This window comes from Coregonus lavaretus, assembly GCF_964263955.1.
Source record: "Coregonus lavaretus genome assembly, chromosome: 12".
NCBI lineage: Eukaryota > Metazoa > Chordata > Actinopteri > Salmoniformes > Salmonidae > Coregonus > Coregonus lavaretus.
The window spans coordinates 12573408-12717586 of NC_139999.1; the positions used below are offsets into that span (position 1 = coordinate 12573408).

At 45.0% G+C, this 144179-nt stretch overlaps 3 protein-coding genes across 6 annotated transcripts in view; all 3 read left to right on the plus strand.

Moving 5' to 3' along the window:
- Positions 1-16165, plus strand: part of LOC311138895 (RNA-binding protein 5-like) — a 19202-nt gene extending 3037 nt beyond the window's left edge. Inside the window, exons 4-25 of one of the 2 annotated variants that reach the window (XM_084173687.1) lie at positions 4636-4791; positions 5029-5098; positions 5518-5591; positions 6417-6500; positions 6828-6888; positions 7259-7324; positions 7441-7601; positions 7809-7906; positions 8010-8097; positions 8185-8256; positions 8363-8426; positions 8571-8662; positions 8780-8906; positions 9071-9162; positions 9292-9471; positions 9704-9844; positions 9970-10047; positions 10151-10339; positions 10486-10560; positions 10709-10812; positions 11633-11762; positions 15517-16165. In XM_084173687.1, the coding sequence (XP_084029813.1) occupies positions 4636-4791; positions 5029-5098; positions 5518-5591; positions 6417-6500; positions 6828-6888; positions 7259-7324; positions 7441-7601; positions 7809-7906; positions 8010-8097; positions 8185-8256; positions 8363-8426; positions 8571-8662; positions 8780-8906; positions 9071-9162; positions 9292-9471; positions 9704-9844; positions 9970-10047; positions 10151-10339; positions 10486-10560; positions 10709-10812; positions 11633-11762; positions 15517-15642 (2328 nt within the window). In that variant the 3' untranslated portion in view covers positions 15643-16165. Of the gene's footprint in view, positions 1-4632; positions 4792-5028; positions 5099-5517; positions 5592-6416; positions 6501-6827; positions 6889-7258; positions 7325-7440; positions 7602-7808; positions 7907-8009; positions 8098-8184; positions 8257-8362; positions 8427-8570; positions 8663-8779; positions 8907-9070; positions 9163-9291; positions 9472-9703; positions 9845-9969; positions 10048-10150; positions 10340-10485; positions 10561-10708; positions 10813-11632; positions 11763-15516 lie in introns of both variants that reach the window. The other variant, XM_084173686.1, reaches the window with a different exon arrangement.
- Positions 16166-47116: 30951 nt separating this feature from the next.
- Positions 47117-120608, plus strand: LOC311138897 (sodium-coupled neutral amino acid transporter 3-like). Of its 2 annotated transcripts, none has more exons than XM_084173690.1 (17): positions 47117-47502; positions 83566-83702; positions 84578-84598; positions 84817-84898; positions 85161-85276; positions 89100-89173; positions 89722-89814; positions 91204-91285; positions 110305-110387; positions 111446-111504; positions 112958-113128; positions 113364-113443; positions 116426-116526; positions 118173-118297; positions 118751-118895; positions 119809-119912; positions 120084-120608. In XM_084173690.1, exons 2-17 carry the CDS (start codon positions 83626-83628, stop codon positions 120186-120188), a joined length of 1518 nt encoding a protein of 505 aa, XP_084029816.1. In that variant the 5' UTR covers positions 47117-47502; positions 83566-83625; the 3' UTR covers positions 120189-120608. The 2 variants fall into 2 exon arrangements, with proteins under 2 accessions (XP_084029816.1, XP_084029815.1); XM_084173689.1 differs by lacking the exon at positions 47117-47502 and adding an exon at positions 51842-51900.
- Positions 120609-125220: 4612 nt separating this feature from the next.
- The window catches only part of gnai2b (guanine nucleotide binding protein (G protein), alpha inhibiting activity polypeptide 2b), a 101229-nt gene continuing 82270 nt past the window's right edge, over positions 125221-144179 (plus strand). For both annotated transcript variants that reach the window (XM_084173691.1, XM_084173692.1), the window contains exon 1: positions 125221-125993. In XM_084173691.1, coding sequence (XP_084029817.1) covers positions 125876-125993 — 118 coding nt within the window. In that variant the 5' untranslated portion in view covers positions 125221-125875. The remainder of the gene's footprint in view (positions 125994-144179) is intronic.

Consider the following 144179-nt stretch of genomic DNA (forward strand, 5'->3'; position numbering starts at 1 on the left):
CTCAGCCGCGAAGTGGTAGACCACACAAGCTCACAGAACGGGACAGCTAAAGCGCACAGCACGTAAAAATCGTCTGTCCTCAGTTGCAACACTCACTACGAGTTCCAAACTGCCTCTGGAAGCAATGTCAGCACAAGAACTGTTCGTCTGGAGCTTCATGAAATGGGTTTCCATGGCTGAGCAGCTGCACACAAGCCTAAGATCACCATGCGCAATGCCAAGCGTCGACTGGAGTGGTGTCAAGCTCGCCGCCTTTGGACTCTGGAGCAGTGAAATGCGTTCTCTGGGGTGATGCTTCACCATCTGGCAGTCTGACAGCCAAATCTGGGTTTAGCGGATGCCAGGAGAACCCTACCTGCCCCAATGCATAGTTCCAACTAACGTTTGGTGGAGGAGGAATAATGGTCTAGGGCTGTTTTTCATGTTTCGGGCTAGGCCCCTTAGTTCCAGTGAAGGGAAATCTTAGCGCTACAGCATACAATGACATTCTAGACAATTCTATGCTTCCAACTTTGTGGCAACAGTTTGGGAAAGGCCCTTTACTGTTTCAGCATGACAATGTCCCCGCGCACAAAGCAAGGTCTATACAGAAATGGTTTGTGGAGATCGGTGTGGAAGAACGACTGGCCTGCACAAAGCCCTGACCTCAACCCCATCGAACACCTTTGAGATGAATTGGAACGCTGACTGCGAGCCAGGCCTAATAGCCCAACATCAGTGCCCGACCTCACTAATGCTGTTGTGGCTGAATGGAAGCAAGTCCCCGCACCAACTCCATATTAATGCCCATGATTTTGGAATGAGATGTTCTCAAGTAAGAATTTTGCTAGGACTGACTGGGAGTGGTCTGAGGGATTTTTAACCTGAACTGGCTGTAATTGACAGAGATGAGGGCAAACTCTTTATTGGTCTATTAACTTATGACATCACCAGGTGGTTCAAAACCCCCACCCAGCCAAACAATCTGACATTTCAGGCAGTCTTTTCAAACAGCTCTTACACTAAAAGTGTATTATCATAATTTTCACAATTTCAGTGTTATTCCAACCTCACCACTTCTACTCACAAGCCATAAGACTGCTAAATAGCCAGACTGCTGAGTAGTCAATTAATGGTAACAAGCTACCTTGCACTGACCCTGTGCACACAAACTAGACTATATAGTCACACACACTACATTGACAATCCCACACACATTCACTACATACGCACACACGCATAACACAGACACACATACCAACAACACAAACACATGCGTACACATTACACACACACACTTTTACTCATTTGCAGCTGCTACTCTGTTCTTTATTCGTACTCTTATCTATCCTGATGCCTAGTCACTTTACCCTGCCTTCATGTACATATACAGTACCTGTCTAAAGTTTGGACACACCTACTCATTCAAGGGTTTGTCTTTATTTTGACTATTTCCTACATTGTAGAATAAAAGTGAAGACATCAAAACTATGAAATAACACATGGAATCATGTAGTAACCAAAAACGTGTTAAACAAATCAAAATATATTTGAGATTCTTAAAATAGCCACCCTTTACCTTGATTACAGCTTTTCACACGCTTGTCATTCTCTCAACCAGCTTCACCTGGAATGTTCCCACATATGCTAAGCACTTGTTGGCTGCTTTTCCTTCACTCTGCCGTCCGACCCATCCCAAACCATCTCAATTGGGTTGAGGTCGGGTGATTGTGGAGGCCAGGTCATCTGATGCATGCTGTGGTAGCCATGCTTGTTAAGTGTGCCTTGAATTCTAAATAAATCACAGACAGTGTCAACAGCGAAGTACCCCCACACCATAACACCACCTGCTCCATGCTTTACGGTGGGAACAAAACATGCAGAGATCATCCTTTCATCCACACCACATCTTACAAAGACACGGTAGTTGGAACCAAAAATCTCCAATTTGGACTCCAGACCAAAGGACAGATTTCCACCAGTCGAATGTCCATTGCTCGTGTTTCTTGGCCCAAGCATGTCTTTTCTTCTTATTGGTGTCCTTTAGTAGTGGTTTCTTTGCAGGAATTCGACCATGAAGGCCTGATTCACACAGTCCCCTCTGAACAGTTGATGTTGAGATGTGTCTGTGACTTGAACTCTGAAGCATTTATTTGGGCTGCAATTTCTGAGGCTGGTAACTCTAATGAACTTATCCTCTGCAGCAGAGGTAACTCTGGGTCTTCCATTCCTGTGGTGGTCCTCATGAGCGCCAGTTTCATCACAGCTCTTGATTGTTTTTGCGACTGCACTTTAAGAAACGTTCAAAGTTCTTGAAATGTTCCGTATTGACTGACCTTCATGTCTTAAAGTAATGATGGACTGTCGTTTCTCTTTGCCTATTTGTGCTGTTCTTGCCGTAATATGGACTTGGTCTTTTACCAAATAGGGCTATCTCCTGTATACCACCCCTACCTTGTCACAACACAACTGATTGGCTCAAACGCATTAAGAAGGAAAGAAATTCCACAAATTAACTTTTAACATGGCACACCTGTTAATTGAAATGCATTCCAGGTGACTACCTCATGAAGCTGCTTGAGAGAATGTCAAGTGTGCAAAGCTGTCATCAAGGCAAAGGGTGGCTATGTGAAGATTCTCAAATATAAAATATATCTTGATTTGTTTAACACTTTTTTTTGTTACTACATGATTCCATATGTGTTATTTCATAGTTTTGATGTCTTCACTATTATTCTACAATGTAAAAATTAAGAAATACCCTTGAATGAGTAGGTGTGTCCAAACCTTTGACTGGTAGTGTATACCTCATACACCTGCACATTGATCTTGTACTCTCTGTATATAGCTCCATTCTTGTATATTTTATTTATCTTGTGTTACAACTACACCAGTTGTTTTTGGCGCATATGACATATAACCTTTCATTTGAATATATATATTTGAAGTCGGAAGATTACATACACTTAGGTTGGAGTCATTAAAAGTCATTTTTCAACACACACACACACACACACACACACATACAGTGGCTTGCAGAAGTATTCACCCCGCTTGGCATTTTTCCTATTTTGTTGCCTTACAACCTGGAATTAAAATGTATTTTTGGGGGGTTTGTATCATTTGATTTACACAACATGCCTACCACTTTGAAGATGCAAATTTTTTGTATTGTGAAACAAACAAGAAATAAGACAAAAAAACAGAACTTGAGCGTGCATAACTATTCACCCCCCCAAAGTCAATACTTTGTAGAGCCACCTTTTGCAGCAATTACAGCTGCAAGTCTCTTGGTGATTGACTCTATAAGCTTGGCACATTTAGCCACTGGGATTTTTGCCCGTTCTTCAAGGTAAAACAGCTCCAGCTCCTTCAAGTTGGATGGGTTCCGCTGGTGTACAGCAATCTTTAAGTCATACCACAGATTCTCAATTGGATTGAGGTCTGGGCTTTGACTAGGCCATTCCAAAACATGTAAATGTTTCCCCTTAAACCACTCGAGTGTTGCTTTAGCAGTATGCTTAGCGTCATTGTCCTGCTGGAAGGTGAACCTCCGTCCCAGTCTCAAATCTCTTGAAGACTGAAACCGGTTTCCCTCAAGAATTTCCCTGTATTTTTAGGCCGTCCATCATTCCTTCAATTCTGACCAGTTTCCAAGTCCCTGCCGATGGAAAAAATATCCCCACGGCATGATGCTGCCACCATCATGCTTCACTGTGGGGATGGTGTTCTCGGGGTGATGAGAGGTGTTGGGTTTGCGCCAGACATAGCGTTTTCCTTGATGGCCAAAAAGCTCAATTTTAGCCTCATCTGACCAGAGTACCTTCTTCCATATGTTTGGGGTGTCTCCCACATGGCTTTTGGTGAACACCAAACGTGTTTGCTTCTTTTTTTATTTAAGCAATGGCTTTTTTCTGGCCACTCTTCCGTAAAGCCCAGCTCTGTGGAGTGTACGGCTTAAAGTGGTCATATGGGCAGATACTCCAATCTCCGCTGTGGAGCTTTGCAGCACCTTCAGGGTTATCTTTGGTCTCTTTGTTGCCTCTCTGATTAATGCCCTCCTTGCCTGGTCTGTGAGTTTTCGTGGGCGGCCCTCTCTTGGCAGGTTTGTTGTGGTGCCATATTCTTTCCATTTTAAAATAATGGATTTAATGGTGCTCTGTGGGCTGTTCAAAGTTTCAGATTTTTTTTTTATAACCCAACCCTGATCTGTATTTTGTCTTATTTAGGTGCTTCATAGCAAGTGGGGTGAATACATATGCACGCACCAGTTATTTTTTTCTTGTGTATGTCCATTACATGAAATCCAAATAAAAATCAATTTAAATTACAGGTTGTAATGCAACAAAATAGGAAAAACGCCAAGTGGGACTGTGTGTGAATGTATATGTAACACGAGAAAATCACGTTTTCAACTGCACTGCCGCTTTAACACATATTATAATAACCAAATGTAGCCCGTTTAATAGCTGAATATGGAGAGAAGGCATGCCAATCTATAGGACCCTGCATGACCCTAATGCATTTAAGAACTATACAATGTCCTGGCCTGTAGAAATTCTGTTCTGGACAGTAGAGTTTTGACAATTTGGGCCAGTGAAAAACAAAGTTGGTGTTGGACCCTGCTGATGCAAACTGTTTTATCGACTCCAGCAGAGAGCCCGTAAGCGACGGAACAGCGATAGATCTGAAGACTGCTACCACTCTGATGGAGACTACCCTGAGCAAGAATACAGGGAGGAGCCAGGGGAGGAGAAGGAGAGCAAGACTATCATGCTCCGGGGCCTGTCTCTTCACGTCACAGAGGGAGATGTAAGTTCTTCTTTCTCTGCTGTAGACCCACCACCTGTCTGTCATGTGGTTTGGTTGGCTGCCATTTTCTCTGCAAAGAAGAGGAGGGGGGGGCAAAAATGTTTGGCTAATTTCTGCGAAGAGTAGGTTATACAGTGACACTAAAGGAGACATTAGTAACTATGTATAATGTCAAGTGAAACATGTTCCAGAACTTAGGGCTACGTATTTAATGTCTGTCCTTCTCTTGCCTTACAGATCCGAGCTGCCCTGGACCAGCTGGAGGGACCCCAGCCAATAGATGTCCGTCTAATGAAAAAGAGGACAGGTGAGACCCAGGCGTACCACGCAGTCCCTCCTTTCTCCCACACTATATTTGATTACAGGGCCAATCTGCTTCAATTGACTTCAGTTTTGCCATAGCAACATAAACATCTGAAATCGTTAAGAATGAATGTCGAGCGAAGAAACAATATTTTATATTCTGTTAAGATGTGGAGCGAAAAGGTAAGTAAGAAAGGGCATCAGCCAGCCAAGCTGTTTCAAATGAGAGAAAAAAACATCATAGAGGCACACTGTATGTATGGTCCAGTGTCATCCTGCATTATTTCTTGCTATGGCAAAACCCAAAAGGAAGGGCCCACTGTTTGCCATACTGAGCCCTGAAGCAGTTTGTGACAGTTTGAATGTTGTGCTCATGGACTCTGACTAACACTCCTCCCGTCTATATTTGAATGCTGTCTCTAGGTATAAGCCGAGGTTTCGTCTTCGTGGAGTTTTATCACTTGCAAGATGCTACCCGATGGATGGAGACCAATCAGGTTTCTTCACAATCGCCAAGTCTAGTTTTTTTTTACCTTGGGGCTCTGAAAAAAGACAACTAAATGGCAACCAAAGTGATATGAATAAGAACTGAGGTTTTGAAGCAAATTTGGATTTAAGTTGGAGAATACAATATTGGAATCTGAATATGGTATCCAGAAAGACTGCATGGTTTTACAGGTTTATTTAGCCTTTCACTGATCCTACTCAGACCCCCCCCCCCCCCCCATATTTTCAGGGTGTAAGACTTAAGATTTTAAGACCTTCAATGTAAATAGAAATTTAGCCATGTAGCCTAATTTAACGGAAACTTAACTTAAAACACTTGATTTTCAAACCAACTTTGAGATGATAGTACCTTTCAATCTGGTTTGTAAGAGTTTTCTGATTTAAAAAGAAATGGCTGAAGGCCATCGGGGGGACAAATAGTGCATTTTTACTCTTTATAGCCCATTGGCCTCCAAATTTTTTCTTTTGAGTTCATTGATTTATGCTGTGCTTTTTAGCAAATAAATGTTCATCCAATGTCTGTTGTGGGAAGCTTATCCCTGGTTCTAGGAAAGCTGATCAAAATATCGCTCATGTTAATATTATACACACTGCTCCGGCTCAGTCTGGATGCTCGGGTCCCAAACACCTTAAGAATCCTCTGTACACAAGCTCACATACACATCCTTCCGTCTGTCTTCGACACAAACGCCAACCGGGGGTCCCATTCCCCTTCCCTGCCTGCCAGCACTGCTTGTTCTTTGGTTGCAGCTAGAGTGAGACCTGTGCCAGCCAGGAAGCTTGAAATGACCAACATTTTCAACCCCCTCTTGCAGAAACTGCTGTTCATCCAAGGCAAGAGTGTGGCCATGCACTACAGCATCCCCCGGCACAAGTTTGAAGACTGGCTCTGCAACACTGTAAGTTTCTGCTGTGGCTTGTCTACATGTCCAACTCTGCTGCCCACACTATATTTATCTTCCACTCCTATCTGAAATGCTTTAGTGACAACGTTAGGCCCTCAATTGTTAGTTACCTTACAGTCCAGAATGAGCTCCTGCCAAATGAGTTTGAGCACGTCGTTAGGTGTAGGGATCCCTGATTTCATTAGTTGCCAGGGTGAGCGTTTGGCTCAGGTAAGTACCGTATGCTGCACCGCTGTTAGTTTGCTATTCATCTGAGGCAGCAGTGTCCTGGACAAAAGTAGCTGTATTATCAATAAAAATTATGTGACCGGTTGCTTGCAGTGCGGCCTGTACAATTTCCGGAGGAGGCTGAAGTGCTTCAGGTGTGGAGCAGCTAAAGCTGGTAAGTAGTTCCTGAACCAGGAAGCCACTGCCTGCACCCATCTGGATGGCCTGAGACAATGTTCAGGCAAGGGGGGCTGCGCACAGGAGCAGTACAGAATACTGATATATCTATACGTTAGAAATGCCAACCCTACTATCACGTCTGTCATCATGGCCCCATAAACACTGACCAATCATATTCCTTAGTATTGTGAGCAAATCAGATTTAGCTGAAAACGTACGTGAGAATTGACGTGCGGAATAGCGAGGATGTCAAATCCCTGTGGAGCAGAAACATTTTTCTAACTCATGTCCTGGACTCTGTCGTGGGTACTGAGGGTGAGGCGACGCTAATGCCCTGCTCTCATTCTGTCTGCCTCTCTCAACAGAGTGTGAGACCAACAACACCACTGGAGTCACAGAGATCCAGCAGTGTGGAGACTACTACGGCGACAGTGAGTACTTCTCTCCACAGACACACACCCATGATGTCCTGTCAGATGTTATTGGGAGGGGGTTTGTGGAGAGCCAGTGAGAATTTATACTGTGTGTGTGCGCTTGTCCTCTCCAGCAATCATCCTGAGGAACATAGCCCCTCTGACCACGGTGGAGGGCATCCTGACAGCCCTGGCCCCCTACGCCAACCTGTCACCCAACAACATCCGTCTCATCAAGGACAAACAGACGGGCCAGAACAGAGGCTTCACCTTTGTACAGCTCTCCTCCCCTCTGGTACGCCAGCCTTTAAGCAGATGTCTCCACATATACATATGATATGGTCTTTGATTTGAGTTTCTCTACAGAACATCCTCTAACTTCATTGATGTCCCTTTTGATTGTGAATGGCCATATTGCTTGACTGGTGCTTCTCCTCTTTGGCTTGTTTTAGTGGAATCTGTATAAATTTGTCTGTGCTTTGTTTTTTTTTCTGCATCACAGGAGGCGTCTCAGCTCCTAACCATCCTACAAGGACTACAGCCTCCTCTCAAGCTGGATGGGAAGACCATCGGTGTGGACTATGCCAAGAGTGCCAGGAAGTGAGTGTCCTGTCACAGAGATGTCAGTTGTTTTCAGTGAATGATGTCCTCAGAGGACATTGAGATGGCAGCGTCTCCCTAATCTCTACTCTCCTCTCGTCAGGGATCTCTTGCTCCCAGACGGTAACCGGATCAGTGCCTTCTCTGTGGCCAGCACAGCCATCGCTGCCGCCCAGTGGTCCTCCAGCCAGGTAACACACACACACACCTCTCACATTCAGCTGTGATGTTTTGTTTTGCCACACACACACACTAAGAAGCAGTGTATTCCTTCCTAGCCTCAGCAGGTTGCTGAAGGACATCTGTCAGAGTACAGCTACCTAGAGGAGGGCTACGCTCCCTACACACAGGTATGATGATCAGAGGGATGGTTATCCCAGTCTGGAAATCCCTGGGATGTATTGCAGATGCTCCAGTGTATGACGTGTGACTGACTGTTCCTTACTGTGTTGCTAGGACTACCAAGCCTACTACCAGCAGGCAGCAGGAGACCCTTCCCAGGGGAACGGAATACTGGGAGGTATGAGGCAACATACAGTCTGCAATTAATTCCGTGTCGATGCCTTTAATAGCGTTCTGATTTGAGGAGGATCAGCTGCTGTCTGTTTCCAAAAGAGGTGTTGCTAATAGCATGTAATGAAGCCTGGGTGTCTTCTATTCACAGCGGCTCCAGGTGTCCCAGCGGCTACAGGAGTGGTGATCTCACAGGGTGCACGGGTCTACCAACCCAACCTAATCAGTCACACTGCCACACAAGTAAGTCCTATGTATTTCACATATGAGCCTGTCACTACACACACAGCCTTATTTACTGCACTACTCACAGTATGCTCGCTGTAAAGATTCCCACAATTACCAATTGTGTCTTTGCAGGTGCTGCAATTGGCCCAGCAAACGGAAGCCAAACAGACCGGAATTCACTCGGCAGCTGCAACCATGACAGCGCCGGTTTCCACAGCAACAGCCCCAGCGACACTTTCTGGACTGGCCACTGACACAGGTAAGAGCCTCACTCACCTGTCTGACTGACTGACATTGCAGGTTCCAGTGCAGAATGGAAAACAATAGAAACTTAGTGGAATGCTTTCAGATTTAAAATTTTCTACTCTGTTCAAGCCAAGTGTTTGACTCTTTTAATATTCCATACTCTGTCTTCATCCACAGCTGTACCTGACACCTCCACCTACCAGTATGACGAATCCTCTGGCTTCTACTTCGACCCTCAGACCGGCCTCTACTACGACCCAAATACCCACGTTAGTACCCACACACCAGTCAGTGTCTTCTGTTGCTGTTCTGAATTGTTCCACAATGCTGTCGGAGTTGTGAAGACGTGGTCTGTGGATGTATGTGTTTTGACAGTTGTAGTTTCTCCTCTCCTCCAGTACTACTACAACTCCCAGACACAGCAGTACCTCTACTGGGACAGTGAGAAGCAGACGTACATCCCTGCCTCAGCCGCCGACCAAACTGAGCAGACTGCGAATGCAGCAGCAGCTAGCAACGAGGCTAAGGAATCCAAGGAGAGGAAACAAGACAAGCCCAAGAGCAAGACAGCTCAGCAGGTAGGCAGAGGAGACGGAGATCACCTTGGATATCAAGACAGTATAACTTTAGATTTGCGATAATTGTGTGTAGTTTGTTCAAGTTTCAACTGTTTGTCCCAGAGAGGGCAATTGGTTTTGCAGCAGAGGAGCACATGTGACTTAACACACATCAAATCCACATGGATTACAGTGATCCAGCTGAATACCGTGGTTGGTGTGTCTGACTGAGTTGTTCTGGTTGGCCTTTCAGATTGCTAAGGACATGGAGCGATGGGCGAAGAGTCTGAACAAGCAGAAGGAGAACTTTAAGACCAGCTTCCAGCCCGTCAGCCAGGAGGAGAGGAAGGAGGCAGCGGCCGCCGACGCAGGCTTCACACTATTCGAGAAGAAGGTAGCCATTTTAAGTCTATCCATGATAGCTTGAATCCTTTAGAAAACCCATCCAGGAAAACTTAAGATTGACTTGACGGCAGATTGACGATGTGGACTGAATAGTGTTATGGTGTGACTTTGCAGCAGGCTGGAAGCTTGGAAATGCTGATGTCAGAAGCTGTTCAGTGCCCTGAGGAGAAGGCCCCAACCAACTCAGCGAAGGTAAGATACTGATAGTAGACTCAAATGTATGAGCTGTAATTTTAGAGGACATCTTCCAGTCTGGGAAGGTAGCTACTTACCATCTGGTTGTGTCCTTCTCCAGGTTGGTCTGGTGGCAGCCTACAGTGGAGACAGTGACCCAGAGGAGGGGGGTGCAGCAGAGCCGGAGCGTAGTGGTGGTGAGCAGGACCAGCTGACAGACTGGAAGAAGATGGCCTGCCTGCTGTGTAGGAGACAGTTCCCCAATAAGGACGGCCTGGTGCGCCACCAGCAGCTCTCAGACCTCCACAAGGTACTTATCACAGACTCCAAGGAAGAACTCCACGATAGTCCACTCACTCAACTGTTATGAAAATCTAATATGGGAAAGGAAGAGCTTGATACAGTATGTGTGAATAAAGTGGAAAGGTCTTTAACTTATTTTTCTTCTTATCCCAGCAAAACCTGGAGGTCCACCGCAGATCTAAGCTGAGTGAGGCTGAGCTGGAGGAGCAGGAGAGGAGAGAGACAGAGGTAACGGCTCAGACATAGAGACTACGCTGGTCTAACTGTTTTAGTTGGGGTTCAGTTAATAGAAACCCTGTTATTAGGTTTGTTTCTACATTCTCTCTCTCTCTCTCTCTCTCTCTCGCGCTATCTCGCTCTCTCGCTCTATGAACAGATGAAGTACAGGGACCGGGCTGCAGAGAGGAGAGAGAAATACGGCATCCCTGAACCCCCAGCACCCAAGAAGAAGAATTTCACCGCACAGCCGGCACCAGTCATGTAAGTGCTAGTGTTAAGCCGTGCTCATACTTGTTAAGCCTTGTTCACATTGGCAGTTTAAAGTGACTCAAATCCATTGTTATTTTGCATATCTTATTCGAATCTGTTCTTTTTCCTGCAGTCTGAACAGCCAAAAAGTACATATTCCAAGCCATATTTCAAACCACCTTCATAGGTGGTTTGAAATCAGATACAAATCTGATTCCTGGCCATGTGACTTGTCTGAACGGTCAGATCTGATTTATTTGCCCTCAAGTGGTTTCTAAACAGTTATTTTGAATGTTTTTGCTTGCTACCTACTCTGACAGTTTGACAAGAACCATGTGAATGTGCTAAACAGCTAGCTAGTTGACTGCTGTGGCTAGCCAAAAAGGACTCGTTTTGAAGGTTGGTTCATCTTATCCTTTGAGGCGTGAAGTGTTCTTCCACTATGATTTTGAACAATCAAAGGAACTGGGAAACTTCCATGGCAGGTATTGTCACATTAGCGTGCTACTTAACTTCTGAGTGATAGGAAGCATGAGCACTGCAACCAATCAGCCTATACCATTGCACACACACCCGTCGTTACTATGACAACTAGCGTAGCCATGTCAGCAAATGACTGCTGTCTGAACACACACATCTGATTTGGTCACTTGTAACTTGCTGTTTGGACAGTCAATATTCCAAAACGGATTTGAAAAACAAAACTGTTTTGAGCATTAAGGCCTGCAGTGTGAACAAGGCATACTTTGACTCAATAACCTACAGTGATGTTCTGTGAAATTTGATTTGGGTAATAAGGATTGTCGTGTCATTTTCCCCTGCTCCTCTGCAGTAACTATGAACAACCCACCAAGGACGGGCTGAACAGTGACAACATAGGGAACAAGATGCTGCAGGCCATGGGATGGCAGGAGGGCAGAGGTCTGGGCCGCAACCAGCAGGGCATCACTGCACCTATTGAGGTGAATCTCGTCCAGTTATACCTGTAATAGTGCTGCTTTAACCCAAAAGCTAAACATAATGAAACTGTTAAGATATCTTTCATATACAACAAGTCTGTAAAAATGCAGAGACGTGGTAGTGGTAACACTCCCCGGCACGTCACATATACAACTTCCCACCGGAGACCAGGGTTCAATCCCTGGGCACACCCTTACCACTGTTTCTTCCACTTACCTTTCTCTCCACCTCATTTCCTTACTGTGTGTGAGTGAGAGAGAGAGAGGTGTGTGAACAGTAACCTGGGGAAGGTGTTCTGTAGTATTATAAATGTAAGAGTTATAAACTTACTTAATAATCAAAATGTCTTGAGTAAATGCCAAATTGGATTTATACCAAAACATCGCACGACCGATCATATTTACACCCTGATAGATAAACATGTCCACCAAAATAATACCAACATGTACGCTTGCTTTATCGACTTCCAAAAAGCATTTGATTCTATTTGGCATACAGGACTGTTCTACAAAATTATTGAAAGTGGTGTAGGGGGTAAAACATATGACATAATTAATTCAATGTATGCTGGCAATACCTGCAGCATCAAAATAACACATTTCTTTAACCAGAGGCGGGGCCTTCGCCAGGGTTGCAATCTGAGCCCTGTACTCTTCAATATTTACATAAACGAATTGGCCACTATTCTAGAACAATCCTCAGCCCCTGATGTTAGTCTCCACAATTCAGTGGTTAAATGCCTGCTTTTCGCAGATGACCTGTGCCTGCTGTCACCCACAGCACATGGCCTACAGCAGAGCCTGGACCTGCTAGAGCAGTACTGCCAGACCTGGGCCCTGGCAGTAAACCCCAAAAAGACTAAAATAATGATTTTCCAGAGAAGATCCAGATCTCAGGGAATTAGACCAAAGTTCTCAATTGGTACAAAATACACTGCTCAAAAAAATAAAGGGAATACTTAAACAACACAATATAACTCCAAGTCAATCACACTTCTGTGAAATCAAACTGTCCACTTAGGAAGCAACACTGATTGACAATAAATTTCACATGCTGTTGTGCAAATGGAATAGACAACAGGTGGAATTTATAGGCAATTAGCAAGACACCCCCAATAAAGAAGTGGTTCTGCAGGTGGTGACCACAGACCACTTCTCAGTTCCTATGCTTCCTGGCTGATGTTTTGGTCACTTTTGAATGCTGGCGGTGCTTTCACTCTAGTGGTAGCATGAGACGGAGTCTACAACCCACACAAGTGGCTCAGGTAGTGCAGCTCATCCAGGATGGCACATCAATGCGAGCTGTGGCAAGAAGGTTTGCTGTGTCTGTCAGCGTAGTGTCCAGAGCATGGAGGCGCTACCAGGAGACAGGCCGGTACATCAGGAGACGTGGAGGAGGCCGTAGGAGGGCAACAACCCAGCAGCAGGACTGCTACCTCCACCTTTGTGCAAGGAGGAGCAGGAGGAGCACTGCCAGAGCCCTGCAAAATTACCTCCAGCAGGCCACAAATGTGCATGTGTCTGCTCAAACGGTCAGAAACAGACTCCATGAGGGTGGTATGAGGGCCCGACGTCCACAGGTGGGGGTTGTGCTTACAGCCCAACACCGTGCAGGACGTTTGGCATTTGCCAGAGAACACCAAGATTGGCAAATTCGCCACTGGCGCCCTGTGCTCTTCACAGATGAAAGCAGGTTCACGCTGAGCACATGTGACAGACGTGACAGTCTGGAGACGCCGTGGAGAACGTTCTGCTGCCTGCAACATCCTCCAGCATGACCGGTTTGGCGGTGGGTCAGTCATGGTGTGGGGTGGCATTTCTTTGGGGGGCCGCACAGCCAGAGGTAGCCTGACTGCCATTAGGTACCGAGATGAGATCCTCAGACCCCTTGTGATACCATATTCTGGTGCGGTTGGCCCTGGGTTCCTCCTAATGCAAGACAATGCTAGACCTCATGTGGCTGGAGTGTGTCAGCAGTTCCTGCAAGAGGAAGGCATTGATGCTATGGACTGGCCCGCCCGTTCCCCAGACCTGAATCCAATTGAGCACATCTGGGACATCATGTCTCGCTCCATCCACCAACGCCACGTTGCACCACAGACTGTCCAGGAGTTGGCTGATGCTTTAGTCCAGGTCTGGGAGGAGATCCCTCAGGAGACCATCCGCCACCTCATCAGGACAATGCCCAGGCGTTGTAGGGAGGTCATACAGGCACGTGGAGGCCACACACACTACTGAGCCTCATTTTGACTTGTTTTAAGGACATTACATCAAAGTTGGATCAGCCTGTAGTGTGGTTTTCCACTTTAATTTTGAGGGTGACTCCAAATCCAGACCTCCATGGGTTGATACATTTGATTTCCATTGATAATTTTTGTGTGATTTTGTTGTCAGCACATTCAACTATGTAAAGAAAAAAGTATTTAATAAGATTATTTCATTCATTCAGATCTAGGATGTGTTGTTTAAGTGTTCCCTTTTTTTTTTTGAGCAGTGTATATAGAGTACTGCATACACTACAATTACTTAGGTTTAAAAATAAGCGGAACTGGACACCTTAATGATGCAGTGAATGAACTGAGAGAGAAAGCACACAGGGCATTCTACGCCATTAAAAACAAAAACAAATTCTAATTGAAATACCTATCAAAATGTGCCTAAAACTAATTGAATGTGTCATTGAACCAATTGCACTTTATGGCGTCGAGGTGTGGGGTCCACTTGCAAAACAAGATTTCACCCAATGGGACAAACACCCCATTGAAACCCTGCATGCAGAGTTCTGTAAGATTCTACATGTCCAGAGGAAAACTACAAACAATGCATGCAGGGCAGAATTAGGCCAATATCCACAAACAGTAAAAACTCAAAAAAGAGCAATTTAAGTTTTGGAAACATCTAAAATACAGTGACCCCCTCTCATATCATTACCAAGCCCTGCAATGCCAAGAGCTGAGCAAAGAAAATAGTCCCCTCATCCAGCTGGTCATGGGGCTGAGTTCACAAACCTGCTCTACTAACACACTGAAGGACCAGAACATCCAATCAGAATAAACCAAATTACAACACAGTCAAAACAAAACTACATTGCTTATTGGGAAGCACAAAGCAAAATGCAGTGCTATCTCGCCCTAAATCGACAGTACACCGTGGCAAACTATTTGACCATGGTTACTGATCAAAACCTTAGAAAAACCTTGACAAAGTACAGGCTCAGTGAGCACAGCCTTGCCATTGAGAAGGGTATAAAACCTGGATCCCTGTAGAGGAAAGGCTGTGCAACCACAGCAGAACCCGAGACAGAGCTGCATTTCCTGACAAAATGTCAAAAATTATAAAACAATTAGTGTCATTTCCCCAAATATGAAACCCTTATTCAAGGTTTCAAAGACCTCTCTGATGAGGATAGGCTACCCGTCCTGTTGGGGGAGGATGCAGAGAGCTGTGGGTTGGCAGCACACTACATTGCTGCCTGCCATAAGATGAGGGACCGTGTCTGACAGACCAACCAACCTGCACATGTCCTCTATGCTTATTGTTATTGTTCAATGTATGGTTATTTTGACCCTTGGTTACTGTTGTCCCGTTGACAATATTGAGTATTATTAATTATGTTCATATTGTAAATCTCCAAAGTAAGCTTTGGCAAGATGTACATTGTTACGTCACGCCAATAAAGCAAATTGAGTGAGAGAGAATATATATTCCAGTATCGTATTGCTTTACTGATCTCAGGCCTGCTGTCATCTCCCTACAGGCTCAGCTGAGGGCGAAGGGAGCTGGTCTGGGAACCAAAGGCAGCAGCTACGGCCTGTCTGCCTCCGACACCTACAAAGACGCTGTCCGCAAAGCCATGTTTGCCCGCTTCACTGAAATGGAGTGATTTGCCCTATCCACCTGCCTCTCAAGAACAGCCCTATCCTTCTGGTCCTAGGTTCCCTTCCTTTATGTGTGGGGCCATCACCATCATCCATGGGCATCCTAACATCCTTCCCTACAGTCATCCAATCGAAGACACCTTGAGATGAGCTGAAGGGATTGTAATGGCGGCATGGAGAAGATGATACACTCAATAAGGGGATTGGAGGGAGTTTATTGTACTCATTAGTCTACCAGGGAATAGAGGTCTAGAGAAAGGACTGGTCTTTATTAGAGAAAGTGTAAAACGATGAATTATGTAACTTATGATTTGTATATGTGTATGTGTATATATGTATGTGTATATATGTGTATATATATATATGCACAGTACATTATTTCCTTCTGTAAGAATGAAGATAGACATGCTTTTCTCCCTCTTTTGCTGTGGCGATAGTATTTTGGCGGCATGTTTAAATTATTGTACAGTCTGTATGATATGCATTCTCATTTTGTACAGAAAATATTAAATGAGATTTATCACTCAATTCGTGTGGAACATTGGTTGTAAGTGATGAGCATAGCTCCCCAGGTATTTTGCACTTACAGTGCTGTGAAAAACTATTTGCCCCCTTTCTAATTTTCTCTACTTTTGCATATTTGTGATACAGAATGTTATCAGATCTTCAACCAAAACCTAATTTATTTCATAAACAAAGTTATGCAACTCTCAATTCCCCTGTGTGAAAAAGTAATTGCCCCCTTACACTCAATAACAGGTTGTGCCATCTTCAGCTGCAATGACTCCAACCAAATGCTTCCTGTAGTTGTTGATCAGTCTCTCACGTCGCTGTGGAGGAATTTTGGCCCACTCTTCCATGCAGAACTGCTTTAACTCAGTGACGTGTGGGTTTTCAAGAATGAACTGCTCGTTTCAAGTCCTGCCACAACCTCTCAATTGGGATTAGGTCTGGACTTTGACTAGGCCATTCCAAAACTTCCAATTTGTTGCTTTTTACCAATTTTCATGTAGACTTGATTGTGTGTTTTGGAGCATTGTCTTGCTGCATGACCCAGCTGCGCTTCAGCTTCAGCTCACAGACGGATGGTCTGACATTCTCCTGTAGAATTCTCTGATACAGAGCAGAATTCATGCTTCCTTCTATTGAAAACCCACACGTCACTGAGTTAAAGCAGTTCTGCATGGAAGAGTGGGCCACAATTCCTCCACAGCGACGTGAGAGACTGATCAACAACTGCATGAAGCATTTGGTTGGAGTCATTGCAGCTAAAGGTGGCACAACCAGTTATTGAGTGTAAGGGGGCAATTATTTTTCACACAGGGGAATTGGGTGTTGCATAACTTTGTTTATGAAATAAATATGTAATTGTTGTGTTATTTGTTCACTTATGTTCCCTTTATCTAATATTAGGTTTTGGTTGAAGATCTGATAACATTCAGAATCACAAATATGCAAAAGTAGAGAAAATTAGAAAGGGGGCAAATACTTTTTCACAGCACTGTATATAGTGCAGTACAGTGCAATGACTGTAAGTCGCTCTGGATAGGTCTCTGCTAAATTACCAAAATGTAAATGTACAGAAGATGTTCAACTTTGTATCCTTAACATTTATGAGTTCAATACAAGGTTAATTAACTTGGATAAAATGCAGTCTAGAGTCACATACCAAACCTGGCTGCTCGACCAGTCAGAACGGAGACAAAACAATGAGGAACTCCGGAATACGTTTAAAGTGTGTGGGCTCAGCACTCTGAATACAACCCTCTAGGGTCACATTTCCCCTGAAGCAGGGCCCCTTCATTTGATTTAAACCTAAAATAGTTATTCAAATGCAGTCCACCCCAACCTCCCCGTCTTCCTCTCCTCTTACCACATGCATGGCCATTCTACCAGACTCAAGCTAGAGAGTACTGAACTACCTGATACCAATTTTCCATCAGGACCTACCTGGTGTCTCACTACCAGATGTCATTCCTCTCCTCCCTGGTGCCTCACTACCAGGTAATGTCATTCCTCTTCTCCCTGGTGTCTCACTACCAGGTAATGTAGTTCCTCTCCTCCCTGGTGCCTCACTACCAGGTAATGTAGTTCCTCTTCTCCCTGGTGCCTCACTACCAGGTAATGCCATTCCACTCCATGGGGCTTTTTAGCAGCCTGGGGGAGCTCATTTACTAGGGTTAGCATTGTTGAAAGGATTCATTTTATGAAAGCCCCTTTTACTCTTCTGGATCTGACTAGATACAGTTATTTGCCTTTGTTCTTGATATCAATTGCTGTCCAATGGACTGGCTAGTGTGGTGCTGTAGTTTGGGTCTGGTTCCAAAGACTATAATGAGGTCCCATTCTGCACACAGCTGGGACAAGAGCAGTGACAAGTAGTAATTGTTTTGCTCGAAAGCAACATTGATGAACAATTACTAACTGTTGTCTATGGAAATTCTAGTTCTGACAGTCAGAATCAGGGTCTACAGTGCCGTGAAAAAGTATTTGCCCCCTTTCTAATTTTCTCTAATTTTCTCTACTTTTGCTTTTTTTATATACTGAATTATCAGATCTTCAGCCAAAACCTAATATTAAATAAAGGGAACCTGAGTGAACAAATAACACAGTTATGTACTTATTTCATTTCATAAACAAAGTTATGCAACACACAATGCCCCTGTGTGAAAAAGTAATTGCCCCCTCAATAACTGGTTGTGCCACCGTTAGCTGCTATGACTCCAAACAAACGCTTCCTCTAGTTCTTGATCAGTCTCTAACGTCGCTGTGGAAATTACTGTTTAATTTTTGTTGCCATATATACAAAAAAGATTGTGTATTTGAGAGTAGTGGACCAGTCTTCAACAATATGCCATTATATTTCATAAGCACCCTGCCTAAAGTGGCAGAAATGGGAGAAAAAAGATCAACCTGTAAATCACTTGAATGTTGATTAGCTACTACATTAATCACCTTAACAAATGTCTTTAAAAATGTTAAACACCATGGTATCAAGTTCAAAAATTACCAACACACCCTATGAGTTATATTATGTAGTTAATTTATTAAGAACATTTGTCATTTTACTCTGAATATGACAAACTGGAGATGGTCGTTCCAACAGGCTTTTACATTATGCTATAACTTATCAAACTGAAACCATAGCCATGTCAAGAAAAGCTAGCCACAGTTTTTGTAAGTTTTTGTTAAGTTTGTTATATTACAGAAAGTTTTTGTTCGGTGGAATGCACATAGATGTCCCTACGTCACACAACAGGATAACTTTTGGATGGCTCAGGTTGGACAGCTGCCTTCACGAAAATACTCATTCTTGAAGTCAGCACACTTGACTTAAACTAGGCACAGTCATCAAGTTACTATGCTTAATTGTCAAAACTCCTGAAAGGTGCACATGCATTTATTTTGATACATGGAATTGTCAGACTTCTGGGTCGACCAAGCCCATGAGCAAAACAATGAGCTGGAGAAAGGTGCAGGGGGAGCCATTGGTCTAACAGAGAACGCCACTGCCTCCCGGAGATGGATGGTAGCAGGAACTGAAAAGGCCAGACTACCGGTTGATTTTGAATCCCAGCTTTTGAATGTAGAGACCCCTTTAACACGAAATCTTCAACACGAGCAAAGTTCATCACACCAGCAGACATTAGAAAAACAGGTGGCCAGCTGCAACACAATCTCAAGCATTGGGAGTCCATTCCAGGCTAAATGTCCAGAGCTTCTGGTTTTGGAGACACACAATTGTGCAAGCAAATATGTCATTAGAACCGTCCGCACCATTGAGATACTATGCACTTTTCAATATCTGAGATATTTGAATGAAGTCATTGTGGATAGGAACACAAACAGTACATCCATCCAACAGAGTGTTAAGAGGAATAATGTACCACTGCTTAAAAATGCTAAGGCAAAGCCAGTCACAAAAGCAAAAGCAAGCAAGTTCCGAGATGGAAACCTGCATGAGTTTTTCTCTCCTGAGAATACGAATGTCCTCCAGCCCTTTCAAATAACGGAATGCTTAACCTGCCAACCCCTAAATCTTATCTGCCAGGCCTGATCGCTGTAGATTCCTACCCACCTGTACCTTCTTCTTTTGATGCCTACCCACAAAGTTTCCACATTTGGTGAATATGGCTGTAGTCTCTTCCAGCCTTGGATAGAGCACCAATTTCAATAAAATCCATATTGTGTGGGACAGATACAAAGAAGATAGTCTAAAAGACTCAACAAAAGACAAGTGAGGAAAAGGTGTCAGAAAGAAAATTGGGGAGACAACCAAGATTCCAAGTAATTTCTCTGACTTTCTTAAAAATCCTTTTAACAAACAGGAGCTTTTCAGCATGTTGACACAGGTGTGTGCCAATGAATTTGAAGATGAAAAAGAGATCTATCTATGTTACAACTGATGATTCTGTGGTGTCAAATGGGTCTCTCTGACATTAATGCCAGAATGTAACCATGAAGACACAAGAGTATGCCTTTATCTTAAAGATACCCTTCAAAAGGGTACAAAGACCATTATCATTTGAACAGTGGATACTGACATTAATGTCCTCCTTGCTTGGCTGTTCTTCCATTTTACCAAGGATTATCCAACCTTAAAGCTGTGCGTTGCTTTTGGTATGGGTAACAACAGGGCTGGAAAGAGTACTGAAATATCCTACTCAAGAAGAAGTAGTACTGTTACTTTAATGAAATTCTAGAAGTAAAATTACTGGTGTAAAAAAAAAAAACGACTCAAGTAAAAAGTACTCAGAGTAAAAGTAATTGAGTTACTTTTCAAATAAAAACATTTACTTAATAATAAGCTAATTTCCCTAAGGTTACCTGAACGTTGTTACACGTTCTTTTCCATGTATTACATTGAAAAGGAAGAGAGGAAAGTGTTAATTTATTTTATGAGTTGCACATTTGTATGTAAAATAAATTGATTTGTCAAAAATATACTTTTAACATTTGAAAATAAATTAAACATTCAAAGCAATTAAAATGCATTAATTAATACAAAATCCATACAAAAATAAAGTGCATAAACAATAAAGTTGCCAGACTTCAATATACTTCTGACTCCAGAAATAAACATGTCTAATTCTTTCACCCTTTCAATCCCTCATTCACCCCTCTGTTATGTGTTACTTGTCCATGGGACCGGCTGACATCACTCACTGACCTTTTCACACTCTTTCCCTCAATCACTCACTCACTCTTTCCGTCACTCATTCACTCCGTCACTCATTCACTCCCTCACTCACAAACTCCCTCTTTCACTCACTCACAAGGGATGGAAATAGTACTGAAATATCCTACTCAGAAAGATGCACTGTTACTTTAATGACATTTTATTCAAGTAGAAGTACTCGGAAAAGCTACTCAATTACAGTAATGACAGTTGTAATTAGTTACTTTACACCAAAAAAAAAAAAAGATATTTGCATCAACCATCTGCAAGAAGCTTGGAATGCAAGACAGTTTGTGTGATACAACCTCACAGTTTCATGGAAAGAGCAAGAAGACAGCTTGGAAGTCATTTCCAGAGGTGACTGATGCCTTCGTTTCCAAGGCAGCTGAACCATTCCTGGAATCGTCCACTTTCACATTGCGAGATACACCTGTGTTCTCTATGGCAAGACAATAAGCCTAGATTGTGTCAATGATCTGAGGAAGGATCTCTAGTCCAAGAGGTCATTCTCAGTGGAGAACACCCCCCCCCCAACACAGGCTGTACTGCGGCAACATTCAAACCGAGCAGTGTCTCAAACAAGCATTTGGTCAACAAGTCTGAAAACCATTTAATCGGCACCTTCACCACAAAGATTTGGATGGCTAAAACAGTTGATTCCTGGGCACTATTACCAGAGGCTACCAAACCTTTCAGGGATCTCCTGAGGTGTGGCTGCAAAAGTGAGCCCCTCTGTTCTCGGAAGAGTCTCAAATCAAATCAAATTGTATTTGTCACGTGCGCCGAATACAACAGGTGTAGACCTTACCGTGAAATGCTTACTTACAAGCCCTTAACCAACAATGCAGTTCAAGAAATAGAGTTAAGAAAATATTTACTAAATAAACTAAAGTAAAAAATAAAACAAAAAGTAACACAATAAAACAACAATAACGAGGCTATATACAGGGGGTACCGGTACCGAGTCAATGTGCGGGGGTACAGGTTAGTTGAGGTAATTTGTACATGTAGGTAGGGGTAAAGTGACTATGCATAGATTATGCAGCGAGTAGCAGCAGTGTACAAACAAAGGGGGGGTGTCAATGTAAATAGTAATTGTTCAGCAGTCTTGTGGCTTGGGGGTAGAAGCTGTTAAGGAGCCTTTTGGACCTAGACTTGGCGCTCCAGTACTGCTTGCCGTGCGGTAGCAGAGAAAACAGTCAATGACTTGGGTGACTGGAGTCTTTGACCATTTCTTGGACCTTCCTCTGACACCGCCTAGTATGTAGGTCCTGGATGTCAGGAAGCTTGGCCCCAGTGATGTACTGGGCCGTACGCACTACCCTCTGTAGCGCCTTACGGTCGGATGCCGAGCATTTGCCATACCAGGCGGTGATGCAACCGGCCAGGATGCTCTCAATGGTGCAGCTGTAGAACTTTTTGAGGATCTGGGGACCCATGCCAAATCTTTTCAGTCTCCTGAGGGGGAAAAGGTGTTGTCGTGCCCTCTTCCCGACTGTCTTGGTGTGTTTGGCCCATGATAGTTTGTTGGTGATGTGGACACCAAGGAACTTGAAACTCTCGACCAGCTCCAATACAGCCCCGTCGATGTGAATGAGGGCGTGTTCGGCACTCCTTTTCCTGTAGTCCACGATCAGCTCCTCCTCTTGATCACGTTGAGGGAGAGGTTGTTGTCCTGGCACCACACGGCCTGGTCTCTGACATCCTCCCTATAGGCTGTCTCATCGTTGTCGGTGATCAGGTCTACCACCGTTGTGTCGTCGGCAAACTTAATGATGGTGTTGGTGTCGTGCTTGACCAGGCAGTCGTGGGTGAACAGGGAGTACAGGAGTGGACTAAGCACACCAGGCCAGGAGGCTGGATTACTGTACAGTGCATTATGCCATTGTGCTGGTCCATGTGAACCAGGGCCCTAAATCTTTTATTTTCTCCGCTAATCAGAACTTAAAGAATACATTTGATGTATTATTACTTAATGTCATGTTATTTTATGTCAATGTCATGGCTATGGATTCATTACCATCTACATTTTGAATTCCGCTTCCTGGTTAAGTTTGCAATGACTACCCCTTCTGGGATGTTTTCATATGATCTGAGGAATGTTTATACCAAATGTGTGAGTTTGTGTGTGATGATACTTTTATGAAATGTTAGTATTTTTGTGGGTTTCAACCTTCTGTTACATTTCAATCTGTTCACAATGTCCTTAAAATCCTGGACATTGTCCTGATGTGTCTTTTCCCAGGTCATCCAGATTGATAACACACACACACGCACACACACATAGAGAGTGCTAGAGAGTGAACACTCAAAAAGCTGCTGAAGGTCTTCTCTTGGCTATATCAGTCAATGATAACGATTAGAAACACACGTAACTTTACCTCTTACTTTCTCTATAATGCCTGTCTTCTTCTCTCTTTCTCCATCCCTATTCCAATAGTCACAGCAGCAGTTTAGTGAAGGGGGTTAGGGCTGCTTGTTGGATCACTTTTGATGAGTCACTGTTGTTGTTTTTGGCATCTCTCCTTGTGAATTTGAGATAACTTTCAGTCAATACGATCAGAGACAGAACTTTTTGGGGGAATAGGGCATTTTGATAAGGCATTTCCTATTTCCTATTCACAAAATGAATGTTAGCATCCACCACCAATCCAAACCTAGTTAGTTAATGTCCTATTCTCCTTATATAAGCCAAGGTCAACGCCCACCATCAACTACAATAAGTCACTGAACCAAGTCACAAATGTTTGTGTCATTTTTATCAACCCTTCTGGACAAACTGCAAAACGTTCTGAAGATTCATTCTGTAACCTGAGTTTAGATGTATCCTTTAGCTCGCCTGGCACCAGTGTGAGTATGAACGTGTCATGTGTAATGCCCGACCTATGGGTGAGAGTGTGAAGGCCATTAATTAAATTGTGATCGTCATGTTTGTTCCTGCAAATATGTTTTCTGCATGTTTGTTGTATCTGTATTGTATAGATACATTGTCATATGTCAGGTAGCGCAACGACTCCATCTGCACTGAACAGTTTTGTTACTACGCTACACTATACAATGTCGTCAGATTAGAAATCTTACAAGAGCAATGCTGGAAAAACGAAAGAACCGTGACTCTAACAGTACACATTCTAGATTGAACACCTGCTTCCATGGTAACTGAATTGGAAGTCAGATTCATTAGATTTAAATGACCTGGATTGAGAGGAGGCTGGTGAGGGGAAGCCGGCTAATAATAATAATAGATGTGATGGAGTAAATGGAATGGTATCAAAAACATGGAAAACAAGGTGTTTGACGTGCTTGATACCATTCCATATATTCCTTTCCAGCCATTACTATGAGCCCGTCCTCCCCATTTAAAGTGCCACCAGCCACCACTGCCTGGATGAGAGGAAATGTTATCCATAAAGGCATGCCATTGCTTTGTGTGCTCAGGCAATAAGCAGAGGTTGGGTCGAATCTCAATTGCATTTATTCATCATGTCCTCTCTCCTTGCTTCCTTCTCAAAAAGCATCAGAGGTAAAGTTCAGAGAGGAGGAACCTCAGATATTCTGCTCCAATGTGCTTTGAGAGGTAGATGAGGAGGGAGGATGTTAGGAATCGGCGTTCCAATTCTCATCGCTGCAACTCCCCAACGGGCTTGGGAGAGGCGAAGGTCGAGTCATGCGTCCTCCAAAACATGACCCGCCAAACCGAGCTCCTTAACACCTGCTCGCTTAACACAGAAGCCAGCCGCACCAATGTGTTGGAGGAAACACCATTCAACTGACAACCGAGGTCAGCCTGCAGGCGCCCGGCCCGCCACAAGGAGTCGCTAGAGCGCGATGAGCCAAGTAAAGCCCCGGCCAAACCCTCCCCTAACCCGGACGATGCTGGCCAATTGTGCGCCGCCCTATGGGACTCCCAGTCACGGCCGGTTGTGACACAGCCTGGGATCGAACCCGGGTCTGTAGTGACGCCTCAAGCACTGCGAAGTAGTACCTTAGACGGCTGCGCCATTCGGTCGACAAACCAGTTCTGTATGGACCTCGCTTTGTGCACAGGGGCATTGTCATGCTGAAACAGGAAATGGCCTTCCCTAAACTGTTGCCGCAAAGTTGGAAGCACAGAATTGTCTAGAATGTCATTGTATGCTGTAGCGCTAAGATTGACCTTCACTGGAACTAAGGGGCCTAGCCCGAACCATGAAAAACAGCCACAGACCATTATTCCTCCTCCACCAAACTTTACAGTTGGCACTGTGCATTCGGGCAGGTAGCATCCTCCTGGCATCCGCCAAACACAGATTCGTCCGTCGGACTGCCAGATGGTGAAGCGTGATTCATCACTCCAGAGAACGCGTTTCCACTGCTCCAGAGTCCAATGGCGGCAAGCTTTACACCACTCCAGCCGACGCTTGGCATTGTGCATGGTGATCTTAGGCTTGTGTGCGGCTGTTCGGCCATGGAAACCCATTTCATAAAGCTCCCGAATAACAATTATTGTGCTGACGTTGCTTCCAGAGGTAGTTTGGAACTCGTAGTGAGTAATGCAACCGAGGACTGACGTTTTTACGCGCTTCAGCACTTGGTGGTCCCATTCTGTGAGCTTGTGTGGCCTACCACTTTGCTGCTGAGCCGTTGTTGCTCCTAGACGTTTCCACTTCACAATAACAGCACTTACAGTTGACCGGGGCAGCTTTAGCAGGGCAGAAATGTGACAAACTGACTTGTTGGAAAGGTGGCATCCTATGACAGTGCCAAGTTGAAAGTCACTGAGCCATTCTACTGCCAATGTTTGTCTATGGAGATTGCATCACTGTGTACTCGATTTTATACACCTGTCAGCAACGGGTGTGGCTGAAATAGCTGAATCCACTAATTTGAAGGGGTGTCCACATACTTTTGTATATATATAGCGTCGTTTTCATACTAATTTGAGTGTGGACATACCAGGCAGCCATTGTGAGTGTACCCATGAGTTTACCAGTCAAATTGCCAGGGTTAGAGTTTCCAAGCCTGTTCTATTCATTCTATTTCTATGGTCAAGTCTCTGTTGGCAGGCAGTTGTGAGGTAGGGGTGGGTGTCAGCAGTGGGATTTTACACTCTTGCCTGAGTCACACTATAGGGCCGACCCAAACCGTACTGTGCTGCCTGGCTCTAATATTTTGTTTTAACATGGTCCTTTCCAGCACGGTTCCAACATCTATGGGGGATGCGTAACCAGGCCAGCCCAGTACGGCTCGGCTCAGCTTGGCTCGGCTCTGTTAGGCCTTATAGTGTGAATCAGGCTTCAGTGTGTTCAGGGAAATATCAGCTGACTGTGGGAGCCTGTCTATACATGACTTGATGGCCTTATGTTTAGCTCTCATTATCCCAGCTCTGTTTCCCTTTGGGAAAAGAAACACACACCTACTTACAATGCTGCCTGCATGTGATGATTCACACGGTATTAAAGGATGTTGTGTGCACCTGGCATCCACAGAGACAACATTGTGGGCTTTGAGAAACAGTTATTAAATACATGACGGTGGTCTCAAACAATACCTAGTCTGTTGGCATTCTAACTCGCTTGGCTTGTGTATGCAATTTTGAAATGGACAGTAAAGCTAGTTGTCTTTTACACATGTTGATGCAGGTGCAGAAGATGTTGTGGTACAGTACAATACAATTTACTTACAGTGGGGGAAAAAAGTATTTAGTCAGCCACCAATTATGCAAGTTCTCCCACTTAAAAAGATGAGAGAGGCCTGTAATTTTCATCATAGGTACACGTCAACTATGACAGACAAATTGAGAGAAAAAAATCCAGAAAATCACATTGTAGGATTTTTTATGAATTTATTTGCAAATTATGGTGGAAAATAAGTATTTGGTCACCTACAAACAAGCAAGATTTCTGGCTCTCACAGACCTGTAACTTCTTCTTTAAGAGGCTCCTCTGTCCTCCACTCGTTACCTGTATTAATGGCACCTGTTTGAACTTGTTATCAGTATAAAAGACACCTGTCCACAACCTCAAACAGTCACACTCCAAACTCCACTATGGCCAAGACCAAAGAGCTGTCAAAGGACACCAGAAACAAAATTGTAGACCTGCACCAGGCTGGGAAGACTGAATCTGCAATAGGTAAGCAGCTTGGTTTGAAGAAATCAACTGTGGGAGCAATTATTAGGAAATGGAAGACATACAAGACCACTGATAATCTCCCTCGATCTGGGGCTCCACGCAAGATCTCACCCCGTGGGGTCAAAATAATCACAAGAACAGTGAGCAAAATTCCCAGAACCACACGGGGGGACCTAGTGAATGACCTGCAGAGAGCTGGGACCAAAGTAACAAAGCCTACCATCAGTAACACACTACGCCGCCAGGGACTCAAATCCTGCAGTGCCAGACGTGTCACCCTGCTTAAGCCAGTACATGTCCAGGCCCGTCTGAAGTTTGCTAGAGTGCATTTGGATGATCCAGAAGAGGATTGGGAGAATGTCATATGGTCAGATGAAACCAAAATAGAACTTTTTGGTAAAAACTCAACTCGTCGTGTTTGCAGGACAACGAATGCTGAGTTGCATCCAAAGAACACCATACCTACTGTGAAGCATGGGGGTGGAAACATCATGCTTTGGGGCTGTTTTTCTGCAAAGGGACCAGGACAACTGATCCGTGTAAAGGAAAGAATGAATGGGGCCATGTATCGTGAGATTTTGAGTGAAAACCTCCTTCCATCAGCAAGGGCATTGAAGATGAAACGTGGCTGGGTCTTTCAGCATGACAATGATCCCAAACACACCGCCCGGGCAACGAAGGAGTGGCTTCGTAAGAAGCATTTCAAGGTCCTGGAGTGGCCTAGCCAGTCTCCAGATCTCAACCCCATAGAAAATCTTTGGAGGGAGTTGAAAGTCCGTGTTGCCCAGCGACAGCCCCAAAACATCACTGCTCTAGAGGAGATCTGCATGGAGGAATGGGCCAAAATAACAGCAACAGTGTGTGAAAACCTTGTGAAGACTTACAGAAAACGTTTGACCTGTGTCATTGCCAACAAAGGGTATATAACAAAGTATTGAGAAACTTTTGTTATTGACCAAATACTTATTTTCCACCATAATTTGCAAATAAATTCATTAAAAATCCTACAATGTGATTTCCTGGATTTTTTTTCTCATTTTGTCTGTCATAGTTGACGTGTACCTGTGATGAAAATTACAGGCCTCTCTCATCTTTTTAAGTGGAAGAACTTGCACAATTGGTGGCTGACTAAATACTTTTTTCCCCCACTGTGTGTGCCAGGAAGCGGGGCCGTGCACTTATGAAATTAGAGTTTGATGAGGAATTTGTTACATTTACATTTTTAAACGAGACTAAAAGTAAAACAAAAAAGAAATTAGTTGGAAACAAATCCATTGAGCTGCGAGGGCACTTCTTCATAGGTGGGTGGTAAGAGTAGAAGGTCAAAGGGCAGAGATGAGGGCACTGGTTGTTTTAAATGTTTAAAAAAATAAAATGTTAAATGGTTGTCCTCTATCTGTGCACGTGCCTGCCATGATGTTATAAAAATGCCTTTTTATTCTTCTTGTTCAATGACGTGGACACATTGCATGATTGCACATGATTTATCTTTAAGAAATCTGATAACCTTGAGGCCTTTACTGTCCGTAGGTGAAAAAATAAATGGAATTGATCATGGGGATTCAGATACTTAGAAGAATATCTACATAACTTCATTCTTCATGAGACATACAGTACATTATTGTGTCTCCCTCTCTGTCTACGCCATTATATTGTAATGGGCTCGAGTCCGTGGGTTCATTCTTTCCAGAGGTCTCAGCTTTACCCAGGTTTCCAGCAGAGCATGTGTGTGTGCTGTGGCGCAGGCAGCTTTTTTCTGAACAATAGATGTGGTGTAGCATGGTCACGAGGGTTCTGTGAAAACTCTCTTATGCTCAGTGTCTTGGGAAACATCATAAACATATTCACTATTGAATGAGACATCCTGGGTTTCATAAAAGTGTTAAGTGAGGTGTAGCACGTGACTTAGCAAGTTGATTGAGAGCATTTTCCCATTTACAGTCCTTTATATTGTAATGATCCTCACTAATGAGCCGTGTTATCTCTATTGACGCGATGCCTAGGGTGTTTCCCTTTCACGCCAGCGACCCAGGTTTGCGTCCCTGTTCCTCCGTTCGCTACATTGGTTTCAGAAGTGGGATGGCGGCTGTGAGGCCATCGGAACGCACGGCCGGATGTGTGAGGGGGCTGAAGTGGTCGAAGCGCGTGCTGTCCCGTTCGCAGGAGGCAGTGTATCGATCCTCACTAATGAGCCATGTTACAATTCCCATCAATGAGCCATGTTACAATGGCCTTTCACGCCAGCGACTCGGATACAAAATTATAGTCTATTTCAACCCTGTGAGACCCAACATTGTAAAAATGCAACGTTTCCTAAATTGCATTCTGTAAACTCAAAAATTCTGTCAAACACTACGTAGTGTATATCCTTAGACCCAGATCTATCTCTTAGTAGTCTCTGTTGTGTTTTAGTGTGATTTTTGTGGCATCAGTAGCCTCTAAAACAGGGATCCTCAACTAGATTCAGCCGCGGGATGATTTTTTTGATTTTTTTGATTTTTTTTTGTTGACTATTAATTGACTGCAAGAAGCCCAAACGGATATAATATTTGAATAAAACATAATAACTTAAAACCTTGCTTATGTTTGTATACAATCACATATATCTCTCTATTATGCGTGGGAATACTTTGTAACAGATTTCCAAAATTTTAATCGCGATTTTCAGGTGTTTTTAGTCTTTTATGTAAAAAAATAATTTAAATGTGTTTTTGCTCAGAAAACATGGGGGCCAAATGAAATCACCCACGTGCCGCCAGTTGGGGAACTCTGCTCTAAAACATTAGAAACCAAACCTGTCCACTCATCTGACACCACACTGGTCCCTTACACAAGCGTATGTTGTAGGCCATCCGTGCAAGTAAATGACTTGAAATATTTGTTCCTGTCTTCTCTAAGATGTGGTGTTTATATAGAAAAATGAATTGAGAAATAAACGTTCTGAGCCTGATCTAGAGGTAGTTTTGTAAGTGTTGCAAAAACGCAACCAGGGGCTTATTAAAGGGTTACCAAACTGAGTCATTAACCTTCACTCTTAGAAAAAATGGTTCCAAAAGAGTTCTTCGGCTCTCCCCATAGGATAACCCTTTTTGGTTCCAGGTATAATCATTTTTGGTTCCAGGTAGATTTTAGTTTTGCCTGAAACCAAAAGGGTTCCAACTGGAACCAAAAAGGGTTCTTCAAAGGGTTCTCCTATGGGGACAGCCGAAGAACCCTTTTAGCTTCTAGATAGCACCTTTTTTTCTAAGAGTGTAGGGCCACATTCATTTATTGATAGACAAGTTAGAGAGATTGTTTCCCTTCCAAATTCTGCAAATATGGACAACCAAATACTTCAAGAGTAACTTTGATGCCCCCTCTACACATCAAAATATTTTTTTTTTATATATTTAAAAAATAAGTGTGGTTTATGAGGTCAGAATACTGCCATTGACGACCATTCATTTTATGGTAAAGACATAAGAAAGTAGTTTATCTCTCCAAATTAAGTGAGAAAGGACAACCAAATATTACTAAAAGTACAGTAAGTTAGATGTTCTCCATACATAGAAAACCCACAAAATAGTTGCCCTTTCAAAAATATATGTTTTAATAGCGAAATACAACAATTTGGATAGGTCAAGTTAATCAATTTGTCTATTCTCAGACAAAATAGGACTTTATTATTTAATATATACATGTATATACAGTGAGTATACAAAACAGTAAGAACACCTGCTCTTTCCATGACATAGACTGACCAGGTGAATCCAGGTGAAAGCTATGATCCCTTATTGATGTCACTTGTTAAATCCACTTCAATCAGTGTAGATGAAGGGGAGGAGACAGGTTAAAGAAGGATTTTTAAGCCTTGAAACAATTCAAATAAAATAAAATTGTATTGGTCACATACACATATTTAGCAGATGTTATTGCGGCTGTAGCGAAATGCTTGTGTTCCTAGCTCCAACAGTGCAGTAGTATCTAACAATGTACAACAATACTGTCACGGATGCCGCCGAGGCTGCTCCTCCTCCTTGCTCGGGCAGGCTTCGGCGTTCGTCGTCCCCGGAGTACTAGCTACTACCGCTTGATGTTTTCGATGTTTGTTTTGTCATGTCTAGTTGGTACACCTGTTTCGTATTCTGTATTGATTATGTCACCTATAAGTTCCCCTGTTTTATGTTTGCCTTTGTATGTTATTGTCCGCTTGTCTTTGATGTATTGGTTCGGTATCTTGGCTTATCGTGTTGATTACCCACTCCGCGTATTTGTTCGCCTCTTGTGTTTGGAGGCCGTTTATTTTGTGTGTATAGAGTTTGCTAGTAAAGTCGTCTTGACTTATCCTCTGTGTCCTGCGCTTGACTTCACCACCGCATCCACATCAGCATTATTGACAGAATAACACACCACCTATGGAGTCAGCAGGAGCAGCGGCGGTGACCGAGTCACTGGAGGATCGGGTCAGCAGCCAGGACGCCATGATCCAGCGACTCCGCCATGCAAGACGTGATGGACACCCTGCGCCGATGGGAAAGAGGAGGCTTGCCCACACCTCCCCCTACCTTACCACCACCATCGGCCAGCCCCATCATACCAGCTCCGGAGTCCAGTGGGATTCGGCTCTCGCTCCCGAGGGCATATGATGGCACCGCAGCCGGGTGTCAGGGGTTCCTACTTCAAGTGGAACTCTACCTGGCCACCATACACCCGGCGCCCTCGGGATACGAGAGCGTTTCCGCCCTCATCTCCTGTCTATCCGGCAAGGCTTTGGAGTGGGCCAATGCCGAATGGAGGGGAATAGACGCCGCCACCATCAGCTACGCAGAGTTCTCCCGCCGCTTCAGGGCTGTTTTCGATCATCCCCCATAGGGTAAAGCGGCGGGGGAGCGTCTGTTCCACCTCCGACAGGGGAAGAGGAGCGCACAGGAGTTCGCCCTGGACTTCCGGACTATAGCGGCGGATGCGGGGTGGAATGAGAGGGCCCTCATCGACCACTATCGTTGCAGCCTGCGAGAGGACGTTTGATGAGAGCTGGCCTGCAGGGACACCAATCTAACCTTCGATCAGTTGGTGGACATGTCAATCCGTCTGGATACCCTGCTGGCTACCCGCGGACGTCCGGAGTTGGGGCCGTCCATTCCATCCCCCAGCACCTCCGAGCCGAGCCCTATGGAGCTCGGGGGTGCTGGCGCTAGAGAGAGGAGGAGAGAGATCCGGAGGGAGGCCGTCCCCTGCACCAGCTGTGGCCGTAGAGGACACACTGCGGTTCGGTGCTGGGGAGGGCCTCCAGGGGATCGAGGCAACAGGTCACGCACTGGGGAGTCATTCCAGGTGAGTAGGCGCCCAACTCACCCAGAGCTCTCTGTTGTTCACCTGTGTATACCAGTATCCGGGGTTTTGGACAGGTAGCAGCTCCCATCACCTCCCTGCTGAAGGGGGGCGCGGTGCGTTTGCAGTGGTCGGCTGAGGCGGACAGGGCGTTTGGAAAACTGAAGGACCTGTTCACCTCGGCTCCGGTGCTGGCGCATCCGGATCCCGCTTTAGCGTTCCAGGTGGAGGTGGACGCGTCAGAGGCCGGTATTGGGGCTGTACTGTCTCAACGCTCAGGCACACCCCCTAAACTCCGGCCCTGCGCTTTTTACTCTAAGAAGCTGAGCCCGGCGGAACGTAATTATGACGTGGGGGACAGGGAGCTGTTAGCCGTGGTTCAAGCCCTAAAGGTGTGGAGGCATTGGCTTGAGGGGGCTCAACACCCTTTTCTCATTCTGACTGACCATCGTAACCTGGAGTACATCCGGGCAGCTAGGAGACTGAACCCTCGTCAGGCTAGGTGGACCATGTTTCTGGCCCGGTTTGTGTTTAAGCTCACTTACATCCTAGGGTCCCAGAACGGTAAGACAGACGCCCTGTCCCGGCGATATGACACAGAGGAGAGGTCCATTGAGCCCACTCCCATACTGCCGGAGTCTTGTCTGGTAGCACCGGTGGTGTGGGAGGTCGATGCGGAAATCGAGCGGGCGTTACGCACCGACCCTACTCCTCCAGAGTGCCCAGTGGGGCGGACGTACGTTCCGCTCGAGATTCGTGATCGTCTCATATATTGGGCTCATACGTCACCCTCCTCTGGACACCCTGGTATTGGCCGGACAGTGCACTGCCTTAGTGAAAAGTACTGGTGGCCAACATTGGCTAAGGACGTGAGGGTTTATGTCTCCTCCTGCTCGGTGTGCGCTCAGTGTAAGGCGCCTAGACACCTGCCCAGGGGGAAGTTACAACCCCTACCCGTTCCACAACGGCCGTGGTCTCACCTCTCGGTAGACTTTGTCACGAACCTTCCCCCCTCCCAGGGGAATACCACTATTCTGGTCGTTGTGGATCGGTTCTCTAAAGCCTGTCGTCTCATCCCAATGCCGGGTCTCCCTACTGCCCTACAGACTGCTGAGGCTTTGTTTACCCACGTCTTCCGGCACTACGGGGTACCCGAGGATATAGTGTCTGATCGGGGTCCCCAATTCACCTCTAGAGTCTGGAGGGCGTTCATGGAACGCTTGGGGGTCTCGGTTAGCCTTACCTCGGGTTTCCACCCTGAGAGTATTGGGCAGGTGGAGAGAGTGAACCAGGATGTGGGTAGGTTTCTGAGATCTTATTGCCAGGACCGGCAGGAGGAGTGGTCGGGGTATATCCCCTGGGCAGAGATTGCCCAGAACTCTCTTCGCCATTCCTCTACGAATCTGACCCCTTTCCAGTGTGTGTTGGGGTATCAGCCGGTTCTGGCACCATGGCATCAGAGCCAGATCGAGGCTCCTGCGGTGGATGAGTGGTTTCGGCACTCGGAGGAGACATGGAACGCTGCGCATGTACATCTGCAGCGGGCTATCCGTAGGCAGAAGGCGAGCGCCGATCTCCACCGCAGTGAGGATCCAGTGTACGCACCTGGAGATCGAGTCTGGCTCTCGACTCGAAACCTGCCCCTTCGCCTGCCCTGCCGGAAGCTGGGTCGGCGGTTTGTGGGGCCATTTAAAGTCCTGAGGAGATTGAACGAGGTATGTTACAGGTTACAACTGCCTAATGATTATCACATTAACCCCTCGTTCCATGTGTCTCTCCTCAGGCCGGTGGTAGCTGGTCCACTCCAGGACAGTGAGATACGGGAGACTCCTCCGCCCCCACTGGACATCGAGGGGGCTCCGGCGTACTCATTCCGGTCCATCGTGGATTCGAGACATCGGATGGGGGGTCTGCAGTATCTCGTGGAGTGGGAGGGGTACGGTCCGGAGGAACGGTGCTGGGTGCCTAGGAGGGACATTTTAGATCCCTCCCTCCTGACGGAGTTCCACCGGAGTCATCCCACGCGCCCTGCTCCGCGTCCTCCAGGCCGGGGTCGGCGCACGGCTGGAGCCGCGCATCAAGGGGGGGGTACTGTCATGGATGCCGCCGAGGCTGCTCCTCCTCCTTGCTCGGGCAGGCTTCGGCATTCGTCGTCCCCGGAGTACTAGCTACTACCGCTTGATGTTTTCGATGTTTGTTTTGTCATGTCTAGTTGGTACACCTGTTTCGTATTCTGTATTGATTATGTCACCTATAAGTTCCCCTGTTTTATGTTTGCCTTTGTATGTTATTGTCCGCTTGTCTTTGATGTATTGGTTCGGTATCTTGGCTTATCGCGTTGATTACGCACTCCGCGTATTTGTTCGCCTCTTGTGTTTGGAGGCCGTTTATTTTGTGTGTATAGAGGTGATTAGTAAAGTCGTCTTGACTTATCCTCTGTGTCCTGCGCTTGACTTCACCACCGCATCCACATCAGCATTATTGACAAATACACACAAATCTAAAAGTAAAAGAATGGAATTAAGAAATATATAAATATTAGGACGAGCAACGTCGGAGTGGCATTGACTAGAATACAGTAGAATACAGTATATAGATATTAAATTAGTAAAACAGTATGTAAACATTATTAAAGTGACTGGTGTTCCATTATTAAAGTGACCAGTGATTCCATGTCTATGTACATAGGGCAGCAGCCTCTAAGGTGCAGGGTTGAGTACCAGGTGGTAGCCGGCTAGTGATGGCTATTTAACAGTCTGATGGCCTTGAGATAGAAGCAGTTTTTCAGTCTCTCGGTCCCAGCTTTGATGCACCTGTACTGACCCCGCCTTCTGGATGATAGCGGGGTGAACAGGCCGTGGCTCGGGTGTTTGATGTCCTTAATTATCTTTTTGGCCTTCCTGTGACATTGGGTGCTGTAGGTGTCCTGGAGGGCAGGCAGTGTGCCCCCGGTGATGCGTTGGGCCGACCGCACCACCCTCTGCAGAGCCCTGCAGTTGCGGGCGTTGCAGTTGCCGTACCAGGTGGTGATACAGCCCGACAGGATGCTCTCAATTGTGCATCTGTAAAAGTTTGTGAGGGTCTTAGGGGCCAAGACATATTTCTTCAGCCTCCTGAGGTTGAAGAGGCGCTGTTGTGCCTTCTTCACCACACTTTCTTTGTGGGTGGGCCCAGTGCTTCATTTGAGCTGGATCCTGCCGGAACAGGATCCGGCACCTCTCAGATTTGACTTTGTTTGTTCCGGCACCTATTTTCCCGGATCCGGTACCTCTCGCGGCATGATTTATTAATTGTTTCACTATTCGCACTGTAGACATTCTAATAAAAGCGATCAGCGTTAAATCAAGTTGCCTCCTCATTATTTCTCCCGCCCCCCAAAAAGACCATCATGTAAAAGCACAGTGATCCTTCTGTGTAATCATCCTCTCCTGCCACACTGATTCCAGACCTGCTCTCTTATTTGTACATAGAGGTTATGGGGAGGCCGGTGGAGTAAGTAACTGATCTTGACGCAGGTCTTGGTAGTGGTGGTCAGCTAGTGAAGAGGTCCCTACGTGATCACGTTACGTAGCCTAGGCTAGTAGTCTCCCTACTGAATTTGAATCGTGGGAAAGCCAAATAAAAAATGGATAAGAAAAGTCAGTCGAGTTTGATTACATTTTTCAAGTCCAGAAATCCAGATAAAGATGGTGAATCGAACCCAGAACGAGACAGAGAACTGTCAGTGCTGGAGGAGAGGAGTGAGGGGCAAACTGTTCCTGATGGCGATGCCTTAGCTAGCAGCGCTGCTAATCCCGCCAGTTCAACATCACCACCGGCACCTCCAGCAAGTAGGCCTACTAGCGAATCAGACTCCGTGGGAGAGGGAGACGTGGAGCTGGGGGGAGGGCGGCAGTGCATCCACCGACTAAGTTCTAGGAGAAGGTGCAATTTGCAGTTCAAGAACAAGCAAATGTATAACCCCTGGCTTGTCATGCAGAATTCAAAGTTGGGCTGTACAACATGCAAAAAGGTAGGGATCTTGGGTCTAGAAACGACTGGAGGGATTAAACTAGCTAAAGAGTGGGTGGAATGTACAGTAAATTAACATCCTCAGACGTAAAAAAACAACAACAAAGAGCCCTCAGAAAATAGGTTTTTGAACATGCCAGAACCAAGGCGCATTTGGTGGCAGCAAGCCTTGTATACAAGGCTAGAGAGGACACCCAGGTTATAGTTAACACTCAAAATGAAAAAATAGACACTACAGCCAGAGTCTACAGAACAGCCTTAGAAGGAGGCTAAACGTCACAGCCACAGGCCCGCTCATGGCTTTGAGCAAGAAACTGACTCTCAGGAGTTAAATGGACTTGACATGGGGAGAGTCATTGTGGGAGGTTTTGAAAACTAAGGTAGGACATTTTTTTTCCTTTACAAAATTGTTCGGTACTGTGAAGGTAATCTGAATATGTGCTTCATATTATCACATAGGCAGGAGGCCTATATTTTCTCATATCTGTGTTCTGCTGTAGCCTACATTGATTTATTTTATTTGAAGTTATATTCCGATGTTGTGATATTTGTTCTACTGCTACATTGATGTCTTGAAAATGGTATGAAATTCGGGTCTTGTAAGCCCCACAGATGAGTATGTGTGCATATGCATATGGCGGGTGTTCTGCAGTGTCGTCTAAAAATGTTGCTGTACATTGATGTCTAGAAAATTAGGCTATAAGAAATTCAGACTTGTGTAAGCCTCGCAGCTATACTCAAGTATGTGGGCATACTGCAGTGATGTCTAAGATGCTTTGAATTAATCAGCACCTTGGAGAGTGCTGTCCGTTTCACCACCATAGACAGTAGGCTACTTGACTGTTTACTCTGTCTGCTGCGCTGATACGTTGTGTTTGACATTTTTGTTTCTCAATGTGTTCCGGTACCTCAGAGCCTGTGGCTCGCGCTCATTATGTGTTCTGGGACCTCCCGATTTACAAATTAAGCACTGAGTGGACCATTTCAGATTGTCAGAGATGTGTACACCGAGGAACTTGAAGTTTTTCACCTTCTCCACTGTGGTCCCGTCGATGTGAATGGGGGCGTGCTCCCTCTGCTGTCTCCTGGAGTCCACGATCAGGTCCTTCGTTTTGTTAACGTTGAGGGAGAGGTTATTTTCTTGGCACCACTCCGCCAGGGCCCTCACCTCCTCCCTGTAGGCTGTTTTGTCATTGTTGGTAATTATTTTTGAAGACATGGATTGTGTATGTATGCCATTCAGAGGGTGCCTTTGAACGGGGTATGGTAATAGGTGCCAGGCGCACCGGTTTGTGTCAAGAACTGCAACATTGCTGGGTTTTTCACTCTCAACATTTTCCCGTGTGTATCAAGAATGATCCACCACCCAAAGGACATCCAGCCAACTTGACACAACTGTGGGAAGCATTGGAGTCAACATGGGCCAGCATCCCTGTGGAACGCTTTCGACGCCTTGTAGAGTCCATACCACAACGGATTGAGGCTGTCCTGAGGGCAGAAAGGGGGGAATTTTGCTCTGCCCGGAGTATCTCTGAAGTACCCACTCATGTGCATTTTACCAGTAGGCTGATGGTCTCATGAGTCTTCTCAAGTACCCCTTGTGGATAGGCCAAGTACCCCCAAGGGTGCTAGGACCCCTGGTTGGGAATCACTTCACTGCATTAGACAATATGTTCCATCACATGTAAATGCTTTTGACACAAACATGTTTGCTACCATTGAAGCCCAATGTTGCATTTTTGCAACGTTTCCAGAAAATTGCTCTACAACCTTGAAATTCAAAAAACTGATTATTTTCATAATCAGAGACCTATTACAAGTGTTTCTGAAGGTTAATAAAAAAAAAAAAATCTGATTTGGATCTATGCTTGGGTCTCACAGTGTTAAAGTGATCTGCTGCACTTCCCAGGTTTCAATACCCAGGCTTCAATAATTTAGCAGACACTCTTATCCAGAGTGACTTAGAGTTAGTGCATTCATCTTAAGATAGCTAGGTGGGACAACCACATATCACAGTCATAGTGAGTACATTTTTCCTCAATAACGTAGCTATCAGCAAAGTCAGAGCTAGTAAGAGCGAAAAAGTCAAGTGCAGGTGTTAGTTCACAAAAGGTGAGGGGGGGTAATCTTTGAAGAGGTAGGGTTTCAGATGTTTTCGGAAGATGGGCAGGGACTCTGCTGGTTCCACCATTGGCGTGCCAGGACAGAGAAGAGCTTGGACTGGGCTGAGCGGGAGCTGCCCTCCCGTAGGGGTGGGAGGGCCAAGAGACCAGAGATAGCAGAACGGAGTGCACGGATGTAGGGTTTGAGCAGAGGTAGGGAGGGGCAGTTCCTCTTGCTGCTCCGTAGGCAAGCACCATGGTCTTGTAGAGGAGGCATGTAGGTGTCAGAAGAACCGATGTGGATGTGGTGGAGGAGTCATGCGCAGGACACAGAGGCTTCGTCCAACATACTTTACTAGTCAAAAGTGCAAAAAATACAATACACGACCTCGAAACAACCAGAGGCGAGTGAATACGTAAACCATGCGTAAACACTGAACAAACAAACAGAGCGTCAACATGCAGCTCCGAAATACAGGCAGACAACAACACACAATCTAACCAATACAAAACAGGGAACTTATAGGACACGTAATCAGAACACAAACAGACACAGGTGTATAAGACAGACCAAAGCAATCACACCACGAAACATTCAACGGTGGTAGCTAGTACTCCGGGGACGGCGAACGCCGAAGCCTGCCCGAACCAGGAGGAGGTGCAGTCTCGGCCGAAACCGTGACAGTACCCCCCCCTTGACGCGCGGCTCCAGCCGTGCGCCGACCCCGGCCTCGGGGACGGCCAGGAGGACGCGGACCTGGGCGCGTGGGATGCCCACGGTGGAACTCAGTCAGGAGGGATGGATCTAGGATGTCCCTCCTAGGCACCCAGCACCGTTCCTCCTGACCGTACCCCTCCCACTCCACGAGATACTGGAGACCACTCATCCGGCGCCTCGAGTCCAAGATGGTCCGGACCCTGTACGCCGGGGCCCCCTCGATGTCCAAAGGGGGCGGAGGGGTCTCTCCTATCTCATCTTCTTGGAGTGGGCCAGCTACCACCGGCCTGAGAAGAGACACATGGAACGAGGGGTTAATATTCTTGTACTCAATAGGCAGTTGTAACCTGTAACACACCTCAATCAATCTTCTCAGGACTTTAAAGGGCCCCACAAACAGCCGACCCAGCTTCCGGCAGGGCAGGCGGAGGGGCAGGTTTTGAGTCGAGAGCCAGACTCGATCTCCCGGTGCGTACACCGGTCCCTCACTGCGGTGGCGATCGGCGCTCGCCTTTTGTTGACGAATGGCCCGCTGCAGATGGACATGGGCAGCGTCCCACGTCTCCTCCGAGCGCCGAATCCACTCGTCCACCGCAGGGGCCTCGATCTGGCTCTCGTGCCACGGTGCCAGGACCGGCTGATACCCTAAAACACACTGGAAAGGTGTTAAATTGGTGGAGGAGTGGAGGAGAGAGTTCTGGGCCATCTCTGCCCAGGGGATATACCTAGACCACTCCTCCGGCCGGTCCCGGCAATAGGACCTCAGAAACCTACCCACATCCTGGTTGACTCGTTCAACCTGCCCATTGCTCTCTGGGTGGTACCCCGAGGTAAGGCTCACCGAGACCCCCAAGCGTTCCATGAACGCCCCCCCAGACTCTGGAGGTGAACTGGGGACCTCGGTCAGACACAATATCCTCGGGGACCCCATAGTGCCGGAACACGTGGGTAAATAGGGCCTCGGCGGTCTGTAGGGCAGTAGGGAGACCCGGCATTGGGAGGAGATGACAGGCCTTGGAGAACCGATCCACAACGACCAAAATGGTGGTATTCCCCTGGGAAGGGGGTAGGTCGGTTACAAAATCCACCGAGAGGTGGGACCATGGTCGTTGTGGAACGGGCAGGGGATGTAACTTACCCCTGGGCAAATGTCTAGGCGCCTTACACTGGGCGCACACCGAGGAGGAGGAGACATAAACCCTCACATCCTTAGCTAACGTTGGCCACCAGTATTTCACGCTAAGGCAGTGCACTGTCCGGCCAATACCTGGATGTCCAGAGGAGGGTGATGTATGAGCCCAATAAATAAGACGATCACGAACCTCGAGCGGAACGTACGTCCGCCCCACAGGACACTCGGGGGGAGTAGGGTCGGTACGCAGTGCCCGCTCGATTTCCGCATCGACCTCCCATACCACCGGAGCCACCAGACAAGACTCCGGCAGTATGGAAGTAGGCTCAATGGCCCTCTCCTCTGTGTCATGGAGGAGTCAGGCGCAGGACACAGAGGCTTCGTCCAACAGACTTTACTAGTCAAAAGTGCAAAAAATACAATACACGACCTCGAAACAACCAGAGGCGAGTGAATACGTAAACCATGCGTAAACACTGAACAAACAAACAGAGCGTCAACAAGCAGCTCCGAAATACAGGCAGACAACAACACACAATCTAACCAATACAAAACAGGGAACTTATAGGACACGTAATCAGAACACAAACAGACGCAGGTGTACAAGACAGACCAAAGCAATCACACCACGAAACATTCAACGGTAGCAGCTAGTACTCCGGGGACGGCGAACGCCGAAGCCTGCCCGAACCAGGAGGAGGAGCAGTCTCGGCCGAAACCGTGACAGTAGGGACCTGTCCTCTGTCTCCCTGCCAGAGGAATAACAGGGCTTAAATATCCTCTCAGTATGGTCCTCACCTGGACCATACCATTGTTAACCAATCAATAATCAATCGCTTCAATAAAGGCATGAAAAGAAAGAGTTGATATTAGCAGAATACCAAACAATTAGTTTGTACACTAACCAATTGAATTGAAGGCATCTGACCAAACTCTAAACATACACAGCTCTGTGACAGAACTGTTGCTTACTGAATGTGAATAAAAAGCGATTATTGGAAACAGTTAACTTTTGAAACTTTTGTAAACACTTTTTATTTGGTCAAACCTTGGGACGCGTGATCATGTGACACGGTTCATGTTTGGGGAGCCTCTTGTTTGTTAGTTGAGTTGGAAGTTGAGAACTTCTGTTGACTTTGCTCTTCTGTTTCTTTTGAAGCGAACGTTGAAAGAGATCATTGCTCTGTGGGTTTCTGAGATCAAGGTCTGTGTTTGTGTGTTAGATGGGGAGACAGAGGTATCAGAAGAAAACAGACAGCTGGACAGAAAAGGAGTTGCTACGTCCATTTTTGGACTTATAAATGAATGATATATACCCATTGATTCTTGAAGGATATAACTTATAAATGCCTCATGAGTTTAGTTCAACTGCCGTACCCTATCAGAACCCAAAATATAAGCTTGTTTTGCTCCAATGTTAGTTAACAATGTAATAAACACTGTAGTTATAGCATCAAAACGTGGTCAAAACTATACATTTGATATCATGGATGGTCAGTCCTTGCATCCATAGCTCTGTCTATGAATTTGAGAGTGGTACGAGTTCTCCAGCCCCATCCCTCAGCTTTTTACCAAAATAGAGGCCGGGTCACTGCTTTGTTATTGCTTCAATTAAGGGCTCTAGCTTTAAATCTTGGACGGTTAGTGAATGACATTTTCCCAGGATGACTCTTCACACATGACAATCTAGTGACCATAAACACCATCTTCACACATGGGTGGTCTTGGAAGTCCCGATGGCCTGCAGATATCCTTCTGTTATTACTGCATCACAGGCACAAATGTTCTGACTTGCTTCTCAGCCCACCCCGGCGTTTGACTGATCTCTGTAAAATCAGTGGTCTGTTATCATCTCCCTCCACATTCCCAATTCCTGGAAATATTACAAGTGGAAGGTGAGCCATAGGAGAATGCCTTTCATCCTTTCCCCGTAGTTAAAGGTACTCTACACTGCCTTTTTCTTCAAACAAACAGAGTGAGATTGAAAAGGCATTGGCTCTGGTAAAACTCTAGTCCAGGTTTGAAGCAGCAGGACCTGGCCAGGGTGTCATGGCCCATCTGAGAGAACAGCAGATAGGAGCGTCCTGGGGATGGCTAGACAAAGAGCCTCTCTGTTCACCGTGTTGGTTTGCACAGGGGACGAGGATCCATGTCGGGTAGGATGAGGGGTGCGTCTGTTTTCCTTAGGATCTAGATAGAACCAGAGTGGAGAATAGATTGGTTGCTACAATGCACATCCCATAGCTTTCAGATGTCTCTCGTTTCTTCTACATTGTGTCCTGTACTCCTGATATCACAATGTAAGATATCTCCTGGAACGTGCCCAGAGATGACAGAGGTGAACCCAAAGCCAGTTAACTTAGTGAACATCCATCAGTGAATTTTCTATTATTAACTGTTTATTGTACAAATGGTAAATCCCAAGTCTGGACACATTTTCACAATCATTAACAATACAAGTCAATTTCATGTTCTGGCTTGTGGATATGAGCTTACAATTATAATATCATCCAGTCCGACACTCTCAGAGAAATTAAGACTGGGTTAATTAAAGACTGGGTTGGGTTCCATCTCTACTCTGAGACATTTACGTCCCTTTATTTGGGGGGTTTGAATCTCCCTTTTCCTATAAGTAGTGTTTTCAGATAAATCCCTTAACTAACAAAGCATATGTTCTATGTGAACTTCAGGTGAGGACACAGAATTTCCCCCAAATCCTGTCTGTTGGCATTCTGTATGTGGCAGCAGGGAGGTCAAAGGGTACACAGAGAGACTGTAAATAAGTCATTACTCATATTACTACGATTAAAGCATGCAGGATGATTTGTCAAGTCTCAATTAAGACATAACCACGGGGATGCCGCATGGTTACACATTAAATACTTACATTGGAGTCTGAGACACATTTAATCTGGCGGCAAATCAAGAAGTCAACTGTCAAATTCAATCAAGGTAACACTTTAAATTATTACCTCAATCAGTCCATTTACATTGCTGACAAAAACAACATAGTAAGATCCAAACAGTTAAATACTATGTAAGTTATTTCCTGTACTTGATTTCTTCACAAACTGTTTATTTGATTATTTGTTACAGAATTTACCCTGTAAATCAGAGTGACCCAGTGGATTAGTGTCCTGCCCTGGCTCTGGGACTCTGTTATGTTGAGCCAGGGTGTGTAGTTTCTATGTATTTGTGTTCTAGGTTCTTTATCTAGCTCATGTGTTTCTGTGTTGGCCGGGGTGGTTCTCAATCAGAGGCAACGAGTGTCAGCTGTTGCTTGTTGTCTCTGATTGGGAACCATACCTAGGCAGCCTGTTTTCCACAGTGTTTTGTGGGATCTTGTTCCGTGTATGGTTTGTGTCTGTTACCTAGGACTTCACGTATCGTTTTGTTGTTTTGTTTCGTGTGGTGAATCAAATAAAAGTATGTTCACTCATCACGCTGCGCATTGGTCCACTTCCTCCAACGATCGTGACAGAAGATCCCACCAAAACTGGACCAAGCAGCGTGTCCAGGAGCCAACGCCAGAGGTAACTCTAGCGGATATCCACCTCGACTGGGTCAAGCAGCGTGTCCAGGAGCCAACGCCAGAGGTAACTCTAGCGGATATCCACCTCGACTGGGTCAAGCCGCGTGAGGAGGAGAGAGGTTGGACTTGGGAGCAGAGGATGGAGAGTCTGGCGAGAGCCATGGAGGCCATATCCACGGGGGAGAGACAAACCCAAAAAAATTTTAGGGGGGGGCTCACACCGTGGACGACGGGGCTGCTGGAGGCAGATAAGGGGCGAGTTAGTGGACGAGGAGAGAAGGCCACCGGGTTACGGGAGCCATTGGCGAGTAGAGGGAAGGAAAATGTAGAGGCATGGCGAGAGGTACTGAGGTGTGTTGCCAGTCCGGTCCGGCCCGTTCCTGAGCCCCGGGTAAGGCCAGTGGTGTGTGTTCCCAGTGCGGTCCGGCCTGTTCCTGTCCCTCGCACCAAGCCTATGGTGCGCGTCGCCAGCCCGGCCCGGCCTGTCCCTGCTCCCCGCACCAAGCCAATGGTGTGCGTCGCCAGCCCGGCCCGGCCTGTTCCTGCTCCCCGCACCAAGCCAATGGTGCGCGTCGCCAGCCCGACCCGGCTTGTTCCTGCTCCCCGCACCAAGCCTGTGGTGCACATCGTCAGCCCGGTCCGGCCCGTTCCTGCTCCCCGCACCAAGCCAGGGGTGCGCGTCGTCAGCCTGGTCCGGCCCGTTCCTGCTCCCCGCACCAAGCCTGTGGTGCGCTTCGTCAGCCCGGTTCGGCCCGTCCCTGCTCCCCGCACCAAGCCTGTGGTGCGCGTCGTCAGCCCGGTCCGGATCGTTCCTGCTCCCCGCACCAAGCCTGTGGTGCGCGTCGTCAGTCTGGCACAGCCCGTGCCTGGGTCACCGGTGCCTGGTCAGGTACCGGTCAGCTGCTCCACATCGGAGCCTAAGCATTCCGCTCCACCGATGTCCAGTCCAGCTCCAGCCAGCGGGGCCAGATCGGACCAGGGGCGCTACGGAGGGTGGTGGTCAAGCCCGGAGCCGGAACCGCCTCCGAGGAGGAATGCCCACCCGGCCCTCCCCTGTTCGGTTTATGTTTGGCGCGGTCGCAGTCCGCGCCTTTGGGGGGGGGGGGGGGGGGGGTACTGTCACGCCCTGGCTCTGGGACTCTGTTATGTTGAGCCAGGGTGTGTAGTTTCTATGTATTTGTGTTCTAGGTTCTTTATCTAGCTCATGTGTTTCTGTGTTGGCCGGGGTGGTTCTCAATCAGAGGCAACGAGTGTCAGCTGTTGCTTGTTGTCTCTGATTGGGGACCATACTTAGGCAGCCTGTTTTCCACAGTGTTTTGTGGGATCTTGTTCCGTGTATGGTTTGTGTCTGTTACCTAGGACTTCACGTATCGTTTTGTTGTTTTGTTTCGTGTGGTGAATCAAATAAAAGTATGTTCACTCATCACGCTGCGCATTGGTCCACTTCCTCCAACGATCGTGACAATTAGACACTGTCCATTCCAGCCAGTGGCCAATAGTTATTGGAATGAAAGAAAGGCGAACAATTGTTGGTTGTTAAATCACTTCTAAAATACTGTTGGAAGCTGTCTCAATGTTGACCTTATTTCAGAGTGGCTGTGTGACTGGATTCTCTGGATGCCTCTTCCCGATAGCTAAACAACCGTACCTTGTGCTCTACTTTACGGTGACATGCATGTTGTACAAACTTTGTCTGCTGAAACTATAAACAACATGCTCAACATGTTGTACAAACTGTACTACAAACGACATGATCAACATGTTGTAGCCAATTTAGATGACATAATTGCAAACATAAGGCAGACAGGCAATCAAAGTAGTAGTGTTCTTTTTTCAGCTTTTCAGGCTACGATATGGCAGCATATCTATGGACATTACATCAAGCATACTGTGCATTCGGAAAGTATTCAGACCCCTTGACTTTTTCCACATTTTGTTACGTTACAGCCTTATTCTAAAATGTATTAAATCTTTTTTTTTTTTTCATCAAGCTACACACAAAACCCCATAATGAGAAAGCAAAAACTGGTTTCTCCCATTCTTCTCTGCAGATCCTCTCAGTCTCTGTCAGGTTGGATGGGGAGCGTCGCTGCACAGCTATTTTCAGGTCTTTCCAGAGATGTTCGATCAGGTTCAAGTCCAGGCTCAGACTGTGCCACTCAAGAACATTCAGAGACTTGTCCCGAAGCCACTCCTGCGTTGTCTTGGCTGTGTGCTTAGGGTCGTTGTCCTGTTGGAAGGTGAACCTTTGCCCCAGTCGGAGGTCCTGAGCGCTCTGGAGCATATTTTCATTAAGGTTCTCTCTGTTCTTTGTTCCGTTCATCTTTCCCTCGATCCTGACTAGTCTCCCAGTCCCTGCTGCTGAAAAACATCCCCACAGCATGATGCTACCACCACCATGCTTCACCATAGGGATGGTGCCAGGTTTCCTCCAGACGTGACGCTTGGCATTCAGGCCAAAGAATTCAATCTTGGTTTCTTTTGAGGCTGTTCTGAGGGCAAAAGGGGGTGCAACTCAATTTTAGGATGGTGTTCCTAATGTTTAGTACACTCAATGTATATGAAGATTACATCATCTCAAATAGCAGTACGGCAGACAGACAGTCTAAGCAGTAGTGCTCTTTTTTACTGCTTGTCTGGCAGTATCTACTAGCTACAACATAGGTTACATTAATTGATGGGGACTTACAGACAGCATAAAACCAACAAAGATTTACAAAAATCATGTCTGAAAATACATTTCACATAGGATACCGCCACATTTCACATAGGATTCCGGTAGACTGATTTGTGAATAAAGTAACACATGAGGAGAACGTGATAAGATTGTTTTACTCTGGGGGAGCGAGGCGTCCTGGGGGGTGGGGTGGCCTTGGGTTGGAAACCTGTGAATGGCTGGGATTGGCTGGTATCGACAGGAAATGCCTCGCGTCTGTGTGACATTGTGGGACATAATGAGATTCAGGTGCCACATTCCTTTAACAGAGTCATTTTCAACACTTTCATCTTGTTTACAATTGTCAGGATGAGACAGTGGCCAGAAGTTCATGTGGTCATCATTGGTGAAACCATGGTACCTAGCTGACCCAGTTAGTTATGCGTCTACAGTGTTCTTCAGTTCAGCCTTCCAGGTACAGAACAAACATGATGTAGTGAGCAAATAAAACCAGTCATTATGAGATGAAAGAACAGTTTCACAATGTAGGATGACGTAGGGAGAGGGCCTTACCGTACAATTGTGTGCACAATCCACGTCTACGTACATTGGCTGAAAAAACTAAATGACTCTTCACAGGAACCAATTTAGAGGTTGAATCGATTCAATTACGTTATCTTCCACTCTGTGTAAAGAGTGGAAGATTTATTCACCATTGGTGTAATACGCAACAGCACAGAAGTGAGATAGATATTCCTTACCAATACTCAATTTAAAGTTACAATTCAATTTAATATGAATAATTTTTTACAAAATCTTAAATGTGCTCTTAATTGCTAATGTTTTACTGTCTTGAATCTGTGATCACTGTTGAATCACTGTTTCTGGGATGCTGAGCTAGTTTCCACCAGTCTCATGCTGTGGATTCCCTGTCATGGGCCTCAAGACCTCCTGGAAGACCTCACTTGAATCCTAAATCGACAACATTTGCCGATACACTGCTCTCAGAACAGAGGACCTACCAGCTGTCATGAACAACAGAGAGCTATGGTTTGCCATCATCCGGAGCATTGCAACGCCATAAGCGACGCAGAATCTGCAAAGTAGTCAAGGTAAGTAAACAGCAGAACAGAGAACAGTTCTTCAATTGTAAGTCATTCTCTTTGGAATTGGAATGAGTTTAAAGAACCTGTACTAGAACATATACTTTTGACACACAGCTGACCCCTTTACAATGGAGGTAAAACCAATAGCATAAGCCTATTGTACACAGTCAGTGTATTGCTGTCATCCATTATATGTAAGTAATCCATTTCAGTTGTTGGATGGTTCCATGTTGAGAGGAGAAAATGCTTGATCTAACCAATTGTCCCCAAGTGAGGGTTTGAAAAATTGGCTAAAATTCACAGGATTTCTTTGCTGTTTCCTTTTCTTGTCATATATAGGACCATATTGGCTCTGATCATTTTAAATTCAGATATTTTAATAGTATTCTCACACCTTTCCTGAAGCACAGTTGGCTTGACTGCAGGGAAAACAATCTTGGATATTAAACTGCTTTGTTTTTCATAATTTCTCCCAGAAAGGTCTGGGCTATAACTCTAAGCTGGTTGTGAATGTCAAAGTGCTGTTGATGCTGTTGTTGTTGTGGACTGACACAGCTGCCTGTAAAGCTCCTTTAGTGCCAGCCCCTAAATCTGACCTAATCTGGGCGGCTGGGCCCCAAGGGCCTCGCATCATAAAAAGTCTGTCTTCGTGGTGACCAGCCTCACTGACGACGACGAGGGGGTGTTAGGACGAGGGGGTGGTCGGACGGGGCGGGCAGATCATTAAAGGTAGTGAACATGAGCCACCCTAAATGACCTTATCAGCTGCAACCTGGTCTCAGGGTATTTTGTATTATTATGTACGTAAATCTGCGACACACCATTTTGTTATGATATGTTACTAATTACAATTGGTATTATTTGCAAAACGTACAATATGTTACGAATTTTCTAAACATATGATATGTTAGGTTTAAATGTATTTGACTAAGGTGTATGTAAACATCCGACTTCAACTGTAGATGGTGGACAATCTATTCCTAGTATTTACTGAATGTCTGTCTCTTACCAACTGAATACTGTTGTGAATGGAGTTTAGCCGTTATGTTTTTTTCAATTATCTTGTTAATTGATGACCAACCAAGATCGTTGTGCATGACTACAACAGAAGAATCATATCTGTATGGCAACTGCTTGGCCTCTGACCGCAAGGCACTACAGAGGGTAGTGCGTACGGCCCAGTACATCACTGGGGCAAAGCTCCCTGCCATCCAGGACCTCTATACCAGGCGGTGTCAGAGGAAGGCCCTCAAAATTGTCAAAGACTCCAGCCACCCTAGTCATAGACTGTTCTCTCTGCTACCGCACGGCAAGCGGTACCGGAGTGCCAAGTCTAGGTCCAAAAGACTTCTCAACAGCTTCTACCCCCAAGCCATAAGACTCCTGAACAGCTAATCATGGCTACCCGGACTATTTGCACTGCCCCCCCACCCCATCCTTTTTACGCTGCTGCTACTCTGTTAAGTATTTATGCATAGTCACTTTAACTCTACCCACATGTACATATTACCTCAACTACCTCAACTAGCCGGTGCCCCCGCACATTGACAATGCAACGGTACCCCCCTGTATATATAGCCTCCCTACTGTCACTTTATTTTACTGTATATATAGCCTCCCTACTGTCACTTTATTTTACTTCTGCTCTTTTTTTCTCAACACTTTTTTGTTGTTGTTTTATTCTTACTTTTTTGTTTAAAATAAATGCACTGTTGGTTAAGGGCTGTAAGTAAGCATTTCACTGTAATGTCTGCACCTGTTGTATTCGGCGCATGTGACCAATAAAATTTGATTTGATTTGATTTGATTTGATCTCCACCTTAAAACAATCCTTGCTGCTTTGCTCTGTGCAATCTGCAGCCTCCTAATTTCACTTGCCGATGCATTTCCCCAGACCACAGAACAGTAATTCACCTGACTCCCAATTAATGCTTGAGTTGTTTGCTTAAGAATCTTTCCCGGTAAATATTTAGCTATCCTTCTGATCATGCATGCAGTTGTATTATATATTTTTTTTTACATAGATTAGTTATTTGAGGCGACCATGATAAGCAGTTGTCTAGCTGCACCCCTAGTAGTTTGGTTTCTGACACTTCCTCAATTTGTACTTCGCCATACTTAATTGTATCCCATGCTGTGTTGGCCTTTTCCTGGTGGAACAGACCAACATAACCTTGGTTTTCTTAGTGTTAAAAACCCACTCCCTGATATTTCCCAGATCTACCTGTAGAGTTTCTGTACCTGTTAGAGCTGTGTGTCTGTGTGGCGTAGTGATCTGTGTGTCTGTGTGGCGTAGTGGTCTGTGTGTCTGTGTGGCGTAGTGGTCTGTGTGTCTGTGTGTCTGTGTGGCGTAGTGGTCTGTGTGTCTGTGTGGCGTAGTGATCTGTGTGTCTGTGTGGCGTAGTGGTCTGTGTGTCTGTGTGGCGTAGTGGTCTGTGTGTCTGTGTGTCTGTGTGGCGTAGTGATCTGTGTGTCTGTGTGGCGTAGTGGTCTGTGTGTCTGTGTGGCGTAGTGATCTGTGTGTCTGTGTGGCGTAGTGATCTGTGTGGCGTAGTGGTCTGTGTGTCTGTGTGGCGTAGTGGTCTGTGTGTCTGTGTGGCGTAGTGGTCTGTGTGTCTGTGTGGCATAGTGATCTGTGTGTCTGTGTGGCGTAGTGATCTGTGTGTCTGTGTGTCTGTGTGGCGTAGTGGTCTGTGTGTCTGTGTGGCGTAGTGATCTGTGTGTCTGTGTGTCTGTGTGGTGTAGTGGTCTGTGTGGTGTAGTGGTCTGTGTGTCTGTGTGGCGTAGTGGTCTGTGTGTCTGTGTGGCGTAGTGGTCTGTGTGTCTGTGTGGCGTAGTGGTCTGTGTGTCTGTGTGGCGTAGTGGTCTGTGTTTCTGTGTGGCGTAGTGGTCTGTGTGTCTGTGTGGCGTAGTGATCTGTGTGTCTGTGTGGCGTAGTGGTCTGTGTGTCTGTGTGGCGTAGTGATCTGTGCGTAGTTATCCAAACAGAAGCAGGGCCTCTCATGGGGCCACTAGGGCCCTGCATGCACTGCTCAGACATGTTGAGGACTTTGGTGGAGACAAACTCAGTGGGGAAGACAATGTTTTGGTAAAAATCCAGTAGTTCTTTATGTACTGGATGATTATTCACTTATTTCAAGCAGGCAATGTCTCCAGGAAATAACTTTTTTCAATTTCCACATAATAGGAAGTGCTATTACATTGCACATAATAGTTTCCCCCTCAGTAAAATAGAGCTCAAACACGACAAGCCAATTAACACAATTCTGAAACGAATACCCAGTGGTGATTATTTTATCTAATTATAAAATCACACATTAAAAGCACATCAACACCACATCAAAGCCTTAAGTCTTTGTCTGGACAACTCAGGGGTCTAAGTAATCCCTCTACCAGCCATTCTCAACACGGCATGGACACACACACACACGCACACGCACACACACCAGATTTCTTCAGGGGTGGAAACCAAAATAACCTACAAGTGCATGTGTGTCAGTATAATTCAACCAAGCCTGCTGCGGAACCATTCAATTAAACCAATTAATTTGTGAAGCCTCACACAGTCTGACTATTCATCTGTCAGCCCAAACATTGACCTCTCCCCCTCTGGCCAGTCTAAAGGCTCTCTAGCCTTGTTGTTCTCTCTCATATCTCACCATGAGGTATCTGATCCTCCACTTCCCATTCCAGAAACACAGCATCCTCACAACAGAGACATTGGTGCCAATTCTCAGTATGGTACTGTATGGTAATCAATTAGGCTCTCTGATGGCACTCTGGCAAATATGGGTATAGTAGGCCACTAGGTGTGCCTTCCAGGTCCAAGTACAAGTGCCTTGCATGAAGAGTAGAAGGTAGTTTTGAATAAATATTTTAGCATTTCATGATGTAAATGAGGGATGGGCAACTCTGATGGGGTAGCAACCTTAACTCAACACCTGGTGACCTCATCAAAACGTTTGGACGTCTTGGCGTAACGGTTAATGTGTTGGCTTGACGAGTCCCGGTCGGGGCTAACCCCCCGAATTCGCTAAAGTACTTTACAGGCAATACAAATGAAGAACATGAAAGAAACCCACCGTGCGTTTCCTATTATTACCCAACACGTGCTCAGAGTAGAAACCTTGAACGAATAGGATAGCAGGCACCGGAAGGAGGCGTAACTTAAAGCAAGCATTACAGCTCAGCTATAGACCATTTACAAATGCGGTTCATCTTTCAATGGACCGTTTTATGTTACTACAAACTACAAGAGAGAATTGAGTTCGCGCGATTATCTTAGAGCTAAAAAGGAGAAGAGACTGAGGAGTCAAGAAAAGAAGAGGAAAGTGTTGAGAGTAAAGTAAATATCTCATTAATCGCGGAATTAATTAGAAACCAGCGTGGCACTCGACTCAACTGGTAAGATTTTAGCAGTTTGTTTAAACGCTTGCCTTTGTGGAAAGAAACAAGATTAATTGATCACTGAATTTGTCGAATGTTTTGATTGTTCGATAATTTAATACATAGTTTATAAAAAAGTTATTTTTCATTTTCAAAACTGAAGCATGATAATCTAAATCTATTGCATTTATGAAACCCAATTTACGCGTAATGACAACACATTGGTGAAGACAATGAAAAAGAAAAATAACCATTCCATATTCACATGAGTGAACAATGCCTTCATATGCTATATACGATTTAATTTGTCTATTTCTTATCCCTACTTTGTTTCCCCCCCCACAAAGAATAATAGGCCCATGCCGTGACGCGCAAATGTCACCACTATGTGCCTTAGAAGGAGAAAATTGTCAGTTAATTTCAATGTTTCTTACTCGTCCAGACCTTGCCCTTACAAAAAAAGATAGCCGTTTTGAAGCTGCAGTAAAAGTGCAGTAACTGCAGTCGACTGTGGTATTTTGGACGCAGTAATGGCAGAATAACTGCAGTTACACTGCAAAATTACTGCAGTAATAAAACCTGTGTTATTTTGAACGCAGTATTTGCAGCATGCTGCAGCTATACTGCACTCTGACTGCAATCTTTTTTCGTAAGGGTGGTGTCTTGAAGACTACATAACAAACACATTTTCTGTTGATATAGCCACCTTCACAATATCTTATGCACTCCATGTGTGTTGGCACATGTGACTCAAGTTTCATTGCCAGATAGCATAACCATTATGAAAACAGTGCCTGCATGGTCTCTGAGAGGATCTAAATGAATGGATTCATTTTTATGAATGTGAGTTTGGACCGAAACCCCCTCACTGAATGAGACAAAGTGAGGGGGTTTGCTAATCATTTTACATAGCAAGTGTCTTGTTGCATATACAGTATAAATCAATGACCACGTTTACATGCTCAGAGTATTCCGGATAGTAGCTCATATCCCTCTTAAGGTCTTATTCAGGATAAGCTGTTTACATGCACCTTTGATATCCTGCTCACGAGTATCCCTGTAACCATGACTATAAATAATATTCCACATTTAAGTTCATATGGGTTAAACAGAATAGTAACTGAAATCTGGACACAGACTGTAGGCCTATAACCTCTCACATGTAGCCTAATATAATATGAACTCCTGCAGAATTATGCATTTCTTGCAGTAAAATTATACAAAAAAAGGCTAATTTTGTCTCGGGAACAGGAGTGGAGAAATATTACTTATTTCTTTCAGCATCTCTTGATAAAATGCGTGTGTAACGTGTTACTTTTGACACCGTTATGCAAGCAGACAGTATTTCAACCACATAAAATATGCACCCAAGACGAACTGAAGTCTTATCAGAAACGTGTTTCATCGTTTCTCAGATTTTCATTTCCTTAAAACCGGTTAAACTGATGACATTTGGACATTTTGCACGGGAACAATCTTTTCACTGTTTTGGAGTTATTGCGTTTTCTCCCTGGTCCCTAAACGAAACAGACAACTTTACCGCGTTAATTAGATGCTATCATTCTATTGATGTAAGACATTATTCTAGTGAGCACTACTTTATTTAGTCTTCTGGGGCAACAAGTTATGACAGAAGAGAAGCTGCATGTATCTAACTCTAGTTGACAAACAAATGGCCTACCAAATGTCAGAAATGATAATATGGCAGAAACATATCTAAATTAGGGGTGAAAGTAGTCTTAAGCCAGTAGGCTATACGGTCCAGTACGGTGTATCAGCAAAATAAATGATAATGGAATTATTATGGTGGATCGAACTGCGCAGGTATACAGGAGCCTACTTTTTTAAAGTGATTGGTTTGACAATTAGATGAGAACATCATCACACAACACCCATGAAATGGGAAACTGAGCCTGCGCAGACTGTGAAAAACAACAGTAAATGGGATAAGGTAAACGGGATATGATGTTTATATGCGTCTGTCCATAATAAAGCGTTGTTCTGCTTTCTTAAGAACATTATCAACAAGGCAGGTCCTACAGGCCCTAGTTTTGTCACACCTGGACAAGGAAAATTACTTAGGAAAAGAGGGACTTAGGAAAATTATAATTGGCCCAGAACAGGGCAGCACGGCTGGCCCTTAAATGTACACAGATAACTCACATTAATAATATGCATAGAGTAGAGGAGAGATTGACTTGTATTTGAGAGAGGTATTGACATGTTGAAGAGCTGTCAGTTTGAACTACTAGCACACAGCTCAGACACCCATGCATATCCCACAAGACATGCCACCAGAGGTCTCTTCACAGTCCCGAAGTCCAGAACAGACTATGGGAGGCGCACAGTACTACATAGAACCATGACTACATGGAACTCTATTCCACATCAAGTAACTCGTTCTAGCAGTAAAAATAGATTTAAAAAACATACAAATACACCTTATGGAACAGAGGGGACTGTGAAGAGAGACAGGCACAGATGCATGCATACACACACACGATAACATACGTACTAAGCACACACGTACACATGGATTTTGTGTTGTAGATATGTGGTAGTAGAGTAGTGGCCTGAGGGAACACACTTAATGTGTTGTGAAATCTGTTGTGAAATGTATTGTAATGTTTTTAAAATTGTATAACTGCCTTAATTTTGCTGGACCCCAGGAAGAGTAGCTGCTGCCTTGGCAGGAACTAATGGGGATCCATAATAATTACAAATACAAACACAAAAAACCGAATAATAACGGGATATTGGTGTGCATGTAAACATCATTGGTCAAAACACATAGGCAATGCATAGCCAAAGAGGGAAAGGTTTGTCCATAAGCAATATCATAGAACAATACAATTTTAAAAGGTCCACACCTTTCTTGGTTCGTCCATAGGCTATACTCTATCACGTTGGAGCAATATCATTTTAAAAGATCCACACCTTTCTTCTAAGCGGGAACTGATCATGGATTTAAATGAGAGCTAAATCTAACGCGATAAAGTCAATGGGTCGATTGACATGAATGCGCAGCAGCCACAATTCCAATGCATTTAATGGATAAGAGTCGACACTCACACGAAATGTGTATATAATCTGCATGATACTGAACATAAGCATCCAATGGTATTGTCCTGAATGAGGCAACAAGTGACCAAATGGGAAAGTATAGGCTGTGTGAAGACGCTTTTAGGAAGCCAGCGGTAGCACATACAGTACCAGTCAAAAGTTTGGACACACCTACTCATTCAAGGGTTTTTCTTTATTTCTACTATTTTCTACATTGTAGAATAATAGTGAAGACATCATAACTATAAAATAACACATATGGAATCATGTAGTAACCCAAAAAGTGTTATACAAATCAAAATATATTTTATATTCTTCAAAGTAGCCTTAAGTAAAGTATAGCTTTGGAATCGTGACATTATGTACTTTCGAGGAAAATAGGCCCATTGCTCAACATATACACTGACTTTAAGAAGGGATTGCGTGACGATTAGCTTAGCAACCGTGTGACACAGCATGACAATGTGAACGCAACTGGTCGACAGTCTGCTGGGCGGGGCGTTATGTACAGTGGGGAAAAACAGTATTTATGACAGACAAAACGGGAGAAAACAAATCCAGAAAATCACATTGTAGGATTTTTAATGAATTTATTTGCAAATTCTGGTGGAAAATAAGTATTTGGTCACCTACAAACAAGCAAGATTTCTGGCTCTCACAGACCTGTAACTATTTCTTTAAGAGGCTCCTCTGTCCTCCACTCGTTACCTGTATTAATGGCACCTGTTTGAACTTGTTATCAGTATAAAAGACACCTGTCCACAACCTCAAACAGTCACACTCCAAACTCCACTATGGCCAAGACCAAAGAGCTGTCAAAGGACACCAGAAACAAAATTGTAGACCTGCACCAGGCTGGGAAGACTGAATCTGCAATAGGTAAGCAGCTTGGTTTGAAGAAATCAACTGTGGGAGCAATTATTAGGAAATGGAAGACATACAAGACCACTGATAATCTCCCTCGATCTGGGGCTCCACGCAAGATCTCACCCCGTGGGGTCAAAATGATCACAAGAACGGTGAGCAAAAATCCCAGAACCACACGGGGGGACCTAGTGAATGACCTGCAGAGAGCTGGGACCAAAGTAACAAAGCCTACCATCAGTAACACACTACGCCGCCAGGGACTCAAATCCTGCAGTGCCAGACGTGTTCCCCTGCTTAAGCCAGTACATGTCCAGGCCCGTCTGAAGTTTGCTAGAGTGCATTTGGATGATCCAGAAGAGGATTGGGAGAATGTCATATGGTCAGATGAAACCAAAATAGAACTTTTTGGTAAAAACTCAACTCGTCGTGTTTGGAGGACAAAGAATGCTGAGTTGCATCCAAAGAACACCATACCTACTGTGAAGCATGGGGGTGGAAACATCATGCTTTGGGGCTGTTTTTCTGCAAAGGGACCAGGACGACTGATCCGTGTAAAGGAAAGAATGAATGGGGCCATGTATCGTGAGATTTTGAGTGAAAACCTCCTTCCATCAGCAAGGGCATTGAAGATGAAACGTGGCTGGGTCTTTCAGCATGACAATGATCCCAAACACACCGCCCGGGCAACGAAGGAGTGGCTTCGTAAGAAGCATTTCAAGGTCCTGGAGTGGCCTAGCCAGTCTCCAGATCTCAACCCCATAGAAAATCTTTGGAGGGAGTTGAAAGTCTGTGTTGCCCAGCGACAGCCCCAAAACATCACTGCTCTAGAGGAGATCTGCATGGAGGAATGGGCCAAAATACCAGCAACAGTGTATGAAAACCTTGTGAAGACGATAGAATCGTATATCACTATGTTTTATGGGTCCATAATCACGATAGGACAAAGGTTGACATCACCCAACCCTGTTGGTGGTCCCCGGAACGGAAAAGGTTGCGAACCGCTGGGCTAGCCTAAAACGCGTCACCATCTGTGTGCACACAGGGCTGTTCCTCTGTCCATAAATACGTGCATGCAGGACATTAAGCACATATCCCCAAATGAATGTGGTAATTGACACTAATGTTATACTAATGCTCCACTTAGGTTAGATACTAGATACTGCCCCTGAGATCACCATTTAATGATATTTCCTATACAGTATACTCTGATGAAAGGACATTTCAGTATTTTGCAATTTGGACCAGCAGTTTCAGTTGAAACCGACCAGTGTTTATCGCCAGCTGGGGAACGTGTTTTTTTGTGTGGCTTTTGACTCTAGACCTGCATGGCTTCCCAGCACTGTAGCTGGGGGGTGATGGTCTTCGACTTCAGCCTCTATCTAGGTTGGGGGGGGGGGGGGGGGGGCAGGGTCCATGAGGCTGGAGAACAGGGCTGATAAGCAGGGCTCCAGTCATTGACCTCCCCAGCTAGGGGCTTGGCGGGTTGGAGTAGCTGATTGGTTGACCTGGCTCTGCATTCAACATGGGATTGGAGGGGTGGCTGGTGGGTCTGTCATGGGACTAGGCAGGATGGGAAAGAGCCAGCTGTGCTCTCCTGTCAGTCTGAAGTGAAGAGCCCTGTGAATAGTTCTGTTTGAGCCAAGCCGCCAGCTCTGTTAAAGTGGACTTTATTCTTATCCCAGTCCTTTCTCTATCCGGACGGGTCCCCTTCAGACCTGACCTTGTCATTTGACATTCTGTATTTATATGTATCAAGTCACAGGACAGTCACCTGTCTTTGTTTATGTTTTTTATGGATTGTTCCAGCCACCTATAGGGTCCCTACATAGCTGCTGGTGCTTGACTGGAGTTGTACTGTTGAGGTTTCCAGCCCAGCATATTCCAAAGGATGCCAAGCTGTGCCATAGCTTCCATGAAGGAAGGAATGCTGATAGTTATGACTGTATAATCTTCCTAGTTGGTACATTACTGTAGTACGTCACCGGCCATGTCTGAAATAATATTTTGATAAGATCATATTATGATCTTCCATGGTGAAAAACTAACAAGATAACAGCTGAGGTATAAAGCAGCTCTAAAGAGCCTTACTGGAGACTCACAGGGAAACTGGCCTTCTAGCTGCTGCTGTACATGAACTCTGGTTCATTAAAACACAACAGCCATCAAACAATGACTGCGCTGCAATTTATGCAGTGCAATCTCATACAGACAGAGACCGACAGAGCGTGTGATGTTACAGAGTCATGTGAGGCAGACCTTTAGTTTGCTGAGTCACAAGTGTAAGCAGAGCCAGTGGAGCCATCCTAACCTGGGCTCAGACCCGAAGTTGTGCCTCAAGTGTCAGAAGAAGGGCCTGGAGGCTAATTGCAAAGTGGCCCCGGGGCTAACACTGTTACCAGGCTGTTTCTTAGAGCTATGATCTAAGTAGCCAGCTAACCTCTAAAATGAAGTCAGCTTAGAAGGTTTATTTCTTTCATCTAAAATTCTCAGCTGTTTAGTTTAGTGCCACTGACATTTTGTTTTGCATACCTGTCATTTCATGTACACTCTTAGAAAAAAAGGTGCTATCTAGAACCTAAAAGGGTTCTTCGGCTGTCCCCATAGGAGAACCCTTTGAAGAACCCTATTTGGTTCCATATAGAACCCTTTCCTTTCTTACCTGGAACCAAAAAGGGTTCTACCTGGAGCCAAAAAGGGTTATCCTATGGGGACAGCCGAAGAACCCTTTTGGATGTCACGATCGTCGTAGAGAGTAGACCAATGCGCAGCGTTAGTTGCGAACATACTTAACTTTATTATCGTTAGTGATAATATAACAACAAAACAATAAACGAAACGTGCAGTCCTACGGTTAACACAGAAACAAACCAAACGGAAACAAGATCCCACAATACCAGGACCAAGCAGCGTGTCCAGGAGCAGGCAGCCTGGACGTGGGAGCAAATATTGGACGGGCAGGGGTCCTGGACCTGGGAGGAAATCCAGGCCGGGATGGATCGCCGTCCATGGAGTGAGACGGTAGAGGCGCGACGGAGAGAGGAGCAACGGCGTCAACAGTGTCGTCGTCGGACGGACGAGAGGCAACCCCAAACATTTTTTAGGGGGGGGCACATGGCATGGACGACGGGGCTGCTGGAGGCAGATAAGGGGCGAATTCAGAAGGCCACCAGGTTACGGGAGCCATTGGTGAGAAGAGGGAAGGAAGATGTAGAGGCGCGGCGAGAGGTACTGAGGTGTATTGCCAGTCCGGTCCGGCCCGTTCCTGATCCCCGTTTAAGGCCAGTGGTGTGTGTTCCCAGTACGGTCCGGCCTGTCCCTGCCCCTCGCACCAAGCCTACGGTGCGCGTCGCCAGCCCGGCCCGGCCTGTTCCTGCCACTCGCACCAAGCCTACGGTGCGCGTCGCCAGCCCGGCCCGGCCTGTTCCTGCCACTCGCACCAAGCCTACGGTGCGCGTCGCCAGCCCGGCCCGGCCTGTTCCTGCCCTTCGCACCAAGCCTACGGTGCGCGTCGCCAGCCCGGCCCGGCCTGTTCCTGCCACTCGCACCAAGCCTACGGTGTGCGTCGCCAGCCCGGCCCGGCCTGTTCCTGCTCCACGCACCAAGCCAGGGGTGCGCGTCGCCAGCCCGGCCCGGCCTGTTCCTGCCACTCGCACCAAACCTACGGTGCGCGTCGCCAGCCCGGCCCGGCCTGTTCCTGCTACTCGCACCAAGCCAGGGGTGCGAGACGTCAGCCTGGTAAGGCCCGTTCCTGCTCCACGCACCAAGCCAGGGGTGCGAGTCGTCAGCCCGGTAAGGCCCGTTCCGGCTCCACGCACCAAGCCAGGGGTGCGCATCGTCAGCCCGGTCCGGCCCGTTGCTGCTCCACGCACCAAGCCAGGGGTGCGAGTCGTCAGCCCGGTAAGGCCCGTTCCGGCTCCACGCACCAAGCCAGGGGTGCGCATCGTCAGCCCGGTCCGGCCCGTTGCTGCTCCACGCACCAAGCCAGGGGTGCGAGTCGTCAGCCTGGTAAGGCCCGGTCCGGCTCCACGTACCAAGCCAGGGGTGCGTATCGTCAGCCCGGTCTGGCCCGTAGCTGCTCCACGCACCAAGCCAGGGGTGCGCATCGTCAGCCCGGTCCGGCCCGTTCCTGCTCCACGCACCAAGCCAGGGGGTGCGTCGTCAGTCCGGCACAACCCGTGCCTGGGTCACCGGTGCCTGGTCAGGTACCGGTCAGCTGCTCCACACCGGAGCTGAAGCTATCCGCTCCTACGATGTCCAGTTCAGCTCCAGCCAGCGGGGCCAGACCGGACCAGGGGCGCTACGGGGGGATTATTGGAGGGTGGTGGTCTAGCCCGGAGCCGGAACCGCCTCCGAGGAGGAATGCCCACCCAGCCCTCCCCTGGTTTGTTTATGTTCAGGCGCGGTCGCAGTCCGCGCCTTTGGGGGGGGGGGTACTGTCACACCCTGGCTCTGGGGACTCTATATGTTGAGCCAGGGTGTGTAAATTCTATATGTTTATGTTCTGTGTGGGAGTTCTAGTTGTTGTATTTCTATGTTGGCCTGAGTGGCTCCCAATCAGAGGCAACGAGTGTCAGCTGTTGCTGGTTGTCTCTGATTGGGAGCCATATTTAAACAGTCTGTTTCCCTTAGTGTTTGTGGGATCTTGTTTCCGTTTGGTTTGTTTCCGTGTTGGTTGTGTAAACCGTAGGACTGCACGTTTCGTTTGTTGTTTATATTATCACTAATGATAATAAAGTTTAAGTATGTTTGCAACTAACGCTGCGCATTGGTCTACTCCGTATAACGATCGTGACATTGGAACCCTTTTTTCTAAGAGTGTAGGTTAATGACTCACTTTGCAGTAAGTCAACATTTAGTCCCTGTTGCCTCAAAAAATTTACATTTTTCCCCTCACAACTCCTTAAGACTGATTTATACTTTGACTCATTATTACACTGCTGGAAAGCATGTTTTTTTTGTGCCTACAAAATTGGTTTTGGCTCTATACCAGAATCAGAGAGGAGGGAGGTAGAGAGTTTGCATCACCAAATGGTTTGTGTTGGCTTTGCTTAACCAGGGTTGGAAAGGGAGTGGTTCATTTGCGTAAAACCATTTTCACATGTTGGGTTTTTAGCAGGTTTGAAAATGCTCTGGTTGCACTGCGTGTTTGCTTGGTTTGAGGACAGGGGGTAGAACACTTTTGTAGTGCACTCCTCCTTTGTCTGTCTGGTTGGATCAGGTTTTAGAAGGTGAAAAGTATCTGTGTAACTCTGTTAGCATTGCTGAAGTGACTGGCACCCACCATATTCTAGAGCTCTTCTTATGACGCTTAACCTTGACTAACCTTCTGTGTGTAGACGTCACATTCTACACCAGTGTGTTGTCACAAAGCTACTACAGCCATCACCTATTAGGGGTGTGTTATTACACCATGCTATGGAATGGTCTATGGAATGTACCACAGCTATCATGGTTTTCCATTACAGTGGGATCACTGGGTTACATATGAAATATCATGTCACCCCGGCTTCGGTACATTTCAATGGTTTCCCGCAAGCTATTATGATTGACGCCTGACGTGACAGAATCTGATGAGACGTGTAACTGAGAAGAACAGCTGCGTTTGAGATTATCGGCTCTATATCCCAACGTGGACTGACTGACTGCCCATGGCCAAGTGGCACCCCAATCCTGTCACACAGTCGTTGGATCCAGTCCACTTGGCTGTGTTCTCTATTTATGTATCTCCATGCACACTTTTAAGGCGGCAGGTAGCCTAGCCGTTAGACTGTTGGGCCAGTAACTGGCTGGTTTGAATAGCCGAGCCGACAAGGTGAAGAATCTGAAAAAACATAACCCTAATTTGCTCCAGGGGCGCCGTACTACTATGGCTGACCCTGTAAAACAACACATTTCACTGCACCTATCAGGTGTATGTGACAATAAAACATTCTCAGTGTTCAGCTCATGTTTCCAGGTTGGGAGGCACAAGCCCTGGTAGTGTGAGAATGGGATGGAGGATCAATCTGAAATGGTGGGTGAAACTTCTACAGCATTAATCTCAGTTCTATAGGTGGAAAACATTTTTGTTCCACTCTCTCTGAAATACAAGGTAACAAACTAGCGAACAACTACGAACAAACTGCTGTGGGGAAAAGTACATTACAGACAGCCAAGGTTCATCTAGAGAGGAAGAGATGCAATCCACACTAGAACATTTTGCCCCACAAATGATCATCACACAAATTATGCCAAATATTTTATATTGGCATTATATTGCTGGTTAACATTACGCAAGTAATCACAAGCCACATTACACAAGTGATCATGTCATCATGTCAAAGCAAATGTTAAGTATGAGTTCATGTTTTTTTTAGCTGTTGGCTGCATAACCTGCTTCTGCCTCGAGAGAGAGAATACCCCCTCCCACACACACACACACACACCCTGTTGTCAACTTTGCCGAGGTGGACTGCAGAGGGTCCCATCCCATTCAGAGGGCTGCCAGGCAGGAGGGAAAGTGATCATGTGTCCCTTTGTCTCTGAGCACTCAGCGGGTACGTGGCTGAGGAGGGTGAGGAGCAGGCACTGCCAGGCTCTCTGGGCTGGCACCTCGTGGTGGCTGCTCCTGACACACGGCCTGGGCAGTGTGCATCTCCTCATCCATCCACATGTGCTCATTGCCCACTCAGCCCCGGCTCCGTGCTCGATTAATGACAGCACTCAGGCTGTTTCAACTCACCTCATGCCAGAGGGGTATCCGACGAAGCAAGCTAGATCTACTCAGGGTTTTCTAAAGCTAACCATCTTCAGTTAGTTTCACATTCCAGCTCAGGCTCCATCCGTACTACGGCGGTGGATATTGCTCGTCCGCCTGCTGCTAACTCTAGCAGGTTTGTAACTGCTCATTTATGTTGCACGTGGCTAGTGAATGCTGAACTCTTCATTGAGACAATGCTGAAACATCAATCCATGGGCGAGTCAGTGCCACATTTTCATTTGTGCCGAAATCCAAATGAAAGAAAAGTTATCTTGTGAATTCAGCAGGCTGTGGTGTGAAATCGGCTTTTAGAAGGGCCGTCTTTATTTTATTACTTATCGTTAATGCCGACTTTGGTTTGCTTTGGTGTTCTTATCACAACCACAAGCACTGTTTTCCCCACTTATCGATAAAATAATTGTATTGATTATACAAAAGTGTTACTGGTGTGAAGTTTAAAATGCATTCTGTCATTACTAAATGTGTAATATAATATATTTTAACATGACTATTTTTAAACACACAAAAAACATTTGATTAAAAGTTATAAGTTAAAGTTATATATCTTGAAAACTTGATTGCTGACATGCAAAACATTTTGAGACTATATCAACAATGGACTAATGAGACAAATACCAAAATATAGTTTTTGGGTGGAGTTGTCCTTTAAGACAATCAGAAATTGGACATCCCCAAATGGGCACTTTTGTACATTTGGACCGCAGGTAGCCTAGCGTTTAAGAGTGTTGGGCCAATAACTGAAAGGTTGCTGATTTGAATCACTTACATGAAAAATCTGTCAATGTGCAAGGCACGTAACCAAGATTTTGAAAAAAATTACATACTGTAACTCATAAATGATGGTTATGAAATAAACCCCAACTTGTTTCTCACAAGTGTAGCAGGTTGTGAACTCCGCAAACAATGTTTCCACTCTGGGAATGGTGAATTACTATTTAATACATGCATTAATGTCACCAAATGACTGGGATTAACGATCCATTTACTACTGGTGACATATGAAATGGGGAATTGATAAAAATAAACAATCAAAGGTTGCAAACAATGCACACAATGAAACAGTGAATGTGCAAGAATTGGCGGGAGACAGCTGAGCGCATTCTGGAGAGCTGAGCACATGCATTCTGGAGAGCTGAGCACATGCATTCTGGAGAGCTGAGCACATGCATTCTGGAGAGCTGAGCACATGCATTCTGGAGAGCTGAGCACATGCATTCTGGAGAGCTGAGCACATGCATTCTGGAGAGCTGAGTACATGCATTCTGGAGAGCTGAGCGCATTCTGGAGAGCTGAGCACATGCATTCTGGAGAGCTGAGCACATGCATTCTGGAGAGCTGAGCACATGCATTCTGGAGAGCTGAGCACATGCATTCTGGAGAGCTGAGCACATGCATTCTGGAGAGCTGAGCGCATTCTGGAGAGCTGAGCACATGCATTCTGGAGAGCTGAGCACATGCATTCTGGAGAGCTGAGCACATGCATTCTGGAGAGCTGAGCACATGCATTCTGGAGAGCTGAGCACATGCATTCTGGAGAGCTGAGCGCATTCTGGAGAGCTGAGCACATGCATTCTGGAGAGCTGAGCACATGCATTCTGGAGAGCTGAGCACATGCATTCTGGAGAGCCGAGCACATGCATTCTGGAGTGAAGACTCGCCTATATCTTCACCACACACCCCTCCCCTTCTTCTTGTCTCAACATTTTAAATTATTATACTCAAGACACATTATCTTCACACATACTTTATATGCTTTTCACTGACAGCCGCAACTCGATAATCAGCTAGGCCTGTTGCCTTGGGGCTTCCTAATAGGAATTGTGATTTGAAACAACATTAGCTAATGATCCTCTGTACCTAAGTCTTGCTTTCTGGTGAAGTACTTTGAATTATTTTATTTATTTCTGTATAGACAGGAGTAAATGTATAATTTTGGTAAATGTATTTAAATTGACTTTAGGTGAAGCTTAGCTTATTAGCCTATTGGACACGCCACCTATTCAAAAAGTAGATTACATCCTCACGTTCGTCCAAAATAATTCCAGCATTCAAACAGGTGCACTGTGCACCAGCCAACTTTCATTCAATTCACAAGTCGCTGAAACTATCTCACCGGAGAAAGCAACCGAGCGAGCGAAACAGCGGCCCTCTGTCTTACAATGTGTAGCCCATGTATCTGAGGGGGATTGTCTTTTTGACCAGACAGCATCAGTTACATGGGCAACTCATACTGAGAAAGAGGGGTGCTGTTTCGCTCTCGCTGCATCTTTCTGTCGGCGCCCGTCTTGGTCAAATAAAACAATATATACAGTACCAGTCAAAAGTTTGGACACACCAACTCATTCAAGGGTTTTTCTTTATTTTAGATTATTCAAAGTAGCCACCCTTTGCCTTGATGACAGCTTTGCACACTCTTGGCATTCTCTCAACCAGCTTCATGAGGAATGCTTTTCCAACAGTCTTGAAGGAGTTCCCACATATGCTGAGCACTTGTTGGCTGCTTTTCCTTCACTCTGCGGTCCAACTCATCCCAAACCATCTCAATTGGGTTGAGGTCGGGTGATTGTGGAGGCCAGGTCATCTGATACAGCACTCCATCACTCTCCTTCTTGGTAAAATAGCCCTTACACAGCCTGGAGGTGTGTTGGGTCATTGTCCTGTTGAAAAACAAATGACAGTCCCACTAAGCCCAAACCAGATGGGATGGTGTATCGCTGCAGAATGCTGTGGTAGCCATGCTGGTCAAGTGTGCCTTGAATTCTAAATAAATCACAGACAGTGTCACCAGCAAAGCACCCCCACACCATTACATCTCCTCCTCCATGCTTCACGGTGGGAACCACACATGCGGAGATCATCCGTTCACCTACTCTGCGACTCACAAAGACACGGCGGTTGGAACCAAAAATCTCAAATTTTGACTCCAGACCAAAGGACAGATTTCCACCGGTCTAATGTCCATTGCTCGTGTTTCTTGGCCCAAGCAAGTCTCTTCTTCTTATTGGTGTCCTTTAGTAGTGGTTTCTTTGCAGCAATTTGACAAAGAAGCCCTGATTCACACAGTCTCCTCTTAACAGTTGATATTGAGATGTGTCTGTTACTTACTTATTTAGGCTGCAATCTGAGGCGCAGTTAACTCTAAAGAACTTGTCCTCTGCAGCAGAGGTAACTCTGGGTCTTCCTTTCCTGTGGCGGTCCTCATGAGAGCCAGTTTCATCATAGCGCTTGTGTCACGGTTCAGACAGACGACCAGAGGACCACAATTGCGTCACACCAGAAAGTTTATTAAACTTAAGGGAAAAGGGAAGTAGGGAGTGAATGAAGGCTCCAGGGGTAACAGGGATCCCGTCCAATGCGCTGGGTCTGTGCCCCCCCCAGTGGCAGCGATGCGTCCTATGAAGCCGGTGGTGGGTGGTCCAGAAGTCCTGGGGGGGGGAGACACAGACACAATAGGGCGGAATGAAACCAGGCAGCAGTACAGTTCAAGGGAAATCCAAAATACGTAGTAGCAAGGCAGAAGGCTGGTCAGAGTTACCGGGATTGAAGAGTAGTCAGGAGTCGTAATGGCAGAAGCAGGTCTGGATCTCCTGAGGCAGAAGAGTATCCAAAAAACAGGCAGGTCCGGGGTCACAAAACCAGGGTGAGCCAGAAGCGCGAGCAAACAGGTTCCGGGTGTGAGCTTTGCAGACGATCTGACACCGGAGAGCTGAAAGACAGGGCCTTAAATACTGGGAGAGGTAGTGGGTAATGCAGCGCAGCTGGCAGAGTAATTAGAGCAGAGCAGAGCAGGGACAGGTGGAGCTAGTTAGGCTGAGTAGAGAGAGTGGTGAGCAGAGTGGAAGAAAATTAAGGTGGTAACCCGGTGGAGTGAGAGGCCCATGACAGAACCCCCCCCCCAAGGGACGGCCCCAGAAGTCCCAAGAGCAACACCACGCCGGGCGGGAGGAGGGGAGCCGGAGGAGGGCTAGAACTCCTCCGAACGGTCCGAGTGAACGTCCTCATCCTCGGAGGAAGCCGGAGGGCCGTGGTCGGGAGATGGGACAGGTCCCGAGACAGGATCAGGCACAGGACAGGAAGCCGAGCGGGCCGGACGGTTAGGGACCCCTCTGGGGCGGCCCCTACGGATTGCAGGTTGATCAGGATGCCGTTGGTGGAAAGCGGTGATGAGAGTCCTATCCACAATCCGACTAGCTGGCACCCAGGTCCTTTCCTCAGGTCCATAGCCCTCCCAGTCAATGAGGTACTGGAGACCCCTACCCCTCCGTCTGGACCGAAGCAGGCGGCGGACGGTGTAAACCAGACCACCATCGACGAGCCGTGGAGGAGGAGGACCAGGCGCAGCAGGGACCAGCGGACTCTCATGGATGGGCTTAATCTTAGACACATGGAAAGTGGGGTGCACCCTCAGGGAATTAGGCAGTTGGAGCCGGACAGCAGTTGGGCTAATCACTCTTATGATAGGGAATGGGCCAATGAACCGAGGTGCCAGCTTCTGCGACTCCACCCTGAGTGGCAGGTTCTTCGATGACAACCACACCCTTTGACCAACATGGTAGGTGGGAGCAGGAATTCTCCGACGGTTGGCCCCGGTAGTGTAGCTGGCAACGGATCTGAGGAGTGTGGCTCGGGCTTGTGACCAGGTGCGGCGACATCGACGGGCAAAAGCAAGTGCAGATGGGCAAGTAACCTCCTCCTCCTGGCTGGCAAATAGAGGAGGCTGGTATCCATAAACACATTGGAAAGGGGACATACCGATGGCAGAGCAGGTCAGAGAATTGTGTGCGTACTCCACCCATGTCAATTGCTGCGACCAGGAGTGGGGGTTGCGTGAAGTCATGCATCGCAGTGCCTTCTCGAGCTCCTGATTAGCCCGCTCTGACTGCCCATTGGATTGGGGATGGAATCCGGAAGTCAGACTGACTGTGGCTCCCAGCAGGTGACAGAACTCCTTCCAAAAAGCGGAGGAGAATTGTGGACCACGGTCAGAAACTACATCCTTTGGCAGTCCGTGGATCCGGAAGACGTGTTCCAGGACCACCTGGGCGGTCTCCTTGGCGGTTGGGAGCTTGGGGAGGGGAATGAAGTGTGCCATCTTGCTGAAACGGTCAACGATGGTGAGAATGACGGTCATGCCACTTGAAGGGGGCAGCCCCGTGACAAAGTCAAGGGCGATGTGAGACCAGGGACGTCTGGGCACAGGCAGGGGCTGCAGCAATCCGGCTGGGGGCTGGCAGGACGACTTGTGTTGGTTGCAGATGGGGCAGGCTTGGACGAATTCCCGTACATCCTTCCTCAGAGAGGGCCACCAGAACCTCTGGGCGAGCAGGTTGTAAGTGCGGGTGGAGCCAGGGTGACAAGCTAGGCGGGAGTCATGTCCCCACTGAACGACCTGGGACCTCAGGTCTTCGGGGACAAAAAGGCGGTCAGCTGGGCAAGTGCTGGGACCTGGCTGGTTACGGAGAGCCTCCAGCACCTGTTCCTCAACAGCCCAGGTCAGAGCTGCAACGATGCAGGGACTTGGCAGAATCGACACAGGGTCCTTGGAGGGGGTGTCATCCTTCTGGAATTGACGGGAGAGGGCGTCTGGCTTGGTGTTGCGTGATCCAGGCCGGTATGACAGAGTGAAATTAAACCTGGTGAAGAACAGGGCCCAGCGGGACTGCCTGGAGTTCAACCGTTTGGCCGTGCGGATGTACTCCAAGTTCTTATGATCGGTCCAAACGAGAAATGGAATGGTGGACCCCTCCAGCCAGTGACGCCACTCCTCCAAGGCAAGCTTCACAGCCAGCAGCTCACGGTTCCCTATGTCGTAATTGCACTCAGAGGGGGACAACCGACGTGAGAAAAAGGCACAGGGATGGAGCTTCCTATCCTCCGCAGCCCACTGAGAAATCACAGCACCAACTCCCACATCCGAGGCGTCCACCTCCACAATGAATTGCCGGTCCACATCAGGCATCTGGAGGATGGGAGCGGAGGTGAACCTCACCTTGAGGGTACTGAAGGCTTTGTCGGCTGCTGGGGTCCAGGTGAAGGGTTGCTTGGTGCTGGTTAGAGCAGTGAGAGGGGCAGCAACGGTACTGTAGTTCCGGATAAACTTCCTATAGAAGTTAGCAAACCCCAGAAACTGTTGCAGCTTCTTTCTGTTCTCCGGAACTGGCCATGAAGTGACTGCTGATACTTTGGCAGGATCCATTTGGATACTTCCCTCTGCCACTATGTACCCCAGGAAGGCCACTGTCTTGACGTGAAACTCACATTTCTCTGCCTTGGCGTAGAGGGAATTCTCCAGAAGACGATGAAGGACTTGCTGGACATGGCGGGTGTGTTCAGACAGGTTTCTGGAGTAGATTAAGATGTCATCCAGGTAAACGAAGACAAACTTGTTTAACATGTCCCGCAGTACATCATTCACTAGAGCCTGGAACACAGCAGGAGCATTGGTGAGGCCAAAAGGCATAACCAGATACTCGTAGTGGCCTGTTGGTGTATTGAATGCGGTTTTCCATTCATCTCCCTCCCGGATCCGCACTAGGTGGTAAGCGTTTCTGAGATCCAACTTGGTAAAAACAGTGGCTCCCTGGAGCAACTCAAAAGCAGAGGTGAGCAGAGGCAGAGGGTAACGGTTTTTCACTGTGATGTCGTTGAGTCCCCTGTAGTCGATGCAGGGGCGAAGAGATCCGTCCTTCTTCCCCACAAAGAAGAAGCCAGCACCAGCAGGAGATGAAGATGAACGGATTAATCCTGCGGACAGAGAGCCATTGATGTAGTCCTCCATGGACTTTCTTTCAGGAGCAGACAACGAATAAAGACGACCCCTTGGAGGAGCTGTTCCAGGGAGGAGGTCGATGGCACAGTCGTACGGTCGGTGAGGGGGCAGAGATGTGGCTCTTGCTTTGTTAAACACCTCTCTGAGACCATGGTAGCATTCTGGGACATTGGAGAGGTCAGGAGCGGAGTTAGTAGGTACTGGCCGAGGGGGTAGTGCGGCAGCAAGCAGGCAGGTTCGGTGGCAGTCCTCTCCCCACTCCCTGATCACCCCGGTCACCCAGTCGAGCTGAGGGTTGTGCCGGCGGAGCCATGGGTAACCCAGGATGAGGGGTTGGCCTGGAGAGGGGAGCAGGTGAAACTGGATAGTTTCTTGATGGTTTCCGGACAGACCCATCGAGACCGGGGCCGTGACATGAGTGACCGATCCGAGTAAGTGTCCGTCCAGTGCCCGGGCAGGAATAGGAGGTGTCAAACGGAGGTTCTCCAGTCCCAGTTGGCGTGCCAGCTTGATGTCCATTATGTTGGCTTCGGCGCCAGAATCCACCAGAGCAGCCAGGGTGTGAGTTGAGTCAGAGAGGCGGAGGTGAACTTGCAGCAGGGGTTTGCGGTCGGAGGACTGGATGGTCATTGAACTCAACCGGACTCCCCCTATGCCCGGTGAGCTTCGGCCCTTTAAAGGGCAGGTTACCACACGATGTCCATCACCTCCACAATAGAGGCAGAGGTTTGAGGTGAAGCGGCGCTGGCGCTCTGCAGGAGTGAGGGAGGCTCGCCCAATCTCCATAGGCTCAGACTGATCAAGCTGACCTGGGTGAGTGGCAGTAGATGACAGGAGCCCAGTCGGATCTCTCCGAATGCCGGTAGTAGGTGGACCTTGGCGCCCCCTCTCACGACGACGGGTCTGTATCCTTCTGTCGATCCTGACAGTCAGTGCGATGGCTTCATCAAGAGTGGAAGGCAGTTCATGGGAGACCAACTCGTCCTTGATATAGTCAGCCAAACTATGGAAGAACGCGTCCACCAACGATGGTGTGTTCCAAGAACTTCGTCTAGCCAGGGTTCGGAAGTCGATGGAATGGTCTGCGACTGTACGTCTGCCTTGTCGAATACTGAACAGTTCACGAGACGCCTCTGCGGTGGGTGAATCCAGGTCAAACACCTTCAGCATCTCCTCAGCAAACAGGTCGAAGGTTGCACATGCGGGGGTTTGACGTTCGAACTCTGCTGTTCCCCAGAGTCGAGCTCGGCCCGTCAGGTGAGTGATGGCATACCCAACTTTAGCCCCCTCCGTGGCGAAGGTCCTTGGCTGCAAGGAGAACTGAAGTCGGCAGCTAGTCAGGAATGGCCGGACCTGGGTTGAATCGCCGTTGAACCGCTCGGGGTTTCCAATCTTGGGTTCCGGAGCAGCGGCTGCAATGACCGGGGCAGGTAACTCGGGGGCTGGGCTGGTGGGCAGACTGGCTGGGGTAAGGTTGGTGAGGAGTTGAATGATCATGGCGAGTTGTTGTTGCTGCTGCTGGAACTGCTGCTCATGCTCATCGGTTTCCATGTCGGGGAAAGTGTGCGCTGAGTCCATAATGGTCAGATCGTACTGTCACGGTTCAGACAGACGACCAGAGGACCACAATTGCGTCACACCAGAAAGTTTATTAAACTTAAGGGAAAAGGGAAGTAGGGAGTGAATGAAGGCTCCAGGGGTAACAGGGATCCCGTCCAATGCGCTGGGTCTGTGCCCCCCCCAGTGGCAGCGATGCGTCCTATGAAGCCGGTGGTGGGTGGTCCAGAAGTCCTGGGGGGGGGAGACACAGACACAACAGGGCGGAATGAAACCAGGCAGCAGTACAGTTCAAGGGAAATCCAAAATACGTAGTAGCAAGGCAGAAGGCTGGTCAGAGTTACCGGGATTGAAGAGTAGTCAGGAGTCGTAATGGCAGAAGCAGGTCTGGATCTCCTGAGGCAGAAGAGTATCCAAAAAACAGGCAGGTCCGGGGTCACAAAACCAGGGTGAGCCAGAAGCGCGAGCAAACAGGTTCCGGGTGTGAGCTTTGCAGACGATCTGACACCGGAGAGCTGAAAGACAGGGCCTTAAATACTGGGAGAGGTAGTGGGTAATGCAGCGCAGCTGGCAGAGTAATTAGAGCAGAGCAGAGCAGGGACAGGTGGAGCTAGTTAGGCTGAGTAGAGAGAGTGGTGAGCAGAGTGGAAGAAAATTAAGGTGGTAACCCGGTGGAGTGAGAGGCCCATGACAGCTTGATGTTTTTTGCAACTGAACTTGAAGAAACTTTCAAAGTTCTTGAAATGTTCCGTACTGACTGACCTTCATGTCTTAAAGTATTGATGGACTGTTGTTTCTCTTTGCTTATTTGAGCTGTTCTTGCCATAATATGGACTTGGTATTTTACCAAATAGGGCTATCATCTGTATACCACCCCTACCTTGTCACAACACAACTGATTGGCTCAAACGCTTTAAGAAGGAAATACATTTCACAAATTAACTTTTAAGAAGGCACACCTGTTAATTGAAATGCATTCCAGGTGACTACCTCATGAAGCTGGTTGAGAGAATGCCAAGCGTGTGCAAAGCTGTCATCAAGGCAAAGGGTGGCTACTTTGAAGAATCTCAAATATATTTAGATTTGTTTAACACTTTTTTGGTTACTACATGATTCCATATGTGTTATTTCAAAGTTTTGACATCTTCACTATTATTCTACAATGTTGAAAATAGTAAAAATAAAGAAAAACCCTGTAACGAGTAGGTGTGTCAACTTTTGACTGGTACTGTATATTTTATTTGGAAGGGTAAGGAGGTGTGGTAATGTTTGCACACCCCTCCAGAATCGGATGTGGTACATGGTGTGGTACTGTATACACACCCATCCCTCTGTTCCTCTCCCAGGGGCAGCAGCAGCTGCAAGAGAGCCAGGCAGGGGGCTGCTGCTGATTAAATGTTTGTTAACCTCCCATATGGCTCTGTGTGGCACCAGAGCAGGTCAATACTGGCTGATTAACTATGTTGACTCTGGTGTAAAGACGGAAAGACACCCACGGTCACTAATGGTGCCCACTCACCTTCACTTCCCCCCTGATTCACAGGAAGAAACTCAGGGATGTCTGGGGTGTGTTCATTAGGGGACACTAGCAAACTGTAGCAAACGTTTTGCAACGAAAACGAGCTAGTCCTGTTTCAGCCGTTTTTGCTTCCATTTGGATCCTAGTGAATCCTGGTTTGTGTGTTGGGTTGGGTGGGGCTACGGATGTCAGCTGTAGGTCAGTTGCCATGCTCTCAGGAGCAGCTGGCATGTGGATTGGCACTGAGTAAGGAAGCAAATAGCACAGTGACACATACGGTACAGTTAAAATACTGGGTCATGACAACCTACAATAAATATACCAATATGGAAAGAAGTGTGCGTGTAAAGATGTCTTACCTGTGGACCCTTCTCCGTAACAAGACCCTGTGGACCCTTCTCCGTAACAAGAGTACATTTACATTTTAGTAGACACTCTTATCCAGAGCAACTTACGGGAGAAATTAGAGTTAAGTGCCTTGCTCAAGGACACATCGACAGATTTTTCACCTAGTCGGCTCAGGGATTCAAACCAGCAACCTTTCGGTTACTAGGCCAAATGCTCTTAACCACTAGGCTACCTGCTACCCTACTGAAAGTGAATCACATGGACAGGTTGTAGAGCCAGCTGTCCTATAAATACACACATAATGATTCCATGTGCGTTCATTTTCTGTCATACTTGTACTCTAGAGTGCAGGGCTTTCTGGGAACAATTCACCAAATCCAATGGGACAACAGACAACATGATTGAATCTGATTCATAGAAGCCTATGGCACAGGCATACATTTGAAATATTTGACATTTTAGTCATTTAGCAGACGATCTTATCCAGAGCGACATACAGTTCATCTTAAGATAGCTAGGTGAGACAACCAAATATCACAGTCATAGTAAGTACATTTTTCCTCAATAAAGTAGTTATCAGCAAAGTCAGTGCTGCAAAGAGTTGTAAAGAGTGGACACTACTCCATTAGTACAATGGTAATAAATACTGGGATCTTATCACCCTTATCCAATCAGATCATTTTTATTTCATACAGTGTTTATGTTGGGAAATAAACTCAATTGGGCCTGAGAACTTTGTCTGTAGCCAGAGAAAATTGAAGAAGTGAATGAGAGTAGTGAATGAGAGCCAAATAAAGTATAGAGACAGGAAATGCACAGTGTGAGAGCCAAATAAAGTATAGAGACAGGAAATGCACAGTGTGAGAGCCAAATAAAGTAAAGAGACAGGAAATGCACAGTGTGAGAGCCAAATAGAGTATAGAGACAGGAACTGCACAGTGTGAGAGCCAAATAAAGTATAGAGACAGGAAATGTACAGTGTGAGAGCCAAATAAAGTATAGAGACAGGAAATGCACAGTGGCCATACAGAGACTAGGGGCTAAATGTGCAGAGGAAGAGAGACCGCAGACAGAGTCTACAGAGGTTTGCGATACAGTGAAACATTCTGAAACAAATTCAGACTGACAGATCGGATAATAAACATTGCTTTAATATCAAAGATTATGATATTTAGGTAATTGGAATGTATGTCTGTGCCATAATTTTTTATGTATTAGGTTAATATATCTTGAACTCGACTATAATGTTATTTCTGTCCCCTCAGACACTAAAGTGGCCTAGCAACTCACAGCAGAAGCAATATACTATTATTGTGGGAGATCTTAGGACAACACTTTCCGTGGACTATTTCTCACCCATAAGGGATATAGTCTGTGTGTATTTCTGTGTGTGTCTCTCTTTGTCGGTCTCCAACGCTTTGAACACACCGACTGCGTCATTGCGTTTTGGTACACCAGAAGTACAATAATTTCCAATGGAACGCTGTGTTTGCCTTGCAGCATTGCGTTGCAGTTGCAGTTGCAGTGTGTTCTGTGTGGTGCATACGTTGGATTTATCGAACGTATGCGTCAAAGTGTATGAGTAAACGGGTTGACAGAAATGGTAGCAGAAGGTGAATGTTGAACTTTTGTTGCACACATATCTAGATGATGCTGCATACTATTTTGCGCAATGATGCAGTCGGTGTGTTCAAAGTGTTACTCTCTACACTCTTGGAAAAAAAGGTGCTATCTAGAACCTAAAAGGGTTATTTGGCTGTCCCCATAGGATAACCCTTTGAAGAAAAAGGGTTCTCCTATGGGGACAGCTGAAGAACCCTTTTGGAACCCTTTTCTCTAACTCTCTAGAGGCGACTGAGTGTCCCTACTTTTCTTTGACCCCAAACTGACCAACTCACATTTTCCAAAAAGTGTGACCTGCCAGTGTTCTATTTCACCATTCACCACCCAGGGCCATATAAAGGCCTAAATGTACCAATGAATAAATACACACAGCTACATCTATATCTATATCTGGTCTTTAATCATCTTTGATAGAAGAACTCCTGGATCTATCTGCTTGATCCAGCTCCTGCCAGGCAGCCCTGCAGTCTACTAAGTAGGGCTGTCCCCAACTAAAAAACAATATTGGTTGACCAAGAGTCGTCTGTTCTTTTGACCAATCGATTGGTTGACATTTTTAAACGTGTATTTTTCCATATATAGACACATCCTATGTGTTTTAATCAGATCAACTATATTCACTGAGCTTGTCTGATGCTTTAAGCACACTGTTTGATTAAATAATTAAGACACACAAATGACTAGAGGGAGTCAGACCAGCGATTGATTTGATTGTGGCGGGCCGGGCTCAGACTTACTGCGCTGTGTTAAAAAACAAAAAACAGCAAGTGACTGTGACTAGCATCTCTCTCCTCCCTGCTGCAGCGACCACCACAGAACATCAAAGTGTTCATCGCGCTGTTCATGTTTCTTAAACTGCAACACAATTACAGCCATTTCTGACTGAAAAGTTCTGTTACCAAAATCCCTCATTTTTTTGGAAAAACATTCCCTATTCCCTCAACCCTTGCTCTCTTTACGTGACACATGTATGCATCGCATAGACCTAATTAAGTTGGGGTTTCCTCTCGCCTCACTTTTCTTAGACAATAAGGCGAGGGCTGTTTTCTCATCTCCTCATTCTGCTGCTGCCTCCGCCGCATGGTTCACTTTGCTATTATGCACATAGCAACATGGTCTAGGAAAAGGCACCAATTCAACAGTGCACTGATGTGTTTCTGAACCACGGACAGCGACCACTATCCAACGTGGGAGAAAGCGCATTTGTTATAAAGTAATATTCTTTTTATTAGTGTTGCACCATTTTTCTTATGTAATATATCCATATACAATTGCAGTAGCACGTCTAAGACTGATGGACTGTACCATCCCCACGGCCTCCACATTGGATCAGTCCACTCAGACAGGAGCCAATCAGACAGGTGTCTTGTACACCATGATCCAAGTCTCGGTCGACCAACAGCCTATCGACCAACAGCCTATCGACCAACAGCCTATCGACCAACAGCATATCGACCAACAGCCTATCGACCAACAGCCTATCGACCAACAGCCTATCGACCAACAGCATATCGACCAACAGCCTATCGACCAACAGCCTATCGACCAACAGCCTATCGACCAACAGCCTATCGACCAACAGCCTATCGACCAACAGCCTATCGACCAACAGCCTATCGACCAACAGCCTATCGACCAACAGCCTATCGACCAACAGCCTATCGACCAACAGCCTATCGACCAACAGCCTATCGACCAACAGCCTATCGACCAACAGCCTATCGACCAACAGCCTATCGACCAAACAATCGACCAACAGCCTATCGACCAACAGCCTATCGACCAACAGCCTATCGACCAACAGCCTATCGACCAACAGCCTATCGACCAACAGCCTATCGACCAACAGCCTATCGACCAACAGCCTATCGACCAAACAATCGACCAGTCGACTAAATGAGGTCAGCCCTACTACCAAGACAGAGAGGACAGATGAAAGATGGAACTTTTGCAACCTTTCCGATTTCTAATGAATTAATCATTTGAACCTTTACTCATATGACACTGATTTAGAAGCCGCTGAGAGACATTCAAGGTCTCCAATGAGCCTCACGGTGGCTCATTTTCCTTATGTTAATCACAGACAGAGGCGTCATGCCCATAGGGGGCACAGGGGCACGTGCACAGATGTATCCTGTTTAATATACACTGAGTGTACAAAACATTAGGAACACCTTCCTAATATTGAGTTGCACCCTCCCCTTTTGCCCTCAGAACAGCCTCAATTCTCTACAAGGTGTCAAGCGTTCCTCAGGGATGCTGGCCCATGTTGACTTCAATGCTTCCCACAGTAGTGTCAAGTTGTGGGGATGTCATTTCGATGGTGGACCATTCTTGATACACACGGGAAACTGTTGAGTGTGAAAAACCCAGCGGCGGTGCAGTTCTTGACACGAACTGGTGCGCCTGGCACCTACTACCGTACCCCGTTCAAAGGCACTTAAATATTTTGTCTTGCCCATTCAAAAGTGACATCAGTAAGGGGTCATAGCTTTCACCTGGATTCACCTGGTCAGTCTATGTCATGGAAAGAGCAGGTTGTTCTTAATTTTTTATACACTCAGTGTATATTTATATATATATATAGATATATATATATATATATATATATATATATATATATATATATATATATATATATATATATATATATACACAGTGAGGGAAAAAAGTATTTGATCCCCTGATTTTGTATGTTTGCCCACTGACAAAGAAATGATCAATCTATAATGTTAATGGTAGGTTTATTTGAACAGTGAGAGACAGAATAACAACACATCCAGAAAAACACATGTCAAAAATGTTATAAATTGATTTGCATTTTAATGAGGGAAATAAGTATTTGACCCCCTCTCAATCAAAAAGATTTCTGGCTCCCAGGTGTCTTTTATACAGGTAACGAGCTGAGATTAGGAGCACACTCTTAAAGGGAGTGCTCCTAATCTCAGTTTGTTACCTGTATAAAAGACACCTGTCCACAGAAGCAATCAATCAATCAGATTCCAAACTCTCCACCATGGCCAAGACCAAAGAGCTCTCCAAGAATGTCAGGGACAAGATTGTAGACCTACACAAGGCTGGAATGGGCTACAAGACCATCGCCAAAAAGCTTGGTGAGAAGGTGACAACAGTTGGTGCGATTATTCTCAAATGGAAGATACACAAAAGAACTGTCAATCTCCCTCGGCCTGGGGCTCCATGCAAGATCTCACCTCGTGGCATTGCAATGATCATGAGAACGGTGAGGAATCAGCCCAGAACTACACGGGAGGATCTTGTCAATGATCTCAAGGCAGCTGGGACCATAGTCACCAAGAAAACAATTGGTAACACACTACGCCGTGAAGGACTGAAATCCTGCAGCGCCCGCAAGGTCCCCCTGCTCAAGAAAGCACATATACAGGCCCGTCTGAAGTTTGCCAATGAACATCTGAATGATTCAGAGGAGAACTGGGTGAAAGTGTTGTAGTCAGATAAGACCAAAATCAAGCTCTTTGGCATCAACTCAACTCGCCATGTTTGGAGGAGGAGGAATGCTGCCTATGACCTCAAGAACACCATCCCCACTGTCAAACATGGAGGTGGAAACATTATGCTTTGGGGGTGTTTTTCTGCTAAGGGGCCAGGACAACTTCACCGCATCAAAGGGACGATGGACGGGGCCATGTACCGTCAAATCTTGGTTGAGAACCTCCTTCCCTCAGCCAGGGCATTGAAAATGGGTCGTGGATGGTTATTCCAGCATGACAATGACCCAAAACACACGGCCAAGGCAACAAAGGAGTGGCTCAAGAAGGAGCACATTAAGGTCCTGGAGTGGCCTAGCTAGACTCCAGACCTTAATCCCATAGAAAATCTGTGGAGGGAGCTGAAGGTTCGAGTTGCCAAACGTCAGGCTCGAAACCTTAATGACTTGGAGAAGATCTGCAAAGAGGAGTGGAACAAAATCCCTCCTGAGATGTGTGCAAACCTGGTGGCCAACTACAAGAAACGTCTGACATCTGTGATTTCCAACAATGGTTTTGCCACCAAGTACTAAGTCATGTTTTGCAGAGGGGTCAAATACTTATTTCCCTCATTAAAATGCTAATCAATTTATAACATTTTTGACATGCGTTTTTCTGGATTTTGTTGTTGTTATTCTGTCTCTCACTGTTCAAATAAACCTACCATTAAAATTATAGACTGATCATGTCTTTGTCAGTGGGCAAACGTACAAAATCAGCAGGGGTTCAAATACTTTTTTCCCTCACTGTATATATATCTATATAATATGTGTATGTATATGTTTCTTGTTTGTCTGTAATACTATACTACTACTACTACTACTAGTAGTAATAGTAATACTAGTAATACTGCTAGCAATTTTATGAAGTTGGCTTTAGCTAGCCCCGATAGTTTCTCAATCTCCTAGCAACCAAGAAGCCATTTCAGGCTATTAATCAACTTAGAGTAGCTAGCTTGTCTAACAACACTGAACAAAAATATAAACTCAACATGCAACCATTTCAAAGATTTTACTGAGTTACAGTTCATGTAAGGAAGTCAGTCAATTGAAATAAATTCATCAGGCCCTAATCTATGGATTTCACATGACTGGGGATACAGATATGCATCTGTTAGTCACAGATACCTTTAAAAAAATGTAGGGGCGTCAGAAAACCAGTCAGTATCTGGTGTGACCCCCATTTGCCTCATGCAGCGCGACACATCTATTTTGCATAGAGTTGATCAGGCTGTTGATTGTGTCCTGTGGAATGTTGTCCCACTCCTCTTTAATGGCTGTACGAAGTTGCTGGATATTGGCGGGAACTGGAACACTCTGTCATACACGTCGATCCAGAGCATCCCAAACATGCTCAATGGGTGACATGTCTGGTGAGTATGCAGTCCATGGATTTTTCCAGGAATTGTGTACAGATGCTTGCGACATGGGGCCTTACATTATCATGCTGAAACATGAGGTGATGGTGGCAGATGAATGGCACGACAATGGGCCTCAGGATCTCGTCACGTTATCACTGTGCATTCAAATTGCCTTCGATAAAATTAAATTGTGTTCGTTGTCCGTAGCTTATGCCTGCCCATACCATAACCCCACCGCCACCATGGGGCACTCTGTTCACAACATTGACATCAGCAAACTGCTTGCCCACATGACGCCATACACGCTGTTTACCATCTGCTTGGTTCAGTTGAAACCGGGATTCATCCGTGAATAGCACACTTCTCCAGCGTGCCAGTGGCCATCAAAGGTGAGCATTTGCCCACTGAAGTCGGTTACGACGCCGAAATGCAGTCAGATCAAGACCCTGGTGAGGATGATGAGCACACAGATGAGCTTCCCTAAGACGGTTTCTGAAATTTTTGCAAAAATTATTCGGTTGTGCAAACCCACAGTTTCATCAGCTGTCCGGATGGCTGGTCTCAAATGATCCTGCAGGTGAAGAAGCCGGATGTGGATGTCCTGGGCTGGCGTGGTTACACATGGTCTACACGTGGTTGGAAGGCCAGTTGGACGTACTGCCAAAATCTCTAAAACGACGTTGGAGGCGTATTATGGTTGAGAAATTAAACATTAAATTCTCTGGCAACAGCTCTGGTGGACATTCCTGCAGTCAGCATGCCAATTGCACGTTCTCTCAGAACTTGAGACATCTGTGGCATTGTGTTGTGTGACTAAACTGCACATTTTAGAATGGCCTTTTATTGTCCCCAGCACAAGGTACACCTGTGTAATGATCATGCTGTTTAATCAGCTTCTTGATATGCCACACCTGTCAGGTGGATGGATTATCTTGGCAAAGGAGAAATGCTCACTAACAGGGATGTAAACAAATTTGTGCACAAAATGTGAAAGAAATAAGCTTTTTGTATGGAACATTTCTGCAATCTTTTATTTTAGCTTATGAAACATGGGAACAACACTTTACATGTTACGTTTATATTTTTATTCAGTATATCTTAGCTGGAATGCCTGTTGACAAGGTTAGTAGACTTTAGAAAAGCAAGTAATAACTAAATGTACTGAACAAGACTCACATTCCTTTCAATCTTTCACACAGATTTTAGCAGAGATGCAAAGAAGCGTATTAAGTTTCTTAAAAAATACAAAAAAACACCAGTCAGTAGGATACAGACAGCTGAAGACGTATGCTTAGATATGCAGAAAAATAGACACATTTTTGACATAGAATTAAGCATAATGATTATGGCTCTAGATTGCAGGAAAAAGCTGTTTCAGGTGTTTGAAAAATGCTAATTGCTCCAACTTCCGGACAGGGGACCTAGTCAACCCTCTGGACCACCCCCCCAGCCATCCTCACGTACTTTGTGCTCCCTCAGATTTTTGTGGTGCATGATGCCCCTGATCACAGATTGTAATTTTACTGTTGAAACTGGAGTGGTTGTGGGTGATCGATTAACAGCTGTGTGGAGAGCTGCGACTGAAGATACTCTGGCAGGCAGGGGGACACTTGTTGTGGTGACACAATGGGGCAGTTGTCTGCTGTTTTCACCCAGGAAGCTGCTCCCATCACAACAACACTACCCATTGTCTGCCTGTGGAACTGACCCCTTGGGAGCCTCTGAGATCACAGAGGAAAGTGGAAATGGGGTGAATTGTTGTCACTGAGGGCATGCAACCCAGTGGGGAGTAATCATACCATCACTGCAGAAAAGCTAACTCCTGCACATACAGTATTACTCTGCACGTTTAAAGTATTGACGTTTCAGACAGAGCTCGTATAAAGCCTATCATAGTCGTCTCTGTTTCCTTACCCGCCAACTCATCCTCTCATCTTGACCTCCATACCTTCAGTCCATGGTCAAAACCTGAAACATTTAGTGTTACAAGACCAGCTATCTTAGCTTAAGGATTATCTATACTGAACAAAAATATAAACGCAACATGTAAAGTGTTGGTCCCATGTTTCATGAGCTGAAGTAAAATATCCCAGAAATGTTCCGTACACACAAAAAGCTTATTTCTCTAAAATGTTGTGCACAAATTTGTTTACATCCCTGTTAGTGAGCATTTATCCTTTGCCAATATAATCCATCCACCTGACAGGTCTGACATATCAAGAAGCTGATTAAACAGCATGATCATTACACAGGTGCACCTTGTGCTGGGGACAATAAAAGGCCATTCTAAAATCTGCAGTTCTGTCACACAATACAATGCCACAGATGTCTCAAGTTTTAAGGGGGAGTGCAATTGGCATGCTGACTGAAGGAATGTCCACCAGAGCTGTTGCCAGAGAATGTAATGTTAATTTCTCTACCATAAGCTGCCTCCAACGTCGTTTTAGAGAATTTGGAAGTACGTCCAACCGGCCTCACAATCGCAGACCATGTGTAACCATGCCAGCCCAGGACCTCCACATACGGCTTCTTCACCAGCGGGATCATCTGAGACCAGCCACCCAGACAGCTGATGAAACGGAGGAGTATTTCTGTCTGTAATAAAGCCCTTTTTGTGGGGAAAAACTCATTCTGATTAGCTGAGCCTGGCTCTCCAGTGGGTGGGACTGGCTCCCAAGTGGGTGGGCCTATGCCCTCCCAGGCCCAACCATGATGCCCCCTCTCAGTCATGTGAAATCCATAGATTAGGGCCTAATGAATTTATTTTCAATTGACTGATTTCCTTATAACTCAGTAAAATCGTTGAAATGGTTGCAGGTTGTGTTTATATGTTTGTTCAGTATAGTTCCATTCACGTCACTACCCAGCTAGCACATTTGGTTCCTTGGAAGTTGTGGGAACGTATGTTTTTGGTTTCACATTGGTTCTGGGAACAAAGCAATACGTTACCTGACCGGTAAAACAGAACGTTTTTTAAACATTCTGAGAACGGAAGTGAACATTTTGCCTGTTCTTGGAACATTTATTTTTAGGTTTCAGTGAGGTTCTGATAATGTTTTAATCTGTTTCCTGGGAGGTTTAATTAACGCTCTGAATATGGCAATTATAGGTTATTTTGAGTTTTTTTTTATAACTTAAAACTTTCACTGAATGTTTCAATAAGACTTTTAATTACACTGTTAGCTTATTTTCAGTTAACTTTTTTGAACTCCAAGTACAGATGGAAATTCGTTTCCTTAAGCATTGATCATCCCAACACAATTATTTGTTTATTATGACGCAGCATCAGTGAGATTTGAACCAGTGAGATTGGTGTTCTGTTCTCTATCCATGGAATTAGTCCACTGTGCCACCAGGATGGAGCTAGCATGCCATGTTTTTTTATGCATACAAAGCTGTTTATTTTAGCCTGTTCAAACAGACCCCATTTCAAAGGAAACAAGCACTCATTGAGATCAGGTGTGGCCAACACACCTGCACACACTTAACAAGATGGAGGGTAGAGAGAGCTTTGTTGATGCTGAGAACAGAATGTATATGTTTTAAATAACATTCTAGGACGTTCTGTGAACGTTACAAACGTTTTCTTGTAGTTTTTATGGAAAGTTTCCTTAACGTTTTTAGTAACAATTTGAGAACATGACTAAATAGAACCATGAGGAAACCTTTAGGAAATGTTATGCTGAAGTACTGAAATTCCCACGTTATGTGCTATTTGGGTAGGTTATGTGTGGCTGGTGTTTATTGTGTACATAGGCTAGGCGTGGGAGAGAAGCGTCTGTGTGACAACATTACATGGGACCTAAACAGAGGGTGTGGTTTGAACCCCCTCGTTCTCAGCTCTGAGAAGCTGGCAGGCCTTGTGACATCACTGAGTGGACACCATGAGCAAACAGTGTAATGATGATGTGCCACCGGCTCAAACACACCTTGAATTTTGACCCCATGCTTTGGACCTGTTTGCATTACTTGGTATTGTAGTTCCCCAAAATGTAGTTCCCCAAAATGCATAGTGTCATGGCTTGAGATGATTCAGAAAAATCTATACCATAAGCAAGTGTGTGAAACAGTCAGATCTTGGATGTTGAAGAGAAAGGTTTACTGTGTAAATACATGAGTCACCACACAGTCATTAGCAGACAGAGAGACTAGCCGTTCAAGTTTATTATTGGATGTTTTTACCGAAATGTAGTATTTACACATATACAAGTGTCCCCACATGCACTGTATCCTGTAGATACACAACAAGACAGATAGGGGAGTAATCGTGGGATCTGTGTCAAGGAAATGCCTTCTCTCTCTCTGCTTTAGATACCTGAGGGAGCAGACTGTGAGAACCACACCCAGTGTATCATAACTGCTGCTTAGAGCATGGAGCTGGACCAATCAGAGATGAGCATCTTGGGATGCTCACCCAATGGGAAAGGTCACAACCTAGGAGATGACACGTATGTGACCGTTTCCTTCTCCTGTCCTTTCTTTTCTCAACACCGACCTCTATTATTGTTGTTACAGTATTGTATTGTTCAACAACCACCACAACTATTTAAAAAAAGATTTGCCTTCCATATCTCTCTGATGAGCAGCGGAGAATGTCCATACACTTGTCTCAAAACAATGACTTTAGTTCCATATTTCACCTGATTGGGGTGGCAGGAAGCCTAGAGGTCAGAGCATTGGTCCAGTTACCCAAAGTACTTCTGTAGCTGACCCTGTAAAACAACACCTTTCACTGCACCTATCAGGTGTATGTGACAGTAAAACATATATATATTTTCCTTGGTGCCTCTACTGCATACCACAGAAACATTACATTGTATATTCCATTCCAATTGTTTTTGAAGGAATGCTTTGATATTGCTATCACATAAGGGTGGTGACATTAATTTTGCCCACTGCATACAGTGTTACAGTATGTGAATGTGCCATGTGTTGCTGTCAATGCAGTGTGTTTCTAAAAGACAGTATATTCATCCACATAATTAACCAAAAAATTCAGAGACACTGTCTGTATCCCAAATGGCACCCTATTCCCTACATAGTGTGCCACTTTCCCTATAGGCCCTGGTCAAAAGTAGTGCACTATAAAATGACCTCATAAAACTCTGTTTCAATTTCCTCCATTGCAAATTGTGTTTGCTTGTCCTGTCCTCCTTGTGCTAAGTGTATGACATTTGTAATGAGTATAAAGTGTTTATAGGGCGTGAATGACGTCTGAACAGACAATATAGCTGATTTCCTGAGTGGTGTTTGTGTTTCTAAGTGCATGTTTGCCTTGTTTTTGTCCTACCGTCACCCCGTGGATGCTCTGTTTGCCACACAGAAATGGTACTCAAAATGTCAGGTAGGTTTCTACTTTCTATACACAGTCACATAGACAAGCTCTATCTGGTAGGCCTACTGACTATGTCAAATCAGTATTCACAAACAATCCTTTAAGTGAAGCATTTTTAACACTGTTTTAACAATATACTCTGTCCTGTCTGTGTAGCTTGTATCCCCATTTTAAGCTGCAGGTTTTTGGAGACTTTCGATTGTAACAACGTTCTCTGTTTCATCCAGGTTTGATGATCCTGATGACATCCTGGAGAATGAGGAGTTTCTGCCCAACGGAGATGGGAGGAAACCAATGCGCTTCACAGATGTGAGTGTAGCTGACTTTATTACCTCTGCATGTACCACAACTCAAACATCATTACTGTTGACCATAGGGGTCTGGTCAAAATAAGTGCACTAATAGGGAATAGGGTGTCATTTGGAATGATTGGAATCTGATGACACATTCCGCTTGTCACATTGCACTAGACAAGAGCATGAGTTTCTAAATGTAAGAAGAGCAGCCATTTTCTGCTTTACCTCATTATTGAATGAACTGAATCTGAAATTGTTGTATTTGTTTTGATCAGTTTGAGGGAAAGACGTCTTTCGGCATGTCTGTGTTCAACCTGGGGAATGCTATCATGGGCAGTGGAATTCTGGGACTGGCTTATGCCATGGCCAACACTGGCATCCTCCTCTTCCTGTAAGTCAAACCGTCAGCGATACATCACTGTACTGTGAGTCGCTCTGAATAAGAGTGTCTGTTAAACAGTGGAGGCTGGTGGGAGGAGCTATAGGAGGAAGGGCTCATTTTAATGGCTGGAATGGAATAAATTGAACGGTATCAAACACATCAAACATATGGAAACCATGTTTGGCTCCGTTCCATTCATTTCATTCCAGCCATTACAATGAGCCCATCCTCCTATAGCTCCTCCCCCCAGCCTCCACTGCTGTTAAATGACCAAAATGTAATGTAAATGTAATACAAATGTAATGTCTAGTCCTGCCTCTTGCTTCTTAACTGTCTCCTAGTCTCTCCTTTCCCCAGGTGGCTTAGTGTTTCTTTCTTCATGTCATAAAACCCTGAAACCGCAAAACGATACACTTGCATAGCACTGACTTTCAAGTCAGTGACACACTGAGCACAGACACGGTAGGAGTCACTCATTAGCTATTGGTCTGTTGCTAGTTGCACTGCCTCTGCCAGCTTGTTGTGGTGTGATATCCCTTTGCCTAAGCAGAGAGCCAGGGGAGAACATGCTCCCCAGTCCCAGTGATAGCCTTTAGGCTGCACATGGAGTCCACATAGTGGAAAGGGCCGGAGTGGGGGTTGAAAATAGCCACAACCTTCGCTTGCAGAAGGGAGCTGGGACGACCAGAAATGCTATCTGCCCAGAGCCCCAGCCTGCCTGCCTCAAGAGGGGTGCTGGGCCAGGATGGGGTGAGAAGGGGCCAGGGTGGGGCTGTAGGCTGGGTGGGGGTCTGTGGTGACACGATCCACACTATCCCCTCCCTCCCATCCTCCCCCATTGCTCCAACCCTTGTTCCCGCCCCTGTGGACACAAATAGGCCCCAGAAAGGCCACAGCCCAGAATAGCCCCGCCTCCCAGTCCCCATGCCACTGGCCCCCTCTGTAGCGCTGGACATTTCCACTCCCCTCCCTCCTCCCTCGGTCCCTCTGTCCATCTCATGGAAACATAGAGTCCCCCCCCCCATCCATGTGACTCCGTGTTGGTTTGTATAGCTGCAGAGAGCAGGACTTAGGGCAGGGACAGGAACAGGGACAGTCTTCATTCACAACTCTGCATGGGAACACAACCCATTCTATGGATTCTAAAGAGTTTCTCCTCTAAAGATGGAGTCAACAGCAGAACCCTTCTTTAGAGCTCACAGTCACCTGCAGTTAGGCTACAGGATGGAACACATCATCATCATCACCATCGCCATGGTGATCGTTGTCATCTTTGTTGCGAATTTTGTCCCAATAACATGGTGCTCATTCTGAACATATGCTTTTCCACAAAGACAGATGTCAAAGACTAATGTCAAACAAGGTCACCTTTGAGATATTATGGTGAATGAAGGAACCCTTCGACCTGTCTTCATAAAGGCTTTCTGTTTTATTAACCTACTAGGAATTGTTTTAGTAAGATTGCGGCAAAGACAAACCTATTGTTTAAGTCTCTAATGTAGCTTTTATGAAAGAAATCCCATTAAACAGAGGCATTTCTCTGGCTTTGTGACTTCAGGTTATTGTACAGGGGAGGATGGGTTCAACAGCTTCAGATAGATGTATTTGTTAGATGTAGGAATCAATTCACATGGATTTGTTTGTCTGTGTATTCTAAGTATATTATTACTGACTTTGGACTCAAAGACATGTCTTCTGGTAAAAGTAAGCCAAGTCTAGATTCCTGTAGCAAACAAAATGTGATCAAATTCCAAGTCATTGTTCCAAGTCCTATCTTTTCCCATGAAAAAACTGATTTGTGGCATTGTGGGTGTGACGGACACAGAACCTTCTTTGTGTCTCAATGGTAACCTACTGTAACTCAAGATAGAAAACCCCAATTTCTCAAGGGAACAAGAAGACCCACATAATTTAGATGTTTTCTGCCTCCCTCAGCATATGGGAGCGGTTTCAGGGCTCCCCCCACGTCCTCTGGGAATGCCATACACCTTAGCAGTTCCCAGGGGACGTGGGGGGAAGCCCTGAAACTGCTCCCATTCCTTGTGCGTGAGTGATATGTTATGATCTCCCATGATGCCTTACTCAGCATCACTCAGCGTTTCCATGATGCCTTACTCAAGTTTCAAGTTTCAAGTTTTAGTCGTATGTACAGGATACAAATGGTATACACCAGGGTTCTTCAATTCCGGTCCTGGAGGGCCGAAACACTTCTGTTTTTTATTTCTACCTGGTAGTTAATTGCACTCACCTGGTGTCCCAGGTCTGAGTTAGCCCCTGATTAGAAGGAGAGGATGAAAAACAGAGGTGTTTCGGCCCTCTAGGACCGGAATTGAAGAACCCTGGTATACACCATCCAACGAAATGCTTCCTTGCAGGTTCCTTCTGGACAATGCAACAACAATAAGAGATAAAAGATAAGAACATAAAGCAAATGGTTCAGTAGAATGGAATAAACATTGTAGCATAAGTATAATACAGGAAGGCACAATTTATAGTCCAGTTATTTACATGTGTTTTGTGGAAGGGGGATGGAGGTGCAAGTCCAGCATCACTCAGCGTTTCCATGATTTCTTAATCAGCATCACTCAGCGTTTCCATGATTCCTTACTCAGCATCTCTGTGTTTCCATGATTTCTTACTCAGCATCTCTGTGTTTCCATGATTTCTTACTCAGCATCTCTGTGTTTCCATGATTTCTTACTCAGCATCTCTGTGTTTCCATGTTTCTTACTCAGCATTTCCCATAGCAGTAAGAACAGAGTGGGAATACAGGTCCTATAACATGACATTTAGACACGAGACCTGAGAACTGCGATTTCATGGAGAAAGGAACCAAACCAAACATTGAGCAACTCATACTCAATGCCGTGGTCTCATTCACCAGCTGTTGTGACTCCTGGCCACATAGGTCTACATACCCAAGGCTCTGCTCTTTTGAGTGGTCAGTGGAATGTCAGGGCTCAACCTCTGTGCCCACACTGACTGTGGCCAGATGCTAGGATCCTCACCTCTGCTGTGGCCAGTAGTCAAGGAGCCTCCATCTGGCCGTAGAGGCCGGACTCTGAGGTCTGGGAAAGGTGATGGCATCGGGAGCGCCCTCTGACCCATCTAGGAATGCCGAAGGGGTCAGTGTTCTGTAGGCGGACTGCAGCTCTGCTCCACGCTGCCTTTGGCACAGGGGCGTAAGGGGGAGAGGGGTTGTGAGAAACGCTGTTTCTCAGAGTATTACAACAGACCAGGATGGCTGGAAGGAGACTTACGTGGTTTATTAAACCCCCCCCACACCTCGCTCCTACGTTCTTACCCCCAACTTGACTTTCTCAGACTGTTGACAACATCATACAGCATTAGCCTTTTCATGACATTGAGAGTCTGCTGAGAAAGCGCTTGCCTTTATTAACTGTCTGTACTTGATCCCTGAGATCACATGGCTATAGTTGGACATTACAGTTGGTGGTTAGCCAGCCAGAGTTGGCTTTGTTCTAGCTGTACCTTTCCACTGTTCATCCTAGTAATCCCATCATGATACAATTATTGTATTTCAGTGAAACCTTTAAATGTTTATTTTTGGAATTATACCCAGGCAGTTGTAATCTCAAACTGTAATTTATTTTGTTATATTGGCTCCTAGTCAAGCCACTAAGTGCAGGGCTTGTCGTAGAAATGTGTGTGTTCGTGCTATTATTACATATTGTCAGATACGAGTTGAGGAGTTCACTTCCACAGTCTGTTCTGAGCTTGTTAGTTGCTATGCTCAACTAAAGACCTTTCACTGCATTGAAATTAGGCAATGATGTGTTTTATCATGTACTCTTTCTTTCTCTCCTCCCAGGTTTCTTCTGACTGCTGTGGCGGCTCTCTCCTCCTACTCCATTCACCTGCTGCTCAAATCCTCTGGCATTGTGGGTAAGCTGACCCTCATCTTCAATGGACCTCATGCCTGAATGGTGCACGTGTAGCTATGTATAGTAATACATGCACATCATAGTTTGATCCAGTGGCAACACTCCAAGACGTAGGGGTGTGTCACACTATTGCTGAACCATTGAGAGGAGATGATGGTACAGCATATTTTGGGCTGCTGCAGCGTCCAGTCACAGGGATAGGGCCAGATGGAGAAAAAGTGTTGGCTTGCATAATTACCGTTTTTAGCATTTGCATGTCTTGATTGTAGCTTGTATAGATTAGCTTGGAGAAGTAATGTGCTATTACAATGTAATTAATTCCCAATGGCCCAGCATTAAGGATGTGTACAAATCCTTATATATTGTTGTGTGTTCATATTCTGGTATAGGGGCCTAGTATGGAAATAGAGGCCTGGCATATTAACCACTGTAGATTAACCTGTAGATTCTACACTGACTATATAACTAAGTGTTGTTTGACTTACTACCTGGGTGTCCCCCTGTAAAGCTGTGTAATGATGATGTTGCGCAACCCTCTTCCTCTTCCAGGAATCCGAGCCTATGAACAGCTAGGCTACAGGGCCTTTGGCACCCCCGGCAAGATGGCCGCCGGTATTGCCATCACTCTACAGAACATTGGAGGTGAGAGGACACTGTGGTCACTGGTCTAGTTTACCTCAACAACACACATATGTGTGTATTTGTAGTGGTTATAGTGTTATGATGAATCACAAAGCTCAGCAGCAGACAGGCAGGCAGGCAAACTGTTTGGTCTTCCTGTTCACTTGGAGATCAGCCCTTCACATTAACCCCCCCCCCCCCCCCCCCCCATATTCACATAGTACTACTAATACAGCCCTAGCCCTAGCCCTCTCTTTCTCTCTGTGTGTGTCTGTGTGTGTGTATATGATATGGCAGAGTTTTAGGAGCTAAGGCCAGCTGTCCAGTTGGCAAACAGCTGCTGCCATGGACGTGGTGGTGTGTTGGCTTTGACAGTGTGCTGGCTGCCTGCCTTCCTACGTGGTCTGATCCCTAACTTTGACTGACACACAGGCAGCACCAGCCAGTAGCCATGTTACCATTGTGTTTCTTACTGCAACAGTAGCAGTGAAGTATGTCTTAGTACCACAGAGAGAACACATTACACAAAGTACTGTCTGAGAATCATGAATCATGTTGTTTCAGGTCGAGGCAAAGAATTACACATGGCGAGTAAGAAAAGAATAGAAAGAGTTTGAGCATATTCAGAATGTAGACATTAATTATTCTAGATGGACAATGCATGGTCACTTATTCAATCGGATGTGAGGGCACATGAGGGAAATACTGCTTAATAACACGGATGTGATGAAATGAGGACGCATTATGAAGATGAGGATATGTTATGAAATGCGGGGAAACTTTAATTTGCTTTGAGTAGCTTTATGTTATTGTAAATCGTTTTAATAATTAATGCCTTTAGGAAATCTCTTTCCACACTGTGCAGTCTGTGTTCTTTTCTAGACGTCTATACGTCTTTCTTCAGTCTGTTCTCTTCTAGACGTCTGTACGTCTTTCTTCAGTCTGTGTTCTTTTCTAGACGTCTGTACGTCTATCTTCAGTCTGTGTTCTTTTCTAGACGTCTGTACGTCTTTCTTCAGTCTGTGTTCTTTTCTAGACGTCTGTACGGCTTTCTTCAGTCTGTTATTTTCTAGACGTCTAGACGGCTTTCTTCAGTCTGTTATTTTCTAGACGTCTAGACGGCTTTCTTCAGTCTGTGTTCTTTTCTAGACGTCTGTACGGCTTTCTTCAGTCTGTTATTTTCTAGACGTCTGTACGGCTTTCTTCAGTCTGTGTTATTTTCTAGATGTCTGTACGTCTTTCTTCAGTCTGTGTTATTTTCTAGACATCTGTACGTCTTTCTTTCCCCAGGTGAATGTGCTATGTGTTGACTGAGTGAGTCACCCATATGTGAAAGTGTTAGCTACATGTCTTGATTAAATGTCACTGACTGTGTCACTCATAGTTTCTGTCGGTCTCTACTCCTCACAGCCATGTCCAGCTACCTGTACATCGTCAAGTCTGAGTTCCCATTGGTCATCCAGGCTTTCAGTAGGGCGGACCCCACGTCTGAGTGAGTACTCTTATTGGTCTATCCACTAGATCTAACATGTCTCTACATTCCGGGCCCACAGTAGGCAAATGCTCGCCTGGCATAGCCTAGTATACCAGGGGAGAGGTGGGACAGGGGTAGGAGCCTGCTATTGGCTAGACAGAATAGAGGGGATTGTTAGGAAAGGTTAGCACACACCTCTTCCCCCGCCCACAGGTTGTGGTGACAACGCCTCCAAACAGAAGTGTTGTGGTGGTGATACAGGGGGTGGTGTGTTGGGCGGCCCTGCGGTCCCTGGCTGTCTGAAATGCTTTTCTGCGCTGCTTCTCCCCTGGCCGGATCTAAAAACAAACCCTGGACAGGACAGGGAGTGCTGAGAGCTGAGCCCTGTCCTGCTCTACCCAGCCAGGCTGCTTTAGGAAACATCACAGCTCCCTTCTCTATTAGCCTGGCCATAGGGCTCAGCCCTGCATCAAAGCACACTGGATCTAGTTGACACGGGGGAGTTGAATACACGAAAGAAATGTACAGCAGCGCAGCCAGAAGAGCAGTGAAAATGACGCATATTAATCTCAATGGTGTTGGCATCCTGACGAAGGGAGGTGAGATGAGACGGCTTCTCCATCTGTTCTCTGTGCTCTGGCTTAGAGCCCTGTGTGTCATCCAGCTAGTCGGATGCTCTGACCACGTGTCTCAGTGGGTTTCTGTGGGTTTCTGTGTGTCCTGTAGCTAAGTGTTGCAATGTTTTACTGTTGTTATGTGTGTGTGTTTCATTTCTGGGAGAGTGCAGGTATTTCTCCATAGGGATCTTAGAGTTCTCTGAAGGCCTGTCATCACCCTTTGTTGTTGATGAGGAGGGGTGTGACAGGGTCAGATTGTGACGCGGGTGTGTGTGTGTTGGGGACAGGATCAAGCACACACGCACATTCTCAGGTGACAGCAGACAGCTGTCTGGACTGGGGTGCCAGCCACACTAAAGGACAGGTCAACTCAGGCACAAACACATAGGCAGGACTCTTTATGTCCAGACATCTACACAGCACACACACACACACACACACACACACACACACACACACACACACACACACACACACACACACACACACACACACACACACACACACACACACACACTTCTTTATTCTCTGGTTTCAGGTGCGTTTAGATTTGTGGCTTCAGGAGAAGAGGTGGGGGGGGGGGGGGGGGGTTGTTGGCAGGGGTTTGTTTAAATAGAGATGGGCTTACAGTGATTCAGACAGTGTGTCTGACTGGATAAGGGCCTGTCTCACACACACACACACACACACACACACACACACACACACACACACACACACACACACACACACACACACACACTCAGTGAGTGGGTGGGACACATTCAGCCAGCAGGGAACAGGGAGGTCGGCATCAGAAGCATGTACAACACAGATAATAGGGCTACATACAGTTGAAGTTGGAAGTTTACATACACCTTAGCCAAATGTTTTTTAAACTCAGTTTCACAATTCCTGACATTTAATCCTAGTAAATATTCCCTCTCTTACGTCAGTTAGGATCACCACTTTATTTTAAGAATATGAATTGTCAGAATATAGTAGAAATAATGATTTATTTAGCTTTTATTTCTTTCATCACATTCCCAGTGGGTCAGAAGTTTACATACACTCAATTAGTATTTGGTAGCATGTCCTAACCACTTGCCAAAACTATAGTTTGTTAACAAGAAATTTGTGGAGTGGTTGAAAAACGAGTTTTAATGACTCCAACCTAAATGTATGTAAACTTCCGACTTTAACTGTATGAAGGAAGAGGAAAATAGAGGGCTACATATGAAGGAAGAGGATAATAGAGGACTAAATATGAAGGAAGAGGATAGTAGAGGGATAAATATGAAGGAAGAGGATAATAGAGGGCTACATATGAAGGAAGAGGATAGTAGATGGCTACATATGAAGGAAGAGGAACATAGAGGGCTACATATGAAGGAAGAGGAAAATAGAGGGCTACATATGAAGGAAGAGGATAGTAGAGGGATACATATGAAGGAAGAGGATAGTAGAGGGCTAAATATGAAGGAAGAGGATAATAGAGGGATACATATGAAGGAAGAAGATAGTAGAGGGCTACATATGAAGGAAGAGGATAGTAGAGGGCTAAATATGAAGGAAGAGGATAGTAGAGGGCTACATATGAAGGAAGAGGATAATAGAGGGCTACATATGAAGGAAGAGGATAATAGAGGGCTAAATATGAAGGAAGAGGATAGTAGAGGGATACATATGAAGGAAGAGGATAGTAGAGGGATACATATGAAGGAAGAGGATAGTAGAGGGCTACATATGAAGGAAGAGGATAGTAGAGGGCTAAATATTAAGGAAGAGGATAGTAGAGGGATACATATGAAGGAAGAGGATAATAGAGGGCTACATATGAAGGAAGAGGATAATAGAGGGCTAAATATGAAGGAAGAGGATAGTAGAGGGATACATATGAAGGAAGAGGATAGTAGAGGGCTACATATGAAGGAAGAGGATAGTAGAGGGCTAAATATGAAGGAAGAGGATAGTAGAGGGATACATATGAAGGAAGAAGATAGTAGAGGGCTACATATGAAGGAAGAGGATAGTAGAGGGCTAAATATTAAGGAAGAGGATAGTAGAGGGATACATATGAAGGAAGAGGATAGTAGAGGGCTACATATGAAGGAAGAGGATAATAGAGGGCTAAATATGAAGGAAGAGGATAGTAGAGGGATACATATGAAGGAAGAAGATAGTAGAGGGCTACATATGAAGGTAGAGCATAGTAGAGGGATACATATGAAGGAAGAGGATAGTAGAGGGCTACATATGAAGGAAGAGGAAAATAGAGGGCTACATATGAAGGAAGAGGATAGTAGAGGGCTACATATGAAGGAAGAGGATAGTAGAGGGCTACATATGAAGGAAGAGGAAAATAGAGGGCTACATATGAAGAAAGAGGAAAATAGAGGGCTACATATGAAGGAAGAGGATAATAGAGGACTAAATATGAAGGAAGAGGATAATAGAGGGATACATATGAAGGAAGAAGATAGTAGAGGGCTACATATGAAGGAAGAGGATAGTAGAGGGCTAAATATGAAGGAAGAGGATAGTAGAGGGCTACATATGAAGGAAGAGGATAATAGAGGGCTACATATGAAGGAAGAGGATAATAGAGGGCTAAATATGAAGGAAGAGGATAGTAGAGGGATACATATGAAGGAAGAGGATAGTAGAGGGATACATATGAAGGAAGAGGATAGTAGAGGGCTACATATGAAGGAAGAGGATAGTAGAGGGCTAAATATTAAGGAAGAGGATAGTAGAGGGATACATATGAAGGAAGAGGATAATAGAGGGCTACATATGAAGGAAGAGGATAATAGAGGGCTAAATATGAAGGAAGAGGATAGTAGAGGGATACATATGAAGGAAGAGGATAGTAGAGGGCTACATATGAAGGAAGAGGATAGTAGAGGGCTAAATATGAAGGAAGAGGATAGTAGAGGGATACATATGAAGGAAGAGGATAGTAGAGGGCTACATATTAAGGAAGAGGATAGTAGAGGGATACATATGAAGGAAGAGGATAATAGAGGGCTACATATGAAGGAAGAGGATAATAGAGGGCTAAATATGAAGGAAGAGGATAGTAGAGGGATACATATGAAGGAAGAGGATAGTAGAGGGCTACATATGAAGGAAGAGGATAGTAGAGGGCTAAATATGAAGGAAGAGGATAGTAGAGGGATACATATGAAGGAAGAGGATAGTAGAGGGCTACATATGAAGGAAGAGGATAATAGAGGGCTAAATATGAAGGAAGAGGATAGTAGAGGGATACATATGAAGGAAGAAGATAGTAGAGGGCTACATATGAAGGTAGAGCATAGTAGAGGGATACATATGAAGGAAGAGGATAGTAGAGGGCTACATATGAAGGAAGAGGAAAATAGAGGGCTACATATGAAGGAAGAGGATAGTAGAGGGCTACATATGAAGGAAGAGGATAGTAGAGGGCTACATATGAAGGAAGAGGAAAATAGAGGGCTACATATGAAGAAAGAGGAAAATAGAGGGCTACATATGAAGGAAGAGGATAGTAGAGGGCTAAATATGAAGGAAGAGGATAGTAGAGGGCTACATATGAAGGAAGAGGATAATAGAGGGCTACATATGAAGGAAGAGGATAGTAGAGGGCTAAATATGAAGGAAGAGGATAGTAGAGGGATACATATGAAGGAAGAAGATAGTAGAGGGCTACATATGAAGGTAGAGCATAGTAGAGGGATACATATGAAGGAAGAGGATAATAGAGGGCTACATATGAAGGAAGAGTATAGTAGAGGGCTAAATATGAAGGAAGAGGATAGTATTGGGCTACATTTGAAGGAAGAGGATAGTAGAGGGCTACATTTGAAGGAAGAGGATAGTAGAGGCTACATATGAAGGAAGAGGAAAATAGAGGGCTACATATGAAGGAAGAGGAAAATAGAGGGCTACATATGAAGGAATAGGATAATAGAGGGCTACATATGAAGGTAGAGGATAGTAGAGGGATACATATGAAGGAAGAGGATAGTAGAGGGATAAATATGAAGGAAGAAGATAGTAGAGGGCTACATATGAAGGTAGAGGATAGTAGAGGGATACATATGAAGGAAGAGGATAATAGAGGGCTACATATGAAGGAATAGGATAGTATCGGGCTACATTTGAAGGAAGAGGATAGTAGAGGGCTACATTTGAAGGAAGAGGATAGTAGAGGCTACTTATGAAGGAAGAGGATAATAGAGGGCTACATATGAAGGAAGAGGATAGTAGAGGGATGCATATGAAGGAAGAGGATAGTAGAGGGATACATATGAAGGAAGAGGATAGTAGAGGGATACATATGTAGGAAGAGGATAGTAGAGGGATACATATGAAGGAAGAGGATAATAGAGGGCTACATATGAAGGAAGAGGATAATAGAGGGCTAAATATGAAGGAAGAGGATAGTAGAGGGATACATATGAAGGAAGAGGATAGTAGAGGGCTACATATGAAGGAAGAGGATAGTAGAGGGCTAAATATGAAGGAAGAGGATAGTAGAGGGATACATATGAAGGAAGAAGATAGTAGAGGGCTACATATGAAGGAAGAGGATAGTAGAGGGCTAAATATTAAGGAAGAGGATAGTAGAGGGATACATATGAAGGAAGAGGATAGTAGAGGGCTACATATGAAGGAAGAGGATAATAGAGGGCTAAATATGAAGGAAGAGGATAGTAGAGGGATACATATGAAGGAAGAAGATAGTAGAGGGCTACATATGAAGGTAGAGCATAGTAGAGGGATACATATGAAGGAAGAGGATAGTAGAGGGCTACATATGAAGGAAGAGGAAAATAGAGGGCTACATATGAAGGAAGAGGATAGTAGAGGGCTACATATGAAGGAAGAGGATAGTAGAGGGCTACATATGAAGGAAGAGGAAAATAGAGGGCTACATATGAAGAAAGAGGAAAATAGAGGGCTACATATGAAGGAAGAGGATAATAGAGGACTAAATATGAAGGAAGAGGATAATAGAGGGATACATATGAAGGAAGAAGATAGTAGAGGGCTACATATGAAGGAAGAGGATAGTAGAGGGCTAAATATGAAGGAAGAGGATAGTAGAGGGCTACATATGAAGGAAGAGGATAATAGAGGGCTACATATGAAGGAAGAGGATAATAGAGGGCTAAATATGAAGGAAGAGGATAGTAGAGGGATACATATGAAGGAAGAGGATAGTAGAGGGATACATATGAAGGAAGAGGATAGTAGAGGGCTACATATGAAGGAAGAGGATAGTAGAGGGCTAAATATTAAGGAAGAGGATAGTAGAGGGATACATATGAAGGAAGAGGATAATAGAGGGCTACATATGAAGGAAGAGGATAATAGAGGGCTAAATATGAAGGAAGAGGATAGTAGAGGGATACATATGAAGGAAGAGGATAGTAGAGGGCTACATATGAAGGAAGAGGATAGTAGAGGGCTAAATATGAAGGAAGAGGATAGTAGAGGGATACATATGAAGGAAGAAGATAGTAGAGGGCTACATATGAAGGAAGAGGATAGTAGAGGGCTAAATATTAAGGAAGAGGATAGTAGAGGGATACATATGAAGGAAGAGGATAGTAGAGGGCTACATATGAAGGAAGAGGATAATAGAGGGCTAAATATGAAGGAAGAGGATAGTAGAGGGATACATATGAAGGAAGAAGATAGTAGAGGGCTACATATGAAGGTAGAGCATAGTAGAGGGATACATATGAAGGAAGAGGATAGTAGAGGGCTACATATGAAGGAAGAGGAAAATAGAGGGCTACATATGAAGGAAGAGGATAGTAGAGGGCTACATATGAAGGAAGAGGATAGTAGAGGGCTACATATGAAGGAAGAGGAAAATAGAGGGCTACATATGAAGAAAGAGGAAAATAGAGGGCTACATATGAAGGAAGAGGATAGTAGAGGGCTAAATATGAAGGAAGAGGATAGTAGAGGGCTACATATGAAGGAAGAGGATAATAGAGGGCTTCATATGAAGGAAGAGGATAGTAGAGGGCTAAATATGAAGGAAGAGGATAGTAGAGGGATACATATGAAGGAAGAAGATAGTAGAGGGCTACATATGAAGGTAGAGCATAGTAGAGGGATACATATGAAGGAAGAGGATAATAGAGGGCTACATATGAAGGAAGAGTATAGTAGAGGGCTAAATATGAAGGAAGAGGATAGTATTGGGCTACATTTGAAGGAAGAGGATAGTAGAGGGCTACATTTGAAGGAAGAGGATAGTAGAGGCTACATATGAAGGAAGAGGAAAATAGAGGGCTACATATGAAGGAAGAGGAAAATAGAGGGCTACATATGAAGGAATAGGATAATAGAGGGCTACATATGAAGGTAGAGGATAGTAGAGGGATACATATGAAGGAAGAGGATAGTAGAGGGATAAATATGAAGGAAGAAGATAGTAGAGGGCTACATATGAAGGTAGAGGATAGTAGAGGGATACATATGAAGGAAGAGGATAATAGAGGGCTACATATGAAGGAAGAGGATAGTATCGGGCTACATTTGAAGGAAGAGGATAGTAGAGGGCTACATTTGAAGGAAGAGGATAGTAGAGGCTACTTATGAAGGAAGAGGATAATAGAGGGCTACATATGAAGGAAGAGGATAGTAGAGGGATGCATATGAAGGAAGAGGATAGTAGAGGGATACATATGAAGGAAGAGGATAGTAGAGGGATACATATGTAGGAAGAGGATAGTAGAGGGATACATATGAAGGAAGAGGATAGTAGAGGGATACATATGAAGGAAGAGGATAGTAGAGGGATACATATGAAGGAAGAGGATAGTAGCAGGCTGCATTTGAAGGAAGAGGATAGTAGAGGGCTACATTTGAAGGAAGAGGATAGTAGATGCTACATATGAAGGAAGAGGATAATAGAGGGATACATATGAAGGAAGAGGATAGTAGAAGGATACATATGAAGGAAGAGGATAGTAGAGGGATACATATGAAGGAAGAGGATAGTAGAGGGATACATATGTAGGAAGAGGATAGTAGAAGGATACATATGAAGGAAGAGGATAGTAGAGGGCTACATATGAAGGAAGAGGATAGTAGAGGGCTAAATATGAAGGAAGATGATAGTAGAGGGTTACATATGAAGGAAGAGGATAGTAGAGGGATACATATGAAGCATGAAGATAGTAGAGAGATACATATGAAGGAAGAGGATAGTAGAGGCTACACATGAAGGAAGAGGATAGTAGAGGGATACATATGAAGGAAGAGGATCGTAAAGGAATACATATGAAGCAAGAAGATTGTAGAGCGATGCATATGAAGGAAGATGATAATAGAGGGATACATATGTAGGAAGAGGATAGTAGAGGGATACATATGAAGGAAGAGGATAGTAGAGGGATACATATGTAGGAAGAGGATAGTAGAGGGTTACATATGTAGGAAGAGGATAGTAGAGGGTTACATATGAAGGAAGAGGATAATAGAGGGCTACATATCAAGGAGGATAGTAGAGGGCTACATATGAAGGAAGAGGATAGTAGAGGGATACATATGTAGGAAGAGGGTAGTAGAGGGCTACATATGAAGGAATATGATAGTAGAGGGATACATGTGAAGGAAGAGGATAATAGAGGGCTACATATGAAGGAAGAGGATAATAGAGGGCTACATATGTAGGAAGAGGATAGTAGAGGGCTACATATGAAGGAAGAGGATAATAGAGGGCTACATATGAAGGAAGCGGATAATAGAGGGCTACATATGAAGGAAGAGGATAGTAGAGGGCTACATATGAAGGAAGAGGATAGTAGAGGGCTACATATGAAGGAAGAGGATAATAGAGGTCTACATATGAAGGAAGAGGATAGTAGAGGGCTACATGTGAAGGAAGAGGATAATAGAGGGATACATATGAAGGAAGAGGATAATAGAGGGATACATATGAAGGAAGAGGATAGTAGAGGGCTAAATATGAAGGAAGAGGATAGTAGAGGGCTACATATGAAGGAAGAGGATAATAGAGGGCTACATATGAAGGAAGAGGATAATAGAGGGATACCTATGAAGGAAGAGGATAGTAGAGGGCTAATTATGAAGGAAGAGGATAGTAGAGGGATACATATGAAGGAAGAGGATAGTAGAGGGATACATATGAAGGAAGAGGATAATAGAGGGCTACATATGAAGGAAGAGGATAATAGAGGGCTAAATATGAAGGAAGAGGATAGTAGAGGGATACATATGAAGGAAGAGGATAGTAGAGGGCTACATATGAAGGAAGAGGATAGTAGAGGGCTAAATATGAAGGAAGAGGATAGTAGAGGGATACATATGAAGGAAGAAGATAGTAGAGGGCTACATATGAAGGAAGAGGATAGTAGAGGGCTAAATATTAAGGAAGAGGATAGTAGAGGGATACATATGAAGGAAGAGGATAGTAGAGGGCTACATATGAAGGAAGAGGATAATAGAGGGCTAAATATGAAGGAAGAGGATAGTAGAGGGATACATATGAAGGAAGAAGATAGTAGAGGGCTACATATGAAGGTAGAGCATAGTAGAGGGATACATATGAAGGAAGAGGATAGTAGAGGGCTACATATGAAGGAAGAGGAAAATAGAGGGCTACATATGAAGGAAGAGGATAGTAGAGGGCTACATATGAAGGAAGAGGATAGTAGAGGGCTACATATGAAGGAAGAGGAAAATAGAGGGCTACATATGAAGAAAGAGGAAAATAGAGGGCTACATATGAAGGAAGAGGATAATAGAGGACTAAATATGAAGGAAGAGGATAATAGAGGGATACATATGAAGGAAGAAGATAGTAGAGGGCTACATATGAAGGAAGAGGATAGTAGAGGGCTAAATATGAAGGAAGAGGATAGTAGAGGGCTACATATGAAGGAAGAGGATAATAGAGGGCTACATATGAAGGAAGAGGATAATAGAGGGCTAAATATGAAGGAAGAGGATAGTAGAGGGATACATATGAAGGAAGAGGATAGTAGAGGGATACATATGAAGGAAGAGGATAGTAGAGGGCTACATATGAAGGAAGAGGATAGTAGAGGGCTAAATATTAAGGAAGAGGATAGTAGAGGGATACATATGAAGGAAGAGGATAATAGAGGGCTACATATGAAGGAAGAGGATAATAGAGGGCTAAATATGAAGGAAGAGGATAGTAGAGGGATACATATGAAGGAAGAGGATAGTAGAGGGCTACATATGAAGGAAGAGGATAGTAGAGGGCTAAATATGAAGGAAGAGGATAGTAGAGGGATACATATGAAGGAAGAAGATAGTAGAGGGCTACATATGAAGGAAGAGGATAGTAGAGGGCTAAATATTAAGGAAGAGGATAGTAGAGGGATACATATGAAGGAAGAGGATAGTAGAGGGCTACATATGAAGGAAGAGGATAATAGAGGGCTAAATATGAAGGAAGAGGATAGTAGAGGGATACATATGAAGGAAGAAGATAGTAGAGGGCTACATATGAAGGTAGAGCATAGTAGAGGGATACATATGAAGGAAGAGGATAGTAGAGGGCTACATATGAAGGAAGAGGAAAATAGAGGGCTACATATGAAGGAAGAGGATAGTAGAGGGCTACATATGAAGGAAGAGGATAGTAGAGGGCTACATATGAAGGAAGAGGAAAATAGAGGGCTACATATGAAGAAAGAGGAAAATAGAGGGCTACATATGAAGGAAGAGGATAGTAGAGGGCTAAATATGAAGGAAGAGGATAGTAGAGGGCTACATATGAAGGAAGAGGATAATAGAGGGCTTCATATGAAGGAAGAGGATAGTAGAGGGCTAAATATGAAGGAAGAGGATAGTAGAGGGATACATATGAAGGAAGAAGATAGTAGAGGGCTACATATGAAGGTAGAGCATAGTAGAGGGATACATATGAAGGAAGAGGATAATAGAGGGCTACATATGAAGGAAGAGTATAGTAGAGGGCTAAATATGAAGGAAGAGGATAGTATTGGGCTACATTTGAAGGAAGAGGATAGTAGAGGGCTACATTTGAAGGAAGAGGATAGTAGAGGCTACATATGAAGGAAGAGGAAAATAGAGGGCTACATATGAAGGAAGAGGAAAATAGAGGGCTACATATGAAGGAATAGGATAATAGAGGGCTACATATGAAGGTAGAGGATAGTAGAGGGATACATATGAAGGAAGAGGATAGTAGAGGGATAAATATGAAGGAAGAAGATAGTAGAGGGCTACATATGAAGGTAGAGGATAGTAGAGGGATACATATGAAGGAAGAGGATAATAGAGGGCTACATATGAAGGAAGAGGATAGTATCGGGCTACATTTGAAGGAAGAGGATAGTAGAGGGCTACATTTGAAGGAAGAGGATAGTAGAGGCTACTTATGAAGGAAGAGGATAATAGAGGGCTACATATGAAGGAAGAGGATAGTAGAGGGATGCATATGAAGGAAGAGGATAGTAGAGGGATACATATGAAGGAAGAGGATAGTAGAGGGATACATATGTAGGAAGAGGATAGTAGAGGGATACATATGAAGGAAGAGGATAGTAGAGGGATACATATGAAGGAAGAGGATAGTAGAGGGATACATATGAAGGAAGAGGATAGTAGCAGGCTGCATTTGAAGGAAGAGGATAGTAGAGGGCTACATTTGAAGGAAGAGGATAGTAGATGCTACATATGAAGGAAGAGGATAATAGAGGGATACATATGAAGGAAGAGGATAGTAGAAGGATACATATGAAGGAAGAGGATAGTAGAGGGATACATATGAAGGAAGAGGATAGTAGAGGGATACATATGTAGGAAGAGGATAGTAGAAGGATACATATGAAGGAAGAGGATAGTAGAGGGCTACATATGAAGGAAGAGGATAGTAGAGGGCTAAATATGAAGGAAGATGATAGTAGAGGGTTACATATGAAGGAAGAGGATAGTAGAGGGATACATATGAAGCATGAAGATAGTAGAGAGATACATATGAAGGAAGAGGATAGTAGAGGCTACACATGAAGGAAGAGGATAGTAGAGGGATACATATGAAGGAAGAGGATCGTAAAGGAATACATATGAAGCAAGAAGATTGTAGAGCGATGCATATGAAGGAAGATGATAATAGAGGGATACATATGTAGGAAGAGGATAGTAGAGGGATACATATGAAGGAAGAGGATAGTAGAGGGATACATATGTAGGAAGAGGATAGTAGAGGGTTACATATGTAGGAAGAGGATAGTAGAGGGTTACATATGAAGGAAGAGGATAATAGAGGGCTACATATCAAGGAGGATAGTAGAGGGCTACATATGAAGGAAGAGGATAGTAGAGGGATACATATGTAGGAAGAGGGTAGTAGAGGGCTACATATGAAGGAATATGATAGTAGAGGGATACATGTGAAGGAAGAGGATAATAGAGGGCTACATATGAAGGAAGAGGATAATAGAGGGCTACATATGTAGGAAGAGGATAGTAGAGGGCTACATATGAAGGAAGAGGATAATAGAGGGCTACATATGAAGGAAGCGGATAATAGAGGGCTACATATGAAGGAAGAGGATAGTAGAGGGCTACATATGAAGGAAGAGGATAGTAGAGGGCTACATATGAAGGAAGAGGATAATAGAGGTCTACATATGAAGGAAGAGGATAGTAGAGGGCTACATGTGAAGGAAGAGGATAATAGAGGGATACATATGAAGGAAGAGGATAATAGAGGGATACATATGAAGGAAGAGGATAGTAGAGGGCTAAATATGAAGGAAGAGGATAGTAGAGGGCTACATATGAAGGAAGAGGATAATAGAGGGCTACATATGAAGGAAGAGGATAATAGAGGGATACCTATGAAGGAAGAGGATAGTAGAGGGCTAATTATGAAGGAAGAGGATAGTAGAGGGATACATATGAAGGAAGAGGATAGTAGAGGGCTACATATGAAGGAAGAGGATAGTAGAGGGATACATATGAAGGAAGAGGATAGTAGAGGGCTAAATATGAAGGAAGAGGATGGTAGAGGGATACATATGAAGGAAGAGGATAATAGAAGGATACTTATGAAGGGAGAAGATAGTAGAGGGCTACATATGAAGGAAGATGATAGTAGAGGGATACATATGAAGGAAGAGGATAGTAGAGGGCTACATTTCAAGGAGGATAGTAGAGGGCTACATATGAAGGAAGAGGATAGTAGAGTGATACATGTGAAGGAAGAGGATAGTAGAGGGATACATATGAAGGAAGATGATAGTAGAGGGATACATATGAAGGAAGAGGATAGTAGAGGGATACATATGAAGGAAGATGATAGTAGAGGGATACATATGAAGGAAGAGGATAGTAGAGGGCTACATATGAAGGAAGAGGATAGTAGAGGGCTACATATGAAGGAAGAGGATAGTAGAGGGATACATATTTAGGAAGAGGATAGTAGAGGGCTACATATGAAGGAAGAGTAACTAGAAGACCACAGTTATGAGGAAAGAGAGAGAGCTTCCAAAAAGCAATCGGTAGTTCTTGGGAACAGGCCGTGAAGTGTTTAGGTCCGTATATGCTACCCTTATTGGAACTGTCAATGTCCACGTAAATCAGTGGCCTTATACAGTGCCTTGCAAAAGTATTCATCCCCCTTGGCGTTTTTCCTATTTTGTTGCATTACAACCTGTAATTTAAATTCATTTTTATTTGATTTAATGTAATGGACATACACAAAATAGTCCAAATTGGGGAAGTGAAATTAAAATAATTCTAACAAATAACAGAAAAGTGATGCGTGCATATGTATTCACCCCCTTTGCTATGAAGCCTTCATATATAGCCTCTACTATCTCTTCCTTCATATGTAGCCCTCTACTATCCTCTTCCTTCATATGTAGCCCTCTACTATCCTCTTCCTTCACACTTTAAGCCATACACTCCACAGAGTTGCGCTTTACGGAAGAGTGGCCAGAAAAAAGCCATTGCTTATAGAAAAAAATAAGCAAACACGTTTGGTGTTCACCAAAAGCAATGTGGTCAGATGAGTCTAAAATTTAGCTTTTGGGCCGGGGTGAGTCTTACCGTCCGTGAGGAACGGCTGGGACAGGATTGCTCCCACCGCAATGTCTGAAGCATCCACCTCCACAATGAATGGTAGGGACGGATCAGGATGCCCTTGGACCGGGGCCGATGTAAAGTGCTGCTTAAGCGCATCGAATGCGTTCCCCGCTTCAGGGGTCCAGGCGAATGAGCACACGCTCGTCTGGGTGAGGGCTGTCAGGGGACCGGCTAGGGAGCTACAATTGCGAATAAATCGGCTATAAAAATTAGCGAACCCTAAAAACCGTTGTAGTTGCTTGAGGGGAGGAGGGCTGGGGCCAATCCAGTACCGTGCTGACCTTTGCTGGGTCCCTCCGTAGGTCCCCCTGGGTGACGATGAACCCCAGGAAGGAGACTGTCTCCGTGTGGAACACGCACTTCTCCTCCTTGACGTAGAGAGGGTGATGGAGAAGGTGTTGGAGGACCTGCCTAACGTGCTGCTGGTGTTCACTCATGTTCTTTGAAAATATTAGGATGTGTTCCAAATACACGAAGACGCTGTGGTCGAGGAGGTCCTGGAGTACGTCATTGACCAACGCCTGGAACACCGCAGGTGCGTTGGCTAGACCGAACGGCAGGACTTGGTACTCGTAATGCCCACTGGGTGTGTTAAAAAGCCGTCTTCCACTCGTCCCCCTCCCGAATCCTCACCAGGTTTTAGGCATTTTGTAAGTCCAGCCTGGTGAAGATCCGGGCTCATCAGGGGGAGTGGGAAGCAGTTCTTAACTGTGATGTTGTTGAGCGCCCTGTAATCAACGGCCGTTGCCCACTGTCCTTTTTCCCCACGAAGAAAAGCCTGCGCCCGCGGGTGAGGTAGATGGGCAGATGTGATCCTCGACGAGTGCCTCGTCGATATACTCCCTCATGGCCAGCGTCTCCGGCCCGGGACAAGGAAAACAATCGCCCTCGTGTTGGCATGGTGCCCGGCAGGAGATCAATAGCGCAGTCGTATGGCCTGTGAGGAGGTAGACCCTTGGCACGCCTCTTACTAAACACCTCCCCTGGATATCCTCCCATAGCCCCCCTGCCACCCGGACACGCACGGGGACAGTGCGCCGGGTGATGAAGCCCGACCCCAATGGCCGGCCGTCCAGGCCCATGACCGGAACCGGCTCGGAGAGGGAGAGTAACGGAACGGTCCACCCTTGGGCCAGCCCCGCATCCATCAGGTTTCCCGTGGCCACCAAAATCCACCAGTGCATGCGCCCAACGCGCAGAGTGGGCCCACTGAACCCTGACGGGGAGAAAAGTCAGGGAGTCTCTGGATTTGGGGTTTCGGTTCCAGCTTGCTAGCACCGCTCCCGATAATAGCAAGCCCTCCCGTTTCCCGGCTTCTCAGGGCATGAGTCGCAGTGGTGACATGCCTGGCCGCAGTACAGGCAACGTCCCTGGCGCAGACGCCTCTGCCTCTCCATCCTGGACAAGCGAGCCGCACCCAGCTGCATAGCCTCCTCCTGAGGTGTCTCCTCCCTGAATCGGCGGAAAGCCTCCGGGCTGATAGGGGGACGCGGAGGCGCACCTTGCGTCATCCCGCTCTCGTGCGCCCTCTCACGATGCCGATTGTTTACCCGCACCGAGAGGTTGACGAGGCCGTCCAGTTGCTCAGGCAGCTCCCTGAAGGAGAGTTCGTCCTTCATCCCCTCCGATAGCCCCTGAGTGTAAAGGACGACCAGGGCGGCCTCCTCCCATCCTGCCTCTTGAGCCCGGGTCCGGAACTCCACGGAGTAGTCCGCCACTGAGCGATCACCCTGCCGACAGGCCGTGAGCCACCTCCCAGCCTCGTGCCCCGACACCACCCGAGAGGTGTCGAACACCTTGCGTATCTCCCGGGTAGGAGTCGGCTCTCTCACTCCGCTTTAGCCCAGGAAAGAGCCCGACCCGTCAATAGAGTGATGATGTAGGCCACCCGGCCCTGCTCTGTCGGGAAGGAGGAGGGTTGTAGGCTGAATACAAGGGCACACTGGGTGAGGAATTCCCTGCAGCCCTCTGGACGTCTGTCATCCCTATCCGGAGGTGGTAGGCGGCATTCCCACGATGTCACAGGCGAGACTGGAGACGCCGCTGCGGCTTCCGCTCCCACGCCAGCTGCCGGGGCTGGTCGGGTATCCACCCGGCTCTGCACGGCGATCGTCAGCTGGCGGAGATTCTCTGTGATCTGCTGCAGGCTGCGGTCGTGTTGGTTCATTACAGCCCCCTGCGTTGCCAATGCGCTCTGATACTGTGCTGCCTCCGCTGGGTCCATAGTTGCTCCGTTTTCTGTAAGGGTTGGTGTGAGGTGTGACCCAGGTGCGGTGCAGGATAGACAGTAGGCAGTAGGCAAGGATGGTGAAACAGGGATCTTTACTGGTGGTCCCGAAGCCAGGATACAAAACAACGGACTTAACACGATAAAAGAAAGGTGGAGCAAATATGTCTCCAAAAACAGGCCGACATCCAAAATACGAAATAGTAACTATGACTGAAATAATAAAGAAACAGGGAGAACACTTCTCGAGTACCTGTACATACTTCTCCGATCAGACACTGATTAGTGCTGCTGAGCATAGAGAAACTAGCAGAGAAAACTGAGCAAGGGAACACAGGGAAGTGAGGGCATAAATACACAGGTGAACAGGTAGACACAGGTGACACCAATAGGATGATGATTAGTCCAGACTGTGAGTGAGGAGGTGCCTGAGGTTGTCGGAGGATGACACCTAGTGGAACGCTCTGGAACTGCGACCCCCTCCTGTAACAGGTGTTATGCAATTTCCTCTCTAATACTGTAAGTAACCTTCCTCCTCTGTCTCATTCTCTCTCTCTCTCTCTCTCTCTCTCTCTCTCTCTCTCTCTCAAGTACACAGCACACATGCACGTTCTCTGACAGGGGTGATGTCAACGAGGTGGGCCGAGTTGTTTGGTCCAGGCACTTCCCCAAAAGCTGCCAATTGACAAACGGACAGCTGACCTCCATTGGAGGATCAAACATGGGGCGATAGACACCAATAGAAATTTGGTGCACCTAGATCCAAGCTATTTGGAGGGTTGTCTGTTGAGTCGTTAGTTCATCTCTTCATACAGTGTCCCTGACAGTTAGGGATGTTTACCCTGCTAACCAGCTGGGGGAGGTTTTCTCTTCCAGGCTGTTCATCCTAGGACCAAAGTACAGTTTCAGGCACAGGGGCTTGGTAGTCCTGCTACATTTTCTGTCAGAAGTAGCCAAGCTAGCCATCTGGAAGACAAGAAATAACTGTATGGACAGGGGTCTGTGGATGTGGTGGCCATGCTCAAGGGGTTAGTGGCAACAAGACTGAAGGTGGAGTTTTCCTACTACAGATTGGTGGGGAACCTTTTCATCCATACAGTCATATGAAAAAGTTTGGGCACCACTCTGAGGCTGCATAATAATTTACTCTGTCATCACAGAAAATGATCACAGTGGCATGCCATTCATTTTCTAACAAAAGCTGAGTACTGGGGTATTGTCCAGACAAAGATTTTTAATATCGCAATATTAATTTGTATGAAATTAAATCAGATGTGAAAAATAGGCTATGCAAATATGTGGGCACCCTTGTCATTCTGTTGATCTGAATACCTGTAACTACTTAGCACTGATTAATTGGAACACACAATTGGTTTGGTGAGCTCATTAAGCCTTGAACTTCATAGACAAGTGCATCCAATCATGAGAAAAGGTATTTAAGGTGGCCAATTGCAAGTTGTTGTTCTCTTTGACTCTCCTCTGAAGAGTGGAAACATGGGGGCCTCAAAACAACTCTCAAATGACCTGAAAACAAAGATTGTTCAACATTATGGTTTAGGGGAAGGCTACAAAAAGCTATTGCAGAGATGTAAGCTGTCAGTGTCCACTGTGAGGAACATAGTGAGGAAATGGAAGACCACAGGCACAGTTCTTGTTAAGGCCAGAAGTGGCAGGCCAAGTAAAATATCGGAGAGGCAAAGGCGAAGGATGGTGAGAACGGTCAAATACAGCCCACAGACCACCTCCAAAGACCTACAACATCATCTTGCTGCAGATGGTGTCACTGTGCATCGTTCAAAAATTCAGGACGTGAGAGTGATGCGGAAGAAGCCTTTTTCTGCACACATGCCACAAACAGAGTCGCTTGAGGTACGCAAACGCACATTTGGACAAGCCAGCTTCATTTTGGAATAAGGTGCTGTGGACTGATGAAACAAAGATTGAGTTATTTGGTCATAACAAGGGGCGTTATGCATTGCGGCAAAAGAACACATCGTTCCAAGAAAAACACTTGCTACCCACAGTCAAATTTGGTGGGGGTTCCATCATGCTGTGGGGCTGTGTGGCCAGTGCCGGTACTGGGAATCTTGTTAAAGTTGAGGGTCGCATGGATTCCACTCAATATCAGCAGATTCTTGGGAATAATGTTGAAGAATCAGTCACAAAGTTGAAGTTATGCCGGGGCTGGATATTTCAACAAGACAACGACCCAAAACACTGCTCAAAATCTACCCAGGCATTTATGCAGAGGAACAAGTACAATGTTCTGGAATGGCCATCCCAGTCCCCAGACCTGAATGTCATTGAGAATCTGTTGGATGATTTGAAGCGGCCTGTCCATGCTCGGCAACCATCAAACCTAACTGAAGTGGAGATGTTTTGTAAGGAGGTATGGTCCAAAATACCTTCATCCAGAATCCAGACACTCATTAGAGGCTATAGGAAGCATCTAGAGGCTGTTATTTTAGCAAAAGGAGGCTCTACTAAATATTGATGTGATTTTTCTGTTGGGGTACCCAAATTTATGCACCCGTCTAATTTCGTTTTGATCCATATTGCACATTTTCTGTTAATCCAATAAACCTAATTTCACTACTGAAATATTACTGTGTCCATCAGTTATTTGATAGATCAAAATGAAATTGCTGATCCAAACACCCAATTATTTATAAATGGAAATCATGGAAATTGTCAGGGGTGCCCAAACTTTTTCATACGACTGTACATGGGGCCTTCAGGGGGCGTTGTGCTCTGTTGACGAAGAAGGGGATCTGGAGTTGTCCTTTTAAAACCCTCTCAAATTTCAGTTGTTTTCTTACAGGCTGTACACATGAGCACGGTGGTGCATGATTCCTGAGGTTGAATGTTCATGTACTGTAGGGTCTTGACCCAATAAAGGGGATTTTAAAATTATCTCTCTCTCTCTCTCTCTGCCTCTCTCTCTGCCCCTCTTTCCCTCTCTCTCTCTCTCTCTCTCTCTCTCTCTCTCTCTCTCTCTCTCTCTCTCTCTCTCTCTCTCTCTCTCTCTCTGCCTTTCTCTTTCTCTCTCTCTGCATCTCTCTCTGCCTCTCTCTCTCTCTCTTTCTCTCTCTCAGTTTGTGGTACCTGAATGGGAACTACCTGGTGATCATGGTCTCCATTAGCGTCATCCTTCCTCTGGCCCTGATGAAGCAGCTGGGTGAGTTGCACCTCTTCTTCTCCCTTCTAACCTCTTTGTTTTCCTGCAAAATAACAACAAGCTTGTATGTGACACCAACCACGTAATAACCCTGGGTTGTCCACAACACACAACTGAATACTGTGTTAGCTAACTGAGCTAAAGGCCAGCCGTTAGGCTCTGGGAGGTAACATGAATCTTCAGGTCTCAGGCAAGGCTAGTCATCAATAGTGTAGTTCACTGAACCACCTCCACTACATAAGGACACATGCACAGCTGTCCTACTGGGCCAAGTCTTATGAAAGCCTCAGCCAGCTTTACATTAGGTTATAACAGCAACATGTGGTTAGATGTGAGAGCTACACTCCAGTAAAGCAAGGTGGAGGTTGAGAAATACCACGGGGTGTAATACACTCCAGTAAAGCAAGGTGGAGGTGGAGGAATACCACGGGGTGTAATACACTCCAGTAAAGCAAGGTGGAGGTGGAGGAATACCACGGGGTGTAATAAGGCTCCCATTGCAGTGTGGAGGTCCTGACAGCATTGACAATTCTCCTGGGTCACACAGCAGCCAATCAGACCCTCACACCGCTCCCACTCTCCTGGCCCGGTATTGGTGCTGCCATGGAAACGGCAGGGACCCAATTAGCCTCCTATGTCTCCATGGAGCCCAGAAACACGGAGTTGTAGACGACCAAGACAACACTAACACAGATGAGACGCTGCATGGTTGTGCGGTTACACACACACACACACACACACACACACAGTGCAACACAATGTGTGTGTTGCACTGGCAATCATGGTTGCTCCACGCACCTGCAGCACACTGATTAAGTTTTAAGAAATTATGCGCAGCAATCACCTCCTTTCACTGGCACTCATGTCCATGTTAAAGGCATGTAATTGGAGGTGGTCTTTCGACCATTAGTAGCCTACATCTAGTGTGACCACCAAACTCTTTTATATAACACTGTAGAAAACCTCCCTGTAAATTCCAACTCCAGGAATCAGTAGATTTAAATAGCTCACAATTCTATTCCATTATTTCTAATATGTTGTTGTTTTGTGCTCTACAGGCTACCTGGGCTATACCAGTGGTTTCTCCCTTAGCTGCATGGTCTTCTTCCTCAGTGCGGTACGTTTGTTTCTTCTCCCTCCTTCCTCTTCCTCTCCTTCCTCTCCCTCCTCTCTCCTTCCCCTCCCTCCTCTCCCTCCTTTTCTTCCTCTCCCTCCTCTCTCCTTCCTCTCCCTCCTCTCCCTCTTCTTCCTCTCCCTCCTCTCTCCTTCCTCTCCCTCCTCTTCTTCCTCTCCCTCCTCTCCCTCCTCTCCCTCCTCTCCCTCCTCTTCTTCCTCTCCCTCCTCTCCCTCCTCTTCTTCCTCTCCCTCCTCTCCCTCCTCTTCTTCCTCTCCCTCCTCTTCTTCCTCTCCCTCCTCTCCCTCCTCTTCTTCCTCTCCCTCCTCTCCCTCCTCTCCTTCCTCTCCCTCCTCTTCTTCTTCTCCCTCCTTCCTCTTCCTCTCCTTCCTCTCCCTCCTCTCTTCTTCCTCTCCCTCCTCTCCCTCCTCTCCCTCTTCTCCCTCCTCTTCTTCCTCTCCCTCCTCTCCCTCCTCTTCTTCCTCTCCCTCCTCTTCTTCCTCTCCCTCCTCTCCCTCCTCTCCTTCCTCTCCCTCCTCTTCTTCCTCTCCCTCCTCTCTCCTTCCTCTTCCTCCTCTCCTTCCTCTCTCATACCTCCCCTCCTCCCATCCTCCCCTGTCTCTATTTCCAGGGGGATTTCATATTTGGGGATGGTTTGATTGGATGGCAGTAATATATATCAAAGGGATGGTTTGATTTGATGGCAGTAATATATATCAGAGGGATGGTTTGATTTGATGGCAGTAATATATATCAGAGGGATGGTTTGATTGGATGGCAGTAATATATATCAGAGGGATGGTTTGATTGGATGGCAGTAATATATATCAGAGGGATGGTTTGATTGGATGGCAGTAATAATAATATAAGAGCAGCTAAACACATCAAAGGGAAAGAGTGGGACCAAAGTCTTCAGAGACTGACTCACTCTAATCTACTGTGAAAGGGCTTTTCTGAGCTCCATAATACTCCCTCTCCTCCCCTCCTTCCTCCCTCATCCTTCCTTCATCTCTCATACTGATGTATATTCCCTGTGTGTGTATATGACCTGTTGCTGTGTTGTTTGATGTGTATCTTACCTCACTCCTCCTCCTCCCCCTCCTCTTCCAACTCCCTCCCTCTATCTCTCCTCCCCCTTCATTCTCCTTCTCGCCCTTCTTCTCCTCCTCTTCTCTCTCTCCCTCTATCCATCCTCCTCCTCCTCCTCTCTCTCTCCCCTATCTCTCCTCTCCCTCCTCCTCTTCTCTCTCTCATCTCCCTCTCTCCCTCCTCCCCCTCCTCCTCTCTCTCTCCATCCTCCACCTCTTCCTCTCTCTCTCCTCCTCTCTCTCCTCTCCCTCTCTCCCTCCTCAACCTCCTCCTCTCTCTCCCTCTATCCCTCCTCCTCCTCCTCCTCTCTCTCCCGCCCTCCTCCACCTCCTCCCCTCTCTCTCCCTCCTCCTCTCTCCCCCTACAGGTGATCTATAAGAAGTTCCAGATCCCCTGTCCGTTTGAGGAGTTCTTTGCAGCCAATCACACAGTGTCTCACCTGAACGTCACTGATAACCACGCTCTCCATGATAACAGTCTGGTACAGGAGGTGGATGACTCCCACTGTGGTGCAAAAATGTTCACCATGAACTCTCAGGTACAGTAAACCAGACTATAGGCCAAATGTTCACCATGAACTCTCAGGTACAGTAAACCAGACTATAGGCCCTGGTCAAAAGTAGTGCACTAAATAGAGTCTAAAACTCCATAACCCTCGTTCACTTTGCTCACCTATGTACTGCAAAGGTGCAGGCCATGCAAGTCTTGTAGATGAGTAGTCCCTCTGAGGCTGGTCTATGGTAACACTAGGTGTTTGTGTGTTTCGTTCACAGACAGCGTACACCATCCCCATCCTGGCCTTTGCCTTTGTGTGCCATCCTGAGGTCCTGCCTATCTACACTGAGCTCCGCAAGTGAGTGTGCCTGCCCTACCCAAACCTGCTCCGTCTGTCTCCCCACAGTGCCTCCCTAGTGTCAGCACTAAACCTCTGTTCATAGGTTCCTACATGCATATAGTTTACAGTGCATTCGGAAAGTATTCAGACCCCTTGACTTTGTCCACATTTTGTTACGTTACAGCCTTATTCTAAAATTGATTAAATAAAAAACGTTCTTCATCAATCTACACTCAATAACCCATAATGACAAAGCAAAAACAGGTTTTTAGAATTTATTAAAAATAAACAACAGAATTACCTTATTTACATGAGTATTCAGACCCTTTGCTATGAGACTTGAAATTCAGCTCAGGTGCATACTATTTCCATTGATCATCCTTGAGATGTTTCTACAACTTGATTGGAGTCCACTTGCGTTAAATTCAATTGATTGGACATGATTTGGAAAGGCACACACCTGTCTATATAAGGTGTCAGAGCAAAAACCAAGCCATGAGGTCAAAGGAATTGTCCGTAGAGCTCCGAGACAGGATTGTCGAGGCACAGATCTGGGGAAGGGTAGCAAAAAAATTCTGCAGCATTGGAGGTCCCCAAGAACACAGTTGCCTCCATCATTCTTAAATGGAAGAAGTTTGGAACCACTAAGACTCTTCCTATAGCTGGCTGCCCGGCCAAACTGAGCAATCGGGGGAGAAGGGCCTTGGTCAGGGAGGTGACCAAGAACCCAATGTTCACTCTGACAGAGCTCTAGAGTTCCTCTGTGGAGATGGGAGAACATTCCAGAAGGACAACCATCTCTGCAGCACTCCACCAATCAGGCCTTTATGGTAGAGTGGCCAGACGGAAGCCACTCCTCAGTAAAAGGCACATGACAACCCACTTGGAGTTTGCCAAAAGGCACCTAAAGGACTCTCAGACCATGAGAAACAAGATTCTCTGTTCTGATGAAACCAAGATTGAACTCTTTGGCCTGACTGCCAAGCGTCACGTCTGGAGGAAACCTGCCACCATCCCTATGGTGAAGCATGGGGGTGGCAGCATCATGCTGTGGGGATTTCTTTCAGCGGCAGGGACTGGGAGACCAGTCAGGATCGAGGCAAAGATGAACCGAGCAAAGTACAGAGAGATCCTTGATGAAAACCTGCTCCAGAGCGCTCAGGACCTCAGACTGGGGTGAAGGTTCACCTTCCAACAGGACAACGACCCTAAGCACACAGCTTCGGGACAAGTCTGAATGTCCTTGAGTGGCCCAGCCAGAGCCCGGACGATTGATCATCTCTGGAGAGACCTGAAAATAGCTGTGCAGCGATGCTCCCCATCCAACCTAACAGAGTTTGAGAGGATCTGCAGAGAAGAATGGGAGAAACACCCCAAGTACAGGTGTGCCAAGCATGTAGCGTCATACCCAAGAAGACTCAAAGCTGTAATCACTGCCAAAGGTGCTTCAACAAAGTACTGAGTGAATGGTCTGAATACTTATGTAAATGTATATTTCAGTTTTTTTATTTAATATAAATTTGCAAAAATGTATAAAAACCTGTTTTTGCTTTTTCATTATGGGGTATTGTGTGTAGATTGATGAGGGGAAAAAAACAATTTTATCAATTTTAGAATAAGGCTGTAACGTAACAAAATGTGGTAAAAGTCAAGGGGTCTGAATACTTTCCGAACGGCCTGTATGTGTTCCATGGTGTGACAGGCACCATGCTCTTACCCAATGACCCCTCTAAGCTGTGTGCAGTATCCCCTGGAAGAAATATCAGCCCACTGAGAGAAGCATGAGCTTGAACTAGAGTTTTCCCTGTTAGTTAACACTATCGCCGTTTCCCTTTACTGTGGCAATTGTGATCGAATCAACGCAATATTCGCCACTTTCAATGTAACATAACAAAACAAAACGAACTATGCAAGAGATGTTGTTGTAGGCAGAACTCATCGGAGTAGGATTCTATTGGCATGACTCTACACAGACCAGTGCGGCATAACCAATCAGAGCTGCAGTAGGCCTATATGCAAATAGACCATTGCCATATATGGGTCTGTGCCATTTACTTTGAACTGGACTGTGTTTATAGCTGTGGTTGTGAGTAGATGTGCTTGTTTTGAGATCAAAACAAGAGCTGCATGTAGCCACGTGCACATTTTGTTCATATTCTTTGCTAGTTAGTTAGTTATTAGCCCAGTTATAGATAATTTGTAGTCAGCAATAGGGGAGTGATTGCTTCCTACAAGAGCACAAAACATGTACATTTCTAGAAATCTTTGAAAAGCTGGTCAGGTAAAGTGCTTTTTTTTTGTCTTAAAGGAGCAGTGTTGTATTTTGAGACAGGCTTGAAAATGCTAAATAGCCAATAGGCAGGGGGTAGAATAATGTGTCTGATTCTCTGTAATAATGGTATGGGAATAGTAAAGCATTTTATTTTGTAAAGTGGTTTCTTGCATCAAACGACACAACAACATTTTCAATCACCTCCTTATCTGAAGGACAATTGGATAAAAAGGCTAATGTCAAGCCCTGCAAGTCTAATGGAATGTAGGCCTACATTGAACACCACACATTGGCTGCCACTGTAGGCTGAATGATAGAACAGCTATTTACATGTTAAAATGTTATGGGATGCATTTTCTCCATAGTTTTTTATGGTAGGCCACTCTGATAGGCCTACATTATGATCAAATAGCCACAGTAACCTACATGGCCACTGTTAAAACTGTAACTTAAAGCAGGTACAGCCTCAGTGTTCACAGTAAACGCTCGCTGGAAGTTGCACAGAACTTTCACAACGTTGAAGTTTGCGCTCAGAAGACCTGAAATCTGCTCAGTGCCTCATTTTTTGGGGGGGGAACATTGCTCTTACTCTAACCCACTGAGCCATTGGATTGGAACTACAAGATTCTCCTGTCAGTGTTGGCTGTTAACGTGTGTGTGTGTGTGTGTGTGTGTGTGTGTGTGTGTGTGTGTGTGTGTGTGTGTGTGTGTGTGTGTGTGTGATCCAGCCCTTCTCAGAGGAGGATGCAGCACGTCTCCAACCTCTCCATCCTGGTGATGTACACCATGTACTTCCTGGCTGCTCTCTTCGGCTACCTGACCTTTTACGGTGAGCACCTCCTCTTTCCTCAGGGTGAAATATACCGTAGTCATGATTATGTGTGCCGTAGCCTCGGAAGCCCAGGCTTCTCACGTTAAGTTGGAAAGCCTGGGGAGGTTCTCCTCAGAAAGTAGTCTCACGTGGGTGGAGTTAAGTAGAGTCTAGGTGGAAACTAGTGACGCATTGCCAGTTCTCCAACCAATCAAGTATTTTGCATGGGTGGAGTTTTAAAAAATACATTGTGTTTCTAAATAATTTTCTGACTTGCAACAAGCTAGCATAAGATACAAAACAAATGTCTCATAGGCCACAACACTATTTGCAATAATGTACAGTTTAAACATAAACATAATATCCATATTGGATTCTCCTCTGTGCCCTCCTGAACATTTGCAATGTTATTGAACAGTTGTAATGTCAACATTTTTTATAAAGGAAATTATTATAATGAATTATTTATTGCCGAAACACTTGTTTGCAGTAATTGCGTTTCTTCAGGGTTTTGGAAATAGGAGCATAACTCCCCCTTGTGGTCATTATTGAATACTACACACTGTAATGCTGTTATATCTTGAGACACATGTTGTTTTTATGTCTTTCAATGAGGAACAGCAGACATCAATGTCTGAGTCAACATAAGTAAGGCTTAGTTTGGAGTACAATAATGTACCTCTTGATGTTACCCATGATGTTACACCTAATGTCACGCTGATGTTGCCCTGATGTTACCCCCTGATGTTACCCTGATGTTACCCTGATGTTGCCCTGATGTTACCCTGATGTTACCCTGATGTTGCCCTGATGTTACCCCTGATGTTACACCCTGATGTTACACCCTGATGTTGCCCTGATGTTGCCCTGATGTTACCCCCTGATGTTGCCCTGATGTTACCCCCTGATGTTACCCCCTGAAGTTACCCCTGATGTCACGCTGATGTTGCCCTGATGTTACCCCCTGATGTTACCCTGATGTTACCCTGATGTTGCCCTGATGTTACCCCCTGATGTTACCCTGATGTTGCCCTGATGTTACCCCCTGATGTTACCCTGATGTTACCCATGATGTTACCCCCTGATGTTACCCCCTGATGTTGCCCTGATGTTACCCCCTGATGTTACCCTGATGTTACCCATGATGTTACCCCCTGATGTTACACCCTGATGTTGCCCTGATGTTACCCCCTGATGTTACCCTGATGTTACCCTGATGTTGCCCTGATGTTACCCCCTGATGTTACACCCTGATGTTGCCCTGATGTTACCCCCTGATGTTACCCTGATGTTACCCTGATGTTGCCCTGATGTTACCCATGATGTTACACCTAATGTCACGCTGATGTTGCCCTGATGTTACCCCCTGATGTTACCCTGATGTTACCCTGATGTTGCCCTGATGTTACCCCCTGATGTTACCCTGATGTTACCCTGATGTTGCCCTGATGTTACACCCTGATGTTGCCCTGATGTTACCCCCTGATATTACCCCTGATGTCACCCTGATGTTACCCCTGATGTTACCCCCTGATGTTACCCCCTGAAGTTACCCCTGATGTCACCCTGATGTTTCCCATGATGTCACCCTGATTTTACCCTGATTTTACCCTGATGTCACCCTGATGTTAACCCCTGACATTACCCTGATTTTACCCTGACAGGTAAAACTGAACCAGAGCTGCTACACACATACAGCAGGATCGACCCTTATGACACGCTGATCCTGTGTGTGCGATTGGCTGTCCTCACCGCTGTCACACTGACCGTCCCCATCGTGCTCTTCCCAGTAAGTTACCGCCACCCCCTCCCCTTCTCCACTATAGCCTCTTCCCTCTTCTGAAAGACATAGAGAACTGGCCATTGGGGTTGGATTGGTGTGGCGTCTGGGGGCTCCGTGGGTGGCTTTTGACCATTTATTTGAATGTCTTAATCTGAAATGGTGGGTGTCATGGCTTGCTGAATTAAGACGCTAATTTGAAGAGGAATGGCCCTGTTGTTTCTGACAGTAACTCACTGATTCCTTCACTCTGCATCTTTCCCTCCTTATCTCTCTCTCTCTTTCCCTCTCTCTTTCCCTCTCTCTCTCTCTCTCTCTCTCTCTCTCTCTCTCTCTCTCTCTCTCTCTCTCTCTCTCTCTCTCTCTCTCTCTCTCTCTCTCTCTCTCTCTCTCTCTCTCTCTCTCTCTCTCTCTCTCTCTCTCTCTCTCTCTCTCTCTCTCTCTCTCTCTCTCTCTCCTCAGGTGCGCAGGGCCTTGAACCAGATGTTTTTCTCCAGTAAATCGTTTAACTGGGTTCGTCACGTGGCCATTGCCATTACCCTGCTCTCCTTAATCAACATGCTGGTCATCTTCGCCCCCAACATCCTGGGAATCTTCGGCATCATCGGTTAGTTGCACAGATTAAACCTAGTCGTGGATTAAGAAGTACAGATTAAATTTAGTCCTGGATTAAGAAACACAGATTAAACCTAGTCCTGGACAAAGAAACACAGATTAAACCTAGTCCTGGACTAAGAAACACACATTAAACCTAGTCCTGGATTAAAAAGTACAGATTAAACCTAGTCCTGGACTAAAAAGTACAGATTAAACCTAGTCCTGGACTAAAAAGTACAGATTAAACCTAGTCCTGGACTAAAAAGTACAGATTAAACCTAGTCCTGGATTAAGAAGCGCTTTCAATGACGATTCTCCACTGAAAGTGCTTTTTAGTCCAGGAACAGAAACCGGCCCTTTAAATTGACATACTTTACCTGACCTAGCCAGAAATATTTTATATGTAGAAGTTGCTGTAGTCTGGGATGTTTTGCATGGTTAGAAGTGTGGTTATGTACCTGTAATTCTTGATTGATATGTACACCTATGACTTCTACTTCTCTCACTTCTGTACTTTCTCTTTTGCTCCAAACGGAGTGAGTGGTTTTGACATAGCAGTGGCTCTCTGTTTTGATAATGTCTCCACTGTGTCAGCGGCCCAGCGCTTATTGGCTCAATGATAAACACATGACCTGAGTCAATATTTTTTTTAAAATCTCTTTCCTTTGAATGGACTACATGTTTCATTTTATGGAGGTCAAAGTCAAGGAGGTTAAAGGTCATGGACCAAGCCACAGCACCAATCATCACCCACATCCACTAAAATAGGAAAATCTGACAGTGTTTGTGAATGTTGGCCTTGGCCCATATTCTGGTTTTGGACAGTTTGTTTGTGTGTTCTACCGAATGTCCTGTGTAACATGATCTGTAGCCCTGACCTTCATCCATCCTCCTCTTCCTCCCTCCTCCTCTTCCTCCTACAGGTGCCACATCCGCCCCCTGTCTCATCTTTATCTTCCCTGCTGTCTTCTACATCCGCATCGTGCCTAAAGAGCAGGAGCCCATGCTCTCCACCCCCAAGATACTGGTGAGCACATATCTCATCCTCTCCATGATAATTGTAATATCCTCATATCTTGATTTGATCTATGTAGGAGTCTTCATCATTACTGTTATTGTGTGTTATGGTTAGAGTATGGTTCTTGTTACCATATAAAATAAAAACATTCTAATGATGGTGTTTCCTCTGTCTTCCCAGGCTGCCTGTTTCGCTGGTCTGGGCGTCGCCTTCATGACCATGAGTTCGAGTTTCATCATCATTGATTGGACAACAGGGAGCAGCAACTCTGGCGGTGGCCACTAGAGCCCGCCCTCTGCTCTGTGCATGCCGGGGTCATCTGACAGAGGCTTTCAAGGGATGCTTAGGCGTGTGTTTAGAACTGTTTTCATGTAATTGATGCACTATCCCCTCTGTGGTAGAGCAAGGGTCAGAGGTTAGGGTTCAGCGAGGATGGGGGTAGGGAGGGGGAGACATAATCAACCTGCTGGGTAAAACCATGCTGAGCATTTCAGTCTTCTTGAGACTAAAGACTCGGACAAAACAGTCTGTACTACTGTAAAGCATTAGAGAATTTATTTGAACAAAAGGTTTCATAATCACTGTATGTAGCCCTGCACAGAGGAGTGCTTTTATATGAATCATCAGGACTAAACAGGGTATTTTTAAAATCATGATGATGATGATGATGATGATGATGATGATGATGATGATGATGATGATGATGATGATGATGATGATTATTATTATTATTATTATTATTATTATTATTATTTATCAGTGGGATAGTGCATCCAAGTCAATCCATAATGGAAAATCCAGTAAAAAGAAACTCATGCTGCTTCCCCTCCCTCCCTCCCTCCCTCCCTCCCTCCCTCCCTCCCTCTATCCTTCCATCCTTATTTATCTCTTTCCATCCACCGGTTTCTTTCTCCCTGACCCCTTTATTCATGTGAACTGCAGCTACTGTAGTACTGTACAGATGTACATATGGTGGAATCTATATGTAAAGGAGGCAAAGGAAGCGCATGACTACATGATAGGGAAGTGACTATACATTATGTGTCATATGGTATTTTTGTACTATAGAAGAAATGGTTACATCTATAGGTTAGGTGAGTGCTGTAAAACATGCAGTCTGTGGTTCTCTTGGTATTCCTGTCTATCACTTTGTGCCATCAGCACACACCTTAACCATCAAAGTTTACCAGGCTTTTCCTAATATTCTATTTGAGCGGGCACACACAGATACAGTATATTTTCCCATATTTTCTCCCAGGAGTGCCGCTAGCCTGTGTTGTTTTATGTGCCAAAACTAAGGGTGGATGTGGTTGTTGGGCTTAGTTCAGGTTGATGTCCCATGATGCATTATGTTATTGAACTCTTCCTGTGTCCCTGGTACCTCAGATAATGGAAGAGTGGCTCAACCAACCACACAAATAGCCTATACAGTGAAATAGTAACGTCTATTTATTTAACTAGCTATATCCATGTTTGAAAATTTCACAAGATGCGCTAATGCACTCAGAATAGAGTATTTAACTATATGATCAGGTATCTTGATATACTTTATAGATGGTATGCAGAGTCTATAGTGTATTGTATGATATTGCATATTGGATGGTTTAGTTGAAAGTGCAGGAGGCGAGCTTGAGGGCACTGAGCTGATTAAGAAGAAAAACATAAACAGCCTTTTACATTCATGTTAGTTAGATGATAAACTGACATCCTACATATAGTATTGACTGATTTTTATGATCAATTGTGCTTTAATCAATTTAAGATGAACAACTTAAACTTGCCTTTTTAACACTAGTAGCACATATTCAACTCATACTTATATTTCTACAATTAATTTGTAAACACTTGTCTAAATTCAGTACAGTTCAACTGTACCCTTTCAGTTACAATGGGGGTTTAGCATACTGTTTTTGGCATGACAAAATATGGAGGAAACGTGTTTTGGTTATGTGGTTGTGCCATAAGGTCCGTCCATGTTGTTGAACTAGTCTTTATTGTATTTTAACATCTCTTTTCCACTTGTTTTGTGATTGGTGGTTGAAGTTTTAGTGAAGGAAGCAGGAGTGTCACCTGTCCAGTCTGTCTGGTGATTGGCTGATGTATTCAGTGATTCATTTAGCATACTAAATTAACTACTGTGATATTCCAGGCATAGTATGTTGATATCTGGACTCTATTTCCAAAACGTGTGGCTATATGGCTGTATCTCCTAATGTATCTGGTCTCTAAACGTGAGGTCTTGTGATCAAGTACAGTTTTTAAAGCTTTGACGATGAAGTTAACTGAGATTGTTAGATCATTTGATTCGAAAGCCCAATGCCCCTAACGCAACATTTGATACTTTTTTTCAAAACAACACTGTGTCATCGGTTCTCTCAAAAAACTGAGATTGCATTGTAATAGCGTTGTAATAACATTGTTATAACATTGATAATTGTTATAAAACCCATAATATAGCTTCTTAAATCCTGTTATAGCTGAACCAGTGAATGGACATAACCTGTTAAAAACTATTCAACCAATGTAAAGGTTAGACTCACAAAATGGTGGTTACTTTGTTAGTGGTGTTTACTTTGCTAATCTCAAACGTATATTTTGTCAAGTCCTACGTATGTAAGACAATTGTTATTTTTTATTTTATTATTCTTATACACTGCAGCCGATGTTGCTTTCTCTTTTGTGCACATTCATTTATTTTAATTTATAATCAAGAGAATATTGTTGAGCTGTCTGTTTCTTTTACTCAACGGCTAAAAAGTTGTTGCATGTATCTGCCTCAACCCCATATTTCTCCTGGTCTTGCTGAGGCAGTGGTTGTGGTATAAAGGAGGCAGCACATTGCCATAGACCAAGGACGGGCAACTCAACAGTGTCTGCTGGTTGTCTCTGCTCCCTGGTATTTCATTGATCCATAACGGTCACTGGTTTCTCCGGTCTCTATCAGTCGCTGAGTTGAAGGAATAATACAACAATAACCAGCAGACATGAACTACTACCTACTGTTTCTCTCTGAGAGCCTTTGCTCTTCAACTTTAGAGCTTTGCTATCACTATTATAACATCTGGGGCAACATTCTCAACATGTGTCTCTTTCTCTTGTATCCAAACCAAACTATGCCAGCCAGTTAGCATGTTGTTATAGCTCGTTTTAACTTTGCAATTTATTTCTGAGGAAATGACAGGACTATGCGTGAATAACAAGTTATGTATGAACTTTGGGCTTATAAAGTGGCTTATATAAATAATGTATATAAATGTAAACCCTTTATATTTGTGATGCACATCTAGCTTTTATAGTGTAAATAGCAGGGACAGTTTCAGTCTGATAATAAAACAAATGTAAAAGTTTTTACACCTGTGTCACTTCTGTCCTTAATTGTTGTTTGTATTATCACACAGACTCACACACACAGACAGGTTTGTTATAGCTACTGTCAAAGTGTTTCTGCTCTATGGTCTAGTAGTACATGGTCTATGGTCTAGTAGTACATGGTCTATGGTCTAGTAGTACATGGTCTATGGTCTAGTAGTACATGGTCTATGGTCTAGTAGTACATGGTCTATGGTCTAGTAGTACATGGTCTATGGTCTAGTAGTACATGGTCTATGGTCTAGTAGTACATGGTCTATGGTCTAGTAGTACATGGTCTATGGTCTACCATACTGGTCAAGGTAATGCTGTGTTTAGATAAACACACGTAAACTTCCCCTGGGTCAGTATTGCCCCTGTCCTTACCTAACAATCCTAATGTTTACGGGACAACTATTGGACATTTTATGGGCAGATTCCAGTTAGGTCTGGTTTTCCCTTTATTTATGTGTTACCAAGAAAAATGTCCCTAGAAATATTCCTAATTCCCAACATATGAGGGCGCTACAAACCACTCCATAAGGTACTCTTGTGCACTGGGTTTATGAGAATGTGCCTTCTTGGATGGATGCTTCATTCGAGAAAGTACTGAAAAAAACATGCTCTCTTTTCATGTTCAAATCCATTTTCAGTCTTGCCACTATTCTCAGATGTATGTACAAATGAAGCCCCTCGAGAGGTCATAAGCTCTATTCAGCTCATTTAACCACCCTCACACTATCCAAAAATGTCAGATACAGTAGTTATTCATTTGAATCATACATCTTCTTTAATCAGCATTAAAACAACATACTTATGAAGAGGACTAACTGTTCCCTGTAGGCCTACATGAAACAATCAAAAATCAGTGTGAGGGTCCCTTCAACAGAACATTGCTTAGTTGTTGCCAGTAAAGTGGTTAATTAAGTTATAAGATATGTGTTCATGAATAGGCATTTGAATATGAAATCATATGAGAATAGTTTGTATACCAAAGAAACCACTTAAGAAAAATACAGCTATCTGTTTAATGTGTTGTAATACTCCCCCCTTGTGTCAAGATCAACGTATCAATATACCTACAATGTAAAAATATACTATAAAACATTTAAATTAAAAACTTAGAAAAATATAAAAAAATAAATAGTAAAATGGTTGTCCCACTGGCTATCATAAGGTGAATGCACCAATTTGTAAGTCGCTCTGGAGAAGAGCGTCTGCTAAATGACGTAAATGTAATTACACTATAATTATACCTGCCTATGTAACTAGCCTACCATAAAATTTTAGGCCACTTAATATAAAGTGGGACAGATCCATTTATATTTTTTGTGCAGTCCATTGCTGGTGGAGAGGTTTTATAGTCATCCCATCCCATGTTCATTTAGATTATTTGTTATCTGGGAAAAAAACATGGATTCCTATAATTAGACCCCAATGAATATGATCCCAGTGAATGATGATGCTCACACAGATCATTTCAGTGCTCACCCTCTACCTAACTTATTTACAGTATATTCCCATAATTGCTAGCCAAGTAGGCTACCTCAACTTTGAGCGCAGACTAGTTTTTTTAATGAATCCGACTCATTCGAGTCGCTATGAGTCGAAACTTCAAACATGTACATTCTTAAACCGTTACTGTGTACCTATGTATGTCCTCTGATGATGAGTGCCTTTCTTTGTTTGCGGAAATCCATACTTTTTAATAAAACGTCAATCAAATACAACCACAGACTGTTTCCTAATTGCTGTTGCTCTAAGATGGCAACAGCGCGAATGCTCATGTACCAATTAAAGCTCAACAAGGAAGTCGGTGGTTGTATTTGATTAACGTTTTACTAAAAGGTATGTATACTCCATGGAGTTGAGGTAGGCTACTACATAATTGCCTACATTTCCCATAAGGCAAGAGACTTGCAAAGCACTGCATTTACAGCAGGGTTTCAAATAGGATGCATTTGGCACTAGGTTATTGCCTCCCTTTACTGCAGAAAACGGACCAACGGTGGTGTATCAACCATTTGTTAAATCTACGACGCATAATATTGATATATTATATCAACTGAGTGCTGAAAGGGTGTCAACAAATCCCCGTAAAAGGCAAGCAGCAGGTTGGCAGCTGAAGTGCGCCAGCGGTTTGCCAGGATTCCCACTGGATATGTTCACTTAACTGCGTGGTTGAGTTTGGTCTGGGAGCGCAGTCGCTCGCTAGGAACACATCCATGTGATTGAATTCCACCTACATTCACTTGGTCGAAAGAAACGAACGAACAACGAGGAATAAGATTGACTAGCCTATATCGGTGCGACTGTCAGAATTGATCATCATTGATTACCAATGGTCAATACTACAGAACCAATTTGTTTACGCCACCTGAGATTTGACTATTGATGGAACATTTGTTTACATAACTCAGAATAACGACATTTTGTGCGTGCCATTTGGATTGAACTAGACATCCTCTACTAGTCTACCACATTTGCACGCGCACGTCTCTTGAACGGGCCAGGAAGGATTTTGAATAACCGTTTCTTTTGTGTTGGTATATCAAACAGCAGTCAAGACGAAATCCTTCAAGAATCCTTGCGCCGGCCGTCAGTGCGCGCGTGCTTTTGGAAACATGGGTTGTACACTAAGTGCAGAAGATAAAGCGGCCGCGGAGAGATCAAAGATGATTGATAAAAATCTCCGCGAGGATGGAGAGAAGGCGGCAAGGGAGGTGAAACTGCTCTTACTAGGTATGGGATGCCGTTTATTCTATTCCTTTGCTTGTCCGGATGGACGACTAGCCAGTGTAATTTACGTTCCTTGTTGGGCTCTGTTTCGGGCTGAGTGCTTCAAATTCTTAATCAGAATGTTCCGCAATTTTGATCATGATGTGGTAGCGTAATGGGCTGTATCACAAGCCCATCTTATCTTGGCACGGGTAGGGTGTCCATCCGCGCAGCGTCTGCTAGGCATCAATCCGCAGCGCACGCATCGGTTATTTTCTACCGAGCGTTGACTGCTATGTGGTCGACTGTTGATGCTGAGCTTGTTCTGCCAACGCCTTAGAACACATTACATAATTACTGTAGCAAGGAACCATAAGCAATTACCTAGTGCAACATAGCTCTCGGTCAAGCAGAGATTTTGTATTCGTTCATCAATGTGGTCCTGAATTCCATGTCCTTGTGTGACAATGCATCTGCCATGTATCTGTTTGGGTGAAAATGAACAAACATGGTTATCACTGGTTCCCAACGGTGGTACTTGGCCTATCCACAGGGGGTATTTAAGAAGACTCATGAGACCATAGGCTTACTGGTAAAATGCACATGAGGGGGTAAATCAGGGGTACTCGAGGCAGAGTAAAATTCAGTTGGTGTTACAGTAACGAAAAAGGTTGGGAATGGGAACCACTGGTTTAGTCAGTCAATATTTTGTTCAGAACAGGTAGCTACATACGTATTATTACACTGCCTGTGTTGAACAGGCATACTAATGTATGTTGGAGCATATGACATTGCAATCAGGAATTTGACAGATTGACAGACAAGGAGCAAAAGACACCAAGCAGGTGCAGAAAGGAGTAAACACTCCACCTCCTCTAAATCACATGGTCACACAAATGAAGATTTTGGGCCTCAGCATTTTTTTGTTGTTGTAGTAGGCTGATTTATTTAGCAAATGTAATAATCTAACCTAATGTGATGTCACTGTGCAAGGCTAAAGAGATAGAATCTGTGGATTGTGTTCAGCACAATAGCAGTATTAGGCCTAGCCTACCCTGGGTAGTCTTCTTGTTATTACTGATTCTTATCCCAGCCTCTAATTTGTTGGTACACTGTAAAATGCCCCACTCCTTCCAGCTGCAGTACTGGAATCACAACAATACATTCACCTTTAGTGAATATGAGTATTTTGCATTATGATCTCTACCCTCCAAGGAGACTCCAAAACAAAACTGTATCTATGATGCCACACATTCCTACCAATTACAGTTCTGTAAACAAAACACAGAGGTTTTCACCTCTGCTTAAAATGCCTATTTGCAATATGATCTACATTGGAACCGTACAAGGTGCACAAAAAAAAAGCCAAATAAAATATGGAAATATGGAGTGGATTGCTGTTTAGGGTCCTGACTCGCACAGGTTCCTGGTTTGTAGAGGGAACCACACTGGAGTCGTATGTCCTGGGATGGGCATAACGATATTACAGTAACCTCTGTTGTCATTGCTTGGCTGTACAGAACCTCTCTGGTCCTCTTAGCCAATGTTCTGACAGAAATACTGTGTGCCTGAATACAGAAACCCTCCATTTGCACACTCACAGAAAATGGGCCAAAGTTGAAAGACCTACATTTGGGAGCTGCTTGGAAAATAAAAAAGTAATGGCATAAAAAGGAAAAGGGCTAGTGTAGTCCTATTGATTTTTCGGCAAATCACCTGGTAATCTTGTCACATGTAGGCTAGCCTACACTCTTAGAAGTAAAGGAGTCTCAAATAACCTTTTGGGGTTCACTTGCCACATCATCATCATGACGCAAATGATGATCTAAAACGCATAATCATGATGATGTGGCAAGTGACACTTTGCTTCTTGAAAGTCCAATATTTTGAAAACCTGACTGCTGACATGCAAAACATGTTGAGACTGTATCAACAGTGGACTAATGAAAAGAATACCAAAATATAGTTTTCCAGTAGATTTTTCCATTAATACCCCAGCATCAATAACCCAGCATCAACAACCCAACCTGACTATTTTTAAAGAAAACAACCCAACGAAGTGACCCAATGCCTGCAACCCAGCAGTTGGGTCATCTGAACAACCCAGCAGTTGGGTCATCTGAACAACACAGCATTTTTAAGAGTGTAGGCTAGGTTAAAAATACTGTAGCTATCTAGCAACCTAAGCCAACAACTAATAATTATCATCATAAACAAAAGTCATTACCATCACAATATTAGTTTTTTGTTGTTGTAGAAAATGATTTAACATTGCTATTAAAATAGTACTAATAAAGGAATGGGTAATTGCTAGCTATCCCATAAAGCCGAAAACCACATATTTTCATCTTCTTCTGAGTCTGGCAGCGCAAGAAATCCAATGGCAAAATAAAGGTCCTGCACGCACCAGCAAAAAGTTCCTTCAGGAACCTTTTGCTACATTGAAACATTTAAGATTCCTCCAAGAACCCCTCAACTAACCGAGGTGCAAATAAGAACCCATTGACTGCAATGGTTCCTTGAGGAACTCCAGGGTTCCTTGAGAATCTCCAGGGTTCCTAGAGTCACCCCTAATTCTAAGAGTGTAGTGTCCGTGCATCGGCAGGACAGAGGAGCTACGTCTGATAAGACGAGGGGCGGGGGTGTGTGTCTATTTGTCAATAACAGCGGGTGCTCGATGTCTAATATTAAAGAAGTACCTCATGATAAACTGTAGACCACACTATCTATCAAGAGAGTTCTCATCTATATTATTTGTAGCCATCTATTTACCACCACAAAGCGATGCTGGCACTAAGACTGCACTCAACGAGCTGTATAAGGCCATAAGCAAACAAGAAAATGCTCATCCAGAAGCGGCGCTCCTAGTGGCCCCGGGGACTTTAATGCAGGCAAACTTAAATCCATTTTACCTCATTTCTACCAGCATGTCACATGTGCAACCAGAGGAAAAAAAACTCTAGACCACTTTACTCCACAAACAGAGACACATACAAACAGAGACACATACAAAGCTCTCCCTCGCCCTCCATTTGGCAAATTTGACCATAATTCTATCCTCCTGATTCCTGTTTACAAGCACAAACTCAATCAGGAAGTACCAGTGACATGCTCAATATGGAAGTGGTCAGATGACGCGGATGTTACGCTACAGGACTGTTTTGCTAGGACAGACTGGAATATGTTCTGTGATTCATCCAATGGCATTGAAGAGTATACCACCTCAGTCACCGGCTTTATCAAAAAGTGCATTGACGACGTCGTCCCCACAGTGACCGTACGTACATAACCCAACCAGAAGCCATGGATTACAGGCAACATCCGCTCCGAGCTAAAGACTAGAGCTGCCGCTTTCAAGGAGCGAGACACTAATCCGGACGCTTATGCCCTCAGACGAACCATCAAACAGGCAAAGCATCAATACAGGACTAAGATGGAATCCTACTACACCAGCTCTGACGCTCGTCGGATGTGGCAGGGCTTGCAAACTATTACGGACTACAAGGGGAAACCCAGCCGCGAGCTTCCCAGTGACGCGAGCCTACCAGACGAGCTAAATGCCTTTTAATGCTCGCTTCGAGGAAAGCAACACTGAAGCATGCATGAGAGCACCAGCTGTTCTGGACGACTGTGTGATCACGCTCTCCGTTGCTGATGTGAGCAAGACCTTTAAACAGGTCAACATTCACAAGGCCGCGGGGCCAGATGGATTACCAGGGCATGTACTCAGAGCATGCGCGGACCAACTGGCAAGTGTCTTCACTGACATTTTCAACCTCTCCCTGACCGAGTCTGTAATACCCACATGTTTCAAGCAGACCACGTTAGTCCCTGCGCCCAAGAATGCGAAGGTAACCTGCCTAAATGACTACCGCCCCATAGCGCTCATGTCAGTAGCCATGAAGTGCTTTGAAAGGCTGGTCATGGCTCACATCAACACCATCATCCCGGAAACCCTAGACCCACTCCAATTCGCATACTGCCCCAACAGATCCACAGATGACGCAATCTCAATTGCACTCCACACTGCCCTTTCCCACCTGGAAAAAAGGAACACCTACAGTGGGGAGAACAAATATTTGATACACTGCCGATTTTGCAGGTTTTCCTACTTACAAAGCATGTAGAGGTCCGTAATTTTTATTATAGGTACACTTCAACTGTGAGAGACGGAATCTAAAACAAAAATCCAGAAAATCACATTGTATGATTTTTAAGTAATTAATTTGCATTTTATTGCATGACATAAGTATTTGATCACCTACCAACCAGTAAGAATTCCGGCTCTCACAGACCTGTTAGTTTTTCTTTAAGAAGCCCTCCTGTTCTCCACTCATTACCTGTATTAACTGCACCTGTTTGAACTCGTTACCTGTATAAAAGACTCCTGTCCACACACTCAATCAAACAGACTCCAACCTCTCCACAATGGCCAAGACCAGAGAGCTGTGTAAGGACATCAGGGATCAAATTGTAGACCTGCACAAAGCTGGGATGGGCTACAGGACAATAGACAAGCAGCTTGGTGAGAAGGCAACAACTGTTGGCACAATTATTAGAAAATGGAAGAAGTTCAAGATGACGGTCAATCAACCTCGGTCTGGGGCTCCATGCAAGATCTCACCTCGTGGGGCATCAATGATCATGAGGAAGGTGAGGGATCAGCCCAGAACTACACGGCAGGACCTGGTCAATGACCTGAAGAGAGCTGGGACCACAGTCTCAAAGAAAACCATTAGTAACACACTACGCCGTCATGGATTAAAATCCTGCAGCGTACGCAAGGTCCCCCTGCTCAAGCCAGCGCATGTCCAGGCCCGTCTGAACTTTGCCAATGACCATCTGGATGATCCAGAGGAGGAATGGGAGAAGGTCATGTGGTCTGATGAGACAAAAATATAGCTTTTTGGTCTAAACTCCACTCGCCGTGTTTGGAGGAAGAAGAAGGATGAGTACAACCCCAAGAACACCATCCCAACCGTGAAGCATGGAGGTGGAAACATCATTCTTTGGGGATGCTTTTCTGCAAAGGGGACAGGACGACTGCACCGTATTGAGGGGAGGATGGATGGGGCCATGTATCGCGAGATCTTGGCCAACAACCTCCTTCCCTCAGTAAGAGCATTGAAGATGGGTCGTGGCTGGGTCTTCCAGCAACGACCCGAAACACACAGCCAGGGCAACTAAGGAGTGGCTCCGTAAGAAGCATCTCAAGGTCCTGGAGTGGCCTAGCCAGTCTCCAGACCTGAACCCAATAGAACATCTTTGGAGGGAGCTGAAAGTCCTTATTGCCCAGCGACAGCCCCGAAACCTGAAGGATCTGGAGAAGGTCTGTATGGAGGAGTGGGCCAAAATCCCTGCTACAGTGTGTGCAAACCTGGTCAAGACCTACAGGAAACGTATGATCTCTGTAATTGCAAACAAAGGTTTCTGTACCAAATATTAAGTTCTGCTTTTCTGATGTATCAAATACTTATGTCATGCAATAAAATGCAAATTAATTACTTAAAAATCATACAATGTGATTTTCTGGATTTTTGTTTTAGATTCCGTCTCTCACAGTTGAAGTGTACCTATGATAAAAATGACAGACCTCTACATGCTTTGTAAGTAGGAAAACCTGCAAAATCAGCAGTGTATCAAATACTTGTTCTCCCCACTGTATGTGAGAATGCTGTTCATTGACTACAGCTCAGCGTTCAACACCATAGTGCCCACAAATCTCATCACTAAGCTAAGGACCCTGGGACTAAACACCTATCTCTGCAACTGGATCCTGGACTTCCTGATGGGCTGCACACAGGTGGTAAGGGTAGGCAACAACACATCTGTCATGCTGATCCTCAACACCGGGGCCCCTCAGGGGTGCGTGATTAGTCCCTTCCTGTACTCCCTCTTCACCCACAACTGTGTGGCCAAGCACGACTCCAACACCATCATTAAGTTTGCTGACGACACAACAGTGGTAGGCCTGATCACCGACAACGATGAGACAGCCTATAGGGAGGAGGTCAGAGACCTGGCAGTGTGGTGCCAGGACAACAACCTCTCCCTCAATGTGAGCAAAACAAAGGAGATGATCGTGGACTATAGGAAAAGGAGGGCCGAACAGGCCCCCATTAACATCGACGGGGCTGTAGTGGAGCGTGTCGAGAGTTTCAAGTTCCTCTGTGTCCACATCACCAACAAACTATCATGGTCCAAACACACCAAGACAGTCGTGAAGAGGGCACGACAATACCTTTTCCCCCTCAGGAGACTGAAAAGATTTGGCATGGGTCCCCAGATCCTCAAAAAGTTCTACAGCTGCACCATCGAGAGCATCCTGACCGGTTGCATCACCGCCTGGTATGGCAACTGCTCGGCATTCGACTTTAAGGGGCTACAGAGGGAAGTACTCACTGCCCAATACATTACTGGGGCCAAGCTTCCTGCCATCCAGGACCTATATACTAGGCGGTGTCAGAGGAAGGCCCAAAAAATTGTCAAAGACTCCAGTCACCCAAGTCATAGACTGTTTTCTCTGCTACCGCATGGCAAGCGGTACCGGAGCGCCGAAGTCTAGGTCCAAAAGGCTTCTTAACAGCTTCTACCCCCAAGCTATAAGACTGCTGAACAATTTGTTTTTACACTGCTGCTACTCACTGTTTATTATCTATACATAGTCACTTTACCCCAACCAACCTACATGTACAAACTACCTCGACTAACCTGTACCCCCGTGCATTGACCCGGTACCGGTACCCCCTGTATATGCCTCGTTATTGTTATGTAGTTTTATTGTGTTACTTTGTATTTTTTACTTTAGTTTATTTAGTAAATATTTTCCTAACTCTTATTTCTTGAACTGCATTGTTGGTTAAGGGCTTGTAAGTAAGCATTTCACGGAAAGGTCCACAACTGTTGTATTCGGTGCATGTGACAAATAAAATTTGATTTGATTTGATATAGAAAATAGCAATATTTTCTTCACTGATGTATCATTCTACAGTGACAATAGGTCAATAAAAAAGATACAAAAGCCTATAGTGCAATGGCAGAGTGGATTCATGACTCTGACAGTATCTGGGTAAAGATGAGCCTGAGAAACAGAGAGAGAGACAGTCATATGTCACCACCAGGCAGAACACCTTCAGATCACAGGGGGACATGATAGGAAACGAAGATAGCCAGTGTGGATAAGAACTGAATAGGCTCTCTGCAGATGGGATTCTGCCCATCGAGTCTTGTGCAGCAGTTATTGCCTGTGCTACAGGGACACAGTCAGATAAGAGGCAAAACGAGATAACCCAGACAAACAACCCAGTCTCAGCACAGGACAAGGAGTGCATTGAATCTGAACAGCTTGACATTGGTCTATTAAGTCAACAGGAAAGGCTATGTGTTATTTAAGCCAAATAGCTTCTGCTCATAGAAGATGCATGACTTTGTGTAATCTTCGTAGAAGATGCATATCTGCGTAGAAGATGCATATTTTCTGGAAGTATATCTGTGTTTCCCCTATATTAATTTAAATCGTGGCCGACACAAAAGAAAAAGGATGTTCTGGACGCTAAAATGTTTTCAGTGTAAACTTAAATGACTAAAATCATATATAAAGTATGTAGAAAAGATAATGGAGCTGTATATATTTTTTTATAAGATTATCTTTGAGAACTAACAACCACCAGAATAAATATCTAAAATTCCAAAAATGTCATGGCATGGGGCTACCATTGGGATGGGGCTACCATTGATTTTTTATAATGTTTGAGTTACTCAGATAGCCATGACATAAAGCATGGCAAAATGTGTAGAATTGCAGGAAACTAGTTCTAAAACGCAATGCACACAATACTAAATACTTCCTCCAAACTATCTAACCGCTGTAGCTAGTATTGACATTATAATTAAATCACAATGGATTAGTTTCCATGAAACAGCTGTCTGTGTTAGCTGCCGAATTAGTGCAGTGTCCTTAGCTAGCTAGCTATGTTTTGCTAGCTAGCGAATATGTTAATGTTTATCTAGCTAGCTAAACATTTGGCTATGGGCTGGCACTGGCCGTATGGGATTATGGAGAGTGAATTAAATTGTGTATTCGTCATCTTTCTAGGTAGTTATCTAGCTGTGGCCATCTGGCTAGTATCAACAAGGGCTTTTTACAAAATAGCAACATTAGCACAGTTAGCTAGGTAGCTTACATTGGAATCTAGACCATAAACTAAGCAACACACACGGACATGCATTGCCAAACAACGCTACTGCCACCTTCTGGTTTGGAGTATTTTAACAAGGCTGACTGGCTGACGACTTCAAGGTCTTTGCTGTGTGAACACAAAAGAGATTGACTGCCGACACTGTTCAGAGGTGCTAAGTACTGCTGGCAGGCAAACGTTTGACAATCCTACCAGTGTGTCTGAGCTATAAAACCGTACCATTGGTCACACCTTGAAACCCCATCCTCCCCCCCTCCCTAACTTTGCCACCGCTGCTGGTTTTGGTAGCTGCTCAGGTATCTTGAGGTAGTGAAAGGTATTTAGGGAGATTAAATATAATGCTCTGACTAAGTGTCAATGTCACTTTTCTTTTGTCTTCACTGCCATGCTCCAAGAAAGGATGTGAGCAAGGTACATTTCCCTGTGTAAGTGTAGCCCAGTCCAGTGTAAAGCGATTTTGCGATTGCAGAACAATGTAGGGGCATGCTTCTTCTTTTGGACACTGTAGACATCCAAGGGAATATCTGAGTAGGCTCTATGTATGATGGAGAGGTCTGAAGATTTGATAGATGACTACTTGAAGAAAATAAGAAATGTAAATGCCATTTAGCAGACACTTTTATCCAAAGTAACTTAGTCATGCGCGCATAAATTTTTCATATGGGTGGCCCCAGCAAGAATCAAAACCACGATTCTTGGCGTTGTGAGCGCCACGCTCTACCAACTGAGCCACACAGGTTGTGTGTCAGTAAATGCTGTAGATGGCATGTAAAATATTACTGGCATCTATGGTAACTCGCCTTCATACAGTATCTCATACAATACAGAGCTTTAAAAGGAGAGATACTGTAGGATAGATCAAGTGCATATCCATCAGTTATATACAAAAGAGTGTAACCTGTCCTCATCTACACTAAACTGTCATACTAAACTGTTGGGAGGGTGGAATAAAAGTATTGCTCTGTTGATGAGTGGTGATCTCTTGGTCTTACCCTCTTGTTCAACAACATGTTTCAGACATTGACCTACAGGTAAGTAAGCCTTAGGTCTATCCTTTCTAAAATCGTTTTCCTGCTGTTCTTACCTATTTGATTCCCCTTTTCCACAATTTCTGTAAAGCCTCTTGCAGTTCAGCAGCTGAGTGGATGTCTTCTAGGCACTTGCACTCCCCAATTATTTGTGTGTGTGTGTGTGTGTGAGAGAGAGAGCGAGAGAGAGAGAGAGAGAGAGAGAGAGAGATAGAAAAAGAGAGCTAGTAAGAGAAAGAGTGAGAGAAGGGGAAAATAAAGATAGAAAGAGAGAGAGAGAGAGAGAGAGAGAGAGAGAGAGAGAGAGAGAGAGAGAGAGAGAGAGAGAGAGAGAGAGAGAGAGAGACATAGAAAGAGAGAGAGAGAGAGAGACAAAGAAAGAGAGAGAGAGACAGAATGAGAGAGAGAAAATATGAGAAATCTCTCAGTGAACTAAGTGTCTCCACTCAATGCATATAAACTCAGCAAAAAAAGAAATGTCCCTCTTTCAGGAACCCTGTTTTTCAAAGATAATTCGTAAAAAAACAAATAACTTCACAGATCTTCATTGTAAAGGGTTTAACCACTGTTTCCCATGCTTGTTCAATGAACCATAAACAATTAATGAACATGCAACTGTGGAACGGTCGTTAAGACACTAACAGCTTACAGACGGTAGGCAATTAAGGTCACAGTTATGAAAACTTAGGACACTAAAGAGGCCTTTCTACTGACTCTGAAAACACCAAAAGAAAGATGCCCAGGGTCCCTGCTCATCTGCGTGAACGTGCCTTGGGCATGCTGCAAGGAGGCATGAGGACTGCAGATGTGGCCAGGGCAATAAATTGCAATGTCCGTACTGTGAGACGCCTAAGACAGCGCTACAGGGAGACAAGACGGACAGCTGATTGTCCTCGCAGTGGCAGACCACGTGTAACAACACCTGCACAGGATCGGTACATCCGAACATCACACCTGCGGGACAGGTACAGGAAGGCAACAACAACTGCCCGAGTTACACGAGGAACGCACAATCCCTCCATCAGTGCTCAGACTGTCCGCAATAGGCTAAGAGAGGCTGGACTGAGGGCTTATAGGCCTGTTATAAGGCAGGTCCTCACCGGACATCACCGGCAACAACATTGCCTATGGGCACAAACCCACCGTCGCTGGACCAGACAGGACTGGCAAAAAGTGTTCTTCACTGACGAATCGCGGTTTTGTCTCACCAGGGGTGATGGTCGGATTTACGTTTATCGTGGAAGGAATGAGCGTTACACCGAGGCCTGTACTCTGGAGCGGGATCGATTTGGAGGTGGAGGGTCCGTCATGGTCTGGGGCGGTTTATCACAGCATCATCGGACTGAGCTTGTTGTCATTGCAGGCAATCTCAACGCTGTGCGTTACAGGGAAGACATCCTCCTCCCTCATGTGGTACCCTTCTTGCAGGCTCATCCTGACATGACCCTCCAGCATGACAATGCCACCAGCCATACTGCTCGTTCTGTGCGTGATTTCCTGCAAGACAGGAATGTCAGTGTTCTGCCATGGCCAGCGAAGAGCCCGGATCTCAATCCCATTGAGCATGTCTGGGACCCGTTGGATCGGAGGGTGAGGGCTAGGGCCATTCCCCCCAGAAATGTCTGGGAACTTGCAGGTGCCTTGGTGGAAGAGTGGGGTAACATCTCACAGCAAGAACTGGCAAATCTGGTGCAGTCCATGAGGAGGAGATGCACTGCAGTACTTAATGCAGCTGGTGGCCACACCAGATACTGACTGTTACTTTTGATTTTGACCCCCCCTTTGTTCAGGGACACATTATTAAATTTCTGTTAGTCACATGTCTGTGGAACTTGTTCAGTTAATGTCTCAGTTGTTGAATCTTGTTATGTTCATACAAAAATGTACACATGTTAAGTTTGCTGAAAATAAACGCAGTTGACAGTGAGAGGACGTTTCTTTTTTTGCTGAGTTTATTATCCCTGTGGTAATTGGATGGTCTGGCACAAACCCATACATATGGAAAGACATGCAACAGAGGCAGCTAGCCCTGGTGGGAAGTGGAGGAGTTGACTCTATCAGTCTGAACTGTACTATGTTGCGTATACCACCAGCCGTTTTCTGAAGTGCGTGCCTTGTGAAACGTTAATGTTATTCTGTCAAGACCATAGGAGGTGGCCATACATCCAGCTCAGTGACAGCAGCTGACGGCTGTCAGGGCTGCTTTGTGTGACAGTACAGTCACGCTGGGAGAGCCCCTGCCAGGGGACAGGTGTGACAGCCACACACTGAACCAGCAGAGCCAAAGTGACAGAGACTTAATTTAGCAAAATATAACTTTCTCTGCTTGGTATCTTCAGGAAATTACTGAAAAAGACAGGGAACTAGTTCGAGGAGGTATGGGAGAGGGAGTTATGAATGAGTTGAAACAGTAAGAGAAAGATTAGAGAAATCATGCTCTGTAATGTTTCCTTGGCTTGAGGTTCTAATGACTCATCAGAACCAGTGGGAAATATCAGAGCAGGGTTTTTCTAAGCCTCAAATTAAGACAAGCCTATTATATTCCGTTCTGATCCTGGCTCTAAAAAATGATTCCTCCACCAAATCTACGCAAATTATTAAATATCCCTTGCCCCTATTTCGGGACAACTTGAGATGCAGGAGAACAAATGTTATTATAACCTGAGAGAACCCAGACCTTTGAAAGAATGAGTTTGAAGTTAATATTTCCACTGTTAAAGTAAAATCAATCAGCTTCCATTACCAGAGAAGGTTATTGTAACATGGAGGTCAAGGTTATCCTGTTCGCTGAGAACAAAGGTAGAAAAAGGAAAAGCCATCAGAGTGAATTAAAAACCAATTCACTCTCAGCTCCTGGGTCACCCCAGACTAATAGTCCAAGATTAATTGAACGTGACTAATCTATTCTTTGAAATCAACAAATGCTCTACTCTCTTTCCTAGAAACACAACAGAGGGCGTTAAGCTAGCTCTCCCCTAGTGTTTTCAGGAAAACCATTTGTTTTGGGACATGGTGACATGTTACCCCCTAGCCTCTAGCAAGGTCTCTGTGACGGTAAAATAACCCATCTCATCCCAGTGACAGAGATAACATTGCCAGCTATGACAAATAGTGACTGTCTGGTCATGTGTTTTATTTGTGCTATCCAGCATGCAATCCTATGTGTGCAACAGATGTGTAGAATGAGAGAGGATATTTTTATGTTTTATTTATTAGGATCCCCATTAGCTGACGACAATGGCATCAACTAGTCTTACTGGGTTCCGACACATAACGAAAAAGACATTACAGACAAAAGACTTTACAATTGACATACATTTAAAAACATTAACATGTAATGTGTGTGTGTGTGCATCTATCAGTTACACATACAGTACATGTCAGTGCACACACACAACAAGCAGGTCACATGGGGGAAACACGTTGTGCCTAGAGGTGTTAAACCAGGTTTGCTGTTCACTTGCGCTATATAAGATGGAAGGGAGTTCCATGCACTCATGGCTCTGTATAATACTGTACGTTTCCTTGAATTTTTTCTGGACCTTGGCACTGTGAAAAGACCCATGGTGGCATGTCTGGTGGGGTAAGTGTGTGTGTCAGTGCTGTTTGTAAGTTGACAATGCAAACAATTTGGAATTTCCAACACATTAATGTTTCTTATAAAAACAAGAAGTGACGTAGTCAGTCTTTCCTCAACTCTTAGCCAAAAGAGACTGGTATGCATAGTATTTATATCAGCCCTCTGATTACAATGAAGAGCAAGACGTGCCACTCTGTTCTGGGCCAGCTACAGCTTTACTAGGTCTTTCTTTGCAGCATTTGACCATATGACTGGACAATAATCAAGATAAGATAAAAATAGAGCCAGAGGATTATGTCAATGATACCCCTACCCCCATATTATGAACGTTAATCTTTTTCATAATAATTGAAACACTAATTGTCCCAGTGCAAGAACAATGTTATTTTCCCAGAGGGATTTGGGTGTGTGAAATGTGAATGGCTGTAGGCTCTCTGAAACACCAGATTAGAGAGCTAGATTACAGGTCTGTAATCTAGGAATCATGTTATAATCTATAATCTGATTACACCTTGAACTCGTCTTAACACCACATGTAATTCTCCTGCCCTAACGCCACCTCAATGTTTAGAATGGGTGTATAGTAAAGAGCATAGTCTACTCTACTATAAACCACTTTTCACTCGGTCTGAAGCAAGTATTTGTTACTGTAGGGGTCATGTCAGTGTGTAAAATGGTGTGTTGAAAAACACAACCTTCAAAGCAAATGGAGAAATTTGCCAGAACTGCAGTCACAGTATTACCATTTCAGTTGTACACAAGGAAACAGGGCTGCTTGCCACTATCCAGTGAGGCATGAAGGAAGGGGTATGATACGTCAGACCCTTTAATAGCTTCGTGGTCTACGACCGAGTGAGCCTGCTGTTTGTCATCGCGGGTAGCCTGGAAAACAAAATGCCCGCTCCTTTTTCTCACTATGAGTAAATTGAGTCATGACGGCTCTGCCAACCACATAGTCAGAAATACATCCAGGTATATTGATCGGAGACCTCAGCCCTCTTGGTGTCTAGGCTGGCTGAGGTGATGATTTGTTGATCGACCAGCTACCCAGTACCCACAGTGACTAAGAACTGACTGGGCTGGTTGGGCATGGTCAGACAGCTACTCAAAAACACCAAGTTCAGAGAAGTGGATGAGGAAGGTGTCATCTTGTTTAAGAACATTGTGGAACTGCTGTCGGCGTAGTGCCAAATTAAACTGATTGATTTGTTGCGTTTTCTATGAATAGGTTGAGTTTTCGAGAATTACTGTTGACAACAGGACATTTTTCACCGAATTTTCATTTGAACTAGTCTCAGTGTTCCCAAACAGAGCAAACACTGTCTGGAAACCTTGTTTGATCGTGCCACACACCAGATCTGTAGCTCAGCTAGACCCTGGTAACTAGAGTGAATTATATCATGTGTTTCTCACACTGTCAACAGTACTTACAGCATTAGTTAGATGGCTAACACTCCATACTTGTCGTTTCAATGCTGTGAAACATGGCAGTTGGGAGGGCTGTGTTACCTTGTATGGGCAGTTTTGAAATGGTTGTATAGATGTCATACTGTACACCAGTCAGGGTTGTGGTGTGTGCCATTTTTGTTGGTCAAAAAATAGTATTTTGTGTCACTAATCAGTCTGGCCCAATTCTGCTGACATGAAAGGACAAGTCTGAGACTTTAAAAGAGCTGTGATTCAATACTATAGAACCTTCAAATTCTACTCTGGACCTAGAAGCCAGTTCTACTGCTTTTTTTCATGGGCTTGGCTACCAATACAGAGTTTTCTCCCCTGGCCCGCACCTACGGAAACCTCTCTGTCTAAGGCACTACATCTCAGTGCTAGAGGCGTCACAACAGACCCTGGTTCGATTCAAGGCTGTATCACAATCCGGCCGTGATTAGGAGTCCCATAGGGCGGCACACAATTGGCCCAGCGTCGTCCGGGTTTGGCCGGGGTAGGCCATCATTGTAAATAAGAATGTGTTCTTAACTGACTTGCCTAGTTAAATAAAGTCTTAATAAAAAATAAATCACGTTCTGCGCATGTGTTATTTTACGCACACTACGTAGCTACTGCTCACATTCCACCTCCTTTCACGTTTCTCTCTTTACTCACCCTCTTCTGAACCATGATGATGTAGCCTATCTCTGCCTCATATTTCTGAACAGCTGAAATAAAAAGAAACTGCAGCGATTTGAACACACATTCCCTTTTTTTTTTTATTGAAGGCTATACAACCTTCTCTGTCTGTTGTAACGGATTTTGCAATTGCACAAGCAGGACGCAGTCCCTAGACATTGCATTGGAGCAGAACAATCAGCGTTCTGTGTGATGATGTAGGTTAATCTTTATAGTTGCTGCCATATCGTAGCCACAAGCCAGAGTTCCGCACTTGAGTTGTGCATTGGGGCAAAAAACGATCTGCATTTTAACCACTCAAGAATAGGCTACCTAGCTGTTTCAACTCTGGGCAGCCAAATGTTCTAGGCAGCCGAGCATGTATATCTGGACCCGTAGCCAGATTCTGACAGTTCGTTTTGCATCGCCTGGCGCCCGGTGCGTCGTTATTCCTGACGTCTTTAGTCAACTACTGCTTTAGACTGCCTACTATCTGTGATGAATATCTCCATAGTTACGCTGCCATATAGTAGCGAGAGTTGCCGACTAGCCAATGTTTGCAATGATAATAATCCCTATTTTGACTGCCTGTATATGTCTTGCTTGTGTTTGATATGCTTGCCTAAATATACTGTCACAACAGACAACAAAGTTTGTACCAACATGTCGATCATGTCTTTTGTGTAGGCTACATCATGAAAAAAGAACATGAAATCGCGGTTGAGACATGGAATGCATAGTTCGAACATGTCGACCATATCTTTAGTATACAACATTACGTTTACCCCTCCATGTCAATGAGGGGGAAGTGGCAGTGGGAGCACTGAGAAGCAGCTACATAAAAGAAAATCACGCACATGCGCAGAAATCTCCCTATAAGAAGCCATGGCAAGTCGGGTTCCAGAAAATCCGGAACCGCAGCCTCTAATCAGGGACTGATTTAGACCTGGAACACCAGGTGTGTGCAATTAATGATCATGTAGAACAGAAAACTAGCAGGCTCTGGACCTCGTAGGGTAAGAGTCGAATACCCCTGCTGTAGAACATAGGCTCAAATGCATACACTTTAGTCAAGAATACACTTATAGTTGACCACATATACAGTACATTATGTTCACTCAGACAGAAGAACAACAGAAAGGGAATAAGTCAGTCAGAGGAATGTGACTTTGAGTCTGTAGTGTCAATAATAGTCTGTCTGTCCATCTGAGACAAACGTGACTCAGGTCCCGCAGGCATTCTGGCTGGGTGGCTGAGCCCAAGGACTTACCAAGGAGAGCCACCGCTCCGAGCCTGCCTGGCCACTTTAAACAGGTGACAGCCCCAACTCACTGCACTGACGCACTTTCTAGTTGTCATGTACCTGTATGAACCTGTATAACTCAATTTCTCTGACAGATAATTGCTTTTATGAACTTGCCTCCCAGATATGGGTCTAATTTACCTGTATAACATCATACAGACCACTATTCCATTAGCCTTATGAAACCTATTGACCTCTGCTCTCCCGTTTCGCTTAACTTCACTGGTTGAACAAGGCTGCTGTTCCATACTCACAGAGCACATTTAGAGGCACAAGGATTGGTTAATGAATGACTAGATAGATTCCGATAAGGATGTTGTGTTGTGGAGCTGGGGAGTTTCTCCTCAGTGTTACAAGCCACCATTTATTAACATTGGCTGCTTTTGGCCTGGGGGTTAGAGGCCAGACCAATCCACCAGTGTGTATGTGTGTGTGTGTGTGTGTGTGTGTGTGTGTGTGTGTGTGTGTGTGTGTGTGTGTGTGTGTGTGTGTGTGTGTGTGTGTGTGTGTGTGCGTGCGTGCATACGTGCATACGTGCATACAGTTGAAGTCGGAAGTTTACATACACTTAGGTTGGAGTCATTCAAACTCATTTTTCAACCACTACACACATTTCTTGTTAACAAACTATAGTTTTGGCAAGTCGGTTAGGACATCTACTTTGTGCATGATACAAGTAATTTTTCCAACAATTGTTTACAGACAGATTATTTCACTTATAATTCACTGTATCACAATTCCAGTGGGTCAGAAGTTTACATACACTATGTTGACTGTGCCTTTAAACAGCTTGGAAAATTCCAGAAAATGAAGTCATGGCTTTAGAAGCTTCTGATAGGCTAATTGACATAATTTGAGTCAATTGGAGGTGTACCTGTGGATGTATTCTCAGTGCCTCTTTGCTTGACATCATGGGAAAAATTAAAGAAATCAGCCAAGACCAGAAAAAAAATTGTAGACCTTCACAAGTCTGGTTCATCCTTGGGAGCAATTTCCAAACGCCTGAAGGTACCACGTTCATCTGTACAAACAATAGTACGCAAGTATAAACACCATGGGACCACGCAGCCGTCATATTGCTCAGGAAGGAGACTCGTTCTGTCTCCTAGAGATTAACGTACTTTGGTGCGAAAAGTGCAAATCAATCCCCGAACAACAGCAAAGGACCTTGTGAAGCTCAGACCCCCGTGTAGCTCAGTTGGTAGAGCATGGCGTTTGCAACGCCAGGGTTGTGGGTTCGATTCCCACCCCCATATGAAAATGTATGCACTCACTAACTGTAAGTCGCTCTGGATAAGAGCGTCTGCTAAATGACTAAAATGTAAATGAAGATGCTGGAGGAAACAGGTACAAAAGTTTCTATATCCACAGTAAAACAAGTCCTATATCAACATAACCTGAAAGGCTGCTCAGCAAGGAAGCAGCCACTGCTCCAAAACTGCCATAAAAAAGCCAGACTATGGTTTGCAACTGCACATGGGGACAAATATTGTACTTTTTGGAGAAATGTCCTCTGGTCTGATGAAACAAAAATAGAACTGTTTGGCCATAATGACCATCGTTATGTTTGGAGGAAAAAGGGGAAGGCTTGCAAGCCAAAGAACACTATCACAACCGTAAAGCACGGGGGTGGCAGCATCATGCTGTGGGGGTGCTTTGCTGCAGGAGGGACTGGTGCACTTCACAAAATAGATGACATCATGAGGAAGGAAAATTATGTGGATATATTGAAGCAACATCTCAAGACATCAGTCAGGAAGTTAAAGCTTGGTCGCAAATGGGTCTTCCAAATGGACAATGACCCCAAGCATACTTCCAAAGTTGTGGCAAAATGGCTTAAGGACAACAAAGTCAAGGTATTGGAGTGGCCATCACAAAGCCCTGACCGCAATCCTATAGAAAATGTGTGGGCAGAACTGAAAAAGCGTGTGCGAGCAAGGAGGCCTACAAACCTGACTCAGTTACACCAGCTCTGTCAGGAGGAATGGGCCAAAA

Bases quoted from the DNA above. Each gene is read 5' to 3' on its own strand.
- LOC311138897 (XM_084173690.1), top strand. From the start codon at position 83,626: ATGGAGCTGGACCAATCAGAGATGAGCATCTTGGGATGCTCACCCAAT. The intron at 89,815-91,203 runs GTGAGAGGACAC...TACTCCTCACAG, and splicing joins CACTCTACAGAACATTGGAG to CCATGTCCAGCTACCTGTAC. The intron at 113,129-113,363 runs GTACAGTAAACC...TTTCGTTCACAG, and splicing joins TGTTCACCATGAACTCTCAG to ACAGCGTACACCATCCCCAT.